Source organism: Nansenia antarctica (genome assembly GCF_963989245.1).
Source record: "Nansenia antarctica genome assembly, chromosome: 1".
Classification (NCBI taxonomy): domain Eukaryota; kingdom Metazoa; phylum Chordata; class Actinopteri; order Argentiniformes; family Microstomatidae; genus Nansenia; species Nansenia antarctica.
Window position 1 is genome coordinate 83,082,819 of NC_137674.1, and position 110,105 is coordinate 83,192,923.

The following is a 110,105-nucleotide window of genomic DNA, read 5'->3' on the forward strand; positions in this document are numbered from 1 at the left end:
GAGAAAGAGAGTCTCAGAGAGTCTCAGTATCAATTTACAGGAGAAGAGAGGGAGAGGAGGGCAGCACCTGGACCAGTAAGAAAAGGAGCACAATACAGCTCCTCAGGATATATTGTATTAACTGGTCTAACACATGTCCTCCTCTACCGCTGTGGGGTTATTCTGGTTTAATCCACTATTCCTATATAGAGCACAAGTCAGGACAAAGAGGTTGACCAACAACAGCACTGTGAATAGGAGATGACAAATAGTGATGGTGAGTTATTTGTCAGACTAAGCGTTGTGTCAAACAGAGAAACAGAGTTTCATTTCCTTTATCCTAATTGGCTAATATAATGACACCGTATACTAATTGACAGTGAACTAAAAGCCCAAAACAACAGTGAAACAAAGCTGGATTTACACAGATTGACATTGAATAAGACACTGAACCCCGAATTGCTGCCAATGAGCGGGCCGGCGCCTTGCATGGTAGCTTGCCTACCTCGCCATTGGTGTGTGAATGTGTGTGTGAAAGGGGGAATGAGAGGCCGTTGTAAAGTGCTTTGGAATAAGACACTATATAAGTCAGTCCATTTACCGTTTAAAAAAGCTAGGCCATGACATCAGGTTTCAGAAAGAGCCTTGTCACCAGGTCCGTTTTGTAATAAGTCCCATTGTGACCTTACTTGGACTACGGGTTTTTCAATATAGCGAAATACTAACACAAGCTTGTGCAAGATATTATCTTCACACGATCTCTGGTATGAAGAGACTAACACATACTATACTGTAATTCTACTATTGCCTTTGTCCTGTGTGTTTAGCCACCTTATCAGTGGTATCAGTATGGCTGTCACGACAGGAGAACATTTCTAACTGCCTGTGGTCTTCATAGCACAGAGAGATTAAAGTGTAGGGAGAAGAATGGGGCCAGCTGTATTGCTGAAACATGTGGCTGTATGGTTGAGGGCTCGCCTGCCAGTAACAAAACATGTTATTGTTGTTATCAGCCAAGTCTGATGGGAGAAAGGTGAGAGAAAGAGAGAGGGAGGGAGGGAGGGAGGGAGGGGGAGAGAGAGAGGGACAGAGAGAGAGAGGGGGGGAGAGAGAGAGAGGGGGGGGGGAGAGAGAGAGAGAGGGAGGGAGAGAGAGAGAGGGAGAGGGGGAGAGAGAGAGAGGGGGGGGGAGAGAGAGGGGGGGGGAGAGAGAGGGGGAGGGGGAGAGAGAGAGGGAGAGGGGGAGAGAGAGAGAAAGAGAGGGGGAGAGAGAGAGGGGGGAGAGAGATGGGGGGAGAGAGAGAGGGGGGAGGGAGAGAGAGAGGGAGAGAAAGGGGGACAGAGAGAGAGAGGGAGAGAGAGAGAGAGGGGGAGAGAGAGAGACAGAGAGAGAGAGGGAGAGAGAGAGAGAGAGAGACTGCTCTAGTCTAAATTTCAAAGTCAATGTATTAAACCTCAAACTACCTTCAACATCGGATTGTTCATTGGCACTTTAACACAGAACAATACAAACACCTCCTCCAGGAAACCATAAAATACATACTGTTCTTCCCTACTGTAGCTGGATGACAGCTGTTCCATTTCATTCTCTTACACAACCTTTCACAATATTGACACTACCCAGGGACGAAGCTGAATAAAATACCACAACGAAAGACATGCTAATTTCGTAGAACATTCCAGCAATACCGGTTTTTAATATTCCCATTCCTTTTCATTTGGTTGCAGATTCCCAACATACTGTAGACCCTGGACAGATGTTCCACATTACCTCCTCTCCCTCTCTGCCATTCCTCTCTGTCTGTGCCCTCCGAAACTTGGCCTTTCGTCATAAATTACTCTGTGCACAATTGGCAGTGAAAAACCAAAGTCCCCCCCCTTTGTTCTGGCTGCAGTTGCTTGATATTGAACAGAACAATGTACATGCATTAACATAATACATTATTCTATTAAATCTGTGTCAGGGAGAAAGTATCTTTGGAAAGAAAATGTGGTTTCATAACCTTATCAGTACGACCCTAAGAGGAGAATGTGCAAAATCAGCATGTTAATGAAAAAGTGTAAGGGTGCGTAAGTGTTTGTATGGAAGGATGTTAAGATAAGACACAACTAACCTTCATCAACCTCCTTAATCCCCCCCCGCCGCCCCCGACAGCTACAAACCTTTATTTACTCTCGAAAGGACAATTGAGGTCACCCTTGTTTCCAATGTCGTCGGGACGTACAGATTAAGTTATTCAACAGTTAACAATAAACATCGATAAATCAAGAAGCAGTTTACACGGAAAACAAAAGACACTTAGATTTAGATTTAGTAATCAAAAAATTCATTAGACCCCCTATACTTTCTTTTATTTTTTGGTTTCTTTTTATTTTACTACTCGATCTTTTCAGTTTGTAAAGTGTCTTCGAGTGTCTAGAAAAGCGCTATCTAAGTCTAATGTATCATTATTATTATTATTATTATTATAAAATATAAAAGACATATATAAAGTACAGAATAGTGGGGGAAACACTCAAAACAATTGCAAACAGTTCTGTTGCAGGCAGATCAGCAATTACATTTCTAAAACTCCCAGAGGACAACGGTGCGTTAATCTTCAGTGCGAGCTGAAGATCATTCCAAGCAGCAGGGGAATTATAACAAAAGGCTGACTTTCCATATCTAAGCAGATCTGACCTGGTACAGTACAGTCAAATATGAGTAGCGTACATTCCCTCTGATATTTTGGTGAGAGAGGACAGTCACCATGGTGGTGCATGGTCGGTCTAGAGCCCTTCAGGGACTGCAGACATTCATGAATTGGTATCATCTGCAAAGTGTTTTAACACTAGAACAGCCATGAGAGTAAAGATAAATATTATATCTTTGCACTCGATCAAATTTCAGGACCCTCCTTTCATGACTTTTCCTAGATATGTGCGTTCTACCACCCAGTGTCCATACATTTTCAAGATCACATCAGGATAAGCTGTATAGGTGCACATAACTTTTTGGGGCCAGTGCTCAGAGGAGCACCTAGGGATGCTGCTTGGTGCTCCCCGAGCTCGCGAGTCACGACCCGTCCCACAGGATGGATAAAAAAGGGATACATGGATATATTATTAGCAAAACGACATTTATTCATAAATAAAGATGAACGACCAAATTATTGTGTGCAAAACAAAAGAAACAAATGCAAAATCAAATGACTGCTCTTTAAGAATGAAAGTCTGTCCGACTCCTTTAAACACAATGAAATCAACTGACATCTCTTTAAGCACTAACTGAATGTCTGTTCTTTAAACACACTGATATAAACGGACATCTCTTTAACCTCTTCTTATCCACCTAATTTTTCTGGTTTTCTGCTCGAAATGACATGCCCACAGTGAATATAGAATATCTCCACAATCACAAGGGCCTTCATAATGATATTGTTATCAAATGAAAGCTAACACCTGTGGGGTGGCTGTAGAAGTGTCAGAATCAAAATCTATGTTACTGTGTCAGAGCAAATAGAGCTAGAACATTATAAAACATCTCAAATTCAGTCTCCGCCTAAAAAACAAACAGCTTTTACAGTGAATATCACCTTGGAAACCTGATAACCAAGCCCAAATCATCTAGGAATCAGTACTCCAGGGTCTTATTAGTACTTGTGCCAAAGTTGATGCTAGTAATGTGAGCAAATGCAACTTTGTACCTGTTTTAGTACAGGTATGTTTAGGCGGACACCTATATGTTTAGGCCATTTGGAGATATTTTGGCACCATCTTTGACCTTTGACCTTTCTCATGTATCAGATTTTTTTTATTTATTTTTTTGTTTGTTTTTGGGTTGGCCGACCAATGGTATGGAAATTTGGCGTTGAAACCGGACATGACACATTCTCCAGTTGGAGAAAACTGGATGTGACTTAGGCCGTGTTTACCGTCTCGGGGAAAAAAATGTGGCATCGTATAGCATGCAAAATTGTGAAAAAAATGTGATATCGATGAAGAGAATTGATCGAGGTAAACTCTTTATATCACTTCGGATGCCCATCTGGGTCCGTGTTAAGCACTGCTCTGTTCTGTAAACACTGAAATCAACTTTTCAAAAAAAAAAAAACTGTTGGTGCGCAAGAGCGCCTTCATGCGGCTGATCTGCCGCGCAGCATGCATTTTGGCGACGCATGCGCACTGGCGCACCAGTTATGTGCACCCTGAGTATAAAGCTATTTTGCAGTTTTTCTGTGTAGGAAGCAGGCTGATTTACAAGCAGCCAACTGCGCCGACCAGCTGGCCCCGGTGTTTACCCACATCTTCAACGCCTCGCTGGAGCTGTGTCACATCCCTGCGTGCTTCAAGGCATCAACCATCATCCCCGTCCCCAAGAAGGCCAAGGTCACAGGCCTCAACGACTACAGACCCGTCGCTCTGACCTCTGTCATCATGAAGGTCCTGGAGCGCCTTGTCCTGGCCTACCTGAAGCTCATCACGGATCCTGTGCTGGACCCCCTGCAGTTCGCGTACAGAGCCAATAGATCCACGGAGGACGCCGTGAACATGGCTCTGCACTACGTACTAGAACACCTAGACACTGCAGGCAACTACGCCAGGATCCTGTTCGTGGACTTCAGCTCGGCCTTCAACACGATCCTCCCACACATCCTGGAGCACCAGCTATCCCTGCTGCAGGTGCTGGACTCCACCTGCAGGTGGATCACGGACTTCCTGACTGACAGGTCTCAGCGGGTGAAGCTGGGGAAGAGCATTTCCAGCTCCAGGTCCACCAGCACGGGCTCCCCGCAGGGCTGCGTCCTGTCTCCAGCACTATTCTCCCTTTACACCAACAGCTGTGTCTCCCGCCACCCCTCGGTCAAGCTCCTGAAGTTTGCAGACGACACCACCCTGGTGGGCCTCATCTCCGGGGGGGACGAATCTGCCTACAGGGGAGAGATCGAGGGGCTGCAGAGCTGGTGCAGTTTAAACAATCTGGAGCTAAATGCTCTGAAAACAGTGGAGATGGTGGTGGACTTCCATAGGAAAGCAGCCCTGCCCCCTCCCATCACGCTGGGAGGTACCCCGGTGGCCTCCGTGGAGTCATGCCGCTTTCTAGGCATGACCATCTCCCGGGACCTCAAGTGGGAGCGGAACACCGTGGCCCTCACGAAGAAGGCCCAGAAGAGGATGTTCTTCCTCTGGCAGCTGAGGAAACTCAGGCTGCCGAGGTCCATGATGGTCCAGTTTTACACGGCCATCATAGAGTCCATCCTCACCCACTCCATCATCACCTGGTTCCCTGCTGCAACGACCAAGGACAAGGCCAAGTTGCAGCGGGTGTTACGTTCAGCAGAGAGGGTGATCGGCTGTCCTTTGCCCTCCCTCAACTCCCTGCATGACACCAGGGCTCTGAGGAGGGCAAGGAAGATCATGGCAGACCCCTTCCACCCCGGCCACGGCCTCCTCACCCTGCTTCCCTCTGGAAGAAGGTTGCGGCTGCCTAAGGCACTGAAGGCCCGCCACAGGCTCAGTTTCTACCCCTCAGCCGCCAGGCTGATAAATGACTCTGGCTTCCCCCTCCCCCCCGCCCCCAAGTCTGCCCAGGACTGAATATGCACTGGACTCACTGAAAACATTTGACCCCCGAGGCGGCTCTTTTAGTAGGTAAAAAGGCACGGCTGTTCTAGTTTAACAAGACCAGAGACTTTCTATCTGTGGCATCCTACAGCTGGGTCAGTTGTGGCCAAATAATTCATTATCGATCTGTACCAACTTCCATTATGAAGCTCTGTCAACACGAATGACCTGCTCAACGTTGCAATGTCTACGGGGCAGCAGCACCTAAGTTGGTAGTCGTGACAACACATGACTCATCGTGACCAGTATTTGTGAGGAGATATTTTTTTACCTTATTGGTGTTTATGGAGTCCACTGGTCTTTAATCATCGTGACTCATGACAAGATCTATTGTGGGTTTCTTCTTCAGGTATGAACACCTCAGGCATCACATTAAGGGCGCATGAGGGCAGACCACAATGAAATAATAATGCCATGGCATGAGTGGGATGTCACAACTTCAAAATAGCGTCCCTCAACTATGTGAGCTGAGATAATAAAGGCACCTGTGAGGATGACGACGGAAAGAGAGGGGTAATCATTGAGGGGTAACATCATTGACGGAAATAATACTAAATTATAGTCTCAGTCATAGTCAATTTATTTAAACACGCACCAAACTACACCGGTTTAGGGCGCCCTGGGCGCGGACTCTAAAACAGAGAGAAAAACATGATGTAATATGACAACACAGATGGGTAAGGACAATGAAATAAACAAACAAAATAAACATGGAGGACGTCTAACATTCATAACCGCACACATTTAAAGACAGACATTCATACAGACATTCACACTATAAAGACAGACATTCATACTATAACACATCAGGAACTTCTCAGTAGCCTAGTTCACGGCAGTACCAGGGGCGGATTTAGGATTGTAGGAGATCCGGGGCTTAGCCCAGAGGGAGACTATAATGTGCGCGCGGAACGCGCCGGAAAAAATTGCCTTCAACCTTCAACTTACCACCACCTTAAAGCGGACAAAAGGCACTGGAGAACACATATACATTCACACCCTTTAATGAAGCAAACTAATTGTGGTGGTTCTGGGCACAGAGGGAGGTCAGCACACGTAGCTCCCCCTGCAGGCCAGAACGCGCCATTGGATAGCAGCTGACCTGTATTACAAAATAGACAGTAAACACACACACACACACACACACACACACACACACACACACACACACACGTCAGTCACCATCATTTATATTTGTATAGAATTACATAATTGATGGGCTGAGGCTAGTTATGTTACAGTTAGGGTTGGGTACCGAAAATCGGTACCGGTAGGTACCGGTTACTTTACATTCGGTATGTACCCGTACCGAATCGCAAAGGAGATTTCGGTGCCTCATTTCGGTACTTTTCTATCTCGCGACGTCACATCGCCTGTTAAATTTCCACTCAGTGAAAGCAGCGAGTACGGAAGGATAACGAGAAGGTTGCTAATAGCAACTTCCGCTAGCGGGTTGGCGTAACGCGACGCTCGACTTATGGGTGCGTTCCGTAAACTCGTTCTGGAATTCTGATCACCACTCGTGGAATGCCTTCTGTCCAATCAAATGACTTGCTCCCCTTATGACGTCGGGCCCAGTGAGCGCTGCGACGCTCTCAGAGCGAGTTTACGAACGCAAGCCTTTGATTGGACAGTGCACTCCAGGATTCGACGCGTCTGTTGATGACGTTGTGCGGATGTGTGGCTGCGTCTCTGCGAGGAGGACAACATGATCGGGGATCTCTTGATATTCGGGTACTGTCCTTATCCTACTACTGTGTATGAAATATCAATCGTCATGTCAACATGGACCAGAGAGGGGGAGGGGAGGAGTAGTAGCTGAGCGGCAACAGAGTTTGGATTTTGACGAGGTGGAGGGCTCCAGTTTATCAGAGTTATATTTCCTCTTGGTTCTGGGGGCTATGCAGGCCTCTTCACTAGATCCCTTTTCTAAGAATATTCTGATGTCCTTGAGGGGCTGCCGAACAAGTGTGTACTCGTATTCGACATCAGTACCAACGATAGGCACCCCCAGCCTAATGGAGTCCCCAAGGCTCAGGAGTTTTATTTTCATTTATTTTAATTTGAGTGTATATTTAACTAATATATATTGTGCCTCAGCAATAAAAAAGTGAAAAGCTGTTTAATGTTGTCGACCGTGTTATTATAATATATATATATATATATGTCATTTAAAAAAAATCTAAAGTACCGAATTAAGTACCGTTTTGGTACCGGTACCGTTTTTAAAGTATCGGTTAGGTACCGGTACCAGATAAAACCCAAACGGTACCCAACCCTAGTTACAGTATGTATATCAGGGCAGACTCTGTGCTCACCACTTATATTGTATTTAGAGTCTTGTCCTGTGTTATATGACGATATATTACATTTTTGGCCTGTGTATTGTTGGCCTGTGTATAGTACTGTGAAATCAAATTCCCCCTGGGACATTAAACAAACTTAGTTAGTTAGCGTTACATCTTAGGATAGATTTGAGTCATGTTCTGTATACAGTACATACATACTACCATAAGGGCATACTTAATGTGGTTACTCCATGTTTACTAGCTGTAACATTAACGTTACATCATTCTTTTTCACTTGTTACTCAGTCAACCAGAGTGCAGATATCAAAGACTATCAGCCTGTTATTCACTTTATTTGTATAAGTATTATCCTTTGTTTGATTTCTTACCATGTACCGTAACAGTACCTTGCTATGTTTCATTTTCATTATAACATAACGTTATGTTATGATAGCCAGCTAGCATTAGCAAACCGGAAAAGTAGTGTCAGTGAGTCAGTCACCTTTCTAATAAGATTCACAAACCTGAAACATCATCTATGTCATCATCACTGCTGGTGATGTCATTGTTGTCAGCTGCTGATACTGCTGCTGCAACAGTTCTTGGCGCTTGTTTTGTTGAAAAAAACTTTCGGATATCCATCCTTACAATTTTGCAAGTCAGGCACTGATTGAGATCACTTCTTCTTCAGGGCAGGGCAGGCTACGCAGTACGCAGGCTAATGTCGCGCAGCTGCTGCCTCTCTGTTGGACTCCGGTACTGCACGTTACTCACGAGAGTTTTTTTTTTTTTTTTTTTTTTTTTTAAAGTAAAACATTCTGGGCTTTTCAGAAAACATCCGGGGCTTGAGCCCAAGTAGCCACCCCTTAGCCCCGCCCCTGGGCAGTACTGTGTTTTAAGCATATATTATTATAAATTATACCACTGGCCAATTGTAAAACCCTATCAGGCCTCTGCCCTGCTCCTGTGTGATTACAGTGATATAGTGTCAGACTTGTAGGCAAGCAGACAGCTTTTCATGTGACCCGAAGGCTGCTGTAAAGAGATATAGCAGCGAGAGATCTAGAGACACAACATATATTAAAACTACAGATTAATTCACCTGAACAACAAGCCGTAGCCTCACCTGCTGTGACATGCTCGGCTAGCACTCGCACTCAAACAGGCAAATTCCTTCTGCTCTGAGGCGGAGGGTGGGGGGGTTGTATGTTGCGATGACCACGTAATTGAGACGTATGTTTGAATGAAGAGTCTGTTGAAAGCAGCCCACATCTCACCTGTCCCCCCCTGTACAGATCAGACAACAAACATGTTAGTTTACAGGAACGTGAAACAACATGCCAGAGGTGTCAGTGCCATTCAGCATCGTGTAGTTAAGCACGGAACGCGTGCAGTATGAAATCAGTTCCATAAGCACTCATTTTGGCAGTACACATCAGAAGTTTAGAGGCCCGTTTCACATGAGGTTTTGGTGTCTGTCAACATAAGAACCAAAGGTGTGTCAATGAACGCCGAAGAATCTATTATTAGACTGAAAAATCTGTTTAAAAAAAGTCTGAATCGTAGCCAAAACCTTAGGCTTGCCAACCCAAAAAAACTGACGAATACACTGTTTTTGAAGTTGTTTTTGCTGAGGCTTGAATCAATCTACAGATAAAAAATAAAGATGGTTGTTCTGGTGCCACGTGGGCAATTGAGGGTGTTAATTAATGAGGACCTCCTTGGTGAAAGATGTGAATGTTGATGAGCCATCAGTCAGAGATCTTGAGTTGGATGACAAACTGTGGGTTTTACATTTACATTTACATTGTTGGCATTTAGCAGACGCCTTATTCCAAAATGACTTACAATCAATACATTTCACTAAGCAAGTGAATCATTAATTCACCAGTTGTAGCAGGAAGAGTAATCTAGCTCAGGCCAGGGGCCATTGGCAGTTGTCGTGATAGAAGATTATTATTTTTTATATGCTGGAGACGAGACAGTAAAAGGGGGGCACTGGAGAGACAGTACAAGGTGGGCAGTAGAAGTCTTAGGAGGCACAGTATAGGGAAGAAGCAGGTGTCTCCGGAGTTATATTGCACAGAGTCTCCAACAAATACTCTATAAGGCTTGTATAGCGTTTAGCTGAAATCTTGATAAGGTATGAATTTGCAGTCATTTGGAGCACGGGAGCAAAAGCTTATCAAAATCAAACATAGGCTAAGCGCAGTATGTCGGCAGGTGATGTCAGCCTGACTTTGTCCTTGTTTCAACTAATATATATATAAATATATAATAGTTGATACGGGTCATTTCATATCAGGGTTAGAACTTGCAGTGGCGGCTGGTGCTAAAATGTTTGGGTGGGGCACAGCAGTGTGGCGGGGGGGTCCTCTTTCGCCCGCGCAGCGCGCGTTTTTTTTCTCGCGTGCACGGTTTTTTCCCGCGTGCACTCGCATAAACACGCACTGGCGTTACAACCATTGTATAATTTAAACTTTCACCCTTAAAATGACCGTGTGGGCCATGGAGAAGTTACCCTGTCAACTACAGACACTGAGGTGGAAGAGTGACCGGTCTATGGACGTCGGTACGGTCCAATACCCAGTGTCAGACAAGGAGGAAGTCTAGTCAACAAGGCTAGTACAGGCCTCACAGCTACACTCAGGTTAATAAAGGTAGCAGATGAATATGTGTACTATGTGTCTGTGTGACATGGCTACATCAATGAGCAGAGATGAATGCTGCAGTCAGTAGTACAGTACTATCTATTTCATAGACACATGATGGATGATGATGGAGAGTGATGGTGGTCAACACATCACAGCAGGTCAACACATTCAATGATGTATCACAACCAGACCATGTCAGAAACACAACCAGACCATGTCAGAAACACAACCAGACCATGTCAGAAACACAACCAGACCATGTCAGAAACACAACAATGCATCAGCTGAGTTAAAGAAAACCAACTCTTACCTTTGATGACAGAACATGAGCCGTGTTTACCCGTACCTCCGCCTTGCTCCGCGCATATTGCTATGAATAGTTCGAAGATAGGTGCTTGCACGTTAGGTGCGAGGCTGCTTGGTTAACCCATTAGCGGGAACATTATTAGTTGCACAAAATAGGCTGATTTAATTGACCATGAACATCAGAGACAGACATTACGAATGTTCATTTAAAATACTCCGGAAGCCCGAAGTCCGGAAAACCGGAAGTCGGGAGTCCTCAGCATAATGCATTGTCTGCAATACAACAGGAGATTCAGGAGGACGCACATTTGTGCGCCCTGGCCAAGAAATAGAGACAGCCAATTGGAGCGCTGCTACAGCTCACGTGTAAACGAAAAGTATTCGTCCTGGCATAGACATCCATTGACCGGCGCCCCCGCGTTCTCCCCTATGTATTTTAACAGTGAGTTTTACACACACACACACACACACACACACACACACACAGATAAAAATGTTTATTGTATTGGAGGATTTTTAATGAATGCTGATAGGCGCCGACAGAATATCAGCCGCATTTTGTGAATAAACAATGTTTATTTAAAAAAAAAAACTTTTTTTGTGAAGGTGGGGGCGGCGCCCCAGCGCCCTCTATCGGCCAGCCGCCACTGGTTAGAAGCAGGAGAAACACAAAGGTAAAAAACCCACTGGCGAACCGAGAGTGTGACCGTTGGATATGACTGCTCACCACACCAAACACATAGTTCCTTTTACTCATCATGTCAGGTGAAGGGAGAGAACAGGGTTCCACATTAACGGTTGCCCGGGGCAAGTAAAAAAATTCACCAGGTTTGTTTGCGCGACAGCGACGACGCTGCTGGATCCTGGATCTGTGTATCGGTGTGCAGGAAGAACAACGGACGGCACAGGCGCCAGACCAGACTAGATGATCGTGGAGTGAAGATATTATTAAAGTGTACACACCTGTCCACCTGTCTGTCGATCAGCGCGTACGCTTTAATAATATCTTCACTCCACGATCATCTAGTCTGGTCTGGCGCCTGCGCCGTCCGTGGACGAGCAACCTAAGGGTGTATTAAACAGCAGATCATACAGAGCATGTCGTCATGGTGACTCAGGCTGTACCGTGGGCTAGGCTGCTCTTTAACACTAGACATTTTAAAATATATATATATATTGCGTCGATCAAATTGGATGTGGATTACTCACCCAATCCATTGCATTGCAGTATTTTGGCTTGACTAGCGAGGTTGTGTTGTGATTCTCAACAACGTTCCGTGTTTCAAAAGAAAAGTCTGAACATTTTGCTTGGTTGCCGATATGAGGACCAAAGCATTAGAACGTGTCACATACGTAATCAAAATGGCTTATTCCAGTGTAATATAATACCAACAATGACAAGGACATTTTTAAAGCGCTTTGCTGAGTATTTATGCCAGTAGACCAATTCCAAATTGGCTTTCCAACCTTACTGCCCCATGGCCACCCTTGTGTAAACATGTAATTGAAGCCATCTAAATCATGAAACACTAGTGTCTTTGACTTGAACCTTGCCTCCTATGCTCCTATGCATTGAAATGCTCATTGACAGCATTGCACTTTGGAACTGATTTCCCCCTCTTTAATGGATAGATGACAATTTTGCGAAATGATGGCGCTCAGTTGTGAAATGGTAAATGGTAAATGGACTGCACTTATATAGCGCTTTTTTTTTTGCTGCTCCAAAGCTGCTCCAAAGCGCGTTACAACGGCCTCTCATTCACCCATTCACACACACATTCACACACCAATGGCGGCAAGCTGCCATGCAAGGCGCTGGCTCGCTCACGGGGAGCAATTTTGGGGTTCAGTGTCTTGCCCAAGGACACTTCGACATGTGGCCAGCCGGGGCTCGAACCGCCGATCTGCCAACCTTGTGATCATTAGGCGGCGACTCTTTATTTTTATTTTTTATCTTTTATTATAAAAATATTCTTTTAAATACAATCATAGCTATACATATTCATACATGTTCATTTTATAGCCTTCATTGTATTCTAATTCAAATAAAATAAATTAAAAACCAATAAATAAAAACAAAACACACCCATACCATTTTGGTATGAGATGCATCCATCTATTATTCCGTCAGTCCTTCATAACCAAAATAACCCTTTAACATAAATCAATAACAAATGAATGCAACAAAAAAAACATCTTCAAAAATTTAAATCAAACTCCAACCCTCCATCCACCCCCACCCTTATAAACCCACAATCCCTAATAAACAACTTCTCAAAATCTTTTTGCCCTGTCTTGTGCATCAGTCCCACATTCTTCCTGACCAATCCCTCAAAGACTTTCCACACCGTTATCCACTTTCCCTCAAATCTTGCTAAATTTCTCCTCAAATAAATTGCATACCTAGCCTGTGATAATACATAATTTAAACACCATATATTCACTCCCCTCCTCTTTCCCTCCACCCCAAAAACCACCATCCTCCTCCACTCCTGCATCCCCACCACCTCCACCCCCCAGTGCTTCTTCACTAGTCCTTTCAACCTTTCTTCGAATCCCTTCATTTCTCTACATTCAAAAAGCATATGCATTAAGTTCTCATCCTGTATCCCACACACATCACACTCCCTCGAAACTGTTCTGTCTACCTGATGCAACACCACCTTAGTATAAACCCTGTTATGCCTGAGCATAAAATCAAAATGTGTACATTCTAAACTATTATATTTTAAAAATAAATTCCTCCATATGTTCTTCACCTCCAATCCTGGGAACACCTGCCTCCACACCTTCTCTGCCGCAGGCTCCTTCACTCTGCTCTCCAACAGTGCCCAGTAGCACTCCTTCACCTTAACAGCTGAGAAGTCCCGCACTGTTTCCCCTTTCCCTAGTCTTAACCTAGGTAACTCTGTTTGCTCCTTCCCTCTTAACTCCCTATCTAACCTACTCACCCACTCCCCTGGTATACTCTGCTTTATTTTATTATACATGCTCACTATTTCTCCCCTTCTCATCTCCTCATCTGTTTCCCTAACAACTTCTATAATTGCCTGCTCTGATAGGAACCCTGGCACTACCTCATACCTAAAATCCCTTACTCTAATCAGTCCTGCCCTCCAGAAACTCCTAGATTCTAACATTTTCCCCTCTCTTCTTATTACAGGGTTCAATAAAACTGGAACATTTAGTATCTCCCCTCTCTTCTCACACTCATATCCTACCTCAGGCAAAAAACTACCCCAGGCTTTAAACACCTCTTTATAGAATTCCGGCACCCTATCATACATCCGTGCTTTAAAGCACATCAACAACCCATAATCCCCACACCCCCCACATCTATGTACCCATTCACTAAAGTATCCTTTCCATCCATGTCCTTCCTCCCCATACAAAAACCTTTTGACTGTTCTGACTCTCATTGCCCTCATCTTTACCTCCAAATCTACCAGTTTCAATCCTCCTTTATCATAATCTGCTACTAATACATCATACGCTATTTTAACCCCCTTTCCTCTCCACAAAAAATCTGACACTAACATCCTGGTTTCTTTTAGAACCCACTCTGGTACATTCAATACTCCTAATACATAAACATATTTTGACATTAACAGTGCATTAACAATTACAACTTTTCCCTTCAGTTTCATGTTCCTTTGCTTCCAATAATTCAATGTTGTTCTTATTTTATTCAAAACCCCTGTCCATGTGTAATCAACAGCCTCCCTGTCATCCTCTCCAAGATATATCCCCAACACTTTTATCATCCCCTTTACAATTTTCAAATCAAAACCACAATTGTCTGTATTCACTCCCCCTATACACAACATTTCAGACTTGTCAACATTCACTTTTGCACCAGAAGCCTTTCCATATATGTTTACACACCCCATTATTTTGTTCACACTATTTACATCCCTGACAGTACATGTCGTGTCATCTGCATATTGATGGATTATGCTAACTCCTCCCCCCGGCATATTTATTCCCTTAATTTCTTTCTCCTGCTTAATATAAGCTGCCAATGGCTCCACAGATATGCTATATAGCAATGCTGACAGTGGACACCCTTGTCTTATTGATCTCCCCAAAGGGAAGGAGTCAGTCAATAATCCATCTATCTTTACTTTACTTCTTGCATTCTTATATAATAATTCAATCCAATCCCTCATAACAGTCCCAATCCCAAAATGTTCCATTGTTTTCAATAAAAAAACATGTTCCACACTGTCAAAAGCCTTATTTAAATCCAAAGATAACAATAAACCCCCTTCCTTCCTCATGTCCTTCACAACATCCCTTAATGTGCACATATTCTCTGCCACATCCCTCCCTGGGACTCCATAGGCCTGGGTAGGTGCAATCATGTTTTTCATTACTTTATTCAATCTATTAGCTAATACTTTTGCTATGGTTTTATAATCACAATTAAGTAATGATAATGCTCTATAATTCTGTAATTTGTTCCTGTCCCCTTTACCCTTATACAATAAAGTGAGCACCCCCAAGCCCATAGAGTCCGGAACCACCCTTTTATTCCCCATACACATATACACTCTGCACAATATAGGGGCCAGGATGTCAACAAAAGCTTTATAAAATTCAGCCGTCAACCCATCCGAACCCGGACTCTTATTTGGGTTTAACCCCATGATGGCTGTCTTAACCTCCTCCACCCTTATGTCTGCATCACACATTTTCCCTTCTTCTTCTGTCACCCTAGCTTCCACTGCTTCTAATACTTTATTCATACATTCCTCATTCACACCCCCAGATGTATATAGGTCTGTATAAAATGACTGCACAGTATCCATTATTCCCACTAAGTCTGTTATTATTTCACCTTTATCATTCTCTAATTCCTTAATTTTCCCTTTCTCTTTCTGTCTCTTCTCTAAACCTAAAAAGAATGCTGTACTCATTTCTCCCTCAACCACATACCTTGCCCTACTCCTTACTAAAGCACCTTCACACTTTCTCTTCTCTAGTTCCCTCAAATCTTCCCTCACTCTCAAATACTCTGTTAAATCATGCCCTGGAATATTATCAACTCTCTCCTGTTCTATTGCTAACCTTTTCTGCAAATCTCTTTCCTCCCTCACCCTCTCTTTCCCTCTCCGTTTTGCGAATGCTATTATTACTGCTTTTAATTTATCCTTCATCCCTTCCCACCACACACACACACATCACTCTCATACATCTGGTCTTCCATAGCAACACTCACACACTCTCTTACTATCACCCCAAAACGTATATCTTTAAGTAAACTTGCATTAAAGCACCATGTCCCTCCTCTTCCCCCTACGTTCCCCGCACCTAGCTGGAAAGACTGAGCATCGTGGTCACTAAAGGCCATAAACCGATACTCAACCCTTCCAACCAGGTGCCTCACCTCCCTCTTCACTAAACACAAATCGATCCTTGATTGTCTCAAAACCCCCATCACCATTTGTCTCATGAAAAAACCTGTGCATCAGGGTGCCCCTCCCTCCATATATCCACCATTCCTCTTGTGCGCATCATTTCTAATAATACTGGGCGTGACGGATCATTCCTAAATTTCATCCCCCTTGTTACATCTAACCTGTCCACCACCACATTATAATCCCCAACCATAATACAATTCCCAACACATTTCTCTTTCAAAGATTCAAAAAAAACTTTCCTATACTTGTCCACATTTGGTGCATATATACAATACAGTGCATACTCTATCTATATTCAAACCCCACTCCCACCACTCTTCCCTCATTGTCATTCATTATATTCCTTACATTGTTCACCACCCCATTCTTTACCAAAATAGCCACCCCACAAGCATACACAGTTCCATTACTCACATAAACTTGTCCATTCCACCTCCTTCTTACATCTTCCATTATATCCTCTGTCCAATGCGTCTCTTGGAGGCATATGATCTCCTCTCTGTATGCTGCCAACACAAGCTCCATCTTCTTCCTATCCCTGAGTCCATTTGTGTTGACAGCAACAACCCTGACCATAGTCAAGACACACAAAAAAAGTAACATATGCACCGCCATGTCATTTTCCTACCTTGGTCTTCTTCCCTCGTGCACCTTTTGCACCCCTTCCCGATCTTGTCCTCACCCTCTGTACATCCGCGTATAGTCCTTCATCGGAACCTTTTCTTTTCCCCACGCCCTCTGTTGAAGGCCCTGCCTCATCCATCTCTCCATCCCTCACTGCGTTGTCGAGGCTGGCTTCAATCTCCTCTCTCTCTTTACCCTCCACTTCCACCGGACCAGGCCCCTCCGCTCCTCCCTCCACTTCCGGCTCCAGCTGGGTCTCCTCCACCACCTCAGCTTGTCCTCCTCCTTCCGTCACGTCTTCATGGCTCCTTTCCCCACCTTCTCCTTGTGTCTCCACCTCTTCCTCCTCCACCACCTCCTCCTCTCCCTCCATCTCCTCTTCTTCGTCCCCCTCCTCCTCCACCTCTACCTCCACCACCTCCTCCTCCACCTCCTCCTCCTTCTCCTTCTCCTTCTCCTTCTCCTTCTCCTCCTCCTCCTCATCACTGCTCACTCTCTCTCCTCCATCATATCTCCTTCCCATGCATTCTCGTGCATAATGTCCTTGTTTATTGCACTTAAAACACACGAACTCCGGGCATTCTCTTATAACACGTCCTGGCTTGATGCACAACCTACACACCCTTACTTGTTTGTCATGAATAACCCTAAAGTGATCCACTCCAACCAGGGTCTCAAACTTGGTAGAATATGGTAACGACCTCACCTCTTCGGTGAACTTCACCTTCATGTATCTCGTCCCGTCTGCTATGTCCGTTCCCGGCCACGTCTTTCTCTTGATCGGTGACACCGCCTTCACCCCCCACGACTCCAGCCTGTACCTGATCACGTCATCCTTCAGATATACCGGGAGATTTAAAAATGAGACCACCATTTCATCCACCGCCAAGTCCTTTCCCATTATTCTCACGTCTTTTATCATAAAACCATCCGTGAGCTTGTCCTTCCCTCTCCTCGATGCCAGCGTGATCTCATATTTCCTGTCTCCTTTTTTTTCGACAGCCCTCCACATTTCCACACACCTCCTTTATTCCTCTCAGCATTTCCATCATAGTAATATTGCTTCCCTGCTCCAGTCGCACTTCCACCGTCAAACTTGCGTCGTACCGTTTCTCCGTGTTGCTTTCATCGTCGTCCATTCCGTTCGCTGTGTTCGTTGCCATGCCGTCCGTCCTTAGAAGCCCCCGATCAGCACGAAGCTGTCGGGGTACTCAAAACCCTAAACTCACTTAAATATAGATGTTATTATAATGTTCTTTGCCAAAACACGCTCAAACTTTTCTTCGACTCTCACTCTCGCTCTCATTCACTTCCGCTCATGCGCATAGACGGCGACTCTACCTCCTGCGCCACAGCCGCAGTTGTGGTGCGTAATGCTGCGTGCACAGGAACATGTTAGATTTCATTTGATACCAAAATCATTATGAAGGCCCTTGTGATTGTGGAGATATTCTATATTCATTGTGGGCATGTCATTTTGAGCAGAAAAACTGAAAAATAGGATGGATATAAAACAGGTATGTCCACTGTCTCTATAATGAGACGATCACTCCACTGCAACTGAGACCAAAACTCAGACCTAGGACCTTTGTGGCCCTAAGTGAGATTTTTAATGTGCCCCCCCACACACACACGTTTTGTCGGGGGGTTGAAGTTTTCGATTGATGGGTGTTTTCGATAGACAGGTGTTTAATCGACAAGGGGGAGCATCAAAAATTGGCATCAATCCACACACAATACCCCATAATAACAAAGTTTTTAGCAATTTCTGAAACACAGAAATACTTCATGTGCATAACATTTGCTAAAAAGAGTGACAAAAATAAAATAGAAAAATCAACAAATCACTCAGTAGGTTGAATTGAGTTAATGTCATTTTGGAATCAATATCTTTGCAAGTGTGGCCCCCTCTAGTGGTTGTGGCCCTAAGCGACCTCTTAATCTACAGTATATGCCTTGGGCCGGGGCCTGCCAAAACTGCCCTTGCCTCTCTTCCTATCTTCTCCCCAGTACACTGGGGTCTCCCAGCAGGGGCTGTACTTGTACTTGTACTATGTAAAGTGCCTATGTAAAGAGATATCTGGGGGAAAAAATGTAGAAGTAGTTGATATCTAGAGAGGGAGAAAAGAGAAAGAAATGTGACTGAATCCAAAGCAGGGAGTGCTTGTTGTGATTGACAGCCTCAGCTCATTTACATGCTCTCAACGGGCCTCCACTCATCCTGCCTATTATCCTCCTGCACACAGGACCAGCACACATCCACGCTGAGTGCAGGAAGGTACCTACACAGACAGATACTCATTAAACGGCTTGGTATCAGGTTGCAAAGAGGATCATGAGAATTAGGCAGCAATAATAGTGATTTCTCAGTAAACCCAGAAAAAGAAATACAGACAGCACTCGAGTTGAGGGGGGATGAGGGGGCCCCTGAAATAAAAATGTTCAAAATCATCCCCCTTCTAAAACTGCCATCCCCCCTTTCCATCCCTTATGCCCTTATGTTTTATCAATGAACGTGGTATTACTGCTATTTCAACATTTAGTTTTGAGCATATTGAGTAAAATACTGTTGGCGAGGGGGCACGCACACATGCAATGACATGTTTACTAAGTCACATATTCCAAGGGACAACTAAGTGTTACCAACTGATTATGAAGGCCTTATCATAGTTAGTTCTAGTAATGAGGTGAAAATGGTGATATTGATATCTTATTAAACAAATTATGGATGTTTGGAAGACAACATCAGCAGGCTATTAAAGGCACACAGCTATTTGAATATCAACAGTTCTATTAGGCATGTAGGGCCTAATAAAAGTAAGCATTTGGCATTAAATCAACATTGAGGTCTCATATAAAGGCTCTTCATACTCTTTTAGTCCTTTTATGACACATTTTTCCAGCGTGAGAGAGTTTGACTATAACCACAGATATCATAATAATGTTAACACTGTGACTGTCTATTTTTGCAGTCTATTAACTGACTATACACATCAAAAGGCTTGAGACCAGAGAGAGAGAGAGAGAGAGAGAGAGAGAGAGAGAGAGAGAGAGAGAGAGAGAGAGAGAGAGAGAGAGAGCTCTGGCTGTGAAGACTAGCACTAACATTACACCATAATGAAATGACAGGACAGTTATTAACCTATTCTAAATTGATTTGTCACTGAGACGTCCTTGACCAACATGAAGTAACACAACTGTGTATTCTGGGTTATGACAAGGTGGTGTAAATGCCACCGCTCGTCCGTAATCAGATTCAGCTGAGGTGCTGGAGCTGAAGAGTATCAAACGGAATGAAAACAAGCAGCAGGGTATGATAAGGTAAACTGTACTAATCTCAAACTCTCTCTCAGCCACTCAGAGACTCACCCTCACTCTCCACTTTTAAATCCCACCTCAAAACCTACCTGTTCTTCCATGCATACAACCTCCCCTACCCATCTCCCCCAACCCTGCCACTCCCCCCACCTGGAATGTGTTAATTGTTCCCTGTGCCTGTTCGTTAACTCTGTGTTCTATGTGCTCATGTTATCTGTTGCTTGTTGTTTCTGTGTTTTCTGCTTTTCCCATATTGTCAGCATCTTTGAGCCCCGGAAAAGCGCTATATAAAAACAATGAATTTTTATTATTATTAATAATCTCATTCACACATTTATAAAGACATATTCTTCGAGAATCAATGGGTGTACATCATGAATTTACATATGCTATTGAAGAGCAGAACAAGTCCCAGATTGTGCCAGGCTACAACCATGGAGTGAGATGGCTGAGAGGAATAGTAGCAGCTTGCTTCAACAGATGCTCTACCCAGACTGGCTAGATGATAGGATGCCAGAGGTATCTGAAGAATGATATGTGTATTTAAATCAACAGCCCTGGGCTAAGCATGTGAACGTCTAAGCCCCTTTCATAAACAGAATTCCCAGCTCCAGAAGGAAGCGGAGAGATAACAGGAAGAACAACACAAGATCCTCTCAGGGTATTCAGGAATCTAGCCATGGCATTCACAAGGTACTTTAACAACCCTTCTGTGCTTCAGAATCGGTTTGACGGTATGTCATTCATCTAAAATGTAGAATTCACTACGATAAATATGTTTACGTTAGATATTTAGGGTTTTCAAAAGTAGAAAAAGAGAGGAATTTCAATTGAGCACCATAACTCATAATCACTAAATCTACTGACAGGGTTTTCCATGACAGTTTTGACACCTGCTACAACCACCTTGTTGGGCTACTGTACTTCAAACAATACTGGCTACCCTCAGCACTGGGCATGTCAAGCACTTTGCTTGTCTCAAACAGCCTAATAGTAAGGGAAACATATGAAAATCTGCGAAGTAAATCGTTACCAAAAATGTTCTTCACCAATGTGTTTCTAAAGGTGTGTAATAACATGTACTAAAAGGTTGAAATTCAACTCCTGTGGGAAACCTCATAAAAAACTGCTCAAAGTTGGGGTACCGATAACCGATTTTCGAAAATTCGAAAATGCTTAAATTGGACTTGAGTAACTTTTGAGGGGTCAAACTAGGCATTGTTCATGATTCTGAGTTGATTGCAAGCATTTAATTGTCACCAAGACCACTTCCTGGTAGAGAAACTGCCACGCCCCTTCCCATTTACATATACATTTATTTAAATTAGCTGCATAATACTCAGAGCAAATACTGATCCACCATAGGTCAAATGCTTCAGGAGTCAATGTCTGAGTCTTCTTCAACAACATCATGAATACCATTCTTGCATGTAATGCCTTTACAAACTCCACATGCTGAGATGCACTTGACAGCATTTTTCTTGCAGCTGCATCGCCGGTTGCTGCAATCTCCATTACAATTGCAGCTTGTGAACTGGAGTAGCTCGTCGGGAGCCATGGGGTCTAAGGTTGGAACTGGCTCATAACCATGAACACCTAATGTCCATCCATAGTCACTGGGGTCCAGAGACATGCTCTGTAGAAGGATCCAGTCCCGGGTCTGTAGGTAGGCACGGAGAGAATGCTGTGCAGCTGCACCCTCTGTTGGAGGTAGAGTTTCTGGTTTGATCAGCCCAGCCGCTGCCTTTCCCGAGAACATGTTGCATCGAATTGCACCCAGAGTAGTACCTGGCCCATGGTGAATGTACTGGAAGATCCTAGTACCAGCCTGAATCACTGCATCCTTGGTAGCGTGTATGTCAAGGAAGATGTCCATATGTTCGTCGATGTCCCCTGCACAAAACCTGTAAAAGAATGCACTTCAAGGTTTGTTTCAGATATTTCAATATACAAATATTTCATTATGATATAATATTATTATTATTACCTGTCAAACAGAGTTGTTTTCCCATGGCCAGCGATAGCGGAAACCGTATCACACCCAGTGAAGGCGTGACAAAAGAGCAGGTAGCGTCTCTTTCTATCTGAGAGAGCTTCTCGGATCCTCTTGACATCATAAGAGCCCTTCGATGTGGTTAAGAAGAGTGGGTGGTTGGTGCTTGAGCTATGGTGCACCAGCATTGCCAGCACGTCTGCGTCTTCTGCCCGCAACTGAAAATAGAAGAAGATATGCAATGCATGTTCAACTATGTGAAAATATATAAAAATAGTCAAAACTCTTCTTTTAAAGTAGTCATAGCTAATGCAAGTAAAATACCTACACAAATGTTACTGACCTCAACAAAGCCATCTGTAGCAGCAGCCAATGCCTCTCTCACAATCGAAGTGTCAGCATCATTGTCACTCTGCTCCACGGTGATGTGAATTTTTCTGAATGTTGAAGAGAGGAGGTGAATGAGCTCACTCTTGTTATGAGTGTTGTCCAAGAACTTCGCTCTTGGTGTCCAGTGTATCATATCCGGTCGAATCTGGAGGTCACAGCATGACTTCTTGGTACGTCGGATGTGGTCATGATCTTTTGGCGATCTGTTATAGCCATCAAAGACCACAATGATCCTTTGAGAGTTACGGCCAAGACACTGCACGTAGCTTAGGTAACTGTTGCCAATCTCCTGCCGAGTCTGACCTTGTTCCCACGTCACCATGTAGAGAAGCCATCCGCCATCAACCACCAAAGTGGAGCAGGGTTGGTTAGTGAGTTCAAGTGGATCAGTTAACTCCTTCAGGCTAGTCTTGGAAAAGCCTGCCTTGTTCGCCGTGTTCATTTTCTGATCTTTGTTACTGAAAAGGGACAATGGGACGGGAGTCAGCTCATACTCCAAGCTTGTCTCAACTGTCATATCCCGTTGGGCAAAAATGATCAGTCGGTTGAACAACTTGAGTGAGTCAAGGTGAATCTTCTTCTCGTTGATCTTGGGAATCTTTCTGAGTGATGACAGGGCTTGTACCTTTGACTTCACCTCCATGGTCGATGTCACTGACTGTCCATCCAGCTTAATCTGCATCTCTCTCCCTACTTCAGCTGCTCTCTCAGCATTGACTGGGTCATCTCCTGTGCTTGTGAATCCTGTAGAGAAAGATACAAGCATCTCCTTGTCTCGATCATGGTCGAATGGGTTGTTCTCCTCAAACCATTGGAGGGCAAGTTCAACTGCTTCAGCATCTCGCTTCATCTGTGTTTTGGCAAGGTCTCTGTGGGGTGGAGCATGTTCCTTGACATCTTCCTCCATGCACTGGTTGACATTGGAGAAGTGACTGAGGGTGAGCACCCAGCACTTGTGGCCAGAATCACTGTTTCTCATCCTCCCTCTGCTCAGTCCACCTTCTGATTTGGCTGCCTTCATTAATGTCTGCTCAATACAGATGTCACACCAGGTGCCAGACCAATCATGGCTGGAGTAACGGACAACATGGTTTCCATGGGCAGTGAAACTTTCTATGGTCTCTTTGTAAGCAGGCAACGTTTCAAGTTCCTTCATAAGTTGACAGTACAGCCGTGCACCTTTGGCATATTGATGATGGCCCGCAGCTGCAAAGATGTCCAGCATCCTGGTAGCAATGCAGGACAGGTGCCCCTTGTGGTCTGCAAGCCGCTCACTTTGGATGAAGGTCTTGATCACATCTACCATGTGGTGGTACTGCACCCAGAGTGTAGGCGTTCTTCCTCCTTCAGCGAGTCTTTTGAAGTTTTCTTCAAACCTATGTTCAAACAGTGCCACTACTGGATCTGTGTGTCGGGCTCCCATCTTACCATCAGCCACCTTCTCCATTAAGGTCCTCATTTCACCAAGCTCCTCCTCAGTGAAGGCATGTTTCATGATGTGCTGATAGATGGCTGCATCAATGAGGAGGTGGGCACGGATTGCCTTGTCAAAACACCCCCCATCCAGGATGTGCTCTTGGTGACAAATACATGCTTGCAATCAACTCAGAATCATGAAAAATGCCTAGTTTGACCCCTCAAAAGTTACTCAAGTCCAATTTAAGCATTTTCGAATTTTCGAAAATCGGTTATCGGTACCCCAACTTTGACCAGTTTTTTATGAGGTTTCCCACAGGAGTTAAATTTCAACCTTTTAGGACATGTTATTACACACCTTTAGAAACACATTGGTGAAGAAATTTCTTGGTAACGATTTACTTCGCAGATTGGTCAAATATCTGGTAAAATGCCCTTACTATAATAATGACTCACTCTTCAGAGAAGTAACAGACCTTTTAGTAGAATGTTTTCATAAGAATGGCTGATCTATTCCTTTTAAGATGTCACTACTGGTCACAATCAAGAAGCTGCACAAGTAGGAGTAGGCTACCGTGTGTGTGTGTGTGTGTGTGTGTGTGTGTGTGTGTGTGTGTGTGTAGTATATTGCTATGTTTAGCATAGATCTGGGATTGATTGCTATTGCCTCCGTAGCATTACATCTTGACAATGTTATCATCTATCGACTAGTGTGGTCTAGTTGTCGTTGGGATGCTGAATAAAGATGCACGTTGAACGTTGCTCCAGAGACCAGTTATTATTATTATAAAGTGTATCTTGTAAGTCAGAGAGAACAACAAGACACAACATGGTGTCAGAAGATGTGACTTCTTCACAAATATAAGGAATTGCGAGGCGCCGTCGATCTACGCAGAAACTTTGTGGAGAACTATAGTTAGCTATCGACCCTGTGCGACGTTCGTTCGTAGTAGCTAGCGAGTGAAAGCAAAACATGGAACAGTTCAAGCCTCCCGCGCCGCTCATGCTCTCTGGAAACGTGAGTGAGAATTGGCGTCGGTGGAAACAACGTTTTGAACTGTATATGATTGCCGCTGGTGCAGGTGATAAAGATGAGCATGTGAAAATAGCCATCATGCTGCACACCATAGGAGAAGAGGCATTGGAGGTATAATACATTCACCATTGATTTTGAAGACCCAGCATACGAGACAATGAAAGAGGTCATGGATGCATTTGAAGCATACTGTATCCCCCAAAAGAACATTGTTTTTGAACGTCACCAATTCTGGTCCCATTCTATGTCAGAGGGAGTTAGTGTCGACAAGTTTGTGACTGAACTCCGCCAGAAATGCAGAGACTGTGAGTTTGGTGCAGGTGAGAATGACACATTGAGAGACAAAATGGTGTTTAGCCTAACTGATCCTCGCATGAAAGAGAGACTATTGAGAGAGACAGACCTAACCCTGGACAGAGCACTAACCATATGCAGAGCTGCAGAAGCTGCCAAGTCACAGCTGCAAGCTATGGGGACAGGGCACGCAGACGCCCCAGTTCAAGCACTGTCCAGAGGAACTACTAGCTACTCTGAGATGAGAAGAGGATACAGAAAACAAAGATCGTCAGGAAGAGCAAATGAGCAGACGGACAGCACAAACACATGCGGGAAGTGTGGAGGGACACACCCGCCCCGCTAATGTCCTGCCTTCGGGACCACATGCCACAAATGCAACAAGAGAAACCATTGGTCCAAAGTGTGTGGCGCACCACAGCATGGGACAGTCACAGCAAGGGACGTCAGTCAACTTGAGAGCGAGGTAGATTCTTTATTTGTAGGCTCAGTGTTCTGTGTTAGGGTAGATAAGATCACGCAGCAGACAGACAACGCGTGGTACACCACAGTCAACCTCAGAGACACCCCGGTCAGATTCAAGCTGGACACGGGGGCGGAGGCGAACGTGCTTCCAATGTGCATTTTCGAGAAGATACCGGGGCCCCCACGACTAGAGCCTACACAGACACTTCTCATTGCCTATGGAGGAGCACGCCTGAAACCGAAAGGAACAGTGACATTCACGTGTGAGACACCCAATAGAGCAAGAGCAAATCAAATTTGTTTTGTGACTGCACAGTCCACCACGCCCATCCTGGGCAGAGAAGAGCGAGACACTGCAGCTCGTGAGGAGAATAGAGACGCTTGCAGTCATGGCACCAGCTACAAAAGAGGAGCTGGTGGAGCGGTACGCATCTGTCTTCAGTGGCCTGGGTGAGTTCCCCGGTGTGCACCACATACACACAGACCCAAGTGTGGCCCCAGTCGTCCACGGATGCAGAAAGATCCCAGTCAGTGTCGTGGACAGACTGAAAACAACCCTGAAAGAGCTTGTAAAAAAGGACGTCATAGCACCTGTGACAGACCCGACCGAGTGGGTGAATAGCCTCGTCATCACTGAGAAAAAGAACGGATCACTGAGGGTGTGTTTGGATCCTCGTGATCTGAATGAGGCAATCAAGAGGCAGCACTACTCGATACCAACCCCGGAGGAAGTCCAGAGCAAGCTCTCTGGGAAGTCAATATTCAAGATCCTGGACGAGAAGGACGGATATTGGCAGGTGAGACTTGACGAGCCATTATCTGTGCTGTGCACATTCAGTACGCCGTGGGGAAGATTCCGCTTTAAGAGACTTCCTTTTGGCATCAAGTCCGCCAGCGAAGTTTTTCAGCAGAAAAACTGTGAGGCTTTTGGAGACATCAAAGGAGTCCATATCATCGCAGACGATATGATAATCGCCGCCGCCACAGAAGAGGAACATGATGGCATCCTTCACAAGGTCATGGAGAGGGCACAGAGAGCCATCAAGTTCAACAAGGAAAAAATCCAGTACAAAATCAACACCGTCAGATACATGGGCCACGTCATTACACCAGAGGGAGTGAAACCGGATGACACAAAGGTGACGGCCATCAACAACATGCCGCCACCAGAGGACAAGACAGGGCTGCAGAGGCTGTTGGGGATGACGAGGTATTTGGCTCAGTATCCCTGATGAAGCTTCAGTGACTGCCCCGCTCAGACAGCTGCTGAGGAGAGATGCAGCTTGGCAGTGGAACCATGAACATGATGATGCTTTAAACAAGCTGAAGTCAGCCCTCACCAACGCCCCTGTGCTGAAGTTCTATGACCAAGCCATGCCTCTCACCATACAGGCTAACGCGTCGAAAGATGGACTGGGAGCTTGTCTTCTCCAGGAGGGGAGACCGCTGTGCTATGCCTCACGAGCTCTCACAGAAGCTGAGAGAAACTACGCCCAAATAGAGAAGGAGTTGCTGGCGATAGTGTTCGCAGCCAAACGCTTCCACCAGTATGTTTACGGCAACACTGTCACAGTCCAATCTGATCACAAGCCACTTGAAGTGATTTTTAAGAAACACCTGAGCAAAGCCACAGCAAGACTACAGCGCATGTTGCTCCAGCTTCAACGGTATGATTTGAAAATAACATACACGCCAGGAAAAGACATGCACGTCGCCGACACCCTTTCCCGCGCGTTTGTCACAACGCCGACAGTGGAAACAGGCCGACAGTGGAAAAGAGGACGTCTTCAAGGAGAGAGTGATCCACACGATGGAGGCTGCTGCTGCCATGAGCTCAGACATGCTCAAGATGCTCAAAGAAGCCACAGCAGCGGACGAGACACTACAGGCAGTGGCTGAGAGACACCGCAGCGGCTGGCCCCAAAGACGACGCAGTGTGCCCGCCAGTCTCTACCAATACTGGCCTCAGCGGCACATTATCCACATCAGGGACGGACTACTGATGACCGGCGACAGAATTGTGATTCGTCAAGCCGCCAGACAGGTGATACTAGGACAAAGGCACAGGCCCGACAAGTCGTGTACTGGCCGGGAATGACTCGTGACATCGACAACGCAGTGGAGAGATGCTCTCCGTGTCAACAACTCCAACCACAGAACCAGAGAGAGCCCCTCATGTCACATGATATCCCTGAGCTACCATGGCTAAAGGTCGGGGCTGACATCTTTGAGCTCCAGGGCCAGTCATACCTTGTCGTGGTGGACTATCTGTCCAAGTACCCAGAGGTGCTCCATCTACCTGACAAGACCGCCCACACAGTCATCCGCAAGATGAAAGCAGTCTACGCGAGGCACGGGATCCCAAAAGAGCTGGTAAGCGACCATGTTCCTTTTGCAAGTGCAGAGATGAGGGAGTTTGCAGCATCCTGGGGAATACAGCTCATTCACTCCAGCCCTGCATATCCTCAATCCAACGGTCTGGCAGAGAGGATGGTGAAGACGGTCAAACATGCACTCAAGAAAGCTTTGCAGACCAACATAGACCCCCATCTAGCCCTGCTAGCATTGAGAAACACTCCAATAACAGGCACAGATGTTTCCCCAGCTCAGGTGCTTATGGGAAGAGTACTACGAAGCACGCTGCCCTGCTCTACAGCTGTTCTACAGCCAGCTACCCCGAGAGGAGTTCATGCCAGGCTGAAAGATCTCCAAACCAGACAGGAGCACTACTACAACCGCAACTCACAGCCCTTACCTGAGTTTGCTCCTGGTGCAACGGTTCACATGGAAACGAGACGTGGATGGATGCCAGCCAGAGTCCTAAACCAACGAGAAGAGCCACGGTCATACAACGTGAGAAGCCCGTCTGGTGTTGTCTTCAGAAGGAACAGACGTCATCTCAGGCGTATTCATCCAAGTCTGCATCAAGAGCGAGATCCTGAGCCACTGGAGCAGCCTGCACCTGTGAGCCCGCTGGGAGGACCCCCAGAGTCACCGGATCATCCAGCTCAGCACCCGTCCTCCTGTGAGGGCGAGAGCTCCACTCCTACCTGCCGCACCAGAAGTGGCAGAGCTGTGGCGCTTCCGGCAAGGTATCAAGACTTTGAGATGGGCCAACGCTGAAGGTTGTGCTCCACCAGGGTTAAGTACTGGTGACCTCTGACCCTTAGTTTAGTTAGTTACTTACTAGATGATAGTTGGACACATTTAGAAAGTGTGGTATGTTTACAAGTTTGATTTTACTCCAAGTGAAGTTCACAAGTTACTTGACAAGTTATAGTCAGGTCTGCACTGTTATTGTTTAGATCATATACATTAGTAGTGAGTACAGTGAGTACAGTTCTTAAAGAAGAAGATCAATCCATCGACTGAAGCCATAAGGCCCAGTGACACTTATTGTCTGTTTCATCTTTTCAGAGACTAATTGTCAGTTGACCCAAGAGAGACTTTTAATGCTTAAAAGGGGGGATGTAGTATATTGCTATGTTTAGCATAGATCTGGGATTGATTGCTATTGCCTCCGTAGCATTACATCTTGACAATGTTATCATCTATCGACTAGTACAGGATCTCAGGCAGCAATGCAGAGATCTCAACATCAGTGCGGCAGGATGGGCGGATTATATGTGGCGCGCGGAGTGGGAGGCTAACACCTCCAAACTCCGCGACCACATCCCAGTCGCCGGCGCTGAGCCCCTCGGGATGGACTTGCCAAGGCTATCCTGGGTGAGGCTCAATCGTCTCCGGACCGGCGTCGGGCGTTTCCGCTCATCAATGCACAGATGGGGCTTGGCCCCAAATGCGTCGTGCGAGTGTGGCGCAGAGGACCAAACCGCAGACCATATTATCCTGGATTGCCCGGTGTACCACCCACCCAACGGGATGCATGGTCTGTCGGTATTAGATGACGAGACGATGACGTGGCTTCTGGAGGGGTGTCCAGAAATATAGCCCGGGTGAGCCCCTCAACCAGGTCTCGGGGTGGTAAAAGGGTAGCCCCTCGGCCCCGAGCCTGGTGGAGTGGAGAGGAAAAACAACTACCCATACGCCGAAGAAGAAGAAGACTAGTGTGGTCTAGTTGTCGTTGGGATGCTGAATAAAGATGCACGTTGAACGTTGCTCCAGAGACCAGTTATTATTATTATAAAGTGTATCTTGTAAGTCAGAGAGAACAACAAGACACAACAGTGTGTGTGTGTGTGTGTGTGTGTGTGTGTGTGTGTGTGTGCAGGGCCGCTTGGGAGATATGCGAGGCCCTGTGCGAAGTCAGATTTGCGAGGCCTTTTATAATGATGTAGGCTACTGTTATAACCGCGCGACACGCACGCACCGATATATTGCAAGAAATGCGCTCACATGCTGTGCTGATAGACAATAGCATATCTACTTATTTAGATAGTTTACAACCATGTTTGTTTCATTTCAAACCTTTTATACTCGTAAAGGATTAGGATTTAGGATAAAGCAGTCATCATACCCAACATTAAATACGCACAAGCCATTATTGACATGAATAGAGATGTTACTCACCACCATGTAGGCCTATCCTTTATGTTGAAAAGCTTACAGCAAAAGCAAAAAGACATGTCCCGTTTTTGAGAGTACACAAGCCACTTTCTTTCTATTTTTTCCCCATTTGGTAGTTTTCGGAGAAATAAAGTTTCACTAAAGTTCCTGTTCTCATTATTTTTAGGATAACTAAATCCAGGTTTCATCTTTGGGGGACCTCTTCTAATGATCACTTCTGTAACTGTAGAGTCCATATGTACCGGCCAATTTACCAGGATCATCATACATGACATATCTAACACCGTAGGCTCGTCTTGCGTTCCATCACTCTCAGCCCTGCTGCTGCTCTGAGTAGCTCCATCTTCCGCCTCCGTATCCTCTACTTCGCCACTCCTGACCATCATCACCTGGGGCTGGGCAGCCCCACTGCTGCCGGTGTAGCAGTTGTCCTCCTCCACCTCAGAGACATCATCTTTGCCTCTCAGGGGGGGCTGTGCCGTGCTACTACTAGCATTGCTAGTGCTAGCAGTAACGTTAGCTTCTTCGGTGCTAACGGGAGCCTCACTTGTTTTTAGAAATGTTTCGAACGAACCTCTAAGCGAGGCCCTGAAGCCTTCCTTTCTTTTATTTGTATTTCTTTTTTCAGCACCCGATTAACATTTTCTTCCTCGGTCTCGTTCCCTCTGCATTTTGTCCGTTGCACTAAGCAGTCACTATGCACAACAAGTGTCAACGCGCGCCCCAAAACTTCTTTTCACGTTTCACGTAAGGTGTCATAGGGGGAAATTACTTTTTTCTGTTGCTAAGAATCTCCCTGTCCTACAGGTTTGCTAGATTTTAGATGTATGATTGACTATGATTATCACATGTGTGAACATTTAGAAATGTATTAAAGGCAAAAATAATAATATGGTCCCTTGCCTGGCGCTTTGGAGGGCCTCGCCAGCCAGGGTACCAAAGCGCGAGGCCCTCCAAAGCGCGAGGCCCTGTGCCACCGCCCCAGCTAGCCCCCCCTTAAAGCGGCCCTGTGTGTGTGTGTGTGTGTGTGTGTGTGTGTGTGTGTGTGTGCGCGCGTGTGTGTCTATATGCGTGTGTGTGTGTGTGTATGCCTACTATAAGAGCCGCCTCTGGGGTCAAATTACCATAGTGTTTACAATGGGAATCTGCTACTTACACACACAACATAAACTTAAATAAGTCTCTGCACAACGTATATCACCATACTTAGTTATCAGAAGCATATCACAACATTTAATTACCCACCACGTAAGATCAGGCTTCAGTGACAGGCACTAGGGTTACACACCACCATACAGTGAAATGAATGGAGCTCAATTAGACAAGACAATCCATACACAAAATCACCAGGAGAGGGCGCCAAAGGATCGTTATGAAGAGGAGTGGATCTTCAACTGTCACAGAATGTTGACATAAAACAACAGTAGTTTTTGGCTGGGATTTTAGAGGGGATTGGATTGATGTGAATAGAGGTGGTCCAAAAATGGTAAGAGCAGTGGTGGTCCAAAAATGGCATCTTTTGGTTTCCATAGATCTCCATTTAAAATGTGCACTTTCAACTTTGAATAGTTTAAAAAGTATAATGAGTTTTTTTAAAAGTTGAATACAAGCAATGCATCTTAAAGTTGGATTGGTGAAGCATGTGAAGTAGAATAAGTAATTGGGATATCAAGAGTTGGACTTGCTGATGGAAGCCCACTAATTCTGATTTCATATTTGTAAATTGTACGATTTTGAACACAATTGAGTACAGTATTTGGTGTGTATAATCATTATCAGCAACATTTGAAATGGATTTTATCATGATTACTTACCCCCTTCCAGTATAGACTCTCTATACTCTTTAGTCTCTGAAGTGTCCTAGTTTAAGATAATTCAGTTGAAATCTGAATTAAACACTGTCCACTGTCCTGTCTGCTGCCATCTGCAGAACATCTAGTGTTAACTGTCACTTAGATCCAACTGTCACTTTCACATTTGAAATAAGATGTGACAGTTGGTGATGTGCTGTTCTAGTGTTAAACACTGTCCACTGTCATGTCTGCAGAACACCCCCTTCAACCAGCCACAGCACACTTCAGCTACAAGGAGGAGTGTCACATAACTATTGGGGAGGGCTGGGGAGTAGTAAACAGAAATGGGGAAGAAATGTATTAATACCACCTTGCAAAAATACACAGAAAACCACAGAGATGTTGTCTTGTAGGCCCTTGTGAATTGTTAAATACATGTTAAGATAGACAGTGTGTAGGCCTACAGAAAGTTGCCACAGTGTAAGCACTTACATACACAAGGCCAACCATTCCAACCACCACAGTTAAACCACAAGACATATTATTGGGCCGGTTTCAGAGACAAGGCTTAAGCCTTGTCCTGGACTAAATCACACTTTCAATGTAAAATCTCCATTGAAATTTTTTTTTTGTCTAGGATTAGGCTTAATTAAGCCTTGTCTGTGAAACCGGCCCCAAATGTTGTTCCAGCCTCTAGGTTATATATCTTTTCAAGATATACCTGAAAAAATAAGTTGAGGTTGATATCTAGAGAGGGAGAAAAGAGAAAGAAATGTGACTGAATCCAAAGCAGGGAGTGCTTGTTGTGATTGACAGCCTCAGCTCATTTACATGCTCTCAACGGGCCTCCACTCATCCTGCCTATTATCCTCCTGCACACAGGACGAGCACACATCCACGCTGAGTGCAGGAAGGTACCTACACAGACAGATACTCATTAAACGGCTTGGTATCAGGTTGCAAAGAGGATCATGATAATTAGGCAGTAGCAATACTAGGGAAGCAAGAAAGACAGATAATCCACAGCAGAGTTCTGTGTTCACAAGGCCAAAAGCACAACACTTTTATAGGCAATTAGAAAAGGAATTTCCCGGTAGCCACATGGTGCCGCATCAATTTGCCGACGGACCGTTGTGCCGACAGCCCTCATGTGGGAAAACTAGGATTAGGGTTAGGTGCTACGTCCACTTGGTACATGCTGGCATGTCTAACCCTACCCCTAACCCTAATCCTAACCCTACCCCTTGTAATGCGAGCACGTCGACTAACTAAAGAGTCTAATTGATATCCAGTGTGTGTCTCATCATTTATACATAATATTCTTGCTACACGTCAGAATATCACACCCCTAACCCTAGTTTTTCCACATGTACCGACCGTTTTCCCACAAGCTGTCGGCATCGTGGTCCGTCATTCAGCTCTCGCAGAAATCCGCTAATAAACTGTCGGCATCGTGGTCCGTCGGCACAGCGGGTGGGCCCCAGCCACAGTACAAAAGGAGGATAATCGTTCATCCCTAATCACAGATTAATATTCAGGTTGACATGTGTGAAACTCACTACATCTCAAGGTTGCAGTACAGGCCTGGCAGAGCATCAAGGATTGTTGACCAAATACAAAAAATGAGCAATGCACACATCTCGAAATGCAATGCACACATGAATGTACACATTTCGAAATACAATACGGCTGTATTGATGTCATTATGGCACAAATATTATGTATCATTGCATTGTATTTAGTGTTACACATGTATTGCATTTCATTGTGGCACGATCCATCCTCTATATTCTTGGATAATGTCTTCTCCTTTTGTGTTACTTACAAATGTATTATTTTTGCCACCTGTGACCAAACTAGTTTGACACCCCAGGTTTAATTACCGTCCAAACAAGTCTCTGATCCAATCACATGAAGTTGACTGACTGATACCACCACCTAGTGGTAACAATAATTGGTTATTGCCCAATTGTCAATGATTATTAAGTTATTGTTGCTTAATTGCCAGATGGTGTGTCTCTGTGTTATGAATTGCTTTCATCTTTTTTTATTTCCCTTAAATTATGTCTCCTGTACTACAAAACCACAATTTTCTAAAGGATCTATTATAATAGGTATAGTATAGCAGGGTGTTTTTGTATTTACAGTAAGATACTGTTATATGTATATTACTTTTAAAAATGTTCAAGCCAAGCACTTGTGCAAAGAAGGCATATGAAAAGCTGTGCATGTGTTGTGGTCAAATCACAGATAAACAGGTGAATAATTTAGTCACATTTGGAGTTTTTGTTGAAATTCTCCCTGATTATGCATGGAGTCTCTTGTGTGTCAGGGATACATTAAACGTATGTATCACCACGTGATCTTAATCTAAATTAGACACAGATTGAATACATTGAAATAAAATGTTACATTTTAGAGTAGGCCTATGTGCTTTATTTTTATTTTATTTTTTACAAATGTGTCTTTTCTTACAGTGTACCAAAGGACCAAATAAGGGGAAGAGAAATGATCTGAAGTCATGAACAAAACAATTTATTCAGCTGTAAACAAATGATTAAAAACGACAAAAACAAAAATGACCTTGAACATATTGAACAGTGAGACATCCAACACATCAGTACGTTCACACAGTACGTTACCTAACACAGTCAGTCCTGACATGCTGTACTAACAGGCTTATGCAACGACCTTGGCACAGTGAGTATTCATGTGCTCACCACTGACATCACAGCAAGCAGCACACACAGGCCAACGCTTCACAGTATAGGACTAGATGGCAGTTGATTTGCCCGAACATAGTATTGGTTTAGTTCAGCCATATAATTTGGACATAAGACATAATACACCAATCACAGAGCACACAGTAATCAACATTAAGTAGAACTATTAGGTAATACTTCCTATGAGACACCTGGGTAGATTGCAGTATGAATGTATTTGAAAGTCACATAGCTAGACACTTAGATGACACACACTTAGATGACTGGTGAGTGTTCCACAACAGCTCATGGCTCCTTATAAACAGCCTTTACTCATGACACATTATACACAGGTGGTTCATAGATTACGCCTCAAATGATACCTAGTACAGTAGATGGACAATACAGTACATGGAAAATAATTGCTATAAGGTTTGGTCCTCTCTTTGTAATTCTGAGGAATGTGTGCAATTTAAGACAAATTACAGGCAGATGGTGGATATCAGAGAAGCATTCCATACACTAGATGATGCTCAGTGTGTTTATGCAATGTTTTAAATGGCTGACGTAAATAAGTGGGTATCCTATGAGTTAGGTAAAATAGGAATAACAATTAAAAAAGGTTTTAGCTAAAATTCAATTATAAAATCTATAGAAGAAAAAATGTAATTACGTGACTCTTTGGCAGAGATTTTGTTTTTCATATTGGCTATTCATTAAAAATGATAATAACGGAAATTATAACGGTATAATTTCAGCCACTAGTTCTAAAAACAGTGCTCATGAGACAAAAACAGCTCCCTGAAGCTCTATACGGGGTCAGTCTCATGTACGCAAGATGCACATAGAATATTAAAAGTAGTTACTAATAGATATTAGATACTAACACCCCTATATGTTTAGTTTTTCCCTCCCACTGTAATTGTGAAAGATAAAGGAATAAAGGAAGTTTCTTAAAGGATCATGAGATAAAGAAAATTGACGGCTGTTTCAACTGCATCTTATTCACGAGAGAAAATCATATCCCCATATCGGGTAAGTTAGTGATCAATATGATGTATTATACACGCATCAGACTATCGCTCCATTTTGAGCCCAAACCAGGAGGCTTTAAAAAATACTAATGTAGTTGCGAACATCCCGTACAATCTCTCTAATAGCAGCACTCGGACTGAGGACATTGTCCACACCCGTCAATCCCTAGTTCAGTTGTCTGATCCAATCACAAATACTCTTGGTTCTCTGGATCCTGCCTGAAGGTGCTCTTCAAGAGACACAGTATTTACCCCCCTAAAAAAAAGTCAAATGTGGCCTGGGGTGGCCCAGTGGTCTAGCACCGCAGTCTACAGTGCACACATATGCCCATGTAGGCATGGGTTCAAATCTGGCCCATGCCCTGCTGACATGCCCTCTCCTCCTTACTTTCCTGTCTACCTTCACTATCTCTAGGGTTAAATGAAAAATATGAGTGGGACTGCCCCACTCTGAAAAAGAAAACCTTAAAAAAAAAAAGACAAGTCAAATGTCAGTATGTCAACCAGGACATTGAACTAACTTAAAAAAATAATAATAATCATTTAAAATCGTAAGACGCAATAACACATAACGGTTCAAATCAAACTTGTTAAAACCAAGTCATATTTTCCAAACTTGAACTTTCTCAGCGACCACACACCAGTTGGCGTGATCGAAGCACGTGTGCGTCACGTGAAGCTCCTCTACATGGTTCTGTATCAGCTCCACCAGTTCGCCCTCTCTGAAGACGTGGTAGTACCGCAGGCAAGAGGCCGTCACCTGCGCTTCCCTCTCCTGCAGACTCTGGACTGTGCTTTCCTGCTCCTGACTTTGGTAATCTCCCTGTGGGCCTCCATCACTGTCCATCGCTCTCTCCCCTAGCCCTTCTGAAGCCTCACCCTGGTAGGACACCAGATCAGGCAAGGCCACAGAGCTACACTCCTGGACTAAGGCTTCAGAGACACCGTTTGACACCTGTTTTGGTTCTGTAGCAGCAGTTGGGTTGCCCCTGGCAACCCCCTCCGTATGTGTCCCGTCTAAATCTGTGACGGAGTCGAAGACGTCCTCCTCTGAGCTGTTTCTGGAGGAGGAGAAGAAGCTGGAGACCTGTTTGATCAGGCCTCGTCCTCTCCCGGGCCAGCCAGCGGCCTTGTTCCCGTCCGCCCCATCGCCCATCTTGGAGGAGGACAGGACGCTCAGCTCTCTGGAAGACAACCGGGAGATGGCCAGGCTGCCGAAGTCAAACACAGAGTCCAGGGACCTGGAGAAGAACCACAGCCTCTGAGTCTTCTGCTGCTGGGTCGTGGTGCAGACCATGTCCTCTTCGTCCGCCATGGAGGATGTGCTTTTGACCTTCCTGTGCTTGTCGGTGTTGCTGCTGTCCGAGGCGTCGTCGTTCACGCTCTGCGCTGTGACGGTACGTCTCCTGGGGCGCTGCTCCCTGCCGAAGCCCGGGGACGAAGGGGGGTTGGGGTTCCAGGGGACGAAGATGTCCTGCTTCTCGAACTTACGCCGCTTCTGTTCCATGGCCCACACGTAGATCATGATGCGGCCGCCCACGCGCAGGGTGCGGGCCATCTCTTTTATTGCTCGAATACGACGCTCTTTGGTGGACAAATGATGGATGACTAGGAGAAGAAAAATAAATCAGAAGGTAGATGTAAATATTACAGTATTAGGCTTTCAAACCTAACTGTATTGTGTCACGTTTTGTATTTAACAGTAATTTCCGAGCACACCGATGTCAACGATAATTGTTAACCTGGAAACGTATTATTGTTATGGCACCACTTTGGGTTTCTTGTCTAGAAATATTGATAAAATCTCTGACCAGTGACGACCTAAATTAAATTGAGTGCCCTATAAAAGACTGAAACTGAAGAAATTGCATAGCCAACTAGGGCTGGGTTCAAAAAATCGATTTCCCGATTCTGAATCGATCTTCATTGAATGAGCGATTATCGATTCATAAATCCCGAGATCCCGAGATCGATCTTTTTATTTTTTTTATTTTTTTTGCTTGCAGCTTCAATCCGCAACGAGATCTCGTGGCCAGATCTCGCGCTACAAGAATTTATCATATCTCACGCAAAGACCAGGCTTAAAGGCAGATGTCTGGGTGCATTTTGGATGTAAAAATGATGACGATAGAGATGAGCAGGACAAAAGCAAAGCCATATGCAAGCTGTGCGCAGTGGAGGTTAAATTTAGTGGAAACACCACAAATCTACGGAACCACTTATTGAGGCATCACCCTGACGTGAAACATGGAAAAGCGGATCCGAAACAAGCCTGTGGTGTTTGTGGTGTTTCCACTAACTTATTGTTACTGTATACTACAGTATTTTAATAATCATTGATTTTCCAATTATGTTTATTCCTGAATAAAATCTTCCAATCTCCAAAAAGTGAGAAAGCAGTAATGAAGGGCTTTAGTTTCATGGACATTCTGGTTTACAATGTGTTTTTTTGTTCCCCAAAATACCCTCATCTATTGCACTATTTTCGTTTGAGTTTTGCACATTTTTATTTTGTATATATATATATATATTATGCAAATAAGCTATTTGAGACAGTCCTGAGGGATATGTGATGTCTTGTTTACCGATAGGCTATGTTTGTAGCCCCTTTATTTACACTGGCTGCAGTAAAGCACGTTAAAAAGCACTTTTTGTAGTGTCTGATTTAGCAAAATGTTGGTCAATGATGTTCATTTATGTTCCAATAAGAAGTACATTCATGTAACTGCTTTGGAGTCAATTCTTAATGTAAACATTGATATGTTTAACAATGCTACATGTTATAGGGTTCCTTGAACCATTTATAGCATTAGTTCTGAGAATCTCTTCATATTCAAGGAAAATTGATATTGTAACTAAATCGAATCGGAATCGAATTGAATCGAATCGAATCGAATCGAATCGGGAGCTGTGAATCGGAATCGAATCGTTTTGGGAAATCAGTGGCGATACCCAGCCCTATAGCCAACATAATATCTAGGCCTGACTCAGGGAAGAGGACGCCTCTGCCTTGCACACTCCTGTGGGCTGTGCCATTTAAACAACCAGGCAATTCTCATGATTGGGCATGGGACACAAGCTCAGGCTTGATCACCCTGTAGCTGGCCACCTTAGATGAGGGTGTCTAGTGTTGAAAGGCCGAAACACCCCATGATTCAAAGGCACACTACTGATGATGTGTCCCAAAATGACATCCTTCCCATGTCTGAGATACAGCTCCCATGCCACTCTCAACATCAAGGCAAACCTCGTGTGTGAACCATCCTCTGGCACAACGGACAGTATAACATCATGATTCATGATTCAAATACAGATGGTTATAATTCTGATCGCTTAAGAGGGATAAGGATAGACAAATGAATAAATAGCAGTTATCACATGCGGAGTGAGGTACCTGCAATGGAGAGAACAGCATCGAAGCAGTCGTCTCTGTAGGGCAGCCGCAGGCCGTCGCACAGCTGCACCTCGTGTCCTTGGCTCCAGGCTGTGTCCACCAAGGGGCGACACACGTCACACCCCAGCTTGAACACGTTCCCGTTGATGTGGAGGTACTTGCCATTACCACAGCCTGCCATGGAGAAAGACAATCAACTACATTAGTAGTGGTGGTCTAGTGGATAGTGAGTTGGACTTGTGATCGGAAGGTTGTGAGTTCAAATCCCGCCTGAAACCACACCACTACTAGTGTGCCCTTGAGTAAGGCACTTAGCCCTCAGTTACTCCAGGGGGAATGTCCCTGTAATTCGTAATTGTAAATCGCTTTGGATTAAAAGCGTCTGCTAAAATGGCAGAATTACTACAAACCAGATATAAACAATGAGAAATCTCATCACTTCCAAATGCCTGAAGCGGGTCTATGACCGAAAGCTTACGCAATAAACCAGATTTGAGTGGATGCTTTTTTTTGCACTCACTTCCAAATGAGAAAGTACATTTTCTATATTTCAAACAACATCGGATAGGCTATAGAATGACGAATCATGTGTTTGTTGAATCCATAATGTATTACTGTAGCATGAAATCATCAACAGACACTGGAGGTGCCACAAGCTATTGACTGAAGAGGTTCACTTATTGTTGCACCTGGACTAATTTCTTTATAATTAAATGTTCCTACTTCACGCATGATTCCCTCTAAACCAACATGTGGAATTGGTCAATATAAACCTGTTAAGTCAGATAAAAAAGACTGGTTCTGATTAAATAAAGATTTCATGGTCAAAACTTTTAAAAAGCTATAATTGTACAAGGGGTTCACATACAGTATACTGTATCTCAAAAGTGAGTACACCCTTTAGAATAGATTTTTTGCAAATATTCTGTTATATCCTTTCAGGGGATAACACTATCCTACTGAAACTTTGATATAACTTAAAGTAGTCCGTGTGCTGCTTGAATAACAGTATAGATTTATTGTCCTTTGAAAATTACTCAGTACACAGCTGTTAATGTCTAAACAGCTGGCAACAAAAGTGAGTACACCCCATAGTGAACATGTCCTAATTGTGCCCAATGATGTTGTTTTCCCGCCCTGGTGTCATGTGACTCGTTAGTGTTACAAGGATTCAGGTGTAAATGATAAGCAGGGCTGTTAAATTTGGTGTTTTGGGCACAATTCTCTCTGAATGCTGGACAACATGGCACCTCATGGCAAGGAACTCTCTGAGCGGCTGAAAAAAATTATTATTGCGCTTCACAAAGATGGCCTTGGCTATACGAAGATTGCCAACACCCTGAAAATGAGTTGCAGCACAGTGGCTAAGATCATACAGCGGTTTTCCAGGACAGGTTCCACTCGGAACAGGCCTCGCCAGGTTCGACCAAATAAGTTGAGTCCACGTGCTCAGCGTCATATCCAGAGGTTGGTTTCCAAAAATAGACGTGCGAGTGCTTCCAGCATTGCTGCAGAGGTTGCAGAAGTGGGATGTCAGCCTGTCAGTGCCCAGACCATACGCCGCACACTGCATCAAGTCGGTTTGTATGGCCGTCGCCCCAGACAGAAGCCTCTTCTGAAACCGATGCATAAGAAAGCCCGCAAACAGTTTGCTGAAGACAACGAATCCAAGAACATGAGTTACTGGAACCATGTCCTGTGGTCTGATGAGACCAAAATAAACCTATTTGGGTCAGATGGTGTCCGGCGTGTGTGGCGGCACCCTGGTGAGAAGTACCAAGACAAATGTGTTTTGCCTACAGTCAAGCATGGTGGTGGCAGCATCATGGTCTGGGGCTGCATGAGTGCTGCCGGCACTCTGGGGAGCTGCATTTCATTGAGGGACACATGAATTCCAATATATACTGTGACATCCTGCAGCAGAGCATGATCCCCTCTCTTCGGAAACTGGGCCGTAGGGCAGTTTTCCAACATGATAATGACCCTAAACACACCTCCAAGATGACAACGGCCTTGCTGAAGAAGCTGAAGGTTAAGGTGATGGACTGGCCAAGTATGTCTCCAGACCTAAACCCAATTGAGCACATGTGGGGCATCCTCAAGAGGAAGGTGGAGGAGTGCAAGGTGTCCAACATCCGTGGGCTCCGTGATGTTGTCATGGAGGAGTGGAAGAAGATTCCAGAAGCAACCTGTACAGCTCTGGTGAATTCCATGCCCAGGAGGGTTAAAGCAGTGCTAGATAACAATGGTGGTCACACAAAATATTGACACTTTGGGCACAATTTAGACATGTTCACTATGGGGTGTACTCACTTTTGTTGCAAGCTGTTTAGACATTAACAGCTGTGTACTGAGTAATTTTCAATGGACAATAAATCTATACTGTTATTCAAGCAGCACACTGACTACTTTAAGTTATATCAAAGTTTCATTAAGATAGTGTTATCCCCTGAAAGGATATGACAGAATATTTGCAAAAATCTAAAGGGTGTACTCACTTTTGAGATATACTGTACTTTCAAGCATCACTGCATGTTGCCAGGTTACCTGGTTGCCTGGTAGTTCATGAAGAGTATAGGTATGAACCAGTGTTCATTTTGACAGGCTTTTTAGTCACTTTGGTGTTTAGATGAAGATGCACACCAGTTTTAGTCACACCAGTTCTAGTCACACCAAGTCACCTCCATTTTCTTAGTTCCAGTCCAGTTCCAGTTGATGAAAACTGAAAATATTCCAGTGCAGTCTCAGTCCACAAAAAACCCAAAACATTTTAGTCTAGCCGTAGTCAGCGACGAAAACTCAACTAAAATGTTTTGGAGTTTTTGTGGACTGAGACTGCACTGGAATGTTTTCAGTTTATCAACTGGAACTGGACTGGAACTAAGAAAAATGGAGGTGACTTGGTGTGACTAGAACTGGTGTGCATCTTCATCTAAACACCAAAGACTAAGTGACTAAAAAGCCTGCCAAAATTAACACTGGTATGAACAGAAAGCTATGATTTCTTAGACAGACATACCCACGTCTGCTATGATGCTCCCCGGCTCCTGGTCCAGAAGAAACTGCCTGACCTTGGGCCAGGCCTTGTAGCGGCTGTCATTGAAATACGCCGCTATCTTCTTGTAGACGCTGTGCACGTGGTCTTTCTCCAGCTGGTTGGCAGCCTCCTCCATTGCGGTCATAAACCAGCCCCACACAACTTCAGAGCTGCAAAGAACAACAGAATATCAAGTCCCACATCGTCACGACGTCACCTACTTAAAATAATGGCTTACGTCACTTTTGAGGAAAATGTTGTTTTTGCCTAAATATTAGCCTATATTCTATATTGGGTGGGGCACGAAATTGGCGTTGGCGATGCGAAGCCCATCTGTCGGCGTTTGAAAGGGGTTTCGTTTGACAAGTGTTGCCAGGGGGAAAAGTAAAAAATAAAATGTTGGTAGTTAAATATTGATTGGGCACGTGTTTGTGTTTGTGTTGTGCTCTGCCCTGGTCTGTTCTTCAGGTACCTGCCCATGAGGGTGGGTCAACCGTCCTCTTCTCTCCCTCCCTCTTTAAAATTGCTTCCTAAGTTGATCACGAGTTTAAGAAATACATATTTTTGTTAAATCTTTTTCCCCACTCCGGTCTCGGGCTCCCTCATTGTGCTCCACCTTTAGAGCCAAAGGTGTGACAGGGCCTGCGTGGGGCCTGGAGGACGGTTGGGGTTGGACAGATTTGGGATTTATTTTGTTATATCTGTTGGTTATTCATTTTGTATGTATATTTTCTGACTGGTTTGGGTCCCATATGGGCCCCATTTAAAAGAAAATGGGGTGGTTGTAAAAAGCAGATCCATTCTCCTGGCCAGCTGGTATAATACATAGTATGAATAGTACGCTAGTATGCCTAAGTCATGGTCCACCAAGAGGAAAGATAAACTTTCCTGAGGCTCTCATTTCTCACATAAGGTCCTGACCAGGGGAATTGCCTAAGCGAATTTCCATGTAAAATCTGTTCACACATGCACCTTACCTTATTTTACCTTACCTTACCTTACCTTACCTTATTGGGAAACCTCTTGTGTGTGAAAGGGGATATAGGCTCAACCACAAACAGAACAGGTTTTCTCCTGCAGTAATAATGACTCATTAACCTCTACAGCTGCACCTGTCCTTCAATAAGCTGTTTGGTTATCTAGCTATGTTTTACTGACTGGTTGTCTATGTTTTACTGTCTGGTTATCTGTTTTATCTGTCTGGATATCTGTTTTATCTGTCTGGTTGTCTGTTTTATCCGTCTGGTTATCTATGTCTTACTGTCTGGTTGTCTATGTTTTACTGTCTGGTTATCTATGTCTTACTGGCTGGTTTACTAGTTTCTCAACTCAGATGTATTTCCTCCCACATTGTCTCCAGACACATATTTGTACTAATCATAACCATTCATCGGACCATTGGAGACCAATAATGTCAAGACCTTTTTATAATTTATAACGAGTAGGGTATCACTGATCTATGTCCTATATGTATTAGAATAAAATAACGCGAAAGAGAAATAGTGTATAAGTGTTATCTTTGTAGACTCGTCGCTCAATCTGGTCCCAGAACACAATGTGCATATCGAAAAAGTGAAGCTTCTTTGGGCTACTTACCATACAAACCACACGCAAAAGAGATCATACTCTTTCAGGTAGATCCACGTAATCCAATGCACAACCTGTAATAATATCAACCAAACTGCTCCACTTCCAAACAGGAGAGGACAGGAGGACAATCCCTCTCGTACGCTGTCATTGTTTCATATCATACAACCTGTACGTTGTAACAACAGACGATGCATGGTTGTTTATCGTTATCAACACTTCTGCCGGCCAGAATAAATACATTAATATGGTGTTCATGTCACCATGCACGGCAGAATATAACAAATAGGCAGGCTATGATAAGTGAAATGTGAGAAATTGGCATTCAACCCGATTCTGTCGGTGACGTCCAAATCAGCGCCTGCCATTGGTTAAATCCCCTCAACTCTCCTATGACGCGTTGAGCTCAGTGCATTGTATTTTTTTGTGAACTACCGTAATAACCCTAACTGGTTAGAACGTGCAACTTCTCTGCTTTCAGAAACTGTTGGAATTGTTTCGATTGCACATCTAGTTTAAGAATTACGATAGTTGGAACGGTTTTTAACTGCCTCATATGATGTTGGACAATAACACGTCGTGACATACATGAGTAAAAACCGGAGGCAAAGAGGACTGGGGGGTATTACATCAACGTCGCTAAAGGAAAATCCAGATTTATTTGGATATACATCTCAAGACTTTAAGCGACGTTGATGGAATACCACCCAGGACTTTATCATGTGTTGTTGTTTGTTTACTAGAGACATTAATACACATGGGGGGTATTCCATCAACGTCGCTAAAGGAAAATCCAGGGTTATTTTGATAAATCCCGCAAGATTTATAGAAAAATCCAGCCTTATTTTGATAATTTCGTGAGAGTTATCAAAATAAACCTGGATTGTCCTTTAGCAACGTTGATGGAATACCCCCCAGTCCTGTTTGACATAATTCTGTTCATTAACCTCTCACCAATCAGTTGTTGCTTTCTCTCTGGCAGATGTAATGATCTGCTACTGCATGTCCAATATTACTGCATGGGTCAGCTGCACAGTTCAAGGTCAAGGATAGCTGTGTTTCTGGTTATTATAACATATACCTGGAAACAGTAGTGGTAACATAACTTTGTTCAGGGAAAAAAATATTGTACGGTTTCTAAATGTAGGGTTTGTATGTGTCTATACGGCTGAAACTGGAGGAATGATTCAGTCTTACTCTAATTCTAAAGGCCAATGCACACGGCGTGCGATTTTGTCGCACGACAACATTCGATTCTCAATTCTTTGAATTATTTCAATTGGTGTGAATGGAGAATCGAATGTTGTTGTGCGATAATATCGCATTGCACGCCGTGTGCATTGTCTCATTCAAATCAATGGAATCGAATTTGGCGGTGCGACAAAATCGGGGCCGTGTGCATTGGCCTTAATGCTTGCATAACATGTCCTTTATTATATTTAACCTGTTGTGAACACATTTCTTGAACAAACTGATATAAAACAAATCAGATAAAAATCGCATACGTCACTCTGGGCATTTAGCCTTAAAAAAAAAAGAGGAAATTTCTATGTGGCAAACATGCCACAATAAGACATAAAGCAAAGTAGTATTTATGAAATGCTGAACAATTTTTTTGTATAAATTGATAGCCTAACTGCACAGTTAAACAAAACACATTTGTATCACAGTACGTTTGTCTTTAACAAATAAGGTCATGGTTTTCAGCAGGGCGTCACACTGGGGGGGGGGGGTCACACTGGGGGGGAGGGCGGGTCACACTCGGGGGGGGGGTCACAGGAGTGATGACCAGTGGGGCTGAGTCAAAGCTAATGTAGAAGAATGGATAGAGTTTCTCAGTGAAGGCGCCGCCAGTGAAGGTGTAGATATGACAACTGTTGTCCACATCAGAGAAGGAGACCCAGCCCTCCTTGAAATCTACAAACACCCCCACCTTCTGGGGCGGCAGACGGAGAGAGAGGAGGACAGGGGAGGCCGTGAGAGCATTGTACCTCCCCATCCACAGCCTCACAGTCCAGCATCCATGCTCAGGGTTAAGTCGGAACCACTCCTTCCTGTTGATGGACTCTCTGGCCACTCCTACAACCCAGTCGGTCTTGTCCTTCACCTCCACCTCGTAGTAGAATCTCCCTGAGGAGAAGCCCTCCTTCCCCAGGACAGATGGGACCCGGTCGAACCTCTCCAGTGGTGTGTGAGTACAAACAGCTCATTAGGGACGTGACACTCTGTCTCCAACATCTCATTGGTCTGCTTGTGTTGAACTCTACAGATGTACTTGTTTGTGTTTGTCTCCTGTACAATGACATGTCGTTTGACTGTGTAGAGTCCCGCACAATCTCTGTGTGTCTCTAGAGGTCCAGCAGAGAGAGGGACTCCTTCACTGTCCTGCCACACCATGTCAGGCTCAGGGTGCCAGCCTCTAGATTCACACAGCAGACCCATCCCCCCCTCTCTGTGTCCCTCGTTGGAGACCACTGGCTGGGATCCTAGAGCTTTAACATAGAGATGAATAGGAGAATCATCATACCAGGTCAGGGACTGAATAAAGCATGTATAAGTTCCATCATCAGTAGCTTGGACATTAGACAGCTTCAAGGAGGTGTTGCCTCTCCTCAGTTCCTCTTTAAACAACGATGTCCTTCCTCTGTAGGACCAGATCTGATGTTCATTCTGGTCTCTGCCGTCAAGGTAAAGATGGACGCGAGGGTCTGAGAAGTCGAGTCTCACCCACTCCACTCTCATGTCCTCAGCACTGATGTTGGGTTTGAGGTGACAGGGCAGGATGATGTCATCACCAGGCGTAGCATCAACATGTGAGGGAGTGTGAACCGTAAACTTCTGAGAGTCTGCTCTCTGTAGGAGAAGCAGGAGAGTCCACAGACACGCTGATAGAGTCACCATCATTCCTGGAAGAGACAATCACCAGGGTAGACAGTTAGCAGATCTAACAGACAAGGTGATAGTCACCATCGTTCCTGCAAGAGACAAACAAATCAAATCAGACTTTATTTATAGAGCGCTTTTCGTGCAAAATTGCTTCAGCAGGTCATAGCAGATACTAATCCTGCTGATTGACCGCCCCCTCCACATACACACACACACACACACACACACACACACACACACACACACACACACACACACACACACACACACACACAGACAGACAGATAGACAGACACAGACAGGCAGGCAGGCAGGCAGGCAGGCAGGCAGGCAGACAGACACAGACAGGCGGACAGACATATATGTGATATATAGGTAACATTTCAGATCACATTGGGGGCCCAATGTGACATATATGTAACATTTCAGATCTTTGCCACTAGGGGGTGGTATTTTGAAGAAAATGTCAGAAATGTGTTCTATGTGGTCTATTTAATCTGTTTTATGTCCCGATATAAATCGACAAACAACAACAATACATTAATTCCATCAGTTTAGATCCTTCTGTGATCAGCATAGCAATGCCAAACAAACCAGAAGACACCTGTGTAAACAACAGAGATATTCTTTACCATTAGTCTCTGCTCCCACCTGCCTCATCTTCTACACCCTCCATCTTCTACCCCTCCTGCCCATCTTCTACCCCTCCATCTTCTACCCCTCCTGCCCATCTTCTACCCCTCCATCTTCTACCCCTCCTGCCCATCTTCTACCCCTCCATCTTCCACCCCTCCTGCCCATCTTCTACCCCTCCATCTTCTACCTCTCCATCTTCTACCCCTCCATCTTCTACCCTGGTATGAACGCGGGCTCGTTCGCCAGACAGCGCCAACGCTCGGAGGTTTCCGAACGCGAACGCGAACCGGCACGGTTCTTTGCCGGTGTGAAAGCCCTAACAGATATGCAGAGGGGTGGGTCAAGGGTTTGTAGGTAACTATGGAGGACGTACTTTAGTAAGTAAGTAAGTAAATCTGTATTTATATAGCGCCCTTCCCAGCACGGATGCACAGGGTGCTTTACATTAAAAAAGAAAAGAAAAGTGCAATCAAAACATCAATGATTAAAAACAAAAAATGGGACAACATAGACAGGAACAATAAGAAGGCTAAAGGTGACTACCGACCTGCCTAAATAGATGCGTCTTAAAGATTAGTTCTGAAGGAGGGGCTCTCAGGTCAGGGGGGAGGGCGTTCCAGAGTGTTGGGGCCGTCACCTCAAACGCTCTTTAGGCATGGTCTGTCGGTTCTCCTCCCCTCTGAGTGTTCTTCCTATCCCTTCTTGTTCTCCATGCTCTGCTGGGATGTTGCCATCTCTTAGTCACCATGAGATGGCGATCTTGTTAATATTAACCTTTACCTCAATGCCAGTGTGACCATGCCACACTATGACTTGCTATTTGTAGGACTAAACGTGCAAGGGTCTGTCACTGACAATAGTAAGAAATGGTAGAAATGGGCTATTTGTAGGACTAATAGGCAAGGGTCTGTCACTGACAATAGAAATGCATGGGTCAGCTTCACTCAATTCAAGGTCAAGGATAGCTGCGTTTCTGGTTATTACAACATATACCTGGAAAGAAACAGTAGTGGTAACATAACTTTGATTAATTGATACGACTGAAGCTGGAGCAATGATTCAGTTTTACTTCCAAACACAAAACGCCTATTTCTCTCAAATTGTGCTCACAAAGTTGTTTAAATTTGTGTTAGTGAGCACTTCTCCTTTGCCGAGATAATCCATCCACCTGACAGGTGTGGCATATCCAGATGCTGATTAGACAGCATGATTATTGCACAGATGTGCTTTAGTCTGGTCACAATAAAAGGCCACTCTAAAATGTGCAGTTTTATCACACAGCACAATGCCATAGATGTCGCAAGCTTTGAGGGTGCAGACATTAACTTTTTCTCAGTAGACATTCACTTTTTCTCAGCAGACATTAACTTTGCAACATGTGTAAACAACTTAAGAGGGGACATTGCTCATTAGTCAATGTCCAAAATACACCAACGTCGAACAGTTATGTACTGCAATTGAGCGAAGCGCGCACACTCATGACTTTGTTATTGGCACAGGTGTGCCGATATTTCCCACGTGGTCTGTTTGGACACACCTTCTCATTCAATGGTTTTCTTTATTTTTTATATACATATGGAATTATGTAGTAAACAAAAAAGTGTTAAACAAACCAAAATATGTTTTATATTTTAGATTCTTCAAAGTCGCCACCTTTAGCTTTGATGACAGCTTTGCACACTCTTGGCATTCTCTCAATCAGCTTGGTGTGTGTGTGTGTGTGTGTGTGTGTGTGTGTGTGTGTGTGTGTGTGTGTGTGTGTGTGTGTGTGTGTGTGTCTGTCTGTCTGTCTGTCTGTGTGTGTGTGTGTGTGTGTGTGTGTGTGTGTGTGTGTGTGTGTGTGTGTGTGCGTGCGTGCGTGCGTGCGTGTGTGTGTGTGTGTGTGTGTGTGTGTGTGTGTGTGTGTGCGTGTGTGTGTCAGTGGAAAAGGAAACTGTGAACACCGCCCAGCATGCTCTTCTCTAGAATATGTGGGAGAAAACCACTAGAAAAGCAAAAGGTGGCTACTTTGAAGAATCTAAAATATAAAATACTTTTTTAAAACCAAACACTGGTTTGTTTAACACTTTTCTTGTAATAGTTTTGATGTGTTCAGTATTAATCTACAATGTAGAACATAATATATAATAATACATTAGACTTATATAGCGCTTTTCTAGACACTCAAAGACGCTTTATATATGAATAAAGACAAACCATTGAATGAGAAGGGGTGTCCAAACTTGTGACTTGTAACTCGATTGTATTGTTAAGGTGGACAGGGGATTATACCTAAAGAATTACCTATAGAATTATACGCGTTACTATCTTGAACCACCTTAAACACGCTTCACTCCTCCCATTTCCTTATGAACTGTACTTTCACCCAAGGTTGCCAGTTGGGCTACTTTCGATCGATAGGTTTTGGGTTGTTTTTTGGTGGATTTAGTGGTTATCAGACTGCGGTCAGGCTGTAAATTGCCAATCCCATCTGGCAACCCTGTCCCTGACTGTACTTTCACCTAGTCAACTCCAGACAGGCTGGACTGGATAAATAATATGTACTGACCAACGAAACACTTAAACAAACAATAGTTATGCCCTAGGCAGACAGCTTCGTCAAAGTTTAATACTTGAAATATACCGTAGGCCTTTGAACACGACTGGTGGCACATCAGTACATCTACAGGCCTGCAGGACAGCTGAATAAGCAGCCTGAGGATGAGGAAGAGAACAAGTAACCGTGACAAACCTTCAGTTCGATCAGAGACTGCCAGGGTCAGAGAGGAACCGTGAGTGTCAATTGGAAATATATCCATCTTTGTTTGAAACCAACACACTGAATCTGATAGATAATGTTATCTGATAGATAATGATCGTTAATAATGTAGTCTAATGCAATGTAATGTAGTCTAATTAACGGTCATTAACGGTAGAACACCTGTGCGCGGAGTGATACATAGTTAAAAGTCCCAGTGCTGTTATACTGTATATCGGCCTCTTGTCCAATCAAATAACTTGGAACTTAACTGTTCTATAATGGTTTATATTGAGCAACAGTTATAATAATGATGATGATGATGATGATGATAATATAATATAGCACTAATGTTTTCGGCCAGAACCTTACTCATCATTATATCATTATAATTCTCTCTCTCCCGCCCTCCCCTCTCTCTCTCTCTCTCTCTCTCTCTCTCTCTCTCTCTCTCTCTCTCTCTCTCTCACAGACCCAGATCCCGGTGGTGGTTGTGGTTCAAAAGAGGTTTCCTGTCTCTATGTGTCATTTACCTTTTGGTGCCGTTTCTGCTGCGACTACTTCCTGACATATTGAATCATCTGGTATATTCTCATAAAGGTGAGCTTTGGGATTAGGCAAAAAATGCCTTACAGATAAGACATAAAGGTGAATGATAATCAATGTTTCTTTCTCTCCCCTTAGTAAGAGTCCCATTCTTTGTAGATCTTAGCCAGCCCGCTGACCTGTCTCTCAATCACACTGTGAACCTATATCTCATGTCGGAGGAAGGGGTCTCCCTGGGTGTATGGTGAGTGTCTGACATAATCATAATCATAATCATAATTTGCTTCTATTACATCAATGTACGGATACAAGGAGTAAAATTCTTGGGTGCAGGTTCAATTATTAAACATTGGCATTCCAGTAGAAATACAAAATCAATAATAGAATAAGCAGGATATAAACAACATTATACAACAGTTAGTTCCGACCAAGTCATTTGATTGGACAAGAGGCATTCCATGAGTGCCGATCCATGAGTGCCTGCGGCCTCGTACCTACGACCGAATCACAGCCGTGCTGATATTCAGTATAACAGCACTCCCTCTCGTGTGATATTGCTTAAATATACAATAGCTGTACAATAGCATCAGCGTGTCAATAATAGAATAGGTGATAGCAGCAGAATGCTAATCAGCATATCAACATTCTTAATGTTGCCAACTGTCATTGTATTATTATGTCCTCCCAACCTCCCTTGTCCCTCATATTCATCCAATCACAGGCCCCCTCATGCGTACGTACAGCGTAAACGCACCAATTCCTGCAAACCCTGCCCCGCCCCTTGTAGTGGCATGCCATCTTTTGTCCCATAAGAAAGTTGGCGCTCTAGACCGTGTGGGTTATGCAAGTATGGGATGTGTAGTATAGTGAGGTGATTTGGAATCACACTCTTGTTAATGGTTAGCTCTGCCAGACAGATGTTACTGTAACTCAAAGGTCACCCTAAATTTTGAGGAGGTCCTGCTTGGTCTGATACAAGGTCATCCACACTCAGGAGGAGAGAGACTCAAGTGTGTGTGTGAAACGAGAGGAACTAGCCTCGGACCCAGTAGCATACCTTACATCTGAGAAAGGAATATGTGACACATATTATGCTATCCTGTCATAAAGTCAGTGTACATTTGTCACCTCTTCCTCTAAGTAGTCACATTTTGATTTATTTCTTCAAGGCACACGGTCCCTGAGAAGCAGTGGAGGGAGGCGCAGGGGAAGGACTCTGCTTGGTACCAGGCCTCTTTGGGGGATGGAAGTCCGATTATCATCTATCTCCATGGCAACGGAGGCACAAGGTACCAAGAACAATGTGGTTAAACAGAAAGTTATTTGCAATGTTACTATTTGAAGACACTGATAGGAATAACTAAGCCGCTGTTCTTACTTGTGAATGTGACAGTATTCATTCTTTCAAACAGGGCAGCAGCTCACCGTGTGGGACTAGCAAATGTGAGTGACTATAACAAAAGTTATTTCAACATATGAGTGTTAAAAATACATTGTTATTTTAATTGGTCTTCGTTTCCAAAGGTTCTGAGTGCCACTGGTTACCATGTTCTGGCTTTGGACTACAGAGGTTGGTTCATTTGACTGTTTGACTGATTCATTTAGTTCCTTACTAATTTTATAACAATCTTTTCACATTCTTAATTCTGTTCATCCATGTTTAAGATGTGAGTGTAATTTCAGAATATGGAAAGAGGCAAATTCCTGTAAAAGGATCACGTCATCTGCTGGTGTGGGTTACCTTTCCACTGCCCTCCCATGGACACATTTAACACTAGGACAGCCATGACTATTTTACCTACTATTAGCGTCGCCTCTGGGGTCAAATGACCATAGTCTTTATAATGGGAATCTGCTATTTACACACAAAGACCTCTAGTTGGCGCCTCTTGTAAATTAGCCTGCCTCCTACACAGAAAAACTGCAAAATAGCTTCATACTAGCTTATCCTGATGTGATTTTGAAAATGTAAGGATACTGGGTGGTAGAACGCACATATCTAGAAAAAGTCATTTAAGTGTTTCCTCTATATGCATTTATTGGTGGCGGGCCGCCACGAATGAATTTCCTCCGCCACGAATTGATTCAGTCCACACAAAAAAAAAAAAAAATAATATATATATATATATCCACCTCTGAACATTTTAGCTGATTAAAATATATCTGATCCTAGATCAGCGCTATAATGGATGTTGACTAAAAGTGCATCTAAATTCACGCCCATCTCTCTCTAACCGCTGATCCAAAATCAGATTAATGACATTAAACATTCAGTTGACGACGTGCCACAAGGGCTACTCCTGATTGGTCTAAATGTGAACCGGCATGAGAACCGTGCAGACTCAACCATCCCCGCACAGCAGTCTTGCCTTCCGAAATGCTCGGGCGCCTGTGTTTTCTCCTCGCAAATAACGGGCTAAAAGTCACCGGTAGTACCATCTAAAAGATACAAAAAGCTGATCTAGCTAGCTAGGTGCACAAATAAGATATCACGTTAAACAACTTCGAAAAATTAAACGAAAACAGCGACAGATGGATGGATTTTTCAAGAAAAAATATGTCCCAGACACTTCAAACATTGCTGAAGCTAGCAGTGGCTATGAGCGATACGAAACTGCATGGCTGGGTGTCGTATTGCAGGATTTAAGTTTCTCTCTATATTTCGGGACGAGGAGCAGCATGGCATGGTCGGACCTTCCCAGCGGTGCCCTCGGGAACGAACGGTAAGCCTCGTTGATAGTAACGTAGCAATGGTCTAGTATGTTAGCTCCTCTGCTGGGGCATGACACCTGTTGTTTGTAATTGGGAAGTTCTGTTGGTGTGATTAAAATCGCCGAGCACAATAACTGCTGCGTCGGGATTAGAGTTTTCCACAGAGGAGATGTAGGTGGGACATTGCAATTGAAATTGCGTTCAAAGTAAAAAACACACACACACACACACACACACACACACACACACACACACACACGCAAATATTGACAGTAGAGCTTGGCTTGATAGTGTATATCCCCACTCTGCTGGGTCGCCTCCACACGGGCCGTTAATAAGACTGCTGTCTGTGGATTAGTTAGAAAAAAATGTGTCCAATACAACGTTGTAGTTGTTTAGTACAAATCAAATGGGTCTATAGCAGCTAGGTAACATTAGCCCTGTATCAGAGTTGTGTTGTTGGGTCTTGTAGCAGGGTTAGCTATAGCAGCTAGGTAACATTAGCCCTGTATCAGAGTTGTGTTGTTGGGTCTTGTAGCAGGGTTGGGTTAGCTATAGCAGCTAGGTAACATTAGCCCTGTATCAGAGTTGTGTTGTTGGGTCTTGTAGCAGGGTTAGCTATAGCAGCTAGGTAACATTAGTCCTGTATCAGAGTTGTGTTGTCGGGTCTTGTAGCAGGGTTAGCTATAGCAGCTAGGTAACATTAGTCCTGTATCAGAGTTGTGTTGTTCGGTCTTGTAGCAGGGTTAGCTATAGCAGCTAGGTAACATTAGTCCTGTATCAGAGTTGTGTTGTTGGGTCTTGTAGCAGGGTTGGGTTAGCTATAGCAGCAAGGTAACATTAGTCCTGTATCAGAGTTGTGTTGTTGGGTCTTGTAGCAGGGTTGGGTTAGCTATAGCAGCTAGGTAACATTAGTCCTGTATCAGAGTTGTGTTGTTGGGTCTTGTACAGTTGCTCAAAATGCAGATAAGAGAAAGTATAGGCTAATATCAAACAACAATCCTAGAGATGACTAACTCAAACGTACGCATAACTAAATAAAAGCAGGCCAACTAACGACAGCTACACGTACTCAACTGGGAACATAAAGGATAAATGAATTTTGCAATCGAACGTGTCCTACAGCGACAGCTGGCCGTGCAAATCAGGTTCTGGGAAGATTTTTGTAGCTTTTTTTTTTTTTTGCCATCCTCCCTCTAGTTTGAAATTAGTTCGTTGTTTTGAGCGCGCGTGTGCGTTCCATGCGCGTGCACGCGAAAAAAAAAAAGACAGACCTATCCGCCACCAATGGAAAAATTCCTGGAGGAAACACTGAGAGGGTCCTGAAATTTGATCGAGTGTAAAGATATAAACATAATTTTTTTACTCACTTGGTCAAATGACCAAATGACCCCACCCCTGGCTGTTCTAGTGAAAAATCCTTCAATCACCAGCATAAAATAAATATATGTGTTCAATGAATGAACTGTACAGCCACTGATATCACAGACTCTGACAGGGTTCGGTGACTCAAGCGGAGAGCCCACTGAAGCTGGCCTGACCACTGACGCCCTCTACCTGCACCAGTGGGTAACGGCCAGGAGTGGCAGCAGCCGGGTGGTGATCTGGGGGCATTCCCTGGGCACCGGGTGAGTTGGACAACGTGACTGCAGGTTGACGGTTCACTCTGTAGAGATAACGAAGTGGCAGTTGATGATTTAGCGAGATAGATGTTGGTGATATGTTGGAAGATATTGAGAATCTGTCATTTCGTTAGCCTCATAGCATTAAGTGATATTTTGGCCAAATTGAGATATCTGCCTAACTCTACTCTCCTAAGGGGGTGTTCACACTTGACTTCTTTTTTTAGAAAAAAGCGCAGCCTTCACCGCCTTTTTACATACAACCCATGGGAAAAGGAAAAAAGCGCAGCCTTCACCGCCTTTTTCCCAGAATGCATTTCGCACCGGCTAGCAGCGGGCAATTTAAATCGTCCATTTTAAACCTCCATTGGCTAAAAGCTGTAATTTTGGCAATACAAGTGTTAACATGTCATTTTATGAAGTTTTAATGTTTTCAGGCGAGAAAGTAACCATATATATTCCCAAAATGTGTCCAGTTTATCAAAATAACCTGTTTATATATCTGATCTGACGTTTTTTTTCCGTCTTCTGTTCGCTAGCTGCGTTCGTAATTTGCCCTGGAAATCTGATCAGCACTCATGGAATGCCTCTTGTCCAATCAAATTACCTGGTCCCTTTATGACGTTGAACCCAGTGTGCGCTCCGGCGCTGTCAGAGCGAATTTACGAGCGCACCCTGCGTTGTTTATATACCTTCAATGCGGAGAAACATCGTAACATAATTATAACAAGTTGTAAAATGATTTGGGGGGCCAATATCTTTAGCTAGCTAAAGTAACTAGTTTACTTTATTGTTGTCTTAGCAGTTGGTAAAAGAACAGCATTAAAACAAAAATATCGTGCTCTGCAGCAAGCACAATTACAACCCAACTTGATGCCACAATACTGGGATCATTTGTGACTGACAGTCAGTCAAATACTAGTAATACATTTATAAAGTGTAATAAACTTAGATTTCATGCATTTTAAGTGGCATCTTTGTAATCATGACGATGTAGTCATGTCGAAGAGGCAGACAATGTTACGTTTTGGTATAATGTTCTAGGTGTAGAGTTGTGTTGGACCCATGTGCGGTGCGACTCAGGGGAATTGAGGTCGAGACATGAATAAAATAAGGTTCTCTTTACTGAGATGCATACAATTATCATCCATAGGACAGTGATACAGAACCACGAAAATAAAGGAGAGCAAGCAAGGCTCTGCGCAGCGAGTCGATAATAATAACAATAACAAAAAACACTTGTGAGTAGCGAAAACAAAAGACAAGCAATCAAGGCTCTGTTAACTAATTGCAAACTTCACGTAAACACAAACAAATCAAAACACAAGTATAGTCAATAATACCTGGAAGTAGCGACAGGTAAAGTAAAGTCCTCTTGGACCGAACGGACAGGGACAAGTATAAAGCGCAATATTCCTTAGGACAGACAAGGGTTCTCAAGACCAGTGTTGCCACAGTTACTTTGAAAAAGTATTCTGATTACTGATTACTGATTACTCCTTTAAAAAGTAATCTAGTTACTTTACTGATTACTTGATTTAAAAAGTAACTAAGTTAGATTACTAGTTACTTTTTTAGTTACTATTGGCAGCTGCCTAGGCACCCGACCCCCCCCCCCCCCCCCCGCAACATAAAAATGAAAACTGGTTTTGCCAAAACTCACTTTATTTTAACAGTAACTTAAATTACATAATTAAACTTTAAACAATAACTTAAAACAACAAAATAAAGAGTCTTTCTTTGCCTCACCCAACATAAATACTTGTTTTTAAACAATAAAATAAATATAATCTTTATTTAACACAGTAACTAGCAAGGAGTGGTTTCACAAAACCTAAAACCTACCCTGACCATTCAGATATGATCCTAATATAATCCTAATCCTAAACTGGGTGAGTCTGAGTTTATCAATGAAGAGTGAACTCAGCTGTCAAGACTGGAAGGAGGCCATGAACACGCTATGGAGGCCATGAACACGCTATGGAGGCCATGAACACGCTATGGAGGCCATGAACACACTATGAGTGAAACAGTGGAAAGGGGCGAGTAAACCAGTGGTTGTATCTCATTAACAGAAGCTTCTCAAACCTCTTGTCAGAAAGTCTGTTCCTTCTAGGCGTGAGCACCAAACCTCCCAGACTAAAGAGCCGCTCTACAGGAGCGCTAGATGGGGTTGGAGTGTTATACTTCAAGAAAATGTTCTTAATGTTTGGATACTGATTCAGAATCTGAAGCTCATGCCCTGACCTCAAGTAGTCCATGACTTCCTTTTCTGCCGAGTAGGTCTCCTCTGGCTCCGCCTCAAAAGCAAAAAAGTCCATCTCGCCTTGGTTGGCAGTCGTGGTGGGTACACTGGCAGGGCTCTGTGCTGCAGGAGCAGTTTTGCGACATTCTGCTGTGAGAAGCTCCTTTACTTGCTCCCTCCTACCTTCATCTCTCAGCCATCGGAGTTTGAATTTTGGACAACTAGCAGCTGCGAGAAGGGCATCTTTGTTGTCCAGCACACTGGCAAAACGAGTCTGGATAGCCTGAAAGATATAATTTGATATGTTTATTATTATCTAGTTGTAGCCTATAAGGTCTATTATTTATACCTTTATTTACTAATTATGTATGCAATTAGTTTGTGCAACTGACAACCTACATACTGCAGTATGGTGTGACTCTGCTCCATGTTCATGAATAGTGCAATGAAAATGTATTTATTTATCTTTAAGATGGAACAACATAGCATACCTGCACTATGGCATCTGGAAGGCCTGCAGTCATCTTGGATAGGGTGTCTTTCACAGCAAGGGTCTTCTGCATCAGGACTTCAAGTGTGGGCAGTAAAGTCCCATACGGACAGTCACCTTGTAGGATATCCAGTGCTATAGTTAGAGGCTTCATGACGGTACAGTACTCATGCAGGTACTGGTACTCCTGGTCTTTGAAGCACTTCACTCCCAGCTTGTTGCACAGAGTAGTCAGCTCATTCATGGGGATTTCTGCGATTCTCTTTATGGCTTCGTAAAAGGAATTCCACCTTGTGGATGTCGGTACCAGGAGCTTTCTTTTGTTAACCTCCTCCACCGTTTCTGACGCAACGGTAGATCGGCTTGCTTTCGTCCAGAGAGCTGTGCATTTTGCTGTGCTGCTCCTATACACAGCCTTGCTCTCTGGTTTGGAAGTGATGTACTTCTCCACATCACTTGTAGAAATAAGGTTGAGGGTATGTGAAGCACACCTTTGGTGCGGGGGAAGAATCAGCTGGCCATCACTATCATCCTCAGCTGATAGGATTTCTGACACATCTAAAAAAGTGACATCATCCGTGGCCTCCTCCACCGTCTCATCATCGGACTCTGTGACAGCAGGCTGATAGACTTGAAATGCCTTGACAAAGTTAGATCCATTATCTGTCACTGTTGCTACTACTTTGTTGATTAGTCCATATGAAGAGTGAATGTTTTCGATTTCTGCACCAATAACATCATACGTGTGTCTACCGCGGATTCTCCTACACGCCAATGCAGCCTTGTTGCGGTCTAATGTGGATCTACTAATCCAGTGGAGCGTTACTCCCATATAGCTCCTATTGTTAGCTGTCCAAATGTCCGCTGTAGTTGACACATAGTCGACCTCGTTCAGCGCAGCCTTCAGATGTTTTTCCATCTCTGCATACTCCTTCTCCAAGTACGAAGAAAAAGATGTTCTGTGAGGTAGCTCGGCATTGGTAGTAGTGGGGATCTTGTTAATGATGGCACGGAAAGAGGGCGAGTCAACTGTGTTTATGGGCAGCATTTCCTCTACAACATACCGCCCGACCAATTTATTCAACTCTCCCACACTTACAGGTTGTGATTTTGTAGGCCTACTGAAGTCCAGCTTTTGTTGCTTGAGCGGTGTGGGACCTCCCGCAGAAGTCGAGGCCGCGGTCTCTGGGACTTTCTCCGCGAGCTTGACTGTGCTGTGCAGAGATTCCAAATGTTTCTTTAAATTTGATGTTGTGGTTTTACCACAGGACAATATTTTCTTTCCAGCACAGAGTGTACAACGAACATTTATGTTCTTGTCATCCTTTGCTGACACAAACTCAAAATAATCCCTATATTTCCAGCTATTTAACGCATATCTCTGTTCTCGCTCCATTATACGCTTCTGTTTACACTGTGCAATCAGCGTGGTGATACACGTGAGCGATTCTGCTGCACCTCGTGTTGAAAACGTGATCACTGACGTCACTCCCCAAGACGCGAGAAAAGCAATAAATGTTTGTTTACTATCGAACATTACAAAGAAATACTGCATTTAGCCTAAGTTATGAGGTAGTAACGCAATAGTAACGCACAGTCACTCGAATAAGTAACTTTAATCAGATTACTGATTTGGAAATAGTATCGCGATAGAATACTCGTTACTGGGAAAAGTAATCAGATTAGAGTATCGCGATACTTAGTATCGCGTTACCGGCATCACTGCTCAAGACTAACAGGTACGAACAACTGACAAGGGAACAGGGAAATGGGACACACCTAAATACACATACAAACACTCACAGGTGACAATAATCACGTAATTAGTCCAGGGCAGGAGTGATGCTGCTCTTCAACCAGCAGGAGGCATCGGCGAGTCATCCTCGCTGACCCCCCTCGTAACAGACAAGGCTTCCCTTTAACTCCCGGAGGCTATGACTATTACCAAGTCTATCGCTGGGTATATTTGCAAGGTGTGGTGTGTTGAACTGGGTATATTTGCAACAGTGTTGCGGAAAATGAAGATTTCTGCCGAATGCTGCTAACACTGGAACCACGTTATGAAACACCAGTAGCAATCACGAGTTGTTCAACTGGTAGTACTACATTGTTTTTGTCCATCTTAATGGGTCTGACGTCTTTGAGCACCGGTAGCTAGGAAGTAGGTTACTACACGCGTACCTACTCTCCTCGTCCTGATTTGTCAGCTGTTAGAAAGGCGCTTGACATCACACAGCGCTTTTCTTTAAAAAACTGACGTTTTTTTCCTTTTCCCATAGGGTTGTATGTAAAAAGGCGCTGAAGGCCGCACTTTTTTCTTTAAAAAGAAGTCAAGTGTGAACACCCCCTAACACTGCTGATTCACTGTGCATTATTGCCTCTATGACATCAGCCTATCAGAATGCTTGTTACATTCCAAAATCACTATCTGCCCAAGTCATCTCTTTGACTTTTTTTTTTTTGCATTTTTGACACTACATACAAAGATGGCTCGGCTGACCACAAGTGAAGGCAATTATGCTAAGAGGCTATATGCTATAACGATATTATATAACTAAATAACTACCACCATTAGTGCTTCTTGCAGGTTTACTCCTGCTACTTTTATTAGCACGCAATGTAATAATTGAGATACTCAAATCAGTTAGTAGATATGACATGTATATGATATATATGACAGAACATAACGTTACATAACATTACTAATACATACTATTTCACCCCTCATCTTTTTTTACAGAGTGGCCACTAATACTGCAGTCAAGTTAATGGAACAAGGTAAGGCTTCAATGACCCAATTCAAACGATGAACCGATTCATGACGTTAGTGTTAGGGCTTTTAAAGTTTTTTCCCCTCTGTGATTCATCACAATGAAGCTTACTTCATATCATCATCATCATTACATATTTATATGATCTCACTGAAAAAATCTCTCTCACTGTTACCAGGGGTTGTTGCTGATGGTGTGATCATTGAGGGGGCATATACAAATATTCGACAGGAAGGCGCCCAACATCCCTTTGGCTGGGTAAAATGCACATTAATAATCATTCATAATCATTAAATGCCATGGTACTGGATTTATGTATGGATGTATACTTACAGTGTGTTTAAATGTAACTCGTTGGGTCCGTAGTTTTATTGGAGGTTCCCAGGCTTTGAATACTTCTTCCTGGACCCAATGGCAGAAAACAATATAATCTTCCCTAATGACGAAAAGTAAGTCGGTTTTAAGACTCGAGGTTCTGATGCTAAACTTAATTACAGTGGAAAAAGTGAAGGGGTCTGAATACTTTCCGAATGCACTGTAGATATCCTGTACATCGACATACACTATTATATACCGTTTATACATTTATGACGTGCCAGAGACTGTTATTATTATTTGTAATGGCCACCTTAATGGGCTGTAATGGGCTGTGTGAGAATAATTTGTGGTCTTTTGTGAATAAAATAATAATAATAATAATACATTAGACTTAGCGCTTTTGTAGAAACTCAAAGACACTTTACAAACTGAAATCGAGTAGTAATAATAAAAAGAAACAAAAGGTAAATAGAAGAAAGTATAGGGGCCTAATTAAGGTAGTGCTGGGGACACATGGGAAGGGGAGGGGGAGAGGGTTAACTGGTGAAAGTAACTTTCCCCCACATTTCTGCAGTTTGAAGAAGATGAAGAGCCCCCTTCTGATCCTCCACTCCGAGGACGACCACATCGTGCCTATCCACATGGCTCAGCAGGTGGGACGAGCCTTCTCTAACTTACCTGCAGGTCCTTGATATCTTCTGTCAGTTATCCATATCACAAGCATGCAATGTTTTTATTTATTTGACATGAATGACTATAGCAAGATGGATTCCCTTGAAATCTATCTCTGATGTTGATTCTCCACTGCTCATCCTTAATGTATTCCTATAAAGCTTTATGCCATAGCTCAAGACTCAGAGACTCAAGTCAAGATGGTGCCATTTGCTGGATCTCATGGGTACTTGCACAACGGATTATACAAAGACCGTCAACTGCCAAACATTATCCGGTGAGAAACAAAAAACATTGATAAATGACTAATCAGATTTTACTACACATCAGTGTTTCCATTTCCATATTATTCACCCCCCTTATTTTTCACTGCAGGCAATTCATGCTGTCACTGACCCCCTGAGTCAGTGATCCATACACAGCTCGACATCTACGGCCCAGCAGACAAGATGGTTTTATGTTTTATGTTTCCAGGTAACATCCTGTAAGGGACAACAGATGGAAACTAGCCGTGGCTGTAATCTGGCTTGTTTACAAGCTTTCTGGTAACACATTGTGTAATACATTGTAATACATGGAGTTTGTTCATTAACCTGCACTGTCCCTTCTCAAGTAAACATATTAAATCAAATCACTTCTAGAATACATCCTGGAAAGCTTGCATCCGCAAATTGTACAAAATGTCTCCCTTTGATCAGTTGGTGTATTATCAGGGTGGATTTCACATATTGCTGATTCAATCACTAATAGAACACTTTTAACCCTAGATTAATGGGATTATGAATTACATTATTTAATGAGAATGGTAATACATATTTAGGATTCACATTTTAGACCCTGCAGGAACCAACAGTTCAGAGCCTCCGTTAGCCATCTAGCTAAGGTTAGCTATGTAACTATACATAGGGTAGCTAGTGTAAGGCGGTCAACTTCTCCAGAATTGAGTTAATTGAGTCTTCCCTTACAAGCGAGTTCGTTTAATCTCAACGAGACGTCCTTGATATAACTTCTAAGATAAAATGATTCAATCAAATATTAGGCATCACTACTGAACTGTTCTTTAAGAGAATATTTATTCGAGCACATCAGCAAGCAATAGCATTTCATTCCATGGAAAGGGGTCCTATCTAGTTTCACCTCCGCAGGCCAGTATCATCTAGTCGTTAAGGTTAACTGCAGAAGCTTCACCAGACAAGAGCCCAGTTTCGCCTTGATACAGTCTTTATACATTTTGATTTAACATTTGGGGCTGGGCTGTCCCTCCTCCCCCTATCTGGTAGTTTTTAATTGTCAGCATTAAATCTGTTGTGGCCTTCAACTCCTTTCTGTGTCTGTGCGAGTGTACTGTGTGTTATCTTCTTCTGGCCCCCGGCCGTTAGTCATGGTGAGAGTGGTTGCACACTTTGTCTGCAACTGTATCCACCTGTGTGAGCAGCCTAGTCTTGTGCAATGTTAGACACACACACATTCTGTTATATTTTTAAGAAATCAGTAAGCATTAAGAAATCAGTAAGCACATGCACACATTTATGTTTTTTGGATGTACAGACATTTTTATACAGTTCATTCTACGTGCGTTCTAAAGCACTAATTGGCCAGTAATTTGATCTTCAAACCCATTCCCTCATGACTAGGTCAGTATGTCCTCCTTATCAGAATAGCTTGTGAAAACATAACTGTTGCCAGGCCCACAGAGTCCCATGACTTGGGATTCGATTAACAAGTTAAAATACAGTATAGAAGAATAGACTTATCATTAATCATTAGTTATGAAAGTATAAAATCAGTACAAGAAAATAGAATATCATAACAGCAGGTTCAAAATGGTTGTTAGCACATAGGTAAAAATAAGTAATTTACAGGCGGTTTGAATTATAATACTTTCTTTTAGTCAGGAGCTTTTCTTCTTCATGTCGCTCAAAAACAGAACCTCCCTTTTGGCTTTGCGTGACCTTCTCATTTTTCTCAACTGACCTCAGTCACATATTATTTAAATGAGCACATAATACATGATTTATCACTTCTAGTTATTTTAATACAAATTCCCAACACTAGCTACCGTTATGTAGCTAATTGGCTATGTAACTATAGGGTAGCTAGCTACCGTTATGTAGCTACAGGTAATTACGGTTAGCTATGTAACTATATTAGGGTAGTTAGCTAACGTTATCTAGCCTATTTAAGTATACTACGGTAGGTAGCTAACGTTACGTAGCTAATTGAGGTTATCTATCTAACTATACTAGGGTAGCTAGCTAACTTGCCATTACCTGACAAAGTCTAAACAAGTCTAATTACATCGTCAAAAACAGCAGCCATACACCATAATAATAGTTAAACGATTACAAAACTTACTAGGCGTTGTGTATGAGCCATCTTCACTCTTCAAAAGCTTATATATCTCTTCACTCTTCAAAATCGTTTCTCCACTCTTCAAAATCTCATCCCCACTCTTCAACCGTCAATTTTCTCATCTCCAATCGCCTTTGGTCTGTAAATGTTTGACAATCAGGCCAGCCAATCAGACATTTTAACACATTTAAGAACTGGCCAGCCAGCCAGCCAATCAGAATTCTGTCACATTTCTAGCGGGGTAAAATGTTTTGAGAGAGAGAAGAATCAAATGTTGCCAGTCAAGCAAATGTTGACGATCAGCTGTGCTGCGTGCATTATCAACTTTAGCAGACATGCAAAATAAACAACTTTTATTGAGTACAAAATCGATTTTCCTTTGCGCATTTTTTTTCTTCTTTTGCTCAAAATAGATTTTCCTTTGCGCAAAACATTTATTTTCTCGAAATAATTGTGGCACATAAATAACGCCATAGATTCGCGACTTTCGCTGCTCGAGTTTAGTCCAATTTCTTGCAGTCGGCTTGGGACAAAACAAATCTGTAACTTGTAAAACTGGATGTGAGAGCGCAGGGAAGGGCGGGCATGCAATGATTGATTGACCAATCACAAGAGAGCATTTTCGAGTGGGCATTCATCAGAGCAACGCATCCGGGTACTTTCCCCTCCCGTAATGTCTACGCCCCTTTTTGGGTGATAGAAGAGTAGAAGTTTGACTGGCGGTCAATGGGAATTTCTGGTCTTTGCTACTTTAATCCGATAAAATAAGAAAACCGTAGTGCTTTTTAGATATTAGGAGCACAAATCCGATGGCCAGTTAGGCAAACTATTATATAGTGTCATTGCCGATCAATGATCGACGTCGTTATATAGAGAAAATTAATGAAATAGGGGTTGATTCATCAGAGCAGTCATACGTCATCTCCCTGTCATCAGGCATTTGTAGTTCTTCAGTTGATTTGCTGTGTAAATCCCCAGATGAGAGTGTTACATTAGTTTTCTTAAGATAGGACAATAAATAAATCTGTTCAATGGGCATTTGCCAAAGTAGCCTACTGTTAATCAGTATCCTGTATGGTGTATATGAAGATGTTATGACGTTTTATCATGAAAATAATGAACAGCAAGCTAGATCCAAAACTAGGGCCGGTGGAGGAGGGCAATTGTCACATTGGACAGACTACCAAAACAGAAAAATAAAGTATCTTAACGACAGCAAAAGTGATGGATGTCAGAAATACATTACCTGGAGATTCAATAAGGTAGCCTACTTTTATATGACAGGATATGGGTTAGGGTTATATGACACCTGTAGCGAGATAGATAGATAGATAGATAGAGCCAAAAGTGAAAAAGTAGCTGAGAGACGCAAGCAGGGTCTGGGCTGGTAATTGTATGACGCGCCAAACAATCCGCTGAGATGAAAAGTAAGTTTTAGAGCATTTATTGAATAGAACAATCAAATTTGGCGATGTACAAAAATAATCCAGAATAATAATAATAATCAAAACCAGAAAAAGAACAACCTATGTGTATAGAATATGTGTATAATGCGGTCAACAAAAATACATCGCTCCCCTCTCTCTCCACTACCGCCATGCAAGTTACCTTGCAATATCAATATATTGCAATATATTACCTTGCAATATATTACCTTAAATTACCTTGCAATATCACCCCCCATAACCATAACTTCTCAATACGGTGATCTAGGCAATAAACAAACAATCAAAGTAAACTCACAATAAACCCATTAGCCTGTTATACTAAATACCCCCTAAATCATATTCATACCTCCTACAACACCTCAGGCCTTTGGGTCGGGTGGTTCATCCACATGGATGGAGGCAGACTGAAAGGACACACATTCATTGCCTATTTCATAAATGTTCTCCATACAACGACGTCGATCATTGATCGACAACGACACTATATAATTGTTTGCCTGACTGGCCATCGGATTTGGGCAGTCTGGGGATTTACACGGCAAATCAAATGAAGAACTACAAATCCCTGATGACAGGGAGATGACGTATGACTGATCTGATGAATCAACCCCTATTTCATAAATGTTCTCTATATAACGACGTCGATCATTGATCGGCAACGACACTATATAATAGTTTGTCTAACTGGCCATCGGATTTGGGCTCCTAATATCTAAAAAGCACTACGGTTTTCTTATTTTATCGGATTAAAGTAGCGAAGACCAGAAATTCCCATTGACCGCCAGTCAAACTTCTACTCTTCTATCACCCAAAAAATGACCAGTAATGTAAGCTATCCATCTAGCAAGTAATGTGATTGAACAATCAAATGTAATTGCGTTTATTTATTACAATGTAAACTCATAAAACATTAGCTACATATTTTACTTCAATCAATGTTTGTGAGCGTTATAACATTTTGGTAGGGTCTTGTGATAGCATGTTTCAATATTTAAGTGGAGTGATTGTGCTGATTATGCTGCTAACATTAGCATTTTTGTATGAAGAAAGAATATCAAGGACTACCGTTGTCCAGTTTTTTTGTAACTCAAATTGTATTTTTCAGGAATGACTTGGAACCCATATAATACAAAGACTTGAAACACCAGGGCCCTGTTCCACTAAAGGCGATTAACTCTGATCCAGGTTAATCAGATTCGGGCGCTAATTTAAGCTTGCGGTCGGTTCCATCAATGTGGCTCAAATAATTAGCTGCTTGGTTGCTATGCAACCAATCCTTCTGAGTAATTCTGGTCCCGAGCAGACTTACAGGCTGGTTTAGGTAATGCGTGCGTCAAAAAATCTCTCACAGGCGGAAACTACATCCCGAACGACAGTTCCTCAAGTGTCTTTTAGGAAATATTATTCCCCACTTTTTATGAGATAGATAGATAGATAGTTTGACTGTGTGATAGATCATTTGATATTTTGAAAGTGTGATCGGTAGATAGATAGATAGTTTGACTGTGTGATAGATAATTTGATATTTTTAAAGTGTGATCGATCGATAGATAGTTTGATTGTGTGATAGATAACTTGATATTTTGAAAGTGTGATAGATAGATAGATCGATAGATAAATAAAAAAGTGTAAAAAAAAATAGGTATGTCTATCAACTTGCATTGCCGTCATCACAGCGGTGTGGCTGGCGCAGTGGTTAAGACAGCCAGCTAGAGTTCTGAAGGAAGCAGCACCTTTTCCCCCCCACCTCTCCCTCCTCCCACTAACAATGCTAACACCCCTTCCAAACTCTCTCCTCGACACTCGGTCTCTGGATTGTCATCTTTTTCCCCCCTCTCCCCCGATGAGATTCTCACACTTATCACATCAAAGCGGGCAACCACATGCCCTCTTGATCCCATCCCCTCCCCCCTTCTCCAATCCATTTCCGCCGACATCCTTCCTTACCGTACCACCCTAATCAACGCCTCCCTATCCACAGGATCTGTCCCAGCGGCCTTCAAAATAGCCAGAGTCAAGCCTCTCCTCAAGAAACCTACCCTTGACCCATCATCTGTCCACAATTACAGACCTGTATCCCTTCTCTCCTTCCCTTCCAAAACCCTTGACGGCATCTAAACAACTGACTGACTATCTCCGGAAGATGGATCACTTAGACCCCCACCAATCCGGCTTCAAGGCTGGGCATTCCACTGAGACTGCGCTCCTTGCTGTCACAGAAGCCCTCCACTCTGCCCAAGCTTCCTCCCTCTCCTCTGTTCTCATTCTCCTTGACCTGTCTGCTGCCTTCGACACAGTCAATCACCAGATCCTTCTCTCCATCCTCTCAGACCTGGGCATCTCTGGCACCGCACACTCCTGGTTTTCTTCCTACCTGGCGGGCCGCTCCTACCAGGTGACCTGGAGAGAATCGTTGTCTTCTCCACGAACCCTTTCCACTGGAGTACCCCAGGGTTCTGTCCTAGGGCCCCTACTTTTCTCCCTCTACACCAAGTCTCTTGGCTCGGTAATCTCTTCACATGGGCTCTCCTACCACAGCTACGCAGACGACACTCAACTCTTCCTGTCCTTCCCCCCGTCTGATGTACACGTGGCAACCCGTATCTCAGCATGTCTCGCTGACATTTCAACTTGGATGGCTGACCACCATCTCAAGCTCAATCTTAACAAGACCGAGCTCCTCTTCATCCCCGGGAAAGCCTGCCCTCTCCAAGACTTCTCCATCACAGTGGAGAACTCTACTGTAACCCCCTCCCTGACAGCCAAGAACCTTGGAGTGATCCTGGATAACCGACTATCCTGTGCGGAGAACATTGCAGCAACGGCTCGCTCCTGCAGATTCTTCCTCTACAACATCAGAAGGATACGACCATTCCTTACCAGAGAGGCAGCGCAACTCTTGACCCAGGCACTGGTCATCTCCCGCCTGGATTACTGCAATGTACTCCTGGCTGGGCTCCCCGCTTCAGCCATTAGACCTCTGCAGCTCATCCAGAATGCTGCTGCCCGGCTGGTATTCAACCTCCCCAAATACTCGCATGTCACCCCTCTCCTTCGCACCCTGCACTGGCTCCCGATAGCAGCTCGCATCAGATTCAAGACCCTGGTGCTTGCATACCAGGCAGCTAAAGGGACAGCCCCTGCCTACCTAAAGGAAATGGTAACCCCCCAAACCGTTGCCCGCTCACTCCGCTCCTCCATCTCGGCTGGCCGACTGGCCCCACCTCCTCTACACAGCAGTCGGGCTGCCCGATCACGTCTCTTCACAACACTGGCTCCCCGCTGGTGGAATGAGCTCCCCACGTCCGTCAGAACGGCTGAGTCACTACCCATCTTCCGTCGTAGACTGAAGACCCATCTCTTCAGGTTACATCTTAACTGCTCCTCCTGAGACATCTTCTGACCCTCACCACTACGTCTCCTAAAGACACCCGCTTTCCCCTCTACTGTGTCCCTAAGAACTTCTATTGCCCCCCTTGTACTGTTTCTCAGTTTCTCCAGAAAAAATAAAATAAAAAAGTAGTAGAAGGCGATAGGGAGAAGGTTTTTCCTTCTATCAGTGGCCCCGGGCCCGAGCTAGATTACTCTTCCTGCAACGAATGGTGGATTGCTGATTCACATGCTTAGTATTCAAATGTATTGATTGTAAGTCGCTTTGGAATAAGGCGTCTGCTAAATGCCAAAAATGTAAATGTAATGTAAATGCGTGTTCGAGACTAGATTTAATTGAACGTTTTTTTTTTTTTTTACATTTAACCGAAGCCTTCATGCAAATTGATTAACAATATATATATATCTGTCTAAGTGAATCATCTATCCATCAGTAATCATAAGAAAAAAATAATCTATCTCGCACCACCTCCACCTGCATCTCCTTCATGGGCAGCTCCCAGCCCGCCCAAGATTTCACCAGCTGCTTTAGTAGATAGCAAATGGTTAAGAAATATTGAAACAATGAAAGTAAACTTTTGACTGTTTCCAAAACCTATGCAAATACATAAATCTAATAGGACTGCAACAATTCATGAACATGAAGGTACAATTGAAGGTCCTTCCAAAGTTACTACCAATGCTTTAAAAACACTCACAACATTGGTGTCAATATCCTCAACAATAAGCTAATAAACCGATAGGACTTAAATGAACACAATAGGGAGAGTATAAACATATACCTGTCTCCACAAACTGCCGCAGGTAACATGCAATTCTGCATTGCAACAGGTATTTCTCTCATCCTCGTCTCCCCCCTTTGTAGGCCACAATGTTGAATAGAACAACCTAAAATAGAACAATATGGCAATGATCAGAAAACGTTTAACAACAGGTGACACTTAGAGGATGTGAATATAAACATGTATATAGTCAAATGAATGGGAGTTTGACTACACAATTACCTACCATTGCATTTCTTGCTGAACAGGCTGGCCAACCCCCAGGGCACCACTTGCCCCAGCTAGAGTGCCCATGGGCTGACGTACTGTGGGAGAACTGTGTAAACCACTGCTAGTTTGTGTGGTTTTGTGGGCAGCTTTGTCTGACGCAGCCAGTGGCGGCTGGTGATACAATTTTTGGGTGGGGCACAGGTTATGGGGGCATGCTCCACGGGGAAGAATATCAACTTTAAAATCTGGATTTACAGTCGATTTTAGCATGAGAATATATATATAACTTACTTTTTTTTATATATAACTTATTAAAGGGCAAACTGCAGACACAACAAAAATATAATGCACAACTGACAAATCAACTGGAATAGTCTTTGTTAGCAGAGTAGACCTAATGTTAACAGAATGGACTTTGTCTATCTAGTACTGTCCAGACAGTTGTCTTGTTTAGCCATTCAACTAGGCATTATTTATTCAATGCAGAAAGACATGGAACACAATGCAATTGTGATAATAAATGTGTTCTTTGTTACTTCTTTAATTAAATTAAAGTGTACCTTTCTATTATCATACAATATTTCCTTGAACATGTAAACTCTATAATCATACAGTCTTTCTATTAGTTGTCTCTGTCATACTGAACTGTTTGTTATCATCCTGAACTATCTCTGTTGCTCACCTCACCTCAGTTCTGTCTCTATTGCTCTCCTCTCCTGTTGTCTGTCTCTCTGTTGCTCACCTCTCCTTGTTGTCTGTCTCTCTGTTGCTCTCCTCTCCTTGTTGTCTGTCTCTGTTGTTAAGTCGCGACGTGTTTCCGGGTCCAAAGTTGGCTGAGGCGCTGTCTTCGAAATGCCGCAGTAATAATAATAATAAATTATATTTATATAGCGCTTTTCCGAGGCTCAAATACCCTGACAATATGGGGAAAACGGGAAAGTGCTGTGTCCCTTGTTGTATGAATAGATCCGAGTCTAAAAAACGATTAAACTGTCATTCAAACTCTCTCTTCTCCCCTCTGTCGTGGGCGGTCGCATTTTTTTCGCTCTCCCTCTCCCTCTCCCTCTGCTTTTTTTGTTTGCTCTACACTGCACTGTCTCTTCAGAAGCTAAATGGATTTGTTAAGCTGGTCCCTGAATGCAATTGATAACCTATTTTCCACGAGGAAAGCTGGTTCGGGGGAACCTGTCTGCCCAGACGGAACTTTTGCCGCAGGTTACATCAGAGACGCCTGGGACAACTGGCGTCTCGTTTGCTTGGCAGTCATGTCGATGTTTTCATTTTCGGATTTATGATAGTTGGACACATTGGACTCGGTTTGAGTGCTGCCATGATCTATCGGAAAATTAAAAAGATCGGAGCAGTGATTAGCGAACTGCGCGAACTGCCCCTCTTGATCAAAGAACTGGGGAGAGTGGCTGGAATGCACGGCGCTGCGCTTACGGATCTGAACCGTAGAGTTCTTGATCTGGATCGCAAGGTGGACAATCTTGCTGCTCTCTGAATTGGCGAATGACAGGAGACCCCAAATTTTCGAGAGGATTGATTCTATGGAATGCTGTTTTTCCTCGCAGTGAACCCATTCACCTGATTATGGCTCAAAAGCTCCCCCATGCCCTGAAGCCTCCATGCAGCGTGCCAACCCCCCCCCCCCCCCCCCCCCCCTCTGGTGAACTTTGTGCCGCCTTCTGGGGCAGTGCTCAAGGCCGTTGTCCATGGCGACACTGATTGCTGCTCTACGAAGACGGGTCGGACTGACCCAGAACATCCTCCCTCCCCCCGCCCATGCACCTACCCCCCCCATTTTCTTGCGCCCCGACCGAGAAATAGGAGCGCTGCTACAGCTCACGTGTAAGCCAAAAGTATTTGCAGTGCCATTGATTGAGATAAATGTAGCCACTGTCATTACCATAGATTGCAAGTTTTCAGAAATTGACATATCATTAGCTAACATAAGCATAAACGTTTTTTTTTTTTTTTTTTTTTACGCTGGTAGGGTTAGTTAAACAACAGTAGCTCTATGCTAGCTAAGTTAGCGCAATCACAATCAAACCACTATTACTATCAACAATCATAGCTAGCTAGCTAGCTTACATGAAGGTCATGAGCTTCCACATGTATTTCGATGAAAGAAAAAAAACAAGCGAGGCACAATACTGATATGGTTTAGAGAGCTACATTTAAAATAAAAAAATAAAAAATATATATATAGCTAGCTAGAGCTACACTTACCTGAGGAGTGTGAGATCATGCCTTCATAGGTGAGACCACTGGACTGAGCTTTACGTCAAAAGCCTCTCGAAAATGTTCTGTGATTGGTCAATCACTGCAGTCAATCACTCAATGCCCACTCGAAAATGCTTGTGATTGGTCAATCAATCATTGAATACTCACGAATAAAGTCCCATATCTATTGGGGCTTTTCCACTAGAGGGCTGACCCGGGTCAGCCCGGGCTGGCCTGCTTCTTTGGCGCTTTTCCATTTGTCGGCCTGGGTCGGTTCGGGTCGGTTCGGGTCGCTTCTTTAGCTACCCTTCGATACCAGGAACCTTTTTGAGACCCGGAACCTTTTTGCCAGGCTGCGTGTGACGTGTGACGCTGCACACCGTTGATTGGTCAATGGAAATCGTCATCCCATGTTCATAGATTTCTTCGCTAACCGCCATCTTTAAATACCACATTCGCTCTTGGAAAATGTCACTACAGTTTCTGTAATAGCTTATTAATAAATATTCGAAAAATTATGCTGACCATCGTATTATCTTAGTTTAATGTCATTTCAATGCATCATATAACTTTTATTTACAACAAGCATAACACAAAAATCGCTATTATGCACCGTCTTTGCCGGTGAATAACACCGGCTGTGAATGTGGTAGAAACACAATACTCCTTTGCTAACTTCACCATCGGTATACGGTCATTTTGAGCCCTTAACCACCGCGCTGACACCCCGAGAAGTTATGCTTTTAATCGTAAACTCAATGAACCGGGAGTTCACCCGCGCCTGCTGGTTGAAAGTCCCGTTGACAGCGGGGAGAGAGAAACGTTTTACCAGGGAATTCGCTGCCGCGCTGTGTCGACCGTGATAGCAGTGTCGTATCGACACCATTCAAATGGTTTTGGATTCCCTGTCCTCTCCCCTATCCGGACACGTTTGAATTGTTATCCTAACCCACGGTAAACCGAAGTTATTAACCCGCAAAGCACCGCTTGCTGCTGGATGAAACTCCTGTTGACAGCGGGGGGAGAGAAAAGTTTTACCAGGGAATTCGCTGCCGCGCTGTGTCGACCGTGATAGCAGTGTCGTATCGACACCATTCAAATGGTTTTGGATTCCCTGTCCTCTCCCCTATCCGGACACGTTTGAATTGTTATCCTAACCCACGGTAAACCAAAGTTATTAACCCGCAAAGCACCGCTTGCTGCTGGATGAAACTCCTGTTGACAGCGGGGGGAGAGAAAAGTTTTACCAGGGAATTGGCTGCCGCACTGTGTCGACCGTGATAGCAGTGTCGTATCGACACCATTCAAATGGTTTTGGATTCCCTGTCCTCTCCCCTATCCGGACACGTTTGAATTGTTATCCTAACCCACGGTAAACCAAAGTTATTAACCCGCAAAGCACCGCTTGCTGCTGGATGAAACTCCAGGTGACAGCGGGGGGAGAGAAAAGTTTTACCAGGGAATTCGCTGCCGCGCTGTGTCGACCGTGATAGCAGTGTCGTATCGACACCATTCAAATGGTTTTGGATTCCCTGTCCTCTCCCCTATCCGGACACGTTTGAATTGTTATCCTAACCCACGGTAAACCGAAGTTATTAACCCGCAAAGGGTGCCTCCGGGCACCGTGTTTGTCCGTGAATAACACGGCACACAATGATACTACAGTTCATAAAGCAGACAAGTGAAGGCAGTGGTTTTAAGGGTTCAAAAAACATGACTTTATTATGTGTACATAGCTTCCTCTCTCTCTTTCTCTTTCTCTCCAAAAAAATCACGGTTAGTAATATACCACATGCCGAGGAAAAAGTATACGATAGCTTCAAGTTCCTCCATGTTTCTATTGTTGTGGCTGTGTTGTGTCTCGTGCAAATATACGTCACCACCATGGCGTGCTTTTATGACGCGTAACTCCGCCTACTATCGCCTACTCCTCCTACTCGTTCCTGGTCTGTTGTGTATAGTGGAAAACCAGAACTGTTCAAAAGCCAAAGCGCCGAAGCGTGCCGACCCGAACCGACCCGAAGCGAGCCGGGCCGCTGGTGGAAAAGCGCCATAACTTCATACAAAGTAGCCACAGCTTTGATGATAGCTTTGCACACTCTTGGCATTCTCTCAATCAGCTTGGTGTGTGTGTGTGTCAGTGGAAAAGGAAACTCTGAACACCGCCCAGCATGCTCTTCTCTAGAATACGTGGGAGAAAACCACTAAAAAAGCAAAAGGTGGCTTCTTTGAAGAATCTAAGATATACATTTTTATTTTAAACCAAACACTGGTTTGTTTAACACTTTTCTTGTAATAGTTTTGATGTGTTCAGTATTAATCTACAATGTAGAACATAATATATAATAATACATTAGACTTATATAGCGCTTTTCTAGACACTCAAAGACGCTTTATATATGAATAAAGACAAACCATTGAATGAGGTGTCCAAACTTGTGACTTGTAACTCAATTGTATTATTAAGGTGGACATGGGATTATACCTAAAGAATTACCTATACAATTATACGCGTTACTATCTTGTACCACCTTAAACACGCTTCACTCCTCCCATTTCCTTATGAACTGTAGGGTGTGGTTTTCTGGTGGATTTAGCAGTTATTAGACTGCGGTTAGGCTGTAAATTGCCAATCCCATCTGGCAACCCTGTCCCTGACTGTACTTTCACCTAGTCAACTCCAGACAGGCTGGACTGGATAAATAATATGTACTGACCAACGAAACACTTAAACAAACAATAGTTATGCCCTAGGCAGACAGCTTCGTCAAAGTTTCATACTTGATACAGATATATCGTAGGCCTTTGAACAGGACTGGTGGCACATCAGTACATCTACAGGCCTGCAGGACAGCTGAATAAGCAGCCTGAGGATGAGGAAGAGAACAAGTAACCGTGACAAACCTTCAGGTCGATCAGAGACTGCCAGGGTCAGAGAGGAACCGTGAGTATCAATTGGAAATATATCCATCTTTGTTTGAAACCAACACACTGATAGATAATGTTATCTGATAGATAATGACCGTTAATAATGTAGTCTAATGCAATGTAGGCCTAATGTAAAGTAATGTAGTCTAATTAACGGTCATTAACGGTAGAACACCTGTGCGGCGGAGTGATGCATATAGTTAAAAGTCCCAGTGCTGTTATACTGTATATCGGCCTCTTGACCAATCAAATTACTTGGAACTAACTGTTGTATAATGGTTTATATTGAGCAACAGTTATAATAATGATGAGTGTAACGGGGCGGGGGCAACGCTAAGCCCATCCACTACCCCTGCCTTCTAAGCGGATACTGTGGAGGAGCCAGCCAAAATCACCCAGACAATACCCAGAGACAGGAACAGTATAAATGGAAACTTTATTAGAATAAATACTAAAAGTTAGAAAAAAGACTCTTTAAAAAAACAGCAGTCCGATGAGATAGGATAGTCCGATAAACTCTTGACCGGGGCTCCGCCCAGGGTTGACTGCAGACTGTACCCCGTCGCCTATGGGGAGGTCCGGCGCGTCCTCACGACCCAGCGTGGCTCCAATCACTCAGCTGGGGACAGGAAAGAGTGACTCAGCAGGTGGCACGAGTGACAGGCAACCGCACAGTCCACAGTCCATCAACTGGCTCTCGGCTATGCTATGGCGCTTTTCCACTATCGGCTCGCTTCGGCACGCTTTTGAACAGTTCTGGTTTTCCACTATACACAACAGACCAGGAACGAGTAGGAGGAGTAGGCGATAGTAGGCGGAGTTACGCATCATAAAAGCGCGCCATGGTGGTGACGTATATTTTCACGAGACACAACACAGCCACAACAATAGCAACATGGAGGAACTTGAAGCTATCGTATACTTTTTCCTCTGCATGTGGTATATTATTAACCGTGGTTTTTTGGAGAGAAAGAGAAAGAGAGAGAGGAAGCTATGTACACATAATAAAGTCATGTTTTTTGAACCCTTAAAACCACTGCCTTCACTTGTCTGCTTTATGAACTGTAGTATCATTGTGTGCCGTGTTATTCACGGACAAACACGGTGCCCGGAGGCACCCTTTGCGGGTTAATAACTGTGATTTACCGTGGGTTAGGATAACAATTCAAACGTGTCCGGATAGGGGAGAGGAGAGGGAATCCAAAACCATTTGAATGGTGTCGATACTACACTCCTATCACGGTCGACACAGCGCGGAGCGAATTCCCTGTTAAAACTTTTCTCTCCCCCCGCTGTCAACGGGAGTTTCATCCAGCAGCAAGCGGTGCTGCGAGCAGCAGCGGGTGAACTCCCGGTTCATTGAGTTTACGGTTAAAAGCATATCTTCTCGGGGTGTAAAGCACTCTCTCAATTTCGGGCTAAACTGTGCAGTGTAGCCGGCGTCCTGGTTCCTCCAGCAACCGGACACTAGGGCTGGGACGACGCGTCGACGTAGTCGACTACGTCAATACGTCGACTTGCGTAATGTGCGTCGGTGCGTCGCAAATAAAATAAAAATAAAAAATGTCTAACTGCAATTGCGGCACTGCGCCGACGTGGTGGTGGGGGCGCTGTTTCGCAAATAAGTTAGCTTTCGTTTTTGCTAGCGAAATAGCTGATAGTATGTTGACTGCTCAAGGAGAATACATATTTGAAAGTACAGAATGCCTGAGAGCCTTATATTGCATTATATTACATTATATTTTGAATGGTCATCTGGTGCCTGAATATTGTGTTTTCCTTTACATAAATAATGACATTTCCACCATAAATTGATGCAGAAAGGGCACAAATTGGTGCATATAAATTCACTAGAATGCAAGAAATTAAGTGTTTGATGTTTAAGGACCCCCAGACAGCCCTGCTTCATGGGTCCCCCCCGATGTCAAACACCACTGGTACCACCTCCGCCTCATTTTGAGCCAGGAAAAACCCTGATGGCCATGTTGGCATTCAAGTTGGCTAAACATAGCAGTGAGTCTGCCCTGTGTCTGGGGCTGTTTGACAGAGGCAGTTACAGTAGTAGTAGTAGTAGTAGTAGTAGTAGTAGTAGTAGTAGTAGTAGTAGTAGTAGTAGTAGTAGTAGTAGTAGTAGTAGTAGTAGTAGTAGCAGGTCGCCGAATTAAAGGTGTCTGTGTTTAATTGCGGGCCCACAGACAGCCCCCATACATCAGCTGATCATTTAAAGGGGCGGCCGTCTGAGTAATGTGCATGTCACACGCTGCTTTGTTTTATAAGAGCAGCAGCTATTACCCAGAGTGCTTTATAAAGACACTGTTAAACAGAGATACAATACAGCCATTATTTTGGGGAAAATTAAGTGATACATTAATCGAACAGTAAAAATTATAATCGTTAGACTAATCGTTAAATTAGTCGTTATAATAATCGACTAACCGAAAAATAATCGCTAGATTAATCGTAAAAAAAAAATAGTCGTTTGGGACAGCCCTACCGGACACTTCCATAAATAACAACAAATATGTAAATATGTATAATACCACGTTCATTGATAAAATGACGCCAGGGATGGAAAGGGGTGATGGCAGTTTTAGAAGGGGGATGATGAAGCGCTATGGAACGGCACAGCACAGCACAACGTATATATATATATATATATATATATATCGTTATACAGGGAGCGATGTATTTCTACGGAAAGGCTGATAGATTGTAGAATCTTCTTGTCGGTAAAACGATGGAATCAATCTATTGAGGATTGTGATCTTAAATGCGTTGTGTAAAACATTTATCAGGATAGATTAGGTGCACAGCATACACGATTTGACACGGAAATAGGATGTTCAACACGGGTCGGAATCTCTGTACTTGATTTATGACAGTCAGCGAATGGTCCATCAGCACAGTATCTCAGCATCGGCATTCAATGACCATTCCACGACATTCAACGACATCATTATGACATACAGCAGGGGCGGATTTAGGATCGTAGGAGATCCGGAGCTTAGCCCAGAGGGAGAATATAATGTGCGCGCGGAGCGCGCCGGAAAATGTTGCCTTCAACCTTCAACTTACCACCACCTTAATGCGGACAAAAGGCACTGGAGAACACATATACATTCACACCCTTTAATGAAGCAAACTAATTGTGGTGGTTCTGGGCACAGAGGGAGGTCAGCACACGTAGCTCCCCCTGTCATTCACCATCATTTATATTTGTATAGAATTACATAATTGATGGGCTGAGGCTAGTTATGTTACAGTATGTATATCAGGGCAGACTCTGTGCTCACCACTTATATTGTATTTAGAGTCTTGTCCTGTGTTATATGACGATATATTACATGTATTGTTGGCCTGTGTATAGTACTGTGAAATCAAATCCCCCCTGGGACATTAAACAAACTTAGTTAGTTAGCGTTACATCTTAGGATAGATTTGAGTCATGTTCTGTATACATACATACTACCATAAGGGCATACTTAATGTGGTTACTCCATGTTTACTAGCTGTAACATTAACGTTACATCATTCTTTTTCACTTGTTACTCAGTCAACCAGAGTGCAGATATCAAAGACTATCAGCCTGTTATTCACTTTATTTGTATAAGTATTATCCTTTGTTTGATTTCTTACCATGTACCGTAACAGTACCTTGCTATGTTTCATTTTCATTATAACATAACGTTATGTTATGATAGCCAGCTAGCATTAGCAAACCGGAAAAGTAGTGTCAGTGAGTCAGTCACCTTTCTAATAAGATTCACAAACCTGAAACATCATCTATGTCATCACTGCTGGTGATGTCATTCTTGTCAGCTGCTGATACGGCTGCTGCAACAGTTCTTGGCGCTTGTTTTGTTGAAAACAACTTTCGGATATCCATCCTTACAATTTTGCAAGTCAGGCACTGATTGAGAGGCACTGATTGAGATCACTTCTTCTTCAGGGCAGGGTAGGCTACGCAGTATGCAGGCTAATGTCGCGCAGCTGCTGCCTCTCTGTTGGACTCCGGTACTGCACGTTACTCACGAGAGTTTTTTTATTTTTTTAAGTAAAACATTCGGGGCTTTTCAGAAAACATCCGGGGCTTGAGCCCCAGTAGCCACCCCTTAGCGCCGCCCCTGACATACAGACAGGCTGATAGATACGAGTGCAGCGCTGTCTTGCTGGTAGTCAAATATATTTATTTATACAGCATATGGATGTTACGTGCCTGTTAGCCTACTTGCCGCTTTCAGTTCTAGTAGATTTGTAGTTTAGATCTCGCAACCAGGGATTGGGAAGCGATGTATTTCTACGAAAAGGCTGACTGACGCGGGGCTCATACAATCTCCGCGTTTATAGAGTGCTCCGGTGTCTTGCTGGTAGTCAAATATGTTTATTTATATATATACAGCATATGGAAGGTTCTGGACGAAAACATTAGTGCTATATTATATATTATCCTCATGTCACGGGGTGACAAAGAAAATAGCCTAACCTGTCATTGTTTTATGTGCTGTCTCTTTTGCCACCCTGGGTTAGTGCACACACAGAACCTTTTTATTTGTATTCTGTTTCCCTCCTGTATGGAAGCATATAGCTGACATAATTCAAATGCCAATGCAATATGAGATTGCAATTGCATGTTCCACTTTTGCATGCATTCTTTCAGACAATATTCAAATTCAAATGCAATTCTAATGATTTTCATTTGCATTTTCATGTACCCGATGTGCACATTCGCTGTCAATATTAAAATTATAATGCAAAGCCATTTGACAAAGTCATGCGCTGCTTTGTAGCTGACAAAATTCAAAAGTTCATTCTAATGTGCAAATTACTTTGCAATCCCAAAATAGCATATTCATTTGCCACTTTTGCCTGCGTTATTTGAGTCAATATTCAAATTGTAATGCAATAATGTGATTCGCAATTGCAAAGCCATTTGACAAAGTCATGCGCTGCTTTGTAGCTGACAAAATTCAAATGACTATGCAATCCCAAAATAGCATATTCATTTGCCACTTTTGCCTGTGTTATTTGAGTCAATATTCAAATTGTAATGCAATAATGTGATTCGCAATTGCAAAGCCATTTGACAAAGTCATGCGCTGCTTTGTAGCTGACAAAATTCAAACTCTCTATGCAGTTCGGTGAAACGCAATTGCATTGACATGTTCTAGGAAACACATCCGGGTACTTTGCTCTCCCGTCATGTCCACGCCCCTTTTTGTGTGATAGCGGTGTAGAAGTTTGACTGGCGGTCAATGGACATTTCTGGTCTTTGCTACTTTAATCCGATAAAATAAGAAAACCGTAGTGCTTTTTAGATATTAGGAGCACAAATCCGATGGCCAGTTAGGCAAACTATTATATAGTGTCGTTGCCGATCAATGATCGACGTCAATCCGTTTTCGTTTTCAAAAGGAATATCGAACTGACAAAACATACACGGGACCATCTATGTTCTTGTTTGTGTTCTGGAAATAAACTACTATTATAGTCACGCCGTCTTCGGTTTCAAAAGGAATATCGAGCTGACAAGTCAATCCGTTTTCGTTTTCAAAAGGAATATCGAACTGACAAAAACATACACGGATCCGAATGAATATGCTATTTTGGGATTGCATAGTCATTTGAATTTTGTCAGCTACAAAGCAGCGCATGACTTCGTCAAATGGCTTTGCAATTGCGAATCACATTATTGCATTACAATTTGAATATTGACTCAAATAACGCAGGCAAAAGTGGCAAATGAATATGCTATTTTGGGATTGCAAAGTAATTTGCACATTAGTATGAACTTTTGAATTTTGTCAGCTACAAAGCAGCGCATGACTTTGTCAAATGGCTTTGCATTATAATTTTAATATTGACAGCGAATAATAATAATAATAATTAATTCAATTTATATAGCGCTTTTCCATGGCTCAAAGACGCTGACAATATAGGACACACATGGGGAGACACAAAAAACAACAAGCAACAACAACAAGTAACATGGAACACTGAGTCAGCGAACGGGAAGGGGGGGGGGGGGGGGTGGTGTAGAGTCCGGTGTTGACGTTGCTGGGAGCCTCGATGGATGTGGCGGCGGCAGCGGAGAATGCCTGCCTTGGTGGCAGCAGCAGCCGTTGCCGTTGTCATCTGTATTGCCAGCCTGGGACCGAACCCGCGCGGCCGGCCAGCCAAGCCGTGCCATGCCAGCGACCAAATCGCGCAGCAGTGAGTGAAGGCTGGGAACGACCGACACTCACCTGCGGAGATGGCAACCCCCGAACCGGGGAGGGAGCGGTGGCTACCTCCCGGGACGGGGGGGTAGTAGCACAGCACGGCCAGGCCAGCGATGTCTGAGAGCGGCGTGCAGCGGGTCGGTCGGCAACACAGAGCCCGGGGACAGGAACGGTGAGGCGGTGAGTACTGCAGTCCGGTAGTGAAGGCGGTGAGTACTGCAGTCCGGTAGTGAAGGCGGTGAGTACTGCAGTCCGGTAGTGAAGGCGGTGAGTAATGCAGTCCGGTAGTGAAGGCGGTGAGAGGCGGGAGATGGCGGGGGTGAAGGCAGCGGAGTTCGGCGGGACAGGATACAAAAAGGATAAGACAGGATACAAAAAGACAGGATACAAAAAGACAGGATACAAAAGGAGACAGGACAGGATACAAAAAGACAGGATACAAAAGGACAGGAGACAGGACCGGGAACAGAAGCACATCGGGTACATGAAAATGCAAATGAAAATCATTAGAATTGCATTTGAATTTGAATATTGTCTGAAAGAATGCATGCAAAAGTGGAACATGCAATTGCAATCTCATATTGCATTGGCATTTGAATTATGTCAGCTATATGCTTCCATACAGGAGGGAAACAGAATACAAATAAAAAAGGTTCTGTGTGTGCACTAACCCAGGGTGGCAAAAGAGACAGCACATAAAACAATGACAGGTTAGGCTATTTTCTTTGTCACCCCGTGACATGAGGATAATATATAATATAGCACTAATGTTTTCGTCCAGAACCTTACTCCTTATTATAATTCTCTCTCTCTCTCTCTTTCTCTCTTTCTCTCTCTCTCTCTCTCTCTCTCTCTCTCTCTCTCTCTCTCTCTCTCTCTCTCTCTCTCTCTCTCTCTCTCTCTCTCTTGATTGATTGATTGAAAACTTTATTAGAAGATTTGCAGAAGTAGGTACATGAAAGTACATATTACATACAAGGTCAACTAAAAGAATAAAAACCCAAGAAAGCCACTGGCTTATTTCAATTGGGGTCCTTGATTCTCAATTCATCGTTACATGTAAGACAGACAAAAAAAAACTAGTACTATCTACAAGATAATACAGACAAATAACTATTACTATCTACAAGATAAAAATACATCCATCATGGGAAGAACAATACAACAAAACATCAGGTATGTACAGCGGGTAGGACAGGTGGGGACATACACCACAGGTGGGGGCGGGGGACAAAACACAAAGTATGTACAGTGGGTAGTTCGGGTCTTTTAATCTGATTTTTGATTTAGAGGGTCCAGTAACGGATTGCAGCCTCCTGTAAATGTTTTTTGAGAGTGGTTTTGAAGGTGGGCAGTGTTTTGCACTCCTTTAAGATTATAGGAAGGGCGTTCCACATTTTTACTGCATAGTTTGCAAACGAGTTTAACCCCTTGTTTGTGGTGCAACGCGGTTGAACGTGGTTCGTGGAGCTTCCTCTGGTGTTGTATGTGTGGACGTTGTTCACTTTTTGGAAGTATGTTGACAGGTACTTGGGTGTCTTTGTGGTGTAGCGTATCTTGAAGACCAGGCCCAGTGCAAGCTGCTGCACTCTGTCAACTACTCGTAGCCAATCAAGGCTCAAAAAATGAGCAGCGGTTAGATGTGTCCTAGGGTTGAGGCCTAGCAGAAGCCTAACCAGTTTATTTTGGGCTGTCTGGAGTCTTGTTTTATGGGCCTTTGTGGTTCTATAGTACCATGATGTTACGGCATAGTCGAAGTGACATTGAATGAGAGCTCCTGATAGGGTCCTCAGTGTGTTTTTACTGACAAGTGAGGATATCCTGTACAAGAATCTAGTTCTATGGTTCACTTTTTTGATTACTTTTGCTGCCATTTTATCTCCGGAAAGATTTGCCTCTAAGATGGAGCCCAGGTATGTAATATCCTCTTTTCTTGTGATATTAATGTTACCCACTTTTATTTTAAAATGTTCAGCCTTTCTGAGTTTAGATGGGGATCCGTATAGGATGGTTTCAGTTTTACCTAGGTGTATTGATAGTTTATTGTCAGCTAGCCAGATGCAGATTCTACTCAGTTCAGTGCTTAGCGCTTTTTCCACCTGCAATATGTCCCTGTCAGAGACCAGCAGAGCCGAGTCATCCGCCGAGCAGAGCCGAGTCATCCGCCGAGTCATCCTCTCTCTCTCTCTCTCTCTCTCTCTCTCTCTCTCTCTCTCTCTCTCTCTCTCTCTCTCTCTCTCTCTCTCTCTCTCTCTCTCAGACCCAGATCCCGGTGGTGGTTGTGGTTCAAAAGAGGTTTCCTGTCTCTATGTGTCATTTACCTTTTGGTGCCTTTTCTGCTACGACCTGACATATTGAATCATCTGGTATATTCTCATAGAGGTGAGCTTTGGGATTATGCAAAAGAAAATGCGTTGTAGATAAGACATACAGGTGAATGATAATCAATGTTTCTTTCTCTCCCCTTAGTAAGAGTCCCATTCTTTGTAGATCTTAGCCAGCCCGCTGACCTGTCTCTCAATCACACTGTGAACCTATATCTCACGTCGGAGGAAGGGGTCTCCCTGGGCGTATGGTGAGTGTCTGACATAATCATAATCATAATTTGCTTCTATTACATCAATGTACGGATACATGGAGTAAAATTCTTGGGTGCAGGTTCAATTATTAGACATTGGCATTCCAGTAGAAATACAAAATCAATAAAAGAATAAGCAGGATATAAACAACAATCAATAATAGAATAAGCAGGATATAAACAACAATCAATAATAGAATAAGCAGGATATAAACAACATTATACAACAGTTAGTCCCGACCAAGTCATTTGATTGAATGGTCTTTATTTATTGTCATTGATATAGTCAACGAAATTTCGGAGGGGGGGCTCCCCTGGTGCTAGGAAAAAAAACTAAAAAAACAAGAAGGGAAAGGAGCTGGTTTACATAAATAAAGGCTATGTACACTATCCACTATACTATACTATACAAATAAAACACTGTGCTGTACTCTATGCTATGCTATACCTATTCTAACATTTCCTATTCTCTGAACCTTATGTACCCTAGGGTTGTCATATTGCACATAGTGTTATTGCACATTCATTTAAAGTGTCGCAGTTTGCAGGTTTGAAATGTACACATTTGTGTTTCAGTATTACACTTGATTTCAATCTAGTAGCTGCCATCAATTTGTCTAGATTGTCCAGGGCCTAGAACCTAGGTCTTTGCTGTGTTCAGGGCCTGAATGGCCCTGGGGTTGAAGCTGAGCTTCAGTCTGTTGTCCTTGCGAACATGGTCCTGAACCGCCTGTTCGAGGGCAGCCGAGCAAAGTGTTCGTACCCAGGGTGGGATGGGTCTCTGGAGATCTTGGAGGCCTTCCTGAGGCAGCGTGTGTTGTACAGCTCTTCCAGAGAGGGGAGGGGGGCGCCGGTGATCTTCTGGGCCGATCTCACGACTCTCTGTAGTGCATTCCTCTCTGCGGCTGTGCAGCTGGAGAACCAGATGCAGATGCAGTAGGTGAGGATGCTCTCCACTGCGCAGCGGTAGAAGGCCACCAGCATCTCCTGTCCGATGTGGTCTTTCCTGAGGACTCTAAATCAAATCAAATCAAATCAAATTTTATTTGTATAGCGCATTTCTTACAAGATGTAACTCAATGCGCTTCACACAATGAAAATGTTCAGTCAATCAGTCAATCAATCAATCAATACTGACAGAGCCGCGAGCAGGCAAAAGTAAAAAAAACCTGTATACTATGTAGCCAGGAAAAATTCCCTTGCAGCCCTCTACCAATAGAGCGACTACTAGCCAGTTTGCTTACCAGTACCCAGCGGTCCAGGGGAGGCCAGGACCACCGGCACAAAGCAAGCAAGCAAGGGCAAAAACCTGTACACCATGTATCCAGGAAAAATTCCTTGCATATTATCGGCGTACACACTGTCCATAAATTTTGTGTTGTATTTGCATCGTTCTGCATCCAGTATGGTCACAGGTCCTGCCAAAAGAGAAACTTAAGCACAGTTATGATGCAACAACACAATAGAGACAGTAAAGATGACAGCAATACAACCTGATGGTGGTCCTGGTACACCCTTGTACCGGTTCCAGTACTGCTCTAGGTGCTATTTGGAGCTGACAGTGCCTCATCAGCACCCGGGTCCATTTTCCTGTCAATACAAATCTCAAAAACACGAGTATGGTGTAATGGCCTAGTGATCCTAGTTCTATAATGTCCAATGTCTCCCTTAGTATCAAAAGGCGACATTGAATAAGTAGGTTTTGAGGTCACGCTTAAAAATGTCCTGAGTTTTAGACAACCTCAGGCCCTCAGGTAGGGTGTTCCACAATCTAGGAGCATATATGCTAAAAGCTGATCCTCCAAATCTCTTTGTCCTAGCCTCTGGCACTATTAAAAGTTCCGTGCCACTAGACCGTAGGGGTCTAGCTGGTGTGTATCTTATGAGCATGTCCACCATGTAATTGGGTGCATCACAGTGAAGTGATTTATAAACTAGTAAAAGGATCTTAAAGTCTATTCTATGACTGACAGGGAGCCAGTGTAGTGATCTCAAGACAGGTGTGATGTGCGCTCTCCGTTTGGTCCTAGTAAGGACACGAGCAGCAGCATTTTGAACCATTTGTAGTCTATTTATCATTTTTTTGGGGAGACCTGTCAGGAGAGCATTACAGTAATCTAGCCTACTAGTAACAAACGCATGCATTAATTTTTCAGTGTCTGCCTGGGAGAGAAATGATTGTACCTTCCTTCTTCTAAGGAAGAAGAGCCGCTGTTGTGCCTTCTTGATGATGGCTGCTGTGTTGTTCTTCCAGGACAGGTGATCCTGTATGTGCACCCCCAGGAATCGGAGGGTTGAGACTCTCTCCACGCTCCCTCCGTCGACGAGCAGGGGCTGGACCTCAGATTTTTTCCTCCTGAAGTCCACGATGATTTCCTGGGTCTTTGACTGGTTCAGCAGCAGGTTGTTAACCTTGCACAGCTTGCTCAGCTGCTCTACCTCATCCCTGTACGCCGCCTCGTCCCCCCCCGAGATGCAGCCCACCACGGTGGTGTCGTCTTTTCTCCCTCTACACCAAGTCTCTTGGCTCGGTAATCTCTTCACATGGGCTCTCCTACCACAGCTACGCAGACGACACTCAACTCTTCCTGTCCTTCCCCCCGTCTGATGTACACGTGGCAACCCGTATCTCAGCATGTCTCGCTGACATTTCAACTTGGATGGCTGACCACCATCTCAAGCTCAATCTTAACAAGACCGAGCTCCTCTTCATCCCCGGGAAAGCCTGCCCTCTCCAAGACTTCTCCATCACAGTGGAGAACTCTACTGTAACCCCCTCCCTGACAGCCAAGAACCTTGGAGTGATCCTGGATAACCGACTATCCTGTGCGGAGAACATTGCAGCAACGGCTCGCTCCTGCAGATTCTTCCTCTACAACATCAGAATAATACGACCATTCCTTACCAGAGAGGCAGCGCAACTCTTGACCCAGGCACTGGTCATCTCCCGCCTGGATTACTGCAATGTACTCCTGGCTGGGCTCCCCGCTTCAGCCATTAGACCTCTGCAGCTCATCCAGAATGCTACTGCCCGGCTGGTATTCAACCTCCCCAAATACTCGCATGTCACCCCTCTCCTTCGCACCCTGCACTGGCTCCCGATAGCAGCTCGCATCAGATTCAAGACCCTGGTGCTTGCATACCAGGCAGCTAAAGGGACAGCCTCTGCCTACCTGAAGGAAATGGTAACCCCCCAAACCCCTGCCCGCTCACTCCGCTCCTCCACCTCGGCTGGCCGACTGGCCCCACCTCCTCTACACAGCAGTCGGGCTGCCCGATCACGTCTCTTCACAACACTGGCTCCCCGCTGGTGGAATGAGCTCCCCACGGCCGTCAGAACGGCTGAGTCACTACCCATCTTCCGTCGTACACTGAAGACCCATCTCTTCAGGTTACATCTTAACTGCTCCTCCTGAGACATCTTCTGACCCTCACCACTACGTCTCCTAAAGACACCCGCTTTCCCCTCTACTGTGTCCCTTCTGTAAGAACTTCTATTGCCCCCCTTGTACTGTTTCTCAGTTTCTCCAGAGAAAAGAGAAAAAATAAAAAAGGCGATAGGGAGAAGGTTTTTTCTTCTATCAGTGGCCCCGGGCCCGAGCTAGATTACTCTTCCTGCAACGAATGGTGGATTGCTGATTCACATGCTTAGTATTCAAATGTATTGATTGTAAGTCGCTTTGGAATAAGGCGTCTGCTAAATGCCAAAATGTAAATGTCTGCAAACTTTACGATGGAGTTGCTGGGGTGGCGGGGGTGAAGTCGTAGGTGTAGAGGTTGTAGAGGATGGGGCTTAGCACGCAGCCCTGGGGGGACCCAGTGCTGAGTCTGAGGGCTGTGGAGGTGTGGGAGCCCACCCGCACCCTCTGGGGGCGGTCAGACAGGAAGTCCTTGATCCATGCACATATAGAGTGTGATAGTCCCAGGTCTAGTAGTTTGGTCACTAGCCTGTCTGGAAGGATAGTGTTGAAGGCAGAGCTGAAGTCCACAAAGAGCAGTCTCGCGTAGCTGTTTCCCCTCTCCAGGTGGGATAGAGTGAAGTGGAGAGTCGTCGATTGGACATGAGTGCTGATATACAGTATAACAGCACTGGGACTTTTAACTATGTATCACTCCACCGCACAGGTGTTCTATTAAATGACCGTTAATACAAAGTAGCTAGCCTGCAGATGTTTGTGTTCGGGTTACTAGGCAACAGTCCAGTAGAAGCTGTTATATCGGTATATCGTACCTACGACCGAATCACAGCCGTGCTGATATTCAGATATCATTATAACAGCACTCCCTCTCGTGTGATATTGCTTAAATCAGCAATAGCTGTACAATAGCATCAGCGTGTCTATAATAGAATAGGTGATAGCAGCAAAATGCTAATCAGCATATCAACATTCTTAATGTTGTCAACTGTCGTAGTATTATTATGTCCTCCCAACCTCCCTTGTCCCTCATATTTATCCAATCACAGGCCCCCTCTTGTGTCTGTATAGCCTAAACGCACCAATTCCTGCAAACCTCCCCGCCCCTTGAAGTGGCATGCCATCTTTTGTCCCGTGAGAAAGTTGGCGCCCCTAGACCGAGGTTACATTGTGAGTGGGTTACGCAAGTATGGGATGTGTTAGTATAGTGAGGTGATTTGGAATCACACTCTTGTTGATGGTTAGCTCTGCCAGACAGATGTTACTGTAACTCAAAGGCCACCCTCAGATTTTGAGGAGGTCCTGCTTGGTCTGATACAAGGTCATCCACACTCAGGAGGAGAGAGACTCGAGAGTGTGTGAAACGAGAGAAACTAGCCTCGGACACAGTAGCATACCTTACATCTGAGAAAGGAATATGCGACACAGTCTAATGCTTTGGTCCTCATGTCGGGATCCGATGTAATGATCAGACTTTTCTTTTGAAAAATGTGAATACATTTACGCATTGTTGAAAATCAATGACATATCGCTAGTCAACTAACACAGCTTGTTTTGTGAGCCTGCTAACAATGTAAAGTAGTGTTACAGTTAACTAGGTAGCAGTGGGGGATTACTCACCGAATCCATTTCGAACCGCATTTTGGCTTGACTAGCGAGTTTGTGTTGTGATTCTCAACAACGTTGAAACGTAGTTCCGTGTTTCAAAAGAAAACTCATTTTGATTGGTTGCCGACATGTGGATCAAATGATCAGACTGTGTCACATATACTCACTGGTCAATGGTCCCAGTATGATACATACTATGCTATCCTGTCATAAAGTCAGTGTACATTAGTCACCTCTTCCTCTAAGTATAGTCACATTTTGATGTCTTCAAGGCACACGGTCCCTGAGAAGCAGTGGAGGGAGGCGCAGGGGAAGGACTCTGCTTGGTACCAGGCCTCTTTGGGGGATGGAAGTCCGATTATCATTTATCTCCATGGCAACGGAGGCACAAGGTACCAAGAACAATGTGGTTAAACAGAAAGTTATTTCGTTAGCCTCATAGCAGAATTGCCTAAGTCATATTTTGGCCAAATTGAGATATCTGCCTAACTCTACTCTCCTAACACTGCTGATTCACTGTGCGTTATTGCCTATATCAGAATGCTTGTTACATTCCAAAATCACTATCTGCCCAAGTCATCTCTTTGACATAGGCATTTTTGACACTACATATAAAGATGGCTCGGCTGACCACGAGTGAAGAATGTCTTAGGTAATTATGCTAAGAGGCTAACAGTTTGCAATGTTACTATTTGAAGACACTGATAGGAATAACTAAGCCGCTGTTCTTACTTGTGAATGTGACAGTATTCATTCTTTCATTCTTTCAAACAGGGCAGCACCATGTCACCGTGTGGGACTAGCAAATGTGAGTGACTATAACAGAGGTTATTTCAACATATGAGTGTTAAAAATAAGTGGTAATTTATTCATTTTAACGGATCTTCGTTTTCCAAAGGTTCTGAGTGCCACTGGTTACCATGTTCTGGCTTTGGACTACAGAGGTTGGTTCATTTGACTGTTTGACTGATTCATTTAGTTCCTTACTAATTTTATAACAATCTTTTCACATTCTTAATTCTGTTCATCCATGTTTAAGATGTGAGTTTAATTTCAGAATATGGAAAGAGGCAAATTCCTGTAAAAGGATCACGTCATCTGCTGGTGTGGGTTACCTTTCCACTGCCCTCCCATGGACACATTTAACACTAGGACAGCCATGACTATTTTACCTACTATTAGCGCCGCCTCGGGGGTCAAACCGTAAGTCTTTATGTTAGGGCTGTCCCTAACGACAAATTTTCTAACAACTAATCTAGCGATTATTTTATTATCTAATCTATTAGTCGATTACTCTAACGACTAATTTAACGATTAGTCTAACGATTATTTTTTTTACTGTTCGGTTAATGTATCACTTAATTTCCCCCAAAATAATGGCTGTATTGTCTCTCTCTGTTTAACAGTGTCTTTATAAAGCACTCTGGGTAATAGCTGCTGCTCTTATAAAACAAAGCAGCGTGTGACATGCACATTACTCAGATGGCCGCCCCTTTAAATGATCAGCTGATGTATGGGGGCTGTCTGTGGGCCCGCAATTAAACACAGACACCTTTAATTCGGCGACCTGCTACTACTACTACTACTACTACTACTACTACTACTACTACTACTACTACTACTACTACTACTACTACTACTACTACTACTGTAACTGCCTCTGTCAAACAGCCCCAGACACAGGGCAGAGGTTTTTCCTGGCTCAAAATGAGGCAGAGGTGGTACCAGTGGTGTTTGACATCGGGGGGGACCCATGAAGCAGGGCTGTCTGGGGGTCCTTAAACATCAAACACTTAATTTCTTGCATTCTAGTGAATTTATATGCACCAATTTGTGTCCTTTCTGCATCAATTTATGGTGGAAATGTCATTATTTATGTAAAGGAAAACACAATATTCAGGCACCAGATGACCATTCAAAATATAATGTAATATAATGCAATATAAGGCTCTCAGGCATTCTGTACTTTCAAATATGTATTCTCCTTGAGCAGTCAACATACTATCAGCTATTTCGCTAGCAAAAACGAAAGCTAACTTATTTGCGAAACAGCGCCCCCGCCACCACGTCGGCGCAGTGCCACAATTGCAGTTAGAAATTACAGAAATCCACCGAGTGCAACGCTTGTAGAAAATACGACCGTCAGTTTGTCGAGAGCTGGAGGCGGATAGAAATATGACGGAGGCGGCCGCCTCATAATTCTCTATGCAGGAAATACCCTGGCCATTTAGAAGTCTGTCCATCTGTTGAATGTTGATCTCATTTGCATACTCACGCTGTGTGTTGTCATACGCAGGTTTACGTATGTTAATTACGTTCATGTCTATAAATGTGAGAGCGCCAAATAAATCTTTCTCTTTCCGGAATGTTTACCGATGCGAGCAGTCGTGTGTATTTCTTGATTACCAGAGAGACAGTTAGCAAGCATGGCTTCCACACCGTCAACAGGTTATGGACCCAGGCGTGAAGTAGGAGGAAGCAGATGGTCTTCTAGACTGTGCTTTGATGGAGACGAGAGAAATTACGAACTATGGGAGACAAAGTTTTTGGGTTACCTACGTTTGAAGGGACTGAAGGATACGATCCTAAATAACCCTGACTCTGAAGCAGAGTCGGATGATGAGAGAGACGGAGCGGACCTCGACAAGAATGAACAAGCTTACGCAGAACTTATCCAGTTTTTGGACGACAAAAGCCTGTCCATAATCATGCGAGAGGCAGCAGACAACGGGAGAAAGGCTTTCCAAATGCTGAGGGACTATTACGCGGGTAAGGGAAAACCCAGAGTGATTAGCCTATACACAGAGCTAACCTCTTTGCAGAAGTCTGCAACTGAAAGTGTGACTGAGTACATTATCAGGGCAGAAACAATAGTCACAGCACTTCGAAAAGCTGACGAGAAGTTCAGTGATGGACTATTGATAGCTATGATCCTAAAGGGACTACCCGATTCTTTTCAGCCATTCAGTATTCACGTTACACAGGGCGACGAGAATTTGACTTTTACTGAGTTTAAGACAAAGCTCAGAAGTTTCGGGGACACCGAAACGTATCGTGCTGACACAGAGGACAACGTGATGAGAGCGAGTGCTTCCGACGGCCGAGGGAGAGAGAGGACTACAGGATTCGACGCCACGTGCTTCAACTGCAGAGAGAAGGGACACATCGCCCGGGCATGTCAGCGCGGCGAGCGCCAGACTACAGGATTCGACGCCACGTGCTTCAACTGCGGAGAGAAGGGACACATTGCCCGGGCATGTCAGCGCGGCGAGCGCCAGAAGCAAGTGAAATGGTGTGGATACTGCAAGAGCTCCACACACACAGATGCAACCTGCAGGAGTAAAAGGCGAGACAACGCAAAGCAAGCGGTCGATGAAGAAAGTGACGATGAAGAGGAACACGCATATGCCTTCAAAGCAAGCGACGTCCAGCTAGCCGGTTTCAAGCACAAAGGGCTGATGGTGGACACCGGAGCAACGTCACACATAATAACGGACATACACAAATTCAAGAAGTTCGACGACACGTTTCAGCCAGAGAAGCACTTCATCGAGTTGGCGGATGGCACCAGGACAAGCGTCGTGGCGATCAAAAGGGGCGATGCAGAGGTGAACCTGGTGAATCGCGCTGGGAAAGTGGTGAAGGCCAAGCTGAGGAACGCACTCCTGATACCATCTTACCCACAAGAGATATTCTCTGTAAAAGCAGCTACTGCCAACGGAGCTTCAATAAGGTTCAAACAAGGACATGACGAACTCATCCACAAGAGTGGCACGAAATTCGACATTAAAGAACACAACCGGCTCTACTACTTAAACACTGTGAGTGATGCTCCTGTAGTAACTGATGATTCATGTAACGGCTGTTATGATATCCAAACATGGCACACAATTCTTGGGCACTGTAATTATGATGATGTTTCCAGGTTACAGAATGTTGTAAAGGGAATGCAGATAAAGGGTAAAATTGATAAGACTAAAATGAATTGTGAAATATGCACACAAGGTAAATTCGTTCAGAGCAGAAATAGGGAACCAGACACAAAAGCGAGGGAAACATTTGAACTTGTACATACAGATTTGGCTGGTCCTATTGACCCAGTAGCCAAAGATGGGTTTAAATATGCCCTAGCTTTTACGGATGACTACTCAAGTGCACTATCTGTGTACTTCCTAAAAACTAAGAGTGATACGGCGAAAGCTACAGAGAGATACCTCGCAGATATAGCACCATATGGAAAGGTGAAGTGCATTAGGTCCGATAATGGGACTGAGTTTACAGGACAGGAGTTTCAATCTCTGCTTAACAAGAACCGCATTAGACATGAGTTCTCAGCACCGTATTCGCCACACCAAAATGGCACGGCTGAGAGAAACTGGCGCACACTATTTGATATGGCACGGTGCATGCTAATTGAGAGCAATCTGCCAAAGGAGATGTGGACGTATGCTGTACAGACAGCGGCAGTAATACGCAACAGGTGTTTTAATAACAGAACCAAGCAAACTCCATTCCACACGCTGACAGGCAAGAAACTTATCTAGGATGAGGGTATTTGGATCGGTGTGCTACGCATACCGACAGGACAAAAAGAAACTGGACCCACGAAGTGAGAAAGGGATTTTTGTAGGATACGACAAAAATAGCCCCGCATATTTAGTGTACAACCCAGACACTAAGAAGGTCATGAAACATAGGCTAGTGAGGTTTGCCACAAAGCCTGTCCTGGTAAAAAGAGACGCAGACAGACCCAATTATGACTGATGATGACGACTTACCTGGGGGGAGAAGTATCCCTAGCACAAGAGCAGAGGTGACAGAAAAGACAGGCGTGTCTCGGGATCCTGATAATTCTGATAGACCAGACAATATTCAGATTGAGGGAGGTGAGCCTCGTTACCCGAGGAGAGATAAGAGAGCCCCACGGTACCCCTCTGAGTATGTTACTGATGAGAGTTCAGATGATCATGTGTCATTTAGTGTAGATTACTGCTACAGAGTATGTGACACACCGCAAACCTTCAGAGAAGCAATGAGCTCAGACAAGGCAGACAACTGGGCTAAGGCCATGCATGAGGAGATGGATTCTCTTAGAGAGAACGATACATTTACTTTGACCACCCTACCAGAAGGTAAACGGGAAGTGGGGGGTAGACGGGTGAAAACCAGTACAGATCAATCTGAAACCTACAAGGCTAGATATGTAGCCAAAGGATATAACCATGTGAAGAAAACACTTGCTATGAAATTTAAAATGAAAGATCTAGGGAAACTAACACATTTCCTAGGCATTGATTTTGATCAGGATGATGCTGGAACAGTAAAGATGAGCCAGAAAACATACATCTCTAAGGTACTAGAAAGATTTGGTATGTCAGATTGTAAGCCAAGGTCCACTCCATGTGAACCAAAATTAGACAACAACAATGATACTGACCCTGTGGATCCCAAAAGATACCGTGAGGTTGTAGGGAGTCTAATTTACTTAATGACCTGTACCAGGCCTGATTTGAGCTGGGTCGTGGGTAAATTATCACAGCATTTGTCAGAACCAAATGGACAACACTGGGTAGTGGCTAAACATGTAATGAGGTATTTGAAGGCCACAGTAGACCACAAGCTATGCTACAGGAAGAGTGAGACAGATCTCCATTTTGTGGGGTATAGTGATTCCGACTGGGCATCTGACTTAAGTGACAGATGAAGCACGACTGGTTATTGCTTCAGTTTAACAGATGATGGCCCACTGATTTCATGGAAATCAAAGAAACAAGCTACAGTAGCCTTGTCAACCTGCGAGGCAGAATACATGGCGCTGGCTGCGAGACAAGAGAGTTTATACCTAATACAATTAATGAATGGGATGGAGAACAATGGTCAATATACACCAGTGAAAATATTTGAAGATAATCAAGGTGCAATTGCTTTATCAAAAGGAAACAAGAGAGTTTATACCTAATACAATTAATGAATGGGATGGAGAACAATGGTCAATATACACCAGTGAAAATATTTGAAGATAATCAAGGTGCAATTGCTTTATCAAAAGGTCCAGTGTGCCGCCAAAGGTCCAAACATATTGATATTAGATATCATTTTGTTCGTTCAGCAGTAAATGATGGTAAAGTCATACTAGAGTACTGTCCTACAGAAGATATGGTGGCAGATGTTATGACGAAACCAATGACCAAGTTCAAGATGGAGAGATTCATGCAATTCATGTTGGGTGTGTGATCTATTAAAGTGTCTGTCAAAGTACCTTGTTTTTTACGGTATTGTACAGGTCTGAGATCTAGTGGGGGTGTTTAATGTTTAATGATAATATGTTCTTTGTTCATTACGGTATTGTATAGTCTGAGATCAAGTGGGGGTGTTGAATGTTGGATCTCATTTGCATACTCACGCTGTGTGTTGTCATACGCAGGTTTACGTATGTTAATTACGTTCATGTCTATAAATGTGAGAGCGCCAAATAAATCTTTCTCTTTCCGGAATGTTTACCGATGCGAGCAGTCGTGTGTATTTCTTGATTACCAGAGAGACAGTTAGCAAGCATGGCTTCCACACCGTCAACACCATCACCACAACACATAGCTAGCTAGTAGCTACATGGCTAGCTAACGTTACTCTCGCTGCTATGTTATGATTAGCTAAATTGATGCTAACGTAGCATGCGAGCTACGAGCTAGATAACGTAGGTGCGAGCACCACAATGACAATAGGCTACCGTAGCTAGCCAGCTACATAGCTAATGTTACTAACACCAGAAGACAAGACATTCATCAGAGCAATTGCGCGTCATCTCCCTGTCATCAGAATGTCCACGCCCCTTTTTGGGTGATAGAAGCGGAGAAGTTTGACTGGCGGTCAATGGGAATTTCTGGTCTTCGCTACTTTAATCCGATAAAATAAGAAAACCGTAGTGCTTTTTAGATATTAGGAGCCCAAATCCGATGGCCAGTTAGGCAAACTATTATATAGTGTCGTTTCCGATCAATGATCGACGTCGTTATATAGAGAAAATTAATGAAATAGGGGTTGATTTCATCAGAGCAGTCATACGTCATCTCCCTGTCATCAGGGATTTGTAGTTCTTCATTTGATTTGCTGTGTCAATCCCCAGATGAGAGTGTTACATTAGTTTTCTTAAGATAGGATAATAAATAAATCTGTTCAATGGGCATTTGCCAAAGTAGCCTACTGTTAATCAGTATTTATCCTGTATGGTGTATATGAAGATGTTATGACGTTTTATCATGAAAATAATTGACACGGCAAATCAAATGAAGCTCCCAGAGCGCATTCTTGCTCTTTCTTGAGGGAGCTCACTATTCTTATTATACAAAGTCTTTCAGATGAGCAGGAGTCTGTTTTGTCCTCATGGAGTGACGTAGTGCCAATGGAGGCTCTGCTCTCCCGTCCAGCGTAGTGTCAGCAGGAGGCTGTTCAGGAACACCTGTAGGGGCTATTACTCTCTCACTGACTGGAGTGGTAAGGACAGTATCCTCCGGCAAGGCCTCTGATGAATGTCCTGGATCTGGTAGGTTGATAGGCTCTGTAGTCTGCTCAGATGTAGTCGTGTCGCTGGTCGTTGTTGTGTAGCGCTTCCTGATTTGGTCGACATGTCTCCTTGTGGAATGTCCACTACCTGTCTGTACTGTATACGATACAGGTCCTGTGCTTTCCTCAATGATGGCTGGTATCTACCTTGGTCCATGGCTGTAGTTCCGGACATACACCTCATCCCCAGGAGAAAAGCTCCTCCACTTGCTGTGTGCGTCATGTTGTTTCTTCTGTTTCAGCTGATTCTGCCGGATTTTTGTCTTCACATCTGGCAGCAGCAGATCCAGTGTGGAACGTAATCTTCTGGACATGAGCATTTCAGCTGGTGCCAAGCCAGTTGTTGTTTGTGGTGTGATTCGGTAGTTAAACAGAAATCTGGCTATTCTTGTCTCCAAGGTCTCTCCCTTCACCTTCTTTATCCCTTCTTTGAATGTCTGTACTGCTCTTTCTGCCAGGCCATTCGATGCAGGGTGGAATGGTGCGGATGTCACATGCTGTATGCCATTCTGCTTCATGAACGCCTCGAACTCAGCACTTTTGAAGCATGTTCCGTTGTCTGATACCAGCATCTGTGGCAAGCCGTGTGTGCTGAAGCACTGTCTGAGCTTTTCGATGGTTGTTTGACTGGTCGCTGTGTTGGTTGGATACACATCTATCCATTTTGAGTGCGAGTCCACGATGACCAGGAACATCTTTCCTAGGAAGGGACCTGCATAGTCGATGTGGAGTCTGCTCCATGGCGTCTCAGGCCACTCCCATGGGTGTAGTGGGGCACAGGCTGGAGACTTCCTGCTTTCTTGACATGCCTGACAGGACCGCACTTGAATCGCCATGTCCATTCCTGGCCACCATACATATGAGCGTGCTAGGCCCTTCATCCTGGATATTCCCGGGTGTGTGTGGTGTAGCTGCTTTAATATGGCCATCCTTCCTCTCTTCGGAATGACCACTCTCGCCCCCCAAAGCACACATCCATCCTTCACACTCAATTCCAGCCTCCTCTGACTGTATGGGCTGACTGATGGGTCCACCTCTCTTGGCCATCCTTTCAGGCACCACTCATGCACCTGGGAGAGTGTTTTGTCCTTGGCCGTCCACTGCTTCACCTGAGCTGTTGTGATCGGTGGGTCATCCACGACCTCTATCATGAGCACTTTGTCTGCATCCTCCTCTTCTTCGGCCTGGGGTAGGGGCAACCTGCTCACTATTTTGTACTCGTATGATCTCAGCAGGACTGCCCACCTTTGCACTCGGGGCGACCCCATCTGTGGCACTGGTTTCTTCTCATGAAACAATGATATCAATGGCTTGTGGTCAGTGCTGGTTGTGAACGTCCTTCCATAGAGGTACTTATGGAACCGCTTAATCCCGAATATTATTGCTAACCCTTCTTTGTCGAGTTGTGAATAACCTTTCTCTGCAGGTGTCAGCGTGCGTGACATGAACCCCACTGGTCTCTCACTTCCGTCTTCCATCACATGTGAGAGCACGGCGCCCACTCGGTAGGGTGAGGCGTCACACGCCAGCACCAACTCTTTGTCAGTCGTGTAGTGCACTAACACTTTGGCTGATTGGAGTAACTGTTTCGATTTCTGGAAAGCTTCTTCCTGTTCTCGGTTCCAGGCCCATGACACACCTTTTCTCAGCAGATGATGTAACGGGGCTAGGTGTGTGGCCAGGTTAGACATGAATTTATTATAATAATTTAACAAGCCCAAATATGCTTTCAGGGTGGGGGTGGGGCTTCCTCTATCGGGGTGGGGCTTCCTCTATAGCTCTCACCTTGCTCTCCACCGGATGTAAGCCTTCAGCATCGACCTTGTGTCCTAAGTACTCGACTTCATCCTGCAGGAACGCACACTTCCGTCTGTGTAGTCGCAGACCAGCTTCTTTAAGCCGTCGGAGTACGTTGTCCAGCGTGCTCAGGTGCTCTGCTTCATCTCTCCCGGTGAGTATGATGTCATCCAAGTACACTGCTACTTGGGGCAGGCCCTGCAGTAGGCTCTCCATCATTCTTTGGAATATTGCTGGTGCTGATGATACTCCAAATGGTAGCCTATTGTAGGTGAACAGGCCTCTTTGTGTGTTCACTGTTAGGTACTTCTTTGATTCCTCCTCCATCTCAATTTGTTGGTAGGCGTGGCTTAAGTCAAGCTTGGAGAACTGTTTTCCTCCCGCCAGGGCATTGAAGAGGTCCTCGACACGGGGAATTGGGTATTGTTCTAGAGAGGATGCGTTGTTTACTGTGAGTTTGTAGTCCCCACATATCCGGACCGCACCATCTGGCTTCAACACAGGGACTATGGGTGCTGCCCACTCAGCATACTGGTGATATTATGCCCTCCTTCAACAGTCTGTCCAGCTCTTCTTCCACCTTGGACCTCATGGCATATGGAACAGAGCGAGGGCGATAGAATTTTGGACAGGCTTCGGCAGACACCCGAATTGTTGCTTTCATGCCTTTTAACATGCCTAGCTCTTTTTTGAAAACTTCCTCATTTTTAATGAGTACTTCCTGTAGTGTTTGTGCCTCTGTACTCACATTCTTTATTTCATCCCACTTCAGCTTTATGGCTTCCAGCCACCCTCTTCCTAATAAGCTAGGTCCCGCACCTTTCACCACTACTAGAGGTAATGACTTCACCTGCTGTGCATGTCTCACCTCCACTTCTGCTACACCTACTACACTGATTTGTTCACCAGTATACAACTTCAGTTTGTCTTATTTGTGGGCGTTGTTTTTCTCCCCACGTCTCATTGAACTTGCTCTCATTCATAATGCTCACACTCAGGGCTGGACTGGGACAAAAATTAGGCCCTGCCATGTGGCTCAGACCGGCCCAACACAATCGGTCCGACACCGCCGATCAACATGCTGGCAGTCTGTTGAATATACCATTTGTAAAAACCCCTATAGAGCGGAGTAAGTGACAGGGACAGCAAGTATACCAATGCAAGTGTGAACCAGTGTACTCACTCACTGTTGACGTACTCCACGGTGATGAGACATGGCTGCTGTGCTGAGCAAACAATACCCATACTCAATACTGTTAAGTAGTTGTATAACAAAAAGCTCGGCAGTCATAGGAATAATTACTATTATTTATTAACATTTTAATACTGTTAAGTAGTTGTATAACAAAAAGCTCTGCAGTCAGAGGAATAATTACAATTATTTATTAAAATTTTAAATACAAACAATATCAAATATCACTCAATATAACACCACTGTAAAAAAATTGCAGACAATGCAATAGGGAAGAGAGAGAAAGACACACACTGTCGTCCCACTTGTATGCTGCCTCGTTCTCCACATGCCTGTAGCTCAAGCCCCTCTTGCCTATCACCTTCACCACATCCACAACACACTCCAAAACCTGGCGTTTCTTTCTTACTTGCTGCCTATGAGCAGACATCTGACTGCCAGCAAACTTGCTCTGGATATCTCCTTTTCTACTTCTTAGAAAATAGGCTTCAGCACACTTTCGGTGTGTAGCACTCTTTTCATGCTCCTCCACATTCTGTTGCGCACGTCTCCATCCTGTCATTCCAGTAATACATTTTCTGGGGTCAGTGCTATTGCCAAATGCCATACAGACAAAACAAAACAATGTATGCTGTTCTTCGCAATATGTGAGCCACTTCCTACTGGTGCCATCTGCACATGTGAAATACTTTTGTGCCGCTGTATTTTTGGTTCTCTGCTGAGGGTGGTAATCTAAAAAGTGATCTAGCATGGAAGGCTCAGGACAGGCAAAGTAATTGAAGTCCTGAACGTGGCACTCTGTTTCCTCTGTTTCATCTTTTTCTCTCTCCTTTTCCTCTCTTTCCCTGACACTCTGCTTTTCTGGGGAGGGCAGCAGCAGCTCAACCTGGTTCAACAAGACATGGACAGAGAAGTAAACTAACTGGTTGTCAAAATCAGCAAAGTTCTCATTTACATGTACACACAGGCTGCATGATTGCATTATGTTACACCAGAAGCCCAGTCATTTCAAATGGAAGGTTGCAAGACAACATTATTGGGTTGCAGACTGCATGAGTTTTATTTCTCCATGCAATAAAAAGCATTCATTAGTTCTGAACTAGGCTAGTGTAGATTTAAAAAAAAATATTTTTATTTTCAAATAAAAAGTATTATTAACACCCATTGTTGGTATTGCATTTATGTCAGTGACAGTGATACCTCAACTTGCTAGCTAGCAACAAAATAGAAAGTCACAAAATGCAGAACACCCCCATCTAACGTTAGCTATAGAGTCCACAGCCAAGCAGCACTAACGTTACACCACGAGAGAGATCACTGTGTGTGCATGAATTCCAGCCAAGTCCTGGTGAAGCGCAATGCAATCATGCTGCCTGTACGGGTTAGCATAAGTCATAAGACAGTCTCTGCTGCTGCTCCCTTAATCTGGCCAATGCAAGCGACTAACATAACTTTGCTTTTGTAAAACCAAGTAACAACATTGCTTACCTCTCTAGCTGTGTCCTCTGTCTCCTCCTCAATTGCTAACGGCACATCAGTGCTAACGTTAGTTAGCGGAAAAGATGTTGCTGTGGCAGCCGCAGCTGTAGTAGGCCTAGCCCCCACAGTCGATGCAGAGAACATATCTGTCAGTTTCTGACATTTTGAGGCATCCTCTGCTGGCTTCTTACTTTTTTTCTCCCTAATTTTCTGGGCACCCCCTTTCACTATCTTATCTACGGACATGACACTGCACTTGGGTTGTCGGCCGAGGGATCAGAGTGGGGGAGGGGGCCGATGGACAGCAGGTGTGTGATTGGGCCAGCCCATGTGTTAGTATAAACGGGGGCCGCCGCTTGATTCAGCGCTATTTTGGGCCGCGCATTTTTATTTTTATTTTTTTTAAACATTTGGGGGGGGGGGTCAGGCGGCCCGACCGGCCCAAAACTAGCGCGGCCCATCTGCCAGCGGGCAGAAAGATTGTATGGCCAGTCCAGCGGTGCTCACACTGCATCCTGTATCAATTTCGAAATTTACTGTCTTCTTGTTTACTCCAATATTTATGACAAAAGGTTTCACTTTCTGAATCGTTGTTTCCGTTTTCAAGCAGGCTAACGTGAATGCCTCCTCTGAATCAGAACTCTCATCCCCGTCCTCTGCTCTCTCGCGCACATTGTGGGAGCGGTGTGGACGTGCGCCCCTGTGCTCTGCTCTGGGTGCGTTGTTTACACTGGCGCGTGCGTCATCTCTGCTTCTATTACGGCAAGCTTTAACTATATGGCCTAATTTCCCACAACCGTGACACTTGGCATCTTTAAACTTGCACTCACCGGCACTGTGTTTTGTCCCGTGACATCGGTAACATTCTCTCTGTCTCCGGTTAACATCTTCGTAACGTCTCTCGTCCTTCCTCCCTGGTGCGCCCTCGGTCCTCACCTGGTTACACGCGGCTTTAGCCTGTAGGTCGTGAACGTTTCTGCTAGCGGTTTCTGCAGCTACAGCAAGTTTGTATGCTCTCTCAAATGTTAAGTCCGTTTCAGCTAGCAAACGTCGTTGAATCCGATCTTCATTTATCCCGCACACCAACCTGTCCCTCAGCATCTGTTCTAGTGTAGCACCGTAGTTACAATCCTGGGCCAACTCTCTTAGCTCGGCTACGAATGCACTGACGGTCTCATTAGGCTGGCGAGTGCGGGAGTCAAATTTATACCTCTGGACAATTTCACTGGGTTTCGGACTGTAGTGATTTTTCATTAACGTCGCTAGTTCCTGGTACGTTTTCAAGCTAGGCTTCTCTGGACTAAGTAGGTTCCTCATGAGTTTGTACGTGGCTGGCCCCACTACACTGATGAGAATAGCTCTCTGTTTATCCCCATCATCTATGTCATTTGCCTCAAAAAAAACTGCTCCAGTATCTCGCAGTATTCCTCCCATGTCTGGTCCTTAGCTTCATAGGCTGACAGGGTCCCTAGCAACGCACTCATGTTCCCGTTACCTTAAATCCTCCGTTGAATCTTTCTTGGTCCACCGTAGCTCGTTAGCTCGCTAGCTAGCAACAATCCGATTCAGTCCTACCGCCACCTTGAACTTGAACTCCCGTCCAGCATACTCGTTCACTCGGGCTCTTGACTTCGTGTCCTTATGTCCCTCCAGTATCCTCGTCGCCAATATGTAGTAACCTAATTAATGAATAATGGGAATGCCATCCAGGATTCAAGTTAACCTTTTATTCAAGAACAGGTGGTCACAACGTGGTACTCCGGGCACTGCCTGGCTTAAGGCCGGTTTAGGCTTCTGCGTCGAATTTACGTGCGGCTACGCCGTAGACTACGCGAGGGCTATCCAAGTTTATAGTTCGACGTTGGTCCGCGCTGCAATTACACCGTCACATCGCTAGGTGGCAGTGTGTTTTCAGCCCCTGTGCTGTGCCTCTTCCGGTTAGGAACTCAACAGAGCTCAAAGCTCAAAGCGGCATAATAGCGATCTTTTTGTTGGTATGCTTGTTGTAAATAAAAGTTCTATGATGCATTGAAATGACATTAAACTAAGATAATACGATGGTTATAATAATTTTTCAAATCTTTATTAATAAGTAATTACAGAAAAGGTGAATGACATTTCTGTCATGACGCATTTTGGGCGACGAGAGAGTCGAGACTTGTCTGAATCATGTGCTACCAAGCGGACCAATCACAGAGCTTACGGTTACGTGCGCTCTGACGCGTGGTTAGATTTTTTGAGAGGAGCACGTCAAGGCTACGCACGGTCATGCGGGACTACGTAAGCTTACGCGTAGCCTACGGCGTCGACTTTACGCAGAAGCCTAAACCGGCCTTTACTCTGGGACCCCGGCTATATAACAGGTAACTCCAGCCCAACACCTCTGGGGGTTCCCCTACTGTCGTGGGGTGGTACTACAGGTAGTTTAACCAGGATATCACACTCATGTACCGCTGTTGGTCTAAAAACAGTATCAGACCTCAATCCAGATAAAAACCTGTAACAGTAAACAACACAAGCGACTGCCATTTCTCTCCGACATTACAAAACACAAACCGTTGTTAGCAGTGGCGGGCGGTGCATTTCACACCTAGGCCTTCAGTGATGTCCTACACAGTCCTACCTGAATTATTCCACCTCTTAATACCATCATTATGACACGTCATGGCTCTAGAAACTATACATTTAGACAGATACCCAGTATAACCGGGCATTGCTGTGATGTTCATATCTGATATAGGGGTATACCCCTTTAAGAGGGCACGGAAGTTAGGTAGCATATCGGAGCACGGAGAGTATAACGGAATAAAGAGATCACAATTATTATTTTTTTATGACAGACACAGTAGAGATTATGACAGGAAGGATGGGTGAGAGAGAGAGAAGGGATGACATGCAGGATATGTCCGCGGCTGGAATCGAACCGGGATCCCTGCGGTACATGGTCAGCGCTTAATCCACTACGCCACCTAAGCGCCCACACAAGTTTGTTTTACTACCACACAAGTGTCATCCCTTTTAACAATATATACAATATTACAATATAGTACCCCGGGAAGTGATTAAAAGATCGCATTGAAGCCCCACTTACTCACACAGCTGAGCCAGTGCACCACACCACACTCTCTATGAACCCCAGGGTCGCTCCGTATATCTACATCTCTTGCAGAAAAAAATTAATGCTTTGTACTCACCAAAACAACTGATTATTTGAACACAACATCCATCCTCCTTTCTTTCCTCAAGAAGACTTCAATGTCTCTGTTGTACAGTTGATCAGTTCCACCAATAAGTCCTTTTCTACATGTTAGCGTCGCTAACGTCGGGGTTGGCCGTTCTCTTCTGATTATGTCTAGCTTTTCTTAGAAGGTTCTTCTTGAAAATGGCATTGTTATAATATCTGCCACCAAATCTACCTCTTCTCCAGTGTGCGAATTAAATCACGGTGTGCGGGGGAGCCCAGGGATTAAAGCAACAAACAAAAAATCTCCTGACGGAAAAAAAAAATCAGGCCAAATCGGGGCCGGTGGCTTTCCGTGCGCAAAGCGCGTGTGCGATTTTCCGTTCTACGTTCTAATGCTTTGACTTTTCTTTCGAAAAATGTGAACACATTTCCGCGTTGTCGAAAATCAATGACACATCGCTAGTCAACTAACACGGCTTGTTTTGTGAGCCTGCTAACAATGTAAAGTAGTGTTCTAGTTAACTAGGTAACAATGTAAAGTAGTGTTATAGTTAACTAGGTAGCAGTCCAATCAATTTCGCTGCTGTATTTTGGCTTGACTAGCGAGTTTGTGTTGTGATTCTCAACAACGTTGAAACGTAGTTTCACCCTTTTCCATAGTTTTGAATAATAAATGTGTGGACTGACGATGTAGCGCAGCCTAACTTATTCTAATAATTATTTAACATAGTTTCATTCTGATAATTATTCCCCCTCCTCCCAGACTTACATGGTCACATTATTATTGGATTGGTTGTTTGCGTGCCGGGTGAAGTTAGCTAAACATTTAACCTGCTAGCTAGCAAGAGAAACATAATGTCACTCTCCAAAGGTCTAAAGAGGAAAGTTGACGGTGAAAACAGGGCATTTAAAGAGGAATGGACAGCGAACTATGCGTTCATCCTACCTGGTTTCATCAATGCAAAGCCGTTGTGAGACTCACATTTTCCGTGCTCACAATGAATGTTCCCTTCCACCATGCGAGTCGTCCTTTTCGTCAATGAATGTGATAAAGACGCACGAGAGGAATTGATTGGTGCATAAAAACCTTGAGAACTGCCGGACGTCCATAATAACTGCCGGACGTTAAAGTGACGTCCATAATAATAATAAATAATAATAATACATTAGACTTATAGCGCTTTTCTAGACACTCAAAGACGTCCATATCACCAGATAGCCAACAAATAGTGACCGATGGGAGATGCCAGTTTTCTCATTAAGTGAGATTTAATAGCCTAATATTATTTTTTCTATTTTTAATGAATGGCTCATTGTAATTATTATCCCTAGTAATGTAGCGTGTTTGCTCTGTCATTTCAAGAGCATATAGGCTAAGCGGATTCAGCTTTTTTTTGCGCCGATTTAGTTGTCAATGTTTTTCATAAAATTAAACTGCATTTGCTTTGTTACTGTTCACATGTGTGGTGCAGTCACATAGCCTATAAGTAAACATTAAGTTTGAATTATTTACTGAGCTGGCGTTACTTTTTTCAAACCACACACCGCATGTCGGCTATTTCAGCACCACGCGTTGTCCACCTACTTATCACTATGAGGGGTTCAGCGTCAGTGCACCCCGCTCTGTTACTGTCAGGCATAGTTGTAGCTAATAAAGGCCTATATGTAGGCTATAATATATCATATACCTAATACCAACATCAAAATAGATTGTATGCCTCTACAAATCATATTACACCAGGTAAAATCCGTCACAACTTGGAATAAATCCATCGCAATTTGGAATATTTTAGAGCTCCCCCAAAATTTCACAAACCATGTTTCCAGGGGAGCTCATGTCACCACTAGGGGAGCTATAGCTCCCCGAGCTCCCCCTTATTTCGCACCCTGCTCTTCTCCTCCTTCAACCATTGTGGCTGCTTGTAGAACAAATCTAAACAAATTAGCTATATTCCATCCAGCCATGTTGCTCGAACCAGCTTCTGTTGAAACTCCTTTGCTGAGTCCCAAATGTCTGTGATTGGTATCCTTTAAGAATTGGACGTCTTGGCCCTTCCTGAGGATTTTGGCTAATATCCGCAACCGGGTTAGCATCCACCACGTTAAGTTTACTGGCACTACCATCCACCGCTTTAGCCATACTGGCACCACTAGCATCTCCGACATCGTCCTCAAACTGATTGTCCTCTGTATCTCCCATCTCTGTTTCAAGAGACTCGCCAACAATTTTTGCGGGTTGATCATCCATCATCCGTTTGGAGACCAAGAAACGATCCATTATTCAATATAATACAAACACTTCTCTTCTGCTCTCAACTAGACACGTTATCCAACTACACCTGCAATTTTAAGCGCGATCACTAAAATTAGTGGGGGTGCTAGCGGACTTACCGTAAATAACGTATGATAGGTGATCTCTATTAATAGCCTATCCTATTAATAACAGGACCACAATTATTTTATAGGACCAGATAATGTCACACACACAGTCGAAAAAAATATTTTATTCATTTTTTTAAATCTAATTTGTTGGGGGTGCCACAGGGGTGCTATGGCCTTTCTTGAGGGTGCTCAAGCACCTCCAAGCACCCCCCTGGTGCCGCCCCTGTATGTGTTCAATGAATGAACTGTACAGCCACTGATATCACAGACTCTGACAGGGTTCGGTGACTCATCTGGAGAGCCCACTGAAGCTGGCCTGACCACTGACGCCCTCTACCTGCACCAGTGGGTAACGGCCAGGAGTGGCAGCAGCCGGGTGGTGATCTGGGGGCATTCCCTGGGCACCGGGTGAGTTGGACAACGTGACTGCAGGTTGACGGTTCACTCTGTAGAGATAACGAAGTGGCAGTTGATGATTTAGCGAGATAGATGTTGGAAGATATTGAGAAGCTGTCATATCATTAGCCTCATAGCATAATTGCCTAACTCTACACTCCTAACACTGCTGATTCACTGTGCATTATTGCCTATGCCATCAGCCTATCAGAATGCTTGTTACATTCCAAAATCATTATCTGCCCAAGTCATCTCTTTGACATTTTTTTGTGCATTTTGACACTACATACAAAGATGACTCGGCTGACCACAAGTGAAGCATGACTTAGGCAATTATGCTATGAGGCTAACGATATTATATAACTAAATAACGACTACCATTAGTGCTTATTGCAGGTTTACTCCTGCTACTTTTATTACCACGCAATGTAATAATTGAGATACTCAAATCAGTTAGTAGATATGACATGTATATGATATATATGACAGAACATAACGTTACATAACATTAATACATACTATTTCACCCCTCATCTTTGTCCAGAGTGGCCACTAATACTGCAGTCAAGTTAATGGAACAAGGTAAGGCTTCAATGACCCAATTCAAACGATGAACCGATTCATGACGTTAGCCGTTAGGGTTTTTTATGTTTTTCCCCCCCTGTGATTCATCATACTGAAGCTTACTTCATATCATCATCATCATTACATATTTATATGATTGTAATCTCTCACTGTTACTAGGGGTTGTTGCGGATGGTGTGATCATTGAGGGGGCATATACAAAATGGAAGGAAGGCGCCCAGCATCCCTTTGGCTGGGTAAAATGCACATTAATAATCATTAAATGCCATGGTACTGAATTTATGTATGGATGTATACTTACAGTGTGTTTAAATGTAACTCGTTGGGTCCGTAGTTTTATTGGAGGTTCCCAGGCTTTGAATACTTCTTCCTGGACCCAATGGCAGAAAACAATATAATCTTTCCTAATGACGAAAAGTAAGTCGGTTTTAAGACTCGAGATTCTGATGATAAACTTAATTACAGTGGAAAAAGTGAAGGGGTCTGAATACTTTCCGAATGCACTGTAGATATCCTGTACATCAATATACTCTATTACATATACCGTTTATACATTTATCACATGCCAGACACTGTTATTATTATTTTTAATGGCCACCTTAATGGGCTGAGATGGGCTGTAATGGGCTGTGTGAGAATAATTTGCGGTCTTTTGTGAATACAATAATAATAATAATAATAATAATAATAATACATTAGACTTATAGCGCTTTTCTAGACACTCAAAGACGCTTTACAAACTGAAAAGATCGAGTAGTAATAATAAAAAGAAACAAAAGGTAAATAGAAGAAAGTATAGGGGCCTAATTATGGTAGTGCTGGGGACACATGGGAAGGGAGGGGGAGAGGGTTACTGGTGAAAGTAACTTTTCCCCACGTTTTTGCAGTTTGAAGAAGATGAAGAGCCCTCTTCTGATCCTCCACTCTGAGGACGACCACATCGTGCCTATCCACATGGCTCAGCAGGTGGGATGAGCCTTCTCTAAATTACCTGCAGGTCCTTGATATCTTCTGTCAGTTATCCATATCACATAATCACAAGCATGCAATGTTGTTATTTGTTTGACATGAATGACTATAGCAAGATGGATTCCCTTGAAATGTATCTCTGATGTTGATTCTCCACTGCTCATCCTTAATGTATTCCTATAAAGCTTTATGCCATAGCTCAAGACTCAGAGACTCAAGTCAAGATGGTGCCATTTGCTGGATCTCATGGGTACTTGCACAATGGATTATACAAAGACCCTCAACTGCCAAACATTATCCGGTGAGAAACCACAACAAAAAACATTCATAAATGACTAATCAGATTTTACTACACATCACTGTTTCCATTTCCATATTATTCACACCCCATCTTTTTTCACTGCAGGCAATTCATGCTGTCACTGACCCCCTGAGTCAGTGATCCATACACGGGACACGCCTCAACATGTATGGCCCAGCAGACAAGATGGTTTTGTGTTTTATGTTTCCAGGTAACATCCTCTAAGGGACAACAGATGGAAACTAGCCTTGGCTGTAATCTGGCTTGTTTACAAGCTTTCTGGTAACACATTGTGTAATACATGGAGTTTGTTCATTAACCTGCACTGTCCCTTCTCAAATAAACATATCAAATCAAATGTGCATCCCTTGTAGATCGTCCTCTTTTACATCAGATTGTGCAGAGTTTAGTATTGTGTCATCTTGATTATTGCTCTCCAGTCTGGTCTTCGGCTGCCAGAGGTGAGATTAGGAGGCTCCAGGTGGCCCAGAACAGGGCGGCGCGGTTGGTTCTGGGTTGCTCAGTCCGAACTAATGTGAACAGCATGCATGTTGATCTCTCCTGGCTTACAATGGAGAACAGGCTATCTTTGAAGTCACTCGTGCTGTTGAAGACTGTTGAGTTGAGTAAAAATCCATATTTTTTGTGTAAACAGCTAGTCCACAGAAAAAGTATACAGGAACACAAGAGGTGCCAGAAATGGTCAGCTGGTACTTCCTCGGCCTAGAACAAATGCATTAAAACTGTCATTTATTTATAGGTCAATAGCTTTCTGTAACAACCTGCCTAGGAACCTCCGCACCACCCACAGTAAATTGTGTTTTAAAACCAAACTTAAATCTTATTTTCTAAAAGGAGGTTAGATGTATTTGTATATTTATGTATTTTGTTTTGATCATGTTTTTGTTGGCCCTGTTATGTCGGTTCTTTTTATACCTTACACTTTTGTATTTTCTTTTTCATCTATCACTTAGTTTGGTAGTTATATTCATTGCACAATGCTGAATTATGTATAATTTTTGAAGTACAGACTGATTGTTGTTGATGATTGTTACTTATGTGTTTTATGTGTGGACCCCAGGAAGACTAGCTAGTTGCTACGGCACTAGCTAATGGGGATCCTTAATAAAATATCAAAATATCAAATCAAATCAAATCAAATCTAGAATACATCCTGGAAAGCTTGTATCAGCAAATTGCACGAAATGCCTCCCTTTGATCAGTTTTATCAGGGACAATTTCACATATTGCTGATTCAATCACTAATAGAACACATTTAACCTTAGATGAATGGGATTATGAATGACATTATTTAATGAGAATGGTAATACATTTATAGTATAGTATATTTCAACATGAAGTTTGTCTCAGTCAACTCTCTGAATCAACCCACTATAATCTTGATTGTGTTTTTCAGCTGGGGGCAAAATATATACTGTACTTGTTTGAAAAACATATTTGGCTCTGTACACCAAAAGCTTGGATTTGAAAAAAACATTTACTATGAGATTTAAGTATAGATTGTCATCTTTTATTTTATGCTATTTGTGTACATATTGGTTTCACAATTTAGAAATAACTTGTTTTAAACATAGTTCACCTATAT

The 110,105-nt window shown here is 43.8% G+C and overlaps 4 protein-coding genes across 5 annotated transcripts; 2 read left to right on the forward strand and 2 right to left on the reverse strand.

The window, feature by feature from the left end:
- Window positions 1-36,446: 36,446 nt before the first annotated feature.
- trmt9b (tRNA methyltransferase 9B) lies at window positions 36,447-43,955 on the reverse strand (the record flags this gene model as incomplete). The annotated part of the gene is made up of 4 exons (XM_080539674.1): window positions 43,873-43,955; window positions 42,259-42,446; window positions 39,240-39,413; window positions 36,447-37,453 (listed from the first exon to the last, which is right to left on the reverse strand). Exons 2-4 carry the CDS (start codon window positions 42,419-42,421, stop codon window positions 36,447-36,449), a joined length of 1,344 nt encoding a protein of 447 aa, XP_080395800.1. The 5' UTR covers window positions 42,422-42,446; window positions 43,873-43,955.
- Window positions 43,956-45,421: 1,466 nt separating this feature from the next.
- On the reverse strand, window positions 45,422-48,005 carry LOC308153369 (butyrophilin subfamily 1 member A1-like). Its single transcript, XM_080526484.1, has 3 exons — window positions 47,933-48,005; window positions 46,051-46,769; window positions 45,422-46,018 (listed from the first exon to the last, which is right to left on the reverse strand). Exons 2-3 carry the CDS (start codon window positions 46,765-46,767, stop codon window positions 45,578-45,580), a joined length of 1,158 nt encoding a protein of 385 aa, XP_080382610.1. The 5' UTR covers window positions 46,768-46,769; window positions 47,933-48,005; the 3' UTR covers window positions 45,422-45,577.
- A 1,890-nt stretch (window positions 48,006-49,895) lies between these two features.
- On the forward strand, window positions 49,896-62,820 carry LOC308167061 (lysophosphatidylserine lipase ABHD12-like). Its single transcript, XM_080541415.1, has 13 exons — window positions 49,896-50,156; window positions 50,595-50,722; window positions 50,807-50,912; window positions 51,838-51,957; window positions 52,081-52,111; window positions 52,193-52,238; window positions 54,879-55,008; window positions 60,478-60,515; window positions 60,687-60,766; window positions 60,875-60,957; window positions 61,401-61,479; window positions 61,660-61,775; window positions 61,874-62,820. The coding sequence occupies exons 1-13, from the start codon at window positions 50,086-50,088 to the stop codon at window positions 61,899-61,901; spliced, it is 1,056 nt and encodes a 351-aa protein (XP_080397541.1). The 5' UTR covers window positions 49,896-50,085; the 3' UTR covers window positions 61,902-62,820.
- Window positions 62,821-83,326: 20,506 nt separating this feature from the next.
- On the forward strand, window positions 83,327-108,838 carry LOC308167069 (lysophosphatidylserine lipase ABHD12-like). 2 transcript variants are annotated; one of them, XM_080541427.1, is made up of 11 exons: window positions 83,327-83,627; window positions 88,927-89,046; window positions 89,429-89,462; window positions 89,553-89,598; window positions 106,527-106,656; window positions 107,189-107,226; window positions 107,389-107,465; window positions 107,564-107,646; window positions 108,117-108,195; window positions 108,384-108,499; window positions 108,605-108,838. In XM_080541427.1, the coding sequence occupies exons 1-11, from the start codon at window positions 83,500-83,502 to the stop codon at window positions 108,630-108,632; spliced, it is 879 nt and encodes a 292-aa protein (XP_080397553.1). In that variant the 5' UTR covers window positions 83,327-83,499; the 3' UTR covers window positions 108,633-108,838. The 2 variants fall into 2 exon arrangements, with proteins under 2 accessions (XP_080397553.1, XP_080397554.1); XM_080541428.1 differs by lacking the exon at window positions 83,327-83,627 and having other exon boundaries at window positions 88,942-89,046; window positions 106,517-106,656.
- The last annotated feature ends 1,267 nt before the right edge of the window (window positions 108,839-110,105 follow it).

Bases quoted from the DNA above. Each gene is read 5' to 3' on its own strand.
- LOC308153369 (XM_080526484.1), bottom strand. From the start codon at position 46,767: ATGATGGTGACTCTATCAGCGTGTCTGTGGACTCTCCTGCTTCTCCTA. The intron at 46,019-46,050 runs CACTGGAGAGGT...GTCCCATCTGTC, and splicing joins AGCTGTTTGTACTCACACAC to CTGGGGAAGGAGGGCTTCTC.
- LOC308167061 (XM_080541415.1), top strand. From the start codon at position 50,086: ATGAGGAAGAGAACAAGTAACCGTGACAAACCTTCAGTTCGATCAGAG. The intron at 52,239-54,878 runs GTTGGTTCATTT...AGACTCTGACAG, and splicing joins TCTGGCTTTGGACTACAGAG to GGTTCGGTGACTCAAGCGGA. The intron at 61,776-61,873 runs GTGAGAAACAAA...TTTTCACTGCAG, and splicing joins CAACTGCCAAACATTATCCG to GCAATTCATGCTGTCACTGA.
- LOC308167069 (XM_080541427.1), top strand. From the start codon at position 83,500: ATGTTTCTTTCTCTCCCCTTAGTAAGAGTCCCATTCTTTGTAGATCTT. The intron at 89,599-106,526 runs GTTGGTTCATTT...AGACTCTGACAG, and splicing joins TCTGGCTTTGGACTACAGAG to GGTTCGGTGACTCATCTGGA. The intron at 106,657-107,188 runs GTGAGTTGGACA...ATCTTTGTCCAG, and splicing joins GGGCATTCCCTGGGCACCGG to AGTGGCCACTAATACTGCAG.